This window comes from Eumetopias jubatus, unplaced genomic scaffold (assembly GCF_037043125.1).
Source record: "Eumetopias jubatus isolate StellerSeaLion01/CBP00866 unplaced genomic scaffold, mEumJub1_p1.0 scaffold_13, whole genome shotgun sequence".
NCBI classification, from domain to species: Eukaryota; Metazoa; Chordata; class Mammalia; order Carnivora; family Otariidae; genus Eumetopias; species Eumetopias jubatus.
In genome coordinates this window covers 75,569,151-75,713,329 of record NW_028274819.1, presented here as the reverse complement: position 1 = coordinate 75,713,329, position 144,179 = coordinate 75,569,151, and the positions used below count along the sequence as shown (strand labels likewise).

Below are 144,179 nucleotides of genomic sequence, written 5' to 3'. Positions count from 1 at the left end.
AGTGGGCAACAGAACAATGTTGGAATGGTGGTAATACGAGGAAATAGTATCATCATGTTAGAAGCCTTGGAGCGAGTATAAACAATGGGTGTGTTCATCAGAAGGAATCAACTGCTTCCACATGTCCCCTCCATAGTACCTGTTTTACTACAATATAAAAATCAGGTCGTGTGCATTTTCATATTGAACTTTTTTGTTAAATAAACTTTTATAATAGTCAAAAAAAAAGAGTATTAGGATCTTACTTCTCAGCCCTCCATGCCTCGAATAGTACTTGGCTTGTGGCAGCAAACTGTTTCCGCTTGGCAGTCCCAGTTTTAAGCCTCCCACGGGGAGATTCCTTTTAATGCTCCAAATCCCTTCCAGGGCCACTGTCAATATTTTCAGAAGCAAGATGACAATTACTAGCTGAGTTCCTTTTCAGCGCAACATCTTTTAGAAGTATTTACTGGGTGATTATTTTTTCAGTCATTTGGGTGGAAGTTGATTTTGTTTGATTAATCAAACCAACCAAGGTCTTTAGCATTTGTTTAATCTTTTATTTCAGTTCATTCATTCAATTCTTCCATAGGCAGTTAAACCTCTACAGTGCTATTAGATCATTTAGCTGGCCCCTGAAGACGTAGATGAAAAGTCAGTATAGAAAAATATATAACAAAACACAAAAGGATCAGAAATAAATTAGTTAATATAGACACTTCATGCGGCCAGCCCTATCTGATTCTAATTCCTCGAAATACAAATATTTCCAAAGAAAATATAACCAAAAGTTACCATATTAATTCATCATATACATTCAGCAATCACCTAAAAGACTGAACTAGATGCTATTTAACTGCGCCTTGAATGAAAACAAGCTCACTGGAAAATACCATAGACAAATACTTGGGATGCAATGTCTATGCATTGATACAAAGCGAATCGTAGTCTTAAATCCTGATACCATTCAGTAAGTATTGTTTTAGTGATTTTATTTGCACTGGATTGTTCTCCATATCCTAAAAGCACTTATTTAGCTCTTGAGAGTCAGTCAACAAGCTTTTTGGGAAAATCTGTCATGTAGAAAACTGTGACCCAAATCAAATAAGGTTATTCAGGTTAAATACATTGTTTTTACCATTTCTGAAGCCGCAAATTATGCCCAAATATTCTCCACAGATCCAAGGCCGCCTACTGGTATCCACACTAACATCTGATTCCTCCCCAAAGGCTTCTGTACCATGTAGTGATTAGGGGCACCATGTCTGGGGTCAGAGGGGATGTGGGTTTTTCTTTGCTTCACCACCTGCCAGTTGTATGGCTTTGAGCAAGTTATTGAACCCACCATGTCTCCGTTTCCTCAGCTTTGAAATGGGGATAATACCTAGCTTGAAGAATTATTATAGGATCTGGATGAAATGGATTTAAAGTGCTTTGCATTCAATAAATGGTAACTATTATTTTTACAGGGACAATGATTTTCCCGTCCAAGCATGGACTCAGATTCTGTTTCTGGAAGCAGAATCAATGAGCTGACTCACCAAGCGGAATGTCGATATTTGCCTCTTCCTCCCCACTCCTGAATAGAGTTAGCTGAAGGTATCTGGCAAAGTTCGTTTCTTCCCCCTCCTTCAAAGACCTTCAGGGAAGACTCCACAATCTCCTTCTGTCAAGACCTTACAAACTTTAAGCTGTTCCTTATATCTAACCCAAATCTTTCCCCACCCTTCCAGCCAGTTTCCTCTTCTTCTATCCTCTCTAGAGACAGTAAAGAGCTGCTCTCCAGCCCCTGGATAATAGACTCTCTGATTTAGGAGTCCACCGATATTTATTAAATGCCTCCCGTGTACAACACCCAGTAAGAAACCAAGGAAATGGATTTAGATTTGTTCCACATTGAGAGAAGTTCTGACAAATGGAAAACATTTTGACAACAGGAGGCAGAACTCTGTAGAAAAACCACATTAAATTAGATAGAAAAATTATACTAATCTAATCAAGTTGTGCTCTTTCAGATGCAATCTGGAATCCAGGAATATCTGGAAGTTTACAACTTAATAGGGAAAATACCTCAAATGTAAATGCAGATGCTCAGAAATGCATGAGAAAAATAAAAGCAAAATATAGTTATGTATAAGTATTTACTGTACTCAGGAATAGAGGTTGCTGGAAAAAAACAGCACTACTTTGATTTGATATGTTTGGGTGAAGAAGTTACAGAAGGTGATATGTTCAACTGGAGAAAAAGAGGTCTGGAAAGAAGCACAGATGTCCTTTGAAGCACCTTCTTTAGAGAGAAAGCCAAGGCCCTCTGCTCTGGGCATGCGCATTCCAGGAGGAAGGAAGACGGGAGGGGGGGGGAAGGGGGGGAAGGGGGGGCGGGGGGGAAGGGGGGGAAGGGGGGGCGGCGGGGAAGAGCCAGGGAGGCCACCGTGTCGGCATACAGCCTGCAAAGGAAAGGGCGGCAGGACAAGAATAAAGCTAAGAGAAGGGAATTAAATCCCCTCTGGAAACTCAGAATCTTCCCGAGAGTCTTCTCTCTTCCCTTCTCTGCCCCCAACCCCTTCTACTCAGGGACCTTTCTAGGTGTGTTTTTAGCCTGAAATGTAAAGTTACTAAACCATGATTTTAGGCTAGACATTTTTTTTTTAAGAATTTATTTATTTGACAGAGAGACACAGCAAGAGAGGGAACACAAGCAGGGGGAGTGGGAGAGGGAGAAGCAGGCTTCCTGCCGAGCAGAGAGCCTGATGCGGGGCTCGATCCCAGGACTCTGGGATCATGACCTGAGCCGAAGGCAAACTCTTAAGGACTGAGCCACCCAGGTGTCCCTTATGCTAGAAATTTTAGCCAGAGGGACCTGGCCTGGTCTTTCAGGGAAAGTAAGATCACCCTTCAAAAATATTTTTGTTGTTTTCAGCTGTCTCTGATTCTGAGTAATGAACATTAGAGCCTGAAAAGCCAATTTAGAGCTACATCATCTGTGTTTCCTTTGTGCAAACATGGTCAGAGAGTTGACCACAGGAAGAAAAATTTAAGTCATTTAAATTTATCTTTGGTGACTTCTACGTTCTGTAATTATCTTGACATGCCTTTGGTGTCTAGTAAATTCCTTTTATATTGTAGGTACACCAAATATTTTTGTTGAATGAATTAATGAATAACAAACATATCCACACTTGCTGAGTGATGTTTTACATTTTCTAAATTGGTACTAAATGTAATAAATAAACCAGATTCAAAATAAAGTTTTTATGCATTCAGGGACATATAGACACAAAGTCATGGATTTGACACTTGAAATTCATTGAAAGAGGTGATGTTGTGTAAGAGAAAACTAGTACATTTTATTAATCAAAATCTTTATGACTTCTGCAGGTTTCAGCCAGAAAAATATAAAAGCCCTTGCAATTTGAAAACATTAAATTAAAACATAATTTCCACAAAGTCCTCTCTACAAGCTCTTAGAAATGTAGAAATAATTTTAAGGTAAATGGTAAAATGAAAGCCACAGTCTGATAATGCATGTCTCACAAGTTTACCTCTTTTTTTAAAAAGTTGTAAGGAGGGGAAAATCTTCAGGGAATCACTAAGAATATGTGAATGATGACGTTAGCTAAATTCTTCCTTATCCAGAAAGTTCCATAAATGGCCCCAAATCCCATTCTCATCTGACAGAAGATTTGGTCAGAAAATGGCATTTGTTTGTCGGGATGATGAGAACCTTTTTGAGCAGCTCCCAGACCCTGTCCTTATCTGATGGGAATGTGTCAAGCCTCTGAAGGCTGTTCTACCTCCAGTTCGAAGCTAAACTGAGGCAGAACCTGGAAAAGATTGTGACAAACTTTCTTTTACTAAAGAGAATACTATTTGCTCCCAATATAATTTCAAATCTTTTTTCCTCCCAGAAAACATAAGCTTATGTTTCAAAAGAGACTGTATAGCCCAATGGCTAAGAGCAAGGAGGTCAGCTTCTGACAAGCCTATTGCACTGTGCGACAAAGGGCAAGTCACCGTACTCCCTGAACCTCAGCGTCCAGATCTGCAAAGTGGGAATTATAAGAGCACAGGGTCATTGCAAGGACTGAAAGAGATAGTTTGTAAACCCTGTAAAAAATTAATAATAGTAGTATTAAGTATTAATGATACTTATTATTATTACCATCATTGTGTATACATAGAGAGAGACACCCTCCACCTACCCACCCCTACCCCTCACCCCAGCCTCCAGTGCTTCTCACTGAGCCCATCTATCTCTCTATCAGGAGCCGGGAAGGAATCCAAATCCTAGAGGAGAGGGCTTAGTGGCCTGGCAGCCCATTTTTCCTGTGGCCACTGATGCCATTCCCTAGACCCAAGGATCGGGTAACAACCACTCAGAACACCTCGGCCATGTCAATATCTTCACAGCTCTTATTAACTATTGTCACAACACAACCACAAGAACAGGTAGCATAGCTCATTTAGCTGAAGGTCCCAGAAGACCAACAGACCTTCTGCCTGAGTCTCCGTTTGCGCCCCCAAACAAAAATATCCCAGAAGAAATGTTATGTTTGCTGTTAAACGTCCATAAAAGCTAATTAATGAATCTCAGACTTTTTACTTATTTCATTCAACCCAAGAAAAAGAAAACTTTGATCTTATACCACTTTCATTCAGCCAAAGGAAAAGGGGAAAAGCACAGAAAGAACTGCTTCTGGGCACTTCCACGATTGTCCTCATTAGCTCAGTCACAAAGAAAACATGCTATGATTTCAGTTGCTTGACTTCAGGCACATCCCCCTCCTAATAGATGATATAAGCTCTTCGGTAAGTTCGCCCACACTTTGCTATGGACGGGGCCAGTATTTTGGTGCTTTATCAATGGTTGAGGGAAAACCCAGTCTGGACACTTACTGAAATCTCACTGTCATCATCAGATTGTTGTGAGAGAATGTGGACTTGATAGTTTAAAAATTCAAACAAGGGCGCCTGGGTGACTCAGATGGTTAAGCGTCTGCCTTCGGCTCAGGTCATGATCCCAGGGTCCTGGGATCGAGTCCCGCATCGGGCTCCCTGCTCCTTGGGAGCCTGCTTCTCCCTCTGCTTCTCTCTCTCTCCCTCTGTCTCTCATGAATAAATAAATAAAATCTTAAAAAATAAAAAAAAATAAATAAAAATTCAAACAAATCCAGTCAATGCATACATTGCTGTACAAATATGGTTGGACACATGCCTATACCTTGGGGTCCCTAGAATTCAGATAGACTTGGGTATATCGAAGAAATAGTATATATTGTTTATCTAGAGTCACAAAATCAATATATGGAGAGAAAAGCCAGGCAGGTAATATAAGGAAGTAAAGCAGGCCAGGGCTAAGAAGTAATTGGCTCTCCTACTTCTTTTATCTTTTTCCACTTTTGTTGGAGACGGATACCAGAGAAACACATTCTTTCCTCTTCCCACCATGAGAGGAGGAAGTCTGCAGTGGAGGTGTGAACATGAATAGTTTGTGATATGCCCCACCTGGCTGGGGACCTTTAAGGGGATGGGTAACGGCGTGGGCAGGCCAGCTAGGGCAGCGTAAGCCAACTCCAGGCACTGTGCCACGTGTGAATATCCACTTGGCTGTCACATCGTTCTTTCTCCTCCTCCCCTCCCTCTTCACCCCAGATAATCTAGGAATCTAGATTCGTATGTAAAAAGTCCTAATTTATTAAATGTTGACGACTGATTCATATATTTAAAAAATACAATTCAGAACAAATAAATTTGTCTATATGTTTGCAAGATGAACCTGGCATAGGGGTCAACCGTTTGGGACCCTGAGCCAAACTAAGATAGCCCCGAGAGCCTAATTACATGCAAGACATGGTAATCTGGAGTGGGTATGAAGGATGGCTCTGTGGTTTTGGCCTTGGCCATTATGCCATGTCATGCATTTGGATGGGTGATATATAGGAAGGAGTAAGTCGAGGAGAGGTATGAGTTTTATTTTGGACATGTTGATCTTGAATACTTGTAGGACAACCAGTAAGAGAAATTGAGCCTGGACACACAGACTTCAGAAACAGACACATCACAGTGAGGTAGTGGTAGAAACAATGCGAACAGCTGAGATGATCCAGGGACAGCCAACGGAACAAGATTAGAAGACTGTGGTTAACACCCTGGTAGGCATCAATATTTGGGGATGAAGGTGAGTGAAAAGAAGTTTTCTTTTTTTTTTTTAAAGATTTTATTTATTTATTTGAGAGAGAGAAAGCACGAGAGGGAAGAGGGTCAGAGGGAGAAGCAGACTCCCCGCTGAGCAGGGAGCCCGATGCGGGACTCGATCCCAGGACTCCAGGATCATGACCTGAGCCGAAGGCGGTCGTTTAACCAACTGAGCCACCCAGGCGCCCCGAAAAGAAGTTTTCAATGGAGGATGAAAAGGAATATCCAAAGAAGAGAACAAGGATATTTAGTGTCAAGGAATTTGAGGGGAAAAAAAAAAAGTTTAAGGAGAGAACCATCAATTATGTCAAGTAGGGCAGAAATCTCAAGCCAGCCAAGGCAGACCAGGACCCACGGGACTTGGTCATAATATGTCACTGGAAACACTACAGTGCACAGAATGCCAATGGGATTTGGGATAAGACCTGAGTTTGGAATCTGGTTTTGCCACTTACTTAACGCATAACCTTGGACAGTAGAAACCTCTCAAAATCTCAGTTTACTCATCCGTAAAATGGGAATCATAATACCTATATCACATGGCTTTCATGAGGATTCATCGTAAGCAAAATAAAGCCCCTGTCCTCATGTAGCTTAAGTTCTTGTGAGACAGACAGTCAATAAAGAAGTATACAGACAAATATATAATTTCGAAGTAGTGATTAAAAAAAGGCAGAAAGAAGAAAGTGGTATAAAAGATTAGAGAGTAATTGGGAGAGTAGGTAGTTTCTACTTTAATCTGGTAGAGAGGTTACTTCTGAGAAGATGACATTTGAGCTGAAACTTGAAGGAAGAGGGAGAAAGACATTTGATGATCTAGGGGAAGTAGAAAGGTTCTGAGGTGAAAATGGGTTTGGCATGTTCCAGAACATTAAGGAAACCCGTATGGCTAAAGTGGGGTGGGAAAGTACAGGAACTGAGTTCAGAAAGGTGAGCAGACCATACAAGGGGACTGAAATCTAGACTAAGAATCACAAAGAGCCATCGGAGGGCTTTGAACATGGAGGTGGTATACAATGACTTGTGTTGTAAGAGACCCCTTTGGGTTCTGTGCAGAAAAATGGACTGTGGGGAGAGCAGTAGAAGGTGCTAGAGGATGCTACTGCTGAGCTCGAAAGAGATGATGGGGGCTTGGACAAGGCTGCAGTTGGGGAGATTTAGGATGTATTTCCAACGCAGATTTGACAGGATTAGCGGAGGGACTGGACATGAAGTTTGAAGATTTGACTTTTAGGTGTTTGGCATAGTGAATAGTGATGTCATTTCCTGAGATGGGGAAGAGCTGTTGAAGAGCGGTATAGAATAAGAGTTCTGTTCTGGACATGTACAGTGTGAGAGGCCTAGTAGACATCCAGGTGGGAAGTTAAGTAGGCTTTTGAGATTTGAGGGGGAAAGCAGAGGCTAGGGATATAAATTTTGGAGTCATCAGCACACAGGGCTAGATGTGATCACTCAGGGAGTGAATATAGATGGAGAGAAGAGCCTGTGACTGAGCTCCCCAAAGTTTAGAGGTGAGGAGAAGGGGGAGCCAGCAAAGACGACAGGGAGTCGCACCAGCAAAACCAGGAGACTGGAGCATGCTGACCTGGAGGCTCAGTTGACAAAGTGTTTTCAAAGGGAAGGAGTAAATAATTATGTCAGATGCTACAGAGAAGTTGAGTTTGATGAGTTTCTGGATTGTATTAGACTTTCAAAATCATTAATTTGACTTTCAAGAGGAAGGTCATTCACCATCTGGAAAAGAACAGTTTGCCTGGGCTCATGGAAACCAAAGCCTATTTGCAATGGGTGGGGGAGTAAACAAGAAGTGGAGAAGTGGAGACAATGGGCTAGTGTACTTAAGCTTAACATCCAGGAAGAGCTGCCATTGGAGCCATACAAGTCCCTAAAAGTTTTATGCAGAATTCTGCGTGTCTGTGACAAGCTGTGTTCTCCAGAAAGAGAAGCCCCAGCTCCCATGATATATCTAAAGGAGTATGTCACCAAAAATCCTGCAATAGAGAATTCAGTGGCTGGCCCAGAGCTGCCAACGCCCTGAGAGTAAGCAGGAGGCGTGGCACCCCCTCTAGGTGCTAGCTCCCTGTTGTGGCCAAGGACACGGGGCGTTCAGCCTTTTAAATTATTTTTTAAGAACAGAAAAAGAAAAAAAAACTAGCAGCTTTTTTCCCCCTAAGTAAAGCCCCTTTAAAACTTAAACTTACAGAATCTACTCTCAGCTTTAAAGGATTTTCTAGACTAAAAGAGCACCTCTGTGCGACCTCTGGTGGATATTATGAAAACGCAGGCCAAGCATTTCCATTTTATATGAAGGACATTTGAAAAGATTGCTTAGAAAAATGAATTTTTATAATCACTTAGATTGTCTAACAACCAAACGTATCCAATAAGAATAATACATCATCTAATTGGTATATAAATTATAAATTTTTAAGTGTATAAATGAAAATAAGCCCAGAATAGAATAGTTTAAGACTTAAAAATTTTTCCAACCACTAGGGGAATAGTAAGTATAGGCTGGGGTTCGGAGACACAATTCAGTAGGTCATTCTGCATCTGTTCACAGAGTTCAAAATAAACTCTATATTTTCTTTCCAGACATAGTCTGAATAAAATTGGCCATTTTGCTGGTTTCTCCTTTCGTAAGAATGGGGAGTACAGAAGGCCTAACGTGCGTTTGCATGGCCGGTTTTGCAGTGGAAAGTGGGCAAATCTGTCAGAGTCGGGAAAAGAAAAAATGCACTTCTAGGCCTGCAGCATCTGCTCTCAGGAATCCTTAGAGAATTTGAGCCCTAGCTGCTGGGTATTCAACAGTGCTCCTCCTCTGTAGAAAATGTCAAGTTCTCTTGAGTGCAGAAGTCACGTGCTACAGTTCTTTTCTTTCTTCTAGAAATGCTGGTGCCCAAGAGGTTTGCAATAAAAACCTGATGATTTGAAAAGTGTGAAATGTGTGCCTTGTAATCATTGAGAAGGAATCAGGAAAATGAGGGGCTCTAGTAGTTTCAAAATAACATCTGTTGAGGGGGTGGTGCCTGGGCGGCTCAGTAGGTTAAGCATCTGACTCTTGACTTCAGCTTGGGTCTTGGTCTCAGGGTTGTGAGTTCAAGCCCCGTGCTGGGCTCCGTGCTGGGCTCCATGCTGGGCATGGAAAAAAAAAATCTGTGAGGGATTCTGGGCTTCTAGAGCGTATCTTTTCTCAAATGAACTATCAATGCCTAGACATTTAACCCATAAACTACATGTAAATACAATAAAATCCTTGGATGATTTGACCTATTTAAATGACTTCGATTCTTCAGGGTCAGTGATCTTCAGTTTGGGTCCCTGGACCATCAGCCTCAACACCAACTGGGAACTTGGTAGAAATGCAAATTGCCGACCCCCCACCCAAGAACTACTGAGCCAGTGACTCTAGGGATGGTTTCCAGCAATCTGCTTTTAACAGGTTCCCGGGTAATTCTGATGAAATCTAAATTTTGGGAACCACTGTTACTGGTCACACCTATATTGATAAAGATTGAAGATATTATTGTGCTTTTCTTGGAAAAAATTCGACTTCTTATTGAATAGAAATAACTCCACCAAAAATGCGGGATAGCAATGTAGATACTGATACCTAGCTACTTTTTGTAAATATAAGCTTATTTGGACACAGGCAAAATAATTATAAAATTAGCTGAAGAATTTCCCAAGTATCCATTTTTCTTTTGATAGTCATGGTTTTGTAATAAGGAAAATAATCATTCTACCATTAAATAGGTAATTTCATATTCATTGCAGAAATATACTTCATTTGTCATGGAGATTACCTGCAGGTGGATTTTTAATGCAGCACTCATCTCTTTTAATAGAAAGTTCTTCTTCTAGTACTTCCTTAATTCTCTTATGTGGCTCAGAATACAAGAATTTCTTCCCTATAAAGACATTAATAAAATTGATTATCTATCATAAATTCTGCCAAACTTTCTAGCCATTATGCCTACATGAATAACTATTTCTTAAGAAGACACGTCCCTCCATACAAACAGCAGATGATTCACCCTCTTTTGGAAAGATCCCTTTTTGGTTCTTTTGGGACTTTACACTTTCACATAATTCCTGACCTTTTGTGGTAAGTTTCAGATACCTGTTTCAGGTGTTAGGAAGAAACAGATGGAGTTTCCTTCATTTGCTTCAAGAAAACTCATTTATTCGATAAATCCTTATTAAGGACCTACTCTGTGCCAGGCGCTGGGCTAGGGACGGAGGACAAGCAATGAAAAAGACAGATGTGCCCATGGAGCCTACTACAGCTACAAACCACAGAACACCTCAGCCTTATTTAGTTATCATTTTGAGAGGTAAACGTGAATTGTTGTAGTGAATCACTTATGGACACATGACTTTTTTCCTGGCCTCTAAGCCTGGCACTATAGGACATCACTGCTATTGTGGAGGATTGGCTTATTTGTTCTAAGTACCTTAGCATTATTTCTTCCGCTCACCCCCCAGAGCTCTGTGCTTCCTGACACTGTCACCCCCGTTTGTCCTGTCAGCCCCTCTCTCTTGCTTTCTGGGCTTCCTTGTGGCCCTTCTGTTCATTCCCACATCAAAGCCTATGTACATTCTATTTTGTGCCTGAACTGCCTTTCTCCTAGTATTTTTGCCTGCATAACTTCTACTCGAATTTCAATCCTAGGCTTAAAGGTTGGTGCCCTGGGGAAGCTTTCCCTGACTCTACAATCCTCAAATGTTCCTGGATACTTTTTTAGCATCGGACTCTTCTCTTTTCCTTCATTTCATTTACTGCAATTTATATATGGCCTCATTTGCTTTATATGCCATTATTTACGTAATTATTAGTTGAATATAGGTCTTCCTCATCAGACCATAAATACCATTGGGCAGGGATGTTTTCTGTTCAGTTCATCAGAGGCTTAGAGCAGAACTGGTGTAATAATAGACCAAATGTGTGTCCAAGTAGAACTCAGCATTGTTAAATTAGATGGAGCTCAAAGACTATTCTTGTGGATGAATGTCAATGCAGCTTTGTGAATGTCAGGGAACCAGTGGTTCTAGTCTTAATACTCAAAAGCTCAATGCAAGGAACCATGGAAAACCTAACCAACCCAATACTTTAGCTATTTAAGATGTGACTTTAAACTCACAATGGCAGGTGCCTCATCTTTCCCAGACTAACCAATAAAGAACGCAAGTGAAGAGATTTGACTTGTGTACTAACCAGCCCAAATGGGGTAAGAGACCACTGCTGTGGTCCTGGGTCACTCCTGGTCAGGAAGACTCAAACACACCTTCAGACACAAACAAGGTAGAATTAGATACTTTCTGCATCTCATTTTTGTTTCCCAGAAGTTAGGAGTCATATGAACACAAGGTGGGGGTTAGCTTTACTCAAGCTTAACTTTGGTTTAAACTTGTTTGGCTAGATCATGATCCTAAGGCAGAAAAGGGTTTAAGGAACATGGTTAAGAAGGAAGAAAATCCTGTAACAGTTCAGTAGAACAGAAGAGATCATCTCCTCTAAGTTCAAGTCTCTTGATGAATTTCAGCCCTGCTGTTATAAGAATTTACAGAGGAAATCACTAAAGGTTTTGAGGAACTGTGAAAAATTAGAGTAGCAAAGAGCTTAGTATAGGCAAATATTCCCTGCTCCAGGAAGGAAGGAAGGAAGGAAGGAAGGAAGGAAGGAAGGAAGGAAGGAAGGAAGGGAGGGAGGAAGGGAGGAGAGAAGTAGGAAGGAGAGAAGGAAAGAAGGAAAAAAAAATTCTACAAACTCTAACATAGCAGCTTGATGTTGATCTTCACCAACATTTGAGTTAGCCAACAGATGGCTTGTGAGTACAGATAATGAGGAACAGTGATCACTAAGTGTTAAGGACTACTAAGAACAATATTATTCCAGACTAAACTGCTTTCTTTTGTTAAGAGCTAATAACAATTGCTGTAATTTATTGAATGCTACCATACATATATTATTAGCATCTTACATATATTATTTCTCTTTTTCAAAATCACTCTATGGGCAGGTATAATTATTCCTATTTTATAGTTGAGAAAGTAACTCTCAGAAATCACAAAACTAGTCATAAAAATTAAAAGCCATGCCACCTGACTCTCCCAAACCCAAGTTACTAACCTAGCTAGATTAGGAAGATGTCATAGCCACAATGCATCTGCATTTCAGCAAGACATTTGATAAAGTGTATTTGTAGGAGGCAGAACGCCCACGCCAAAGATGCTGAATGACAGGTCAGGGACTTCCAGAGACTCTCCTTGGAACTGCTGGAAGTACCACCTAGTTTGCTAATTTGGATATAGAGAGGAACTGCCTACTCACCGATTGTGAGAATGGCACAAACTTGCTGAATGGCAAACTTAGGACTCAAAGGGCTGCTTCTGTACCTGGAATGGAGTGCTAAAATTCATAGAATGGTACTGATAGGGATAAATATAATAACTTGTATTTAGGATGAAACAAATTAACTGCATAAATTTAAAAAAAAGCCTGGATCAAATGTTTTCTATTGGACAACAGGGGAAAGAGAAACTAAGGATGTCATAGACTGCATTTGTTATATCTATTAATAATATAATGTGCCTGCCAAAACAGCTAATTGATTCTGGGTCCATTTAATAGAAGTAGAATGTTCAGATCAAGGGAGGTTATAGTCCCAGCATGTTACCCTAACCTGATCATACCTAGAATACTGGATTCAGTGGTTTAATAAACTGGAGAATGTGGGAAGAGGTTAGCCAGCATGGGGAGAGTGCTACAAAGTATTTTAAAGATGAGCCTGAAGTCTATGAAAGATTTGGTGGCTGTTCAAATAGCCACCTTCATACAATTTAAGGATGTTTTACCAGGAAAGGCCCATATTTCATCTGTGTATATTTCAGATCAGATCTATGATTAGGGAGTAGAAGCTACAGAGAGACAGAAGACTTTCCCAGAAAACATTTGAGAATCGAATGGGTACTTCATGTGGGTGTGAATAGCCTGGCTCTACCTGAGGCCCTAAAATGAGGTTCTCTGGGAGGCTGAAGCAAGAGTGCTCTATGCCCTGACCCTGACTTTCTGAGGTCCTCAAAGTTTGGACACATGCCTTAATTCATCACTCACTTATCCACAACTTGCCCAATGCCTGGCATGGATTCAGTAAGGATTCAGTATTTGTTGAATGGATGGGTGAATGATTTAATTCCACCTTTTACTCCTACAGAACTCCAGAGGACAAAAGAACCTTTCATTTCTAGCATCTTTAATGGGAAAATTCCCAGACAGAATTCGAAGTCAGAGTAAGAACTTACTTAAATATACCGAATACTTAAATATACTGGATTTAGTTGCCCCGAGTAAGGCCTCTGCATGCTGTTGATAATCAAAGGAATGGCGGAATGGTCCTTTCTCTAGGAGACACTGGTTCTGCAGCTCCTTAATGAGAAGTCCTGGGAGCAGGCTGGGTGGCCCCCTGAGGCAGGGGAGCTGAGCTGCTTCAGCCTCACCCTCCCTCCTGGGGTCTGCGGAGCTACATGACCTGAGGCTGGTCTCTAGAGAGGCAATCAAGGAGGCGATGCAGAAGGGCCAGAAACTGCGGGCATTCCTCATTGACCTATTATTTTCCCCATCATCATGCCTTAGCACTTCCTGAAAACGTGTAGAGCACAAGGGACTGTGAAATATAAATTCATGGAACAATATGGATGAGCGCGGAGGCCTGGAGCGGACTCCAGCTTCAGCCATGTTGGTTGTGACTCTGGACCAGAACCGCCTTTACTCACTTGAATATTGTTTGTGTGTTTGGCAGGGCAAGGAAGGAAACCCTTGTGTTAAAATGTGGCCCATCATTGTGAGATTCTAAAAGTATCAGGTAGTAATAACTGTTGAACTGAAAGTCCAAGACGGGTGAGGTTAAGCGTTTTAAGTACTTCTCTGGCATTGACTGAGTCACTGTGAGCAAGTCACTTCATTTCCTCTAGTCTAGACCTCAGTTTCCTGGTCTGTAAAATGAAGGAATTGGCAAAAATGAGCCACATGTTTCTCTCTGTGTGTGTATATAATTTATATATTTATGCATATTATAAATCTTTATACATTTTATATTTTATTATATATAAATTCAAATTTATATATTAGATTTTTCTTATTACACGCACACATACACACACACTTTTTTTTTTTCCCAATACCTTCCAGGTCAATGCCACTACCTGTCAGGTTGGAGGCTACCTGGGCTCAGGCAGCCTTTGGTGAAGGAGGCTTTGGGGAAATGCACCGGATGCTTTCTGCCACATCACCTCTGCCTTTGCCAAAACTGCAGCTCTGCCCCTACCCTCCAAGACCTTCAGCGAGTCTCATTCCGGATCCCCCGCTTCCCCTTCCACGCGTTCGACACGCCCCACGTCCCTGCGCGCACTCTGCGCGACCGGAGGGGAACTCACACTGTTTGCAAGACTCCTGGGGGCCGCCGCCGCCGGGCTCCCCGCGCGCCCCGCACCCCAGCCCGGCCGGCGGCTGAGCCTGCTCCCGGTCGCAGCCCGCCTCCGGCGCTGCCACCGCGCTCACCACCACCGCTTCTTCCCGCCTCATGCCGCGGGGGTCTTCTTCGCAGCCGGAGGCCCGCTGACCTTCTCAGCTCCGCCGCCTGCTGCCTGGGAACGCCCGGCGTCGCCGGTTCCCATAGTGACTGCGGATCCTCGCTTCCCCAGGCGCTCGCAGCTTGCGGCTCCCAGGCCCCAGGGGTCCCGCGCGCCCGGGATGGAGCTGAAGGTAGGGAGCTGCGATCACCCCCTTCCCCCTTCCATTGCCCCCCCTCCCCAGGCCAAAACAGCCCAATCTCAAGGTCGTTTCTTACTCCAACGGCGCAGGAGTAGCTTTGCTATTCCCAGGTAGGGAAAGCGAGATTCAGAAAAGCTACGGAAATTGTCCAAAGTCACATGGCCCAAGAATAGATCACCACCTGGTACAGGTAGGGGTGGGAGCAGGTACTAGACAGGTGAGTTCAAGGTAAGGTCGCTAGTTCCACACAGCGTTGTGCTCCTCCTGTCCCACTCCCTGCTACACACAACGTGATCTAATAAGTGAATGCTGAGGATCCAAACTTTTGGATCAAGGTTTTTTTTAAGATTGTATTTATTTATTTGTCAGAGAGAGAGAGAAAGTGTAAGCAGGGGGAGCAGCAGGCAGAGGGAGAAGCAGCAGGGAGCCTGATAAGGGACTCGATCCCAGAACTCTGGGATCATGACCAGAGCTGAAAGCAGACGCTTAACGACTGAGCCACCCAGGTATCCCTGATCAAGCTGTTTTTAAACAACTCTTGTTTTCAGGCACTTTTGTATTCATGATCTGTTTCAATCTATATCTAATAACTAATTTTACAGATGAGAAAATCAAATTCAGAAAAGTTTGATTTGAGTAGCAAGTGGGGAAATCTAGAGCTTTATTTGGAGCAGGAGGTTGCTCTTGTTTGTTTTTGCAGTCATTAACAAGTAAATTGTGGCGTGTTGTTAATTTTATAAAGGCTAAGTGCATTCTTTTACGGAGTTATAGTTCTACAAACTTGTAACCAAATAGGGGGGACCCCATCTGCCTCCATTTCATGGCAGAAGCAACCTCTTTCACGCCTCTTGCCTGATAATTTAGTATTTATGACCGTATAGCAAAATGTTTATTTTGATGTGTTATGTTTTCAATCTTAGGTATCATATGTTGATTTCCTACTTTGAAAGGTAAGGATTTAGTTTTCCTTCATTATCAGCCATCTAGCTGCTCAGAGTGGGGAATTTGAGGGTCTGTTTTATTTTTATTGTGGTAAAATACACATAAAATTTAACCTTTTTTAAGCATACAGTTCAATAGCATTAAGTATACTCATAGTGTCATACAGCCATTACCACTCTCCATTTCTAGAACTTTTTCATTATCCCAAATAGAAACTCTGTACCCATTAAATAATAATTCCCAATTTCCCCCTCTCCTAACCACTGATAACCTCTATTCTAGTTCCTGTCTCTATGAATTTGGCTACTTTAGGTACCTCATATAAGTGGAGTCGTATAGTATTTTACCTTTTGTGTCTGGCTTATTTCACTTAGCATAATTTTTTTAAGATTATTTATTTAAGAGAGAGAGAGTGGGGGGAGGGGCAGAGGGAGAGAATCTTTCAAGCTGACTCCCCCCTGAGCATGGAGCTAGACATGGAGCTCCATTCCACAACCCATGAGATCATGACCTGAGCCGAAACCAAGAGTTGATGCCTAACAGACTGAGCCACCCCGGCGCCTCACTTAGCATAATGTTTTTAAAGTTCATCTATGTCATAGCATATATAAGAACTACATTCTTTTAAAGTTGAATAGTATTCCATTGGGTGGACATACCACATTTTCTTATTCATCTGTTGATGGATGTTTGAGTTGTTTCCACCTTTGCCGGTTTCCAATAATGCAACAATGAGCACTGACATACAAGTTATCTATTTGAGTTCCCGCTTTCAATTCTTTTGAGTACATATCTAAAAATGGAATTGCTGGATCATATGGCAATTCCATGTTTAACTTTTAAAGGAACCATCAAACTTTTTCAAGTGTTTACACCATTTTACATTCCCAACAGCAATGTACAAGGGTTCCAGTTTCTCTACGTCCCTACCAACACTTGTTACTTTCCTTTTTTTAAAATAATAATAATAGCCAACTATCCTCGCATGAAGTGGTATCTCTTTGTGGTTTTGATTTGCATTTCTCCAATGACTGTGATGTTGAACATCTTTTCATATGCTTATAGGATATCTGTATATCTTCTTTGAAGAGATGTCTATCCAAGTATATTGCTTGTTGGATTATTTGTTGTTGAGTTGTAGGAGTTCTTTATATATTTTGAGTATTAATGTCTTATCAGATGTATGACATAAATATTTTCTCCTATTCCATGGGCTGCCTTTTCATTTTATTGATAATGTCCTTTGATTTCAATAAGTTTTAATTTTGATGTAGTCTCATTTATCTGTTTTTCCATTTAATGCTTTTGCTTTCGGTGTCACATCCAAAAACCACTGCCAAATCCAATATCATGAAGATTTTCCCCCCATATGCTTTCTTCTAAAAGTTTTATAGTTTTAGCTCTTACATTTAAGTCTTTGACCATTTTGAGTTAATTTTTGTATTCCATTACAGTGTGATATATGAATCTAACTTTATTCTTTTGCATGTGGATATCCAGTTTTCCCAGCACCATTTGTTGAAAAGACTGTTTTTTCCTCCACTGAATTGTGTTGACACCCCTGTCAAAATTCAATGGTCCATAAATGTGAGGGTTTATTTCTGGATTCTCAATTCTATTCCATTGATCTATATGTCTATCCTTATGCCAGTACCACATGTCTTGATTAACAGTTTTCTAGTAAATTTTGAAATCAGAAAGTGTGAGGCCTCCAACTCTCTTCTTTTTTAAAACTGTTTTGGCTCTTCTGGGTTCCTTGCATTTCCATATGAATTTTCGGATCAGCTTATTGATTTTTGTAAAGAAGTTACCTGGAATTTTGAAAGAGATTGCACTGAATCCGTGGATCAATGTGGAGAATGTTATCATCTTAACAATAAATGTTTTGGGGCGCCTGGGTGGTTCAGTCGTTAAGTGTCTGCCTTCGGCTCAGGTCATGATCCCAGGGTCCTGGGATCGAGCCCCACATCGGGCTCCCCGCTCCGCGGGAAGCCTGCTTCTCCCTCTCCCACTCCCCCTGCTTGTGTTCCCTCCCTCGCTGTGTCTCTCTCTGTCAAATAAATAAATAAAATCTTTAAAAAAAAATAAATGTTTTGATCCATGAACATAAGATGTCTTTCCATTTATTTAGTGCTTCTTTAATTTCTTTCAATAATGTTGTGTAGTTCTCAGAGCAAAAGTTTTGCACTTTTGTTAAGTTTATTCCAAAGTATTTTATTCTTTTTGATAGTTTTGTACATAAAATTGTTTTTTCACTTAATTTTCAGTTTGCTTATTGGTCCTTTTAGAAATATAATTGATTTCTTATATATTGATCTTATATTCTGGAGTGTTGCTGAACACTTAATAGTTTTTTCAGTGAATTCCTTATGATTTTCTATATACAAGAGCATGTCATCTGCAAATAGTGATACTTTTACTTCTTTTCCAATCTGGATGCCTTTTATTTTATTTTCTGGCTAGAACCTCCAGTGCAATGTTTAATAGAAGTGGTGAGAACAGACATCCTTGTTTTGACTTGATCATCTTAGATGGAAAGCATTCAGTCTTTCACCACTAAGTATGATGTTGGTTTTGGGTTTTTATAGATGTCATTTATCAGGTTGAAAAGTTCTCTTCTGTTCCTAATCTGTTGAGTGCTTTTGTCGTGAAGGTTAGCAATAGTTCTTTGTTTTGCTATTTTAGTGGTCACTTTAGTGTTTACAGTATATGTCTTTAACTTTTCATGCACTACCTTCAAGAGATAATATACCTCTTTATGTATAGTTCAAGAAACTTCCATTTCTCCCCTCAGCCATTATATAATTGTCGACATATATTTTACTTTTAGATGTAAACTCTGTAAAAATTGTTAACATTGTTTAAATAGTCAATTATCTTTATTTTAAAAGATTGTATTTAATAATTTGAGAGAGACTGCGAGTGGGGAGAGTAGCAGGGGGAGAGGGAGAGAGAATCCTAGCAGACTCTGCGCTGAGTGCAGAGCCCATTGCAGGGCTCAATCTCAGGCGCCTGAGATCATGACCTGAGAAAATCAAGAGTCAGACACTTAGCCAAGTAGTCAATTATCTTTTTTAAATATTTATTTTATAAATTTGTATTATAACATTTACTTGTAAAACCAATCAGTGAGACCATTTAGGGTATTTGGACAATCACAAACATTTGTAATTTACCACCTTAACCATTTTTAAGTATCTTTACATTGTTGTTTAACAGATCTCTAGGACTTTTTCATTACGCAAAACAGAAACTCTACACCCATTGAACACCAACTTCCTATTTCTCCTTTCCCCCAGCCCCTGGCAAGAACCATTCTACTTTCTGTTTCTATGAATTTGAATACTTTGGATATCTCATATGAGTAGAGTCATATAGTATTGGTCTTTTTGTGACTGACTTATTTCATTTAGCATAATGTCTTCAAGGTTCATCTCTATTGTAGCATGTGACAGGATTACCCTCTTTATAAAGGCTTAATAATATTCCTTTTTCTGGAAGATTTATTTATTTGTTTAAGGAGGGGAGGGGCAGAGGGAGAGGGACAGAAATCTTGAAGTAGAATTCCTGCTGAGCACAGAGTCCGACGCAGGGCTCCATCCCAGGACCCTGAGATCACGACCTGACCCGAAATCAAGAGCTGCACACTTAGCCTCCGGAGCCACCCAGGTGCCCCAGGCTTAATAATATTCTATTTCATGTATATGCTACCTTTTATTTCTTTGTACTACATTCATCTGTCAATGGACATTCATCACCTCTTTGCTGTTGTAAATATTGAGGTAATGAACGTGGGTGAGCAAATATCTCTATATGTTCTGGATATTAATTCCTTATCAGACACATGATTTGCAAATATTTTGTCCCATTCTACAGGTTTCCCTTCTACTTGAAACTCCTTCAGATTTCTATTATCTATCTTCTGTATATTGATTTTTCTTTCCTTATCCCTATACTGAATTGTTCCATTTCTATTCAAAAATACATAAAATCCTTCCCTTGACCATACTAAATATCCCAAGCTTATATTATTCTACTTCTTTTCCTTTGTGGCCTATTTTCTTGACAAGATAATTCACATTTGGTCTCCAGTTGTTTACCCAATTCACTTTTTTTATTTCCTATATTCTGTTTCCACTCTCACCACTATTGAATTTAGTCTCTTAAAGGTCACCAAGTGCCTCTCCAATCAAGCCATGCTTTCTCGTGTCTCTTGACCTCTCTGATAGCATTTGACAATGTTTTATGCCCCATTTTTATGGAAAGTCTCCTCTTGGTTTCCAAAACTGTCCATTTTCCTGGCTTTCTGGCTCCTCTCTCATGGCCATGTCCCCATTGCTGTCACCATTCTTTTCAGAATTCCAAATTCATCAATGCAGACATTCATTCAGGTTCTCTCTTTGCTCTTTTCTCTCTTTTTGCTATTTTGTTCAATTCCAACACTTTAATTATCACCTTAAGAGGCAGGGCCTTTTCAGTATCTCCAGATTCGGTCTTTAATCCTTGGACTCCAATCCTGCATTTCTAACTGCTGGTTGAACATCACAGTCATAAAACTTTGGAGCAGTGAGAAGCCTAGAGAACATTTAGTTCCACAGGACCCAAGGGATTTCCTGGAGACAGAGCAGGTGCTCCTTTATATCAGGCAGCTCCACTTCTTTCTGCATTGTTCTTTCACTTCATATATGTTTATTGAATGATTCCTTAATGTCTTATAGACACTAAAAAGATAGTAAGAAGATATTATGAATAATCTGATGCCAGTAAATCTGACAACTTAGACGAGGCAGACAAATTACTTAAAAAAACACAACGTGCCAAAATGGGCACAGAAGAAATATAACCTTTTATAGAAGTAATTATAGAAACAGAACTATTAAAGATCTTGAGCTCAAATTGAAACCTGTCCCACAAAGAAAATCTAAAGTCTCACTACTGAATTCTTCCAAATATTTAAGAAATAACATATAACACCAATCCTATCCAGCTCTTCCAGGAGTTAGAAAACAAAGTTAACACTTCTCAACTCACCTTTATACCGAAATCTGAAAGAACATTACCCAAAAAAGTAAAAATATAGGTCAATCTACCTCATGGAGATTCATTTAAATATTAAGTATTAGCAAAACCACCCAACATGTTAACAAAAAAAGGTTAGCACATCATAATAAAGTGACTGTACTAGGAATGCAATGTTGGTTTAACGTTTGAGAATCAAGCGAAGAGCCAGAGAACGAAACAGAGTACAGTATTTGCCCCTGCAATCTACCTAAAGTGAAGTGGCTCTTCAGGCCACCAGCAGATCATAGACACCCCCGCCCACCCGCATGTCGCAGCTGGCCTGAAGGATCCTGTTCCAAGTGGATTTTCTGTAGGAGAAGTTTTGATTCCTTTAGCTGATGAATATGATCCCATGTTTCCTAATGATTATGAGAAAGTAGTGAAGCGCCCAAGAGAGGAACGACAGAGACAGTGGGAGCTGGAAAGACAGAAAGAAATAGGAGAGAGAAAAAGAGGCGTAAGGACAGACCTGAAGCTAGTGGGTTTTCGAGGCAACCAGATCCAGATTCTTTTCTTTTTTAATTTTTTTAAAAAGATTTTATTTATTTATTTGAGAGAGAGAGAATGAGAGACAGAGAGCATAGAGGGAGGAGGGTCAGAGGGAGAAGCGGACTTCCTGCTGAGCAGGGAGATGCAGGACTCGATTCTGGGACTCAATCCCAGGATGCCAGAATCATGACCTGAGCCGAAGGCCCTTCAAAAGACAATAAATACATTATTGTAGTTCATATAAAGAATACTCCACAGCAATGAAAAGGAGAAAAACCCAGGTACATACAAAAATATGAATGAATCTCACAGATGTAAGGTTGAGTGCATGAAGCAAACACAAAAATATTACAATAAACAGTTCTTTTTATTTAGGCAAAATGAAATGATAGTGATAGAATTTAGGGTGATGGTTATCTTTGAAGGAGCTCAGAAAGAGATCACAAAGTAGACTTTTGGGGTGCAGGTTACATGGGTATGTTCACTTTGTAGAATTCACCAAGATTTCTGAACTTTCCTCTGTTTTCTATAGAGCTACAGAGTTATACAAAAATGGAGCATGATTTAGTTAGAAAAAATTAGTCTGGAAATATTTTTATTCTTAAAAAAGCAATGTGGTGCACTTTGATCACATAATAAAGAATTATGCAATTACTGGTTTCTTTTCTTTTTTGTTTCCAATATCAAAAATCTTGGGGATAACTGTCAATTGTAGTGACCATATTAATTTAGGTGGTTTATTTCCGTCTTCCTCCTAAATGGCTTTTGATTTTCTATTTCTTCTTGTTATATATGTGTGTTTTTAATTATGTACCACCTCAAATCTCCTCGGGAATCAATTTCTGATGAAGATAAGTATAATACATACCATTCTATCTAGAAATTGTGGTTACTATTTTTCTTTACTTTTTTTAATTCCAAAAAACTAAAAACGAACAAAACCAGGATGCTTATACTTTTTTCAATTAAATGTAAAAGACCAACATGTCCACTAGATGGGGGCAAACCCCAAGGCTAAATTTTTCTTGTAAAAAAATATTATAGTTAATGTAAAAACACAGTCTTTAGCAAAGAAATAAAAACTTAATATATTACCAGAGTTAATATATGGCTTTGTATTACTTAATGGTATCTTAGTAAAAACTAGATGGATTAAGTTTCACATTGGTATTTAATTTTACAGATTTTAAACATATCTCCAGAAGTCCCCTCAGTCTGTCTTCTGCTTAGTAAACAGGGCAATTGAATAAAGCAATGGATGTTTAATGCTACTGTTTTTTCTTCAGAGAAGTAGATGCTGTAACCATTTTGGTTTCCTATTCTAGATTCTAACAGTCCTCATCTAAATTATTTAAAAAGCCATCAAAGTCCTTCTTATAGTAACTAAGCCATCTTTTCAAATTTGTTGAATGCTGTCAAATGGACTAATTTTAGGGGAATTATTTTGTTTCCTACTCTATCATTTAATGGAGAAAATATTCCTTCCTGTTATAAAGGGCTTTTTGCTTGGGATTGTAAAATTCCAGTAAATTGGTGATGTCTTCTCCTCTCCCTCCTCCTCCTCCCCCTCCTCCTTCCCCTCCCCCTCTTCCTTCTTCCCCTCCTTCTCCTCCCCCTCCTCCTCTACCTTCTCCTCCCCTCCTCCTCTACCTTCTCCTCCCCTCCTCCTCTACCTTCTCCTCCCCCTCCTCCTCTACCTTCTCCTCCCCCTCCTCTACCTTCTCCTCCCCCTCCTCCTCTACCTTCTCCTCTACCTTCTCCTCCCCCTCCCCTCCCCCTCCTCCTCTACCTTCTCCTCCCCCTCCTCCTCTACCTTCTCCTCCCCTCCTCCTCTACCTTCTCCTCCCCTCCTCCTCTACCTTCTCCTCCCCTCCTCCTCTACCTTCTCCTCCCCTCCTCCTCTACCTTCTCCTCCCCCTCCTCCTCTACCTTCTCCTCCCCCTCCTCCTCTACCTTCTCCTCCCCCCTCCTCCCCCTCTCCTCCCCCCTCCTCTACCTTCTCCTCCCCCTCCTCCCCCTCTCCTCCCCCTCCTCCTCTACCTTCTCCTCCCCCTCCTTCTCTACCTTCTCCTCCCCCTCTCCTCCCCCTCCTCCTCTACCTTCTCCTCCCCCCTTCTCTACCTTCTCCTCCCCCTCTCCTCCCCCTCCTCCTCTACCTTCTCCTCCCCTCTCCTCCCCCTCCTCCTCTACCTTCTCCTCCCCCCTCCTCCTCCCCCTCCTCCTCTACCTTCTCCTCCCCCTCCTCCTCTACCTTCTCCTCCCCCTCTCCTCCCCTCCTCCTCCCTCCTCCTTCTTCTCCTCCCCCTCCTCCTCCTCCCCCCTCCTCCTCCTCCCCCCTCCTTCTCCTCCCCTTCCCCTTCCCCTTCTCCTTCTTCTTCTTCATCTATGACTCACAGGACTCTGCAGCATCCAGAAAGTTATACCCCTAGAATTCACTGAAGAGGTTTCCATATGCCCCTTGCTTGCTATGGAAAATAACACAAGGATGAAACTAGTCATCTCTGGATACCTACTTTTAAAAATCAACTTTATTAAAGTATAACTTATGTACAAAAACCTACATTCCATTTAAAGAATACAACTCAATGACTTGGGCAGTTGTATACATCTGCAAAACTACCATCACAAACAAGATATAGAACATTTCCATCTCCTCTGAAAGACTCTTCCTGCCCTTTTGCAATCCAACTTCTGTCCCTGTTGCCAGGCAACCACTGCTCTGCTGTCTATAAATGAGTTAATTTTTCCCCCAAATGGATATTCAGTTGGAACACAGCACTATTTCTTTAAGAGAATTTCCTACTGCAGTCCTTGGCACCTTTGTCAAAAATAATTGACCATTTATATCTGGATCTGTTCCCAGATTCTCTTTTTTCCTATCAATCTACATGTCTATCCAATACCGCACTGTCTTGATACTGCCATTTCGGTTAGTTTTGAAATCAGGTTGTATAAATCCCCCAGCTTTGTTGTTCTTTTTAAAAATTGCTTTGGCTCTTATGACTTAGGAATTGCTTAATGTTTTATGCCATAAAATGCAATTTGCTCCTAATAAGGGTAATTTTTATGTCCCCAAACACTACTGTAAATAAACTAATAATTTGAAAGAAAATGGAATTTTTGTTGTGATTATTTGATAGACTAATTGGTGGTACATGGATATTAAGATTCAAGGACACCACAGATGAAAAGCTGTATTTGAATGTGAGCTTTCTGGAAACATAGTTCCTGACAGTGGGTCATTTACTTAACCTCCATAAGCCCAAGTGAAGAGACTTGTACGATGGCATCTCAAAGGTTATCATGAGATAATGTTAGTGAGCGTCTACAGCAGAGAGGGTACATGGCAAGCACTCGATTGTTAGCTATTAATATTATCACAGTGGTCTGGTGTATCACATCTGGGACATGTAAGAACTTTTATAAACAAGATCAGATGAGACTATGTCACTCATGCATTACATAAAAGATGACTGGGGGGCGCCTGGGTGGCTCAGTCATTAAGTGTATGCCTTTGGCTCAGGTCATGATCCCAAGGTCCTGGGATCGAGTCCCACATCGGGCTCCCTGCTCGGCGGGAAGCCTGCTTCTCCCTCCCCCACTCCCCCTGCTTGTGTTCCTGCTCTCACTATCTCTCTGTGTCAAATAAATAAAATCTTAAAAAAAAAAAAAAAGATGACTGGGGAAGGCTGATGATCAGATGTGAAATTTTTTTACATTGATTTTGATACATTTCATCTTGGAATTAATTTTTAAGGTGAAAGTAATTGCCAAAAAATTATACGATATTATTTTTGTATTTAAGTACGAAACTAAAATTTTAGATCTGTAAAGACATTAAGAAATTATCTATTTTCTCAGCTGTTTACACTGGGAAGCTGCTAGCTCCCTCCTCAGTTCATTCTTCTCTGACAGAAGGTGTTGGCTTTTCTTATCCCTTCTAGAAGTAAAAAGCCTCTGTGTCAACCTAAGAGCATTTTATCCAGCAATGCAATAAAAAATTTACAGTTGTAATAGTGCAACCTATTAAAAATCAGGATTTGATTATTATACCCACTAATACCCAGAAGTTAGAATTTCCCTAAAAATAAACTCATCTGAACTAAGGAGTAAGTTTCCTAGAAGCCAAAGTTGGGAGTAGGAGGTGGGCTGTTTTTACCAATGATACTCAGTATTGAAGAGTTTTCTTTTTCTTAATGTATATTTTATCCCAATTTTTGAATATGTTCAAAGACTCTCATTAATAAAATACTAAAAATTTAAAATAGAATCAGTGATGATCTAATTTTTGAATGTATACTGATGAATATTTGGAATATAAAAAAATGTACATCAAATAAAATTTAATTGCATGCTAAACAACTTTGAGGCTAGCCAAATTATGAAAGCTTCTGCCTTACATACAGCAGGGAATATTTGGCAATGTCTGGACACATTTGTCAGAGCTGGGGACAGGGAGTAGGAGACACTACTGGCATCTACAAAGTCAAGGCCAAGAATGCTGCCTAACATCCTACAAGGCACAGGATGCTCCCCACAACAAAGAACTATTTGTCTCCAATGTCAATAATGTGAGGAACACTGACATATAACTACTTTTCTAGGTGGAACCCAAAACCTCCTCATTGTGTCCAAGGGTGCAGACTAAAATGAAAAGAACGGATGAAGACCCTAACACCTTTTTCTCCCTTTTGATTCTTCTCATAGGCTTTGCATATCTTCAAATAAAAAAACATGCAAAAGCATGTGAAAGCAAATCTGAACTCTAGGGCTTTTTTCTGGTATGTGCCGTGAAGGATCTGATTTTTGCATCCGGTCTTAATATGATTCTCACAACAGAGCTGTGTCTTGGTCCTAGGGTTTGTCCCTTCAGTTAGGATACGTTTTCTTCGTGAATTATTAAATTGAGGTTTGAAAACACGGGATAAAAGCTGGTGGCATCACAATTCCGGACTTCCAGCTCTATTACAAAGCTGTCATCATCAAGACAGTATGGTACTGGCACAAAAACAGACACATCGATCAATGGAACAGAATAGAGAGCGCAGAAATGGACCCTCAACTCTATGGTCAACTAATCTTTGACAAAGCAGGAAAGAATGTCCAATGGAAGAGACAGTCTCTTCAACAAATGGTGTTGGGAAAATTGGACAGCCACATGCAGAAGAATGAAACTGGACCATCTCCTTACACCACACACAAAAATGACTCAAAATGGTTGAAAGACCTAAATGTGAGACAGGAGTACATCAAAATCCTAAAGGAGAACACAGGCAGCAACCTCTTCGACCTCAGCCGCAGCAACTTCTTCCTAGAAACATCGCCAAAGGCAAGGAAAGCAAGGGCAAAAATGAACTCTTGGGATTTCATCAAGATAAAAACCTTTTGCACAGCAAAAGAACAGTCAACAAAACCAAAAGACAACCGACAGAATGGAAGAAGATTTTTGCAAATGACATATCAGATAAAGGGCTAGTATCCAAAATCTATAAAGAATTTATCAAACTCAACACCCAAAGAACAAATAATCCAATCAAGAAATGGGCAGAAGACATGAACAGACATTTTTCCAAAGAAGACATCCAAATGGCCAATAGACACATGAAAAAGTGCTCCACATCGCTCGGCATCAGGGAAATCCAAATCGAAACCTCAATGAGATACCACCTCACACCAGTCAGAATGGCTAAAATTAACAAGTCAGGAAACGACAGATGTTGGCGGGGATGCGGAGAAAGGGGAACCCTCCTACACTGTTGGTGGGAATGCAAGCTGGTGCAACAACTCTGGAAAACAGTATAGAGTTTCCTCAAAAAGTTGAAAATAGAGCTACCATATGATCCAGCAATTGCACTACTGGGTATTTACCCCAAAGATACAAATGTAAGGATCCAAAGGGGTACGTGCACCCCGATGTTTATAGCAGCAATGTCCACAATAGCCAAACTGTGGAAAGAGCCTAGATGTCCATCGACAGCTGAATGGATAAAGATGTAGTATATATACACAATGGAATATTATGCAGCCATCAAAAGGAATGAGATCTTGCCATTTGCAATGACATGGATGGAACTGGAGGGTGTTATGCTGAGTGAAATAAGTCAATCAGAGAAAGACATGTATCCTATGACCTCACTGATATGAGGAATTCTTAATCTCAGGAAACAAACTGAGGGTTGCTGGAGTGGTGGGGGAGTGAGAGGGATGGGGTGGCTGGGTGATAAACATTGGGGAGGGTATGTGCTATGGTGAGCGCTGTGAATTGTGCAAGACTGCTGAATCACAGATCTGTACCTCTGAAACAAATAATGCAATATATGTTAAGAAAAAAAAAAGAAGATAGCAGGTGGGGAAGAATGAAGGGGAGTAAATTGGAGGGGGAGACGAACCATGAGAGATGATGGACTCTGTAAAACAAACTGAGGGTTCTAGATGGGAGGGGGTGGGGGGATGGGTTAGCCTGGTGATGGGTATTAAAGAGGGCACATTCTGCGTGGAGCACTGGGTGTTATGCACAAACGATGAATCATGGAACACTACATCAAAAACTAATGATGTCATGTATGGTGATTAACAGAACAATAAAAAAATTTAAAGAAAAAAAAGAAATATGAAAACACGGGATAGGCACCTGATTTTTTAAAGAAGGGCAGGTTCACTTTCTTGTGTTTGTTTTTTTTTTTAAGATTTTATTTATTTGAGAGAGAAAGCACGAGCAGGGGGGAGGGGAGAGGGAGAGGGAGAAACAGACTCCCCTCTGAGCAGGGAGCCCAATGTAGGGCTCTATCCCAGAAACCTGGGATCATGACCTGAGCTGAAGGCAGATGCTTAACCGACTAAAACACCCAGATGCCCCCCTCCTTTTTTTTGATTCCTAAAAATTGCCTCTGTTTAAGTTATCTGTGTCTGAAAACGGAACTCCAGTGACTGCTCAGGAGACAGTGCTCCTTATCAATTCGCATTAACTCTCCAGTGAAGTTTGCCTAATTTTCAAAGACTGTACATCTAATAGAGATGAAAGGTTGAACATATGCGATGAAAAGAAGAAAAAAAATTAGGTGGCAGTTTGCTTTTAGGTTTTATATTTATTTCATTAAGCGGATTTTCTAGCCTACAAATCCTGCTCCTCTGAGATCCACTTGCAAATGTGGCCATGTCATTAAATTCATAATGACGGCTATTAATGTATCTGAGCATTGACCGGATAATCAGTGATGAACCAAGTATGAGTGTTTTTATTCCATTTGCTCAACATTAATAAGACTCATCCTGAAAGGGGGGAAAATTTGGTATGAATTTAAAGAGGAACTCATGTAATAGGCATCGAGGAGCTGTATACAGAACAAAAAATAAGCCACTCTCAGCTTCTCAGCCCTGGATACAGGAAACACATTTTCTCTCAGAAACTGATTTCCTCTCAGTCCTTGTAATTATTTGCTATAATCCTTTTGTTTTTTTTTTCTTATTCCTTGGGTTTCTTGTGGTTGGAGACCTCTGATGCCTGAAAGGGACCTTTGAAAATGACATAAACAGTGTTTCCAGGAATGGAAGTGTTTGGATTTTTGTCCTGATAGATGCCAATGAATAGAAATAAATGAATGCTTTTACACCCATAGAATAAAGACTCTAAATCCTATCACTGTGGTAGGTTGTGGGTCAGAAAGCTCCCTGTAGAAGCATATTTAAGATTTAGAAAAAGCCAACTCATTTCACTGTGAGCCTGTGAATTATGATATGCTCCTTGAATAATGACAAAGCACATTTCCTTAAGCATATAAGCTAATAAAATTAAGCCCAGATTTACGAAAAACAGATTTAAAAAAAAAAAGCCTTTGGATAAACTCTGCCAGATTAGAGAAAACTTTGTTTGCAAACTGAGCTTTTTTTTTTTTAAGCCTTCTTAAAGCAAACTGGAAGGTACAGGTAAGTAAAGAGTCAAAAGCATGATTAGTGAATGCCTTCTGTGGTTAGGAAACACTAGTAAATACTAAGGAAAGTACAAAGGAAGCAAACAATACAAATTCTGCCCTCAGAGATAGAAGAGATTTTGCTTATATGTGGAGTTTGCTCCTCAGCACTGGTTGCATGTTGAGTCCTGAAACCAAGGGAGTAGTCACATCTCAGCTCCTTATCATAAATAAGGAGGCCTCTTTGGCCCCATACTTAAGTGGAAAGCTTACATAAACCATGGATGCAACTCATTCCAAAGAAAGGAGCCATGGACTCTGTGACTTTCAGGTAAGCAGGTAGCTCATTTAGCAGTCTGCTAGGATAGATGGGGTCCTATTCTATTGTCACTGCCTGTCAGCTGTACCTATCATTTGGTATCCCTAAATCGGGCCACTTTTTTTTAAGAGACAGAAAAAGAGAGTGTGTGAATGTGGGCATGTGCGGGGGGGAGAGGGGAGTGGGGGGGTTGGGCAGAGGGAGAGAATCTTAAGCAGGCTCCACGCCCAGCACAGAGCCTGACACAGGGCTCCATCTCTCCTTCCTGAGATCATGATCTGAGCCAAAATCAAGTCAGATGCTTAACTGCCTGAGCCACCCAGGCACCCTGGACCCAAAACATTCTGCCAAACCCTTGCATCGTAGACATTGATACTCTGAAACTGAGGCTCTCCTAGCCAGAGATCACAGTATAGTTAAAGCTCTCCTCTTTCTTGAATCCTATTTGTCATGATGACTCAGTTCATACATTAACTTTTCTGAGATGATTCAGTTTTTTTAACCCGAAAACCACCTAACATATTTGATTAAATAACATTATTAGTTAACCCAGAGTGATTGGATCACATGAGCTGGCTCAAAAAGACAAACCTTGGTGAATATATAACTGAAGAAGAGGGCCATTGGTTTAGTTTCCTTTTCCTTCCTCAGTGTTAAGAAGTTAAGAGAAAAAACCCTTTGGGAATAGTCACAGAGAGGCTACGTAGTCAGTGAGAAACTCCTGCCGGGGAGACTGAGCGAGTAGTTGCTCAATGTATGCTCCATGAATACATAGGTTATGGGTCCAAGGGAGATATGTGCTAGTAAAAAAAAAAAAAAAAAGAATTGGTGCCATTTTTGTTGTTCAAAGCTTTTATTTTTTTCTGAATATTCATATTTATACTTGTGTCACCATCTACACTGTGGCTTTTTAAAGCCTGAGCCACTTATAATCTAGCCCCAGTATAATCATCATCCCTTCACTCTTAGAATTCCTTTTCCCTTGTCTCTTTGCCTTTGTAGGATTTGTATAAAAGGAGGACCTTGGAAAAATCGATACTTCCTGTGAACGAGAGAGACCATCTGAGCAGTGCCCCAAACAGGATTAGGCAGGTAAAACCAGTTGGCGAGCAGATATATTATGATCTCTTGGACCAAGGTAGAGTTGTGTGCATGTCTAAACTGTCATGCTGACTCACCAATGGAAGAAGGATCATGTGGGTTGACCAGGGTGAGGTAGGACTGTCCACAGGATTGTGTGAACTGTGGTAGCGGAGGCAAAGTATATAACATTCATGGACTAAACACTTTAGCTAACTACTTTGCTAAAAATGGTCTACGCTCTAAAAGACAAAGATCTAAGCTCTTTTAACATTTTCTTAAACTTCTGACAATTCAAGTCACTAGTAAGTTAGTTCTTACGGTTTAAAATGAAAGCAAATGGCCATAGTGATGTGGAGAAGACAGCTGAACTGCACCAGTATACTTGAATTTTTTAAATTAAATTCTGAGTTACCTCACCTTATAAAAATACATGTCAATATACTAAATACTCCACAAAGACCCAGGATGGGGGAATATTTAAAAATACACTTCTCTTGGATCAGCACCAAAAATATCATGTTTTCTGTACAACCCGTTACAAGTTTTTAAGTGTGTTAAAATTATTTCTGATAAAAATTACAAAGTCCACATAGATCAGTAAAGATGTATCCAAACAACTTTCAAATATATTTTGACATCAAGGTTAGGCATGTCGCTTGGAAGGGCATTTGAATGTGTACCACTGGATTTCTACTGTGAAACTTTTGATGTCAACCTTGTATCATGGGGATATGTCCTATCTCACACAAAGGAGGCACTGGTACTTGGGAACTCAAGAAAATTATTAGAACCGTTATGGCTGAGGTGAAGAATTTGTGCAGCCTTCCACAATTTCAAAGAGGTAGTGATAGATACTTGTCCTCCTGGCAATATCAAAGGCCGTTTCTTCCAAGTTGTTTTTCAGGCCTGGTTTGATGTAGCGGTTCATCAGGAGGAGCTCCAGGGTATCTTTGCTGTCCCTGTTGCCGGCGGCGAGATGTAAGGGGGTCAAGAGGCCTTTTGTTTGGGCATTAATATCTGCATCGTGCTGGAGTAAGAAAGAAGCTACTCTGGTATTATTCCACTTACAAGCACTGTGCAGGGGTGTCCAGCCATCCACAGTCACTGCATGGACATCTGCCCCTTGTGCGATCAGCTCACGCACCACGTCTAAGTGTCCACTGTAGGCTGCTCGATGAAGAGGGGTATATTCATCTTCATCTCTAGCGTTCACATGAGTGGCCTTTTCAGACAGCAGTCTCCGCACTGTGGTAAGCTGAGAAGAAAAGGGACCTTTTCAAAACCCAACGTGACCCAAAACAGTAAATGAAGAAAATTAAACTGTCTAGTGGTGTTAATTTTTTTTTTAAGTTCCATAATAACTTGTTAGCAGAGGACTTTAAGATAAAAATGATTTAAGATTTCTTTGGGGGGCAGATGGCCACAGATTTAAGAATGCACAAGTTAGTGTTAACCACTCTCTTGCTTCCTAAGAATGTGACTCTCTGAAAATCACGAATCAGTATCGAATGTATGACTATCATGCACTTACTCCTGGCCCAATTAAGGCCCACTGCATATAAGCTTTAGTCCTAGATGAATAATACAGACTATAACTGTATTTAATATTTTACACTTCATTAGTGAAAACCTAGTAACTGATTTTTCTACAGTAGGATTATCGCAACAATATACATTGTGCATAAAACTTTGAAAAATAAATTTCTTTCTCAGAAGAATACAACGGTAACAAGGAAATCTAGAGATTAAGGAGCTCAACTCCTTCAAACTAAAACAACCTTAGAAACATGTTTTCAGGAAGTGATTTTCAGTTTGGTCTCTGGATCTCTGGTGGGATGCAGTATGCTCCTGGGTGAAAAAGTTATCCAAAAAATGCAGGACCTTTTTGGTTATTAATTTACTACCACCAGCATGGAAGAACTTAGTAAAATGAAGTAGAAGTGGCTGAGTGGGAAAAATATATTTGATGATACTGCTTACATGATACTGGGCAAATTGATATTCCTGAATCCCATTTTCTTAAACTGTAAAAGGGAAGAATATTACTTATTTTGTGGGGATATATGAGGATTAAATTAAATAATGTAGTAAAGCACATGGTATAGTTTATATTCAAAACATGTTAATTCCTATCCTCCCTCTTCTAAATGATAGTTGTCTCTAGGATGATCTTAATGACTTAATATAAATGATTTAAAAATATAGGTGATTTCTTGCTAACTTTATAATTATCCCTTAAATTTCCAAATAATACCCAGTAGGATGCTTTGTGACTTACTATGTCCTTTCATGGACATTGCCTCATTCGATCCTCAAATCCTGTATAAAAGATACAGGTATTATCATGGCCATTTTTATAGGTAAGAAAATAGAGGTTCAGGAACAGTAGGATTTACCCAAAGTTACAAACCAAATAGAGGTTCAGGGACAGGTCTTCTGGCTCTGAATCCAGTACTTTTCCTACTATATTATGGTTTCCTCTTTAACTGTTTTGTTTGTTTTTTTACCCGATTTTTTTCCGCAGCCCAAAGAAGCAATTTGCTTGGATCTTTTTCCATCTTTTTTTCTTGCAATTGATACCACTCTTCAGTTTTTTCATCTTGCTCCTCGTCTTCGTCAGAATTCCCTACCCAGAGACTTTGGGTACCAGTGGGAATAAGGTGTCCATGTGTTTCCAACAATTCAAGTTGGTTAAAATGTTCAGAAAAGTCCAAGGAATTTTCTGGGTCTGGTTTTCCATCATCATTTACTTTCCCTTTTTCCATTTTTACTATAACACTAAATACAAAACATTTCAAATGCCAGGGTATAAATAATCTTTCTAGAGGTGAATTATATCTGCTTTATTTTATCCATCAAGATCTGGAAACACAAACACAAAAATTATTAGCAAAACAGTAATTGTTTATCAATTACAAAGTCTTCCAAACATGCACAATAAACCCTGTCTAAACTTTTTGGTTTTATTGGTAGTCTTTACATTCTCTAAATACCAGAGCTGAAATTTGTTATCTATACCTTTAATGGTTAAAACTCCTTATTTTTTTTCTTCTACTAAGTCAATGGTTATATTATTCTGAATCTATTGGTTTCGATACTATTGTATTATACTAAGAGTGATAAATGCTTAAAGCTTTTAAACCATAATTTAAAAAACAGGCATATTCATGATTTTTATAAACTAGACACACAGATGATGTAAAGCAGAAACAAAAACTTTTAGTTTCTAATAAATTACTTCAAAGACTTAGGCATTCTTAGAGACGGAATAGCCCCAAGGAATCTGTACAAATCTCTCATCAATCCAAGTATCTTTATTATAACATCTGTAATAATTATCCTATTTCTACTTTAATAATTTCAGCTTGGGAAAATTCACTGCTTTAAAAAGGAGTCCCATTCATTGATAGACAACTATAGTTCTTAGTTGGCTTCTTGTTCTGAACTGAATTTCAGCTGTCATTCACCATTCAACAAATATGAATAGAATGCCTGGTCCATGCCAGTCTTTGGGTACTGGGATTCAATAATGAACAAGGTCCATGTCTTAACCTCAGGAAGGTTATTGTCTAGTGGAGGTGACTGGCAACAACAGCATGAGCTGTGCCATGGCAGGATTCTGTCCAGACACAATGAGTATACAAGAGAGTTATAATGAACACAGTCCTAAAGGATTAGAGAAGGCTTCTTGAAGGAAGTGACATTAATTCAGCTAAGCTGACACATTAATTTATAAACCAGTATTAGAGTTACACAGCTTATTAAATCTTAACCAATTTTTAAAAATGCAAATAATAAATATCTTTTAAAAATACCATTTCTCAGGCTTCTGATTCATTTGTTGAAATCCTACCAGTCTTTCAAGGCTCTTCTCAGATGTTTTCTCTTCCATTCAGTCTTTCTTGAACTTCCAAATTAGATTTCTCTCTGGTAGCCTTTTTTGTTCTACCTATTGTCTTATTTCAGCACTAATTATTTCCTTAGAAGATTATAAGCTTAAGGATAGAGACTGTATTTAACTTTTATTTATGTCCTACTTATACAGAGGGCATTAATATTTGTAGAATTAAATCTAATTAAAGCCCTATCACTTGATTTTGTTTGGAATGGCTACTGAGAAGTTCCAGAGTTGGACTTCCCTTAAGATACTAATTTCTTTCTAATTTCACAAGTTTAACAGTATTCAATCCTAATGTGGCATTAGATTTTACTAGTGCCAAAAGTACTAAACTTAGGTTTAAATTTATCACTTATGACTAATAGCGTCTCTGGGCCTGTTACTTCATTGTAAAATATAATGACTGTACTAAAGGATTTCCAAGTTCTTCCCAGCTTTTCAGAGTCTACTGAGACCCATCAAAATTACTTTATGTTTTATTAGTTCTTCTGGAATTTTCACTTTTTATTATTGAAGAATTGATGATATACAGTGTTAGTTTCAGGTGTACAAACACAATGATTAGACAATTCTATACATTACTCAATGCTCCTCACAGTATACCGTATTACAGACTACACTTACTGTATTGTTGACTATCTTCTCTATGCTGTGCTTTTCATCTCTGTGACTTATTTATTTTATAACTAGAAGCCTGTACCTCCTCAAACCTTTCATCCATTTTGTCTATCTCCTCACCCCTCTCCCCTCTGGTAACCACCAGTTTGTTCTCTGCATTTGTGATCTGTATGTAGGAACTCCCATTGGGGTTCTCATTTTTTTACTATCAAACTATTTCCTGAACCTTGCAACACAAAAATGATCCTACATCAGTTTATTAAACACTGTGAACAGATACCATAAAGTTCATTTAATTATATCAAATACAGAAACAATGAGGCACATATTTTATCCTTTCCTTTCTATAAAAACTCCCCCCACTTTTTAAAATAAATTCTGAACTTAGTGCTCCAGATACAGTAACTCACATATAAAATTTCTTTTCTAATTTTAGATGATTTAATTTAAAGAGTCAAACCTAGGTGCATCTCCCTGACTCAGGATTTTAAAAAATCGATTAAGATTCTTACTCGATGATCCTCAACCAAGAAGAAATAGGGAATGTTTAAAAGAACACATTTCGACAGAGATCTAAACTATGTCAACGCCTCACAAATAACTCAGTGACAGATGCGGTCATAAACCCCTTTTTACCGGTGAAGGCGCCGAATAAAACAACCTGCCCTACATTAGGGATGCTTCAATGGAACTAAAAGGTCAAGTTTTCTAATTCAAAAGTTTCACATTATTTTTTTACTGTACTATATTTTACTGCTATCAACACAAAGCAGTACAGATGTGCTGAACCCGGGATCCAGGGGTGAAAATAAGGGGAAGCAGGGAATAAATGGGTCCGAATACTCTAACTCTGGGGAGTGGGAGTGAGGGAGAAGGCCCCCAGTCCCGGCCCTCTGGCACCGACTGGTCACTTCCCAGGCCCGGAGTCGCGCCTACGGCCTTCCAAACAGCCAAGAGTGGGGAAGCCGCTCCAGCCCTACCCTGGACCCACGACGCGGCCCGAACTGCAGGGCTCATTGGGGTCGACAAGTGACCCGCCCCCAAGGGCCCGGCAGTTTTTAGGTGGCGCGAGAGGATCAAGGACCGCGGTCCGGGCCAAGTAAGAGCTACCCACCTTAAAGAAGGGAAACATCGCCGTCGCGAACCTCGCTTCCGGGGTCGTCCCTCGGCTTCTGAGGATTGGCTCCTGCTTGAGGGCGGGGCGTTGCCGCTACTTTCCCGGCTCGCTCACGGCATTCGGCAGCCAATGAAAGCCGAAGAAGACTTGAAGCGCTACGTCATCAGAGGTATCGCGAGAGAAAGAGTTGCTTCCCCCCCCCCCCCCCCCCCCCCGCCTAATTCAGGTTTATGGCCCCGCGGGTTGTTTTTAACGTGCAGGCTCACGAGGTGCAGTTGCTTTTTTTCTCACGAATCCCGCTCCTTCTTCCCGGGTAAAAGACAGCCTGGGGGTCTGGTGCGGGGGCTTTGGATAGTGTAGGTGTGGGGTAATTTAGGAATCGTACCGCCTCCTATTTTGTGGGATCCCGGGCGGAAGCCCTAAGTGGATTGACTCTCTGGAAAGAATGGGACGGGTCTGCTAAGCCCTGGAGGGTTCTGATTCTGGCTTCAGACAGTTGTGGGTGGGGGTGGTGTGTTGAGGCTTAGAATCTGGAAGGAGCCAGGAGTCCGGGAGTGGGAGGGGTTCCCGGAATATTTTGGCCCTTTCTACTTGCCTTGCGGGCGCATGGCGTTTCTCCGCGGAGCACGTGTTTGTTTATTTACACTAGTTTTTAAAGGTTGGGCCCTTCTCTTTTCGTAAACTGGACCATTGCTTTAAACGGTCCTGTGGTTGAGCAGGAATTACGGGATTTTCTCGACGCTCCAGGGTAGCCTGTGCAGGCTGTTTAAAACATTTCTGCACGTCCAGAGTTGTTTGTGTGCTAAACCAGAACTGCTGTATGTGTCCCTTTCTGTCCATTTATCTGATAAACATTAGTTTCCAATAGTTTAATCATAATGGTGAAATGGTACTGGAGATGTGCTATTTTCTATTGTTAGCCCTTAAAACATAAAAATATAGTACGTGCGTAGATGAAAATGAGATTCCCAAAATTGGTGGTTTTTTAAAAGAATATGTTTTTACAATAATGTAATTTTGCTTTTAGAATTTGCTAGAATTTGGAATCGAGTGAGTTTTCTGACGTATTTGATCACACAACCCAGGAGTACTTGGAGAGAAAACTGGTTCCGGAGGAGCTGGACTGACTATAAAAATGAGTCCTGCGGATGCCCTGTAAGAACTTGTCTTCTGGGATCTTTTTTGTTGCTTTGGATTCCTAAAGCGCATCAACTATGACCACCATGAACGAAAACTTACTTAAAAAATTAGCAGTAAATAGCTTGCTTATGAACAGAAATGTTAGTCATTAAAAAGAATATTTAGAATGTTAAAAAATTAATATGTGTTTGCTAACTAAAAGATAATATATAGCTATAGATTGAGGCCTTGCAGTAATTTGGTATATTAGTGTAGTATATAAGTTTATATTCTTAGGTTTTGTCTTGAAATATTAGCGCTATCAATATTCTTGAACTTTTGTGGGGAAGTCACACTGGTCAAGGCAAGCCTGTTTAAGCAGATTGCTAGAGTAGTAAATTGTTCTAGCATTGAATAAATTGGAAATGAATTTGAGTAAAATGAAAATCAATAAAAGAATCAGAAGTTATGTGGAAAAAGCTTTAGACTTGGAGTGTTTCACCCCGATTTCAGTTCCTTGGTTAATACTGTGTGACCCTGGGCAAGTTAGCAATTCTCTGAACCTTGCATCAATTTCTTCACTCTATGTATATAATTGGAACAAAATTGCCTTTCTCAGATTAATTTAGATGTTTAAATGAGAGAATTCATTTGAAAATATTTTATAAATTGCTATGGTTGCATAGGGTAATGTGATTTTGAAAGTATTCTGATCAGCCTGTGTGTGTGTGTAGCAGTTAGAACTGTGTGCATGTATTTCATCTTTGAAGTTTCTGAAGAGAAGTCTTTTCTGGAAAAATCTCATATATAAAGATTTCAATTTTGGAGATATATCTAAAAGTTGTTTTAAGTTCATTATGGTTTAGTGAAAATAGACTGAGTGGTTAAATCCTGTTTCTTGCACTTATTTGTGCGATAAATTAATTTCTCTGTTTAGTTTTCTCATTTTTCAGAGATAGAAATACCTATTTCTTTACATGTGGAAGTTGAGAAGAGATCATAGATACATAAGTATTTTAAAGAAAGGTTTTTAAAAATTTTTTTAAAGATTTTATTTACTTATTTGAGAAAGAGAGCTCGAGTGGGAGGGAGGGGCAGAGGGAGAGGGAGAAGCAGGCTCCTCACTGAGCAGGGATCCCGGAGATACATTCCTGACCTGAGCGGAAGGCAGGCACTTAACCAACTGAGCTACCCAGGTGCCCCAAGTATTTTAAAGAAAGTTAAAAGTTACATTAAACTGAAGAAGGTATTAATAACTACAACATTGCTGCTTCACATGAGAGTACCTTTGGATACTACCAAATTCAAATGGAATTGTAACTCTATTTTGTTACTTGGCCAGATTTGTTAATGAAACACTAGCTTTATGTAGGGAATAGAATCAAGCAGGTGTCTTTAGGGGCTTGAATGTAAGTTACTAGTTTTTTTGGGACAAAATCTACTTACAAAGTAAGAAGAGCTTTTTAAATTAAGTCAACTCTGATTTTCCTTGAAGAGTGCAAAATAGATAAATAGCAAGTTTAGATATGGGGTCAAATCCTCTTGGGATTTCAGGATGGAACAGAATTGGAAAACAACGAAGCTTTTAGGTCCAGGGTCCAAAGGAGTGTGTAACACTGGAGTTATAATAAGGTTATACTTTTTTGAAAGGAGTCACAGAATCTTTTTAAAGTTCACGTGTGTTTGTTCTGTTTTGAATTAGGTGTAGGCAAACTATGTAACACTGAAGATCTGTTGAATGCTTCAAATTTTCAGACCTATTTTAAAAGCTAGAAAAGTGATTTTACTGTATAACTACTATTATATATGTTCTAAATTTAGATTTTAATCTTAGCATCTTTTAATGAATTATATTGAAATGTTTCTTCTTTTTTTATATAGTGATGATGAAAATACATTTAAAATCTTAGTTGCCACAGATATTCATCTGGGATTTATGGAGAAAGATGCAGTCAGAGGAAATGATACATTTGTAACACTGGATGAAATTTTAAGACTTGCCCAGGAAAAGGAAGTGAGTTTGGTTTACATTTTTTCAGTTTCTACTATGCTCCCTTAGTCAGTAGACTCTTTTCCTTTCTTAAAGTTGGAGGTTTGTTTTATAGGCTCATGTGCTCACGTTGCCTGCTTAAATATCAATATACTACAAATCCAAAGCAGATTTTAAGTGCTTTGTGACCTTAATTCAAGTAGGAGTTGGTTTTGTTAGAAGTTTGTGAAAGTTTACACATATTTATGGGGTGTTTACTGAGTGCAGGATCCTGTGGCAGTTTCTGTTTGAAATGGAAAGATGACTCATCGTTTCTGTTTGCCAAGAACATACAGGATACTGGTATGTGAGGTAAGACAAATGTCCATAATGCTCAGATGCAAGGTCTTGTGTGGTAAGAACCATAAGAAAATTACAATCAGCTTTTCTGGGAGTTTAGAAGTAGAAGAGATCACATATAGAGGATAGCAAGATCAGTTTAATGAACGAGGTGGCATTTAACTTGGGCTTTGAAGAATGAGTAGGCTTTTGATGGGTGAAGAGCATAGAGAATGTGCATTTCACAGGAAGCAGGAAGAAGGGCACAGAGGTGAGACAGTATGAGGTATGTTAGGGGTACAACAGGTCGGTTTGGCTCATTAGTAGGCCATATGTTAGAAAGCGTGCTGAAAGACCAGAAAGACTGTTTGAGCTGCATTAGGAGGGCTTCAAATGCCAGATTGAGGAGTTTGTACCCAATTCAATGGAAAATCTTTTGGCAACAGGGTATAGGGTGAATTGGAGACCGTGGCGTGGGATGGAAAAGAGGAAGTGAATGCAAGAGGTATTTCAAAGATTAGATTTGCATACTTCAGGGGTGAAGTTGAGGGAAAGGGAGAGGACAATGTCTAGAGTGTGTTAAGTTTGGGAGGAAAAGGGAGAGGACAAAGTCTAAAGTATGTTAAGTTTGGGTGAATGGTGGTACCAATAATAGAAATACCTTCTAAATAAGGAAGAGGTACTTCTTTATGTGGGAAGGTGATGAATTCTGATTTAGACTATTTGAGTTGGAGATTCGGATAGGGCATTCAGGTCAACGTTCCAGCAAGCCCTTGAAATGTCCTGGACATTTTAGGAGAGAGTTGGGGAGTGAACATAAATGCTTGTGACTTACAAATTAGTATCTTCAGCCTTGACTTTTCCTCAGAGTTTTGTTCAGTTTTTCTGCAGGTCCTTTGGTTCTTCCTCCTGAATGTATAGGGAAGGTGTTTTTGTGCCTATGTGTTTAGCCTAAAACATTTATCCTATTTTGCTGGACTGCATTGCCTCCCCATTGGTCTTTCTATTTGCATTCTTTTTCCCTACATCTATTCAGCATAGCAGCCAAGTGAACATAAAACAGATCCTATCACTCTGCTGCTTAAAATCTTCAAGTGGCCTTCCATTGACTAAAATAAAATTCAAACTACAAGGCTCAACTTGATCTGGCCCCTGCCAGGAGACTTTTACAACTCTCTGCATCCTTCAGTATGCTCCATCCACCCTAGAATGTTCTACTCTGGGACTGCTGCACGTCTGGGGAGCATGTTTTACCTTTTTGGAGAGGTCTTCCTGGATATCTCCAAACACTTCAATTACTCTTTATTTTTTTCATAACACCGTCTGAAATAATATATTGAATTGGCTACTTGTTTACTATCAGTCGTCTCCACTAGAAGGTCAACTCCCATGAGAGTGAAAAATCTTTTCTGCTTGTTCATGCTGTATCTTAAAATCTAGGAAGGATCTAGCAAGCAGTAGGTAACTCTTAAAATTTTGTTAATGAATAAGGGAGTATCTAGTACGAGCTCCTTTTAAGATGGCTTCCTCTTATCCCTGAGAGCAGAGAAACTTGTGAGCCAAAGGAGGTCTGTTTCCTGCTAGAGAATCTTCAGTTGGATTTGTCTGATATTTCCTCATGGTTAGATTCACTTTTGACAGAAATACCACAGAAGCAAGTTGTGCCCTTTTCAGCCTTCCCTGGAGTCACAAACCAGCTTTTAAAAATGAAAAGAATTTTTTTTAATTTGTGGTAAAATACACATAACAAAATTTACCATCTTAACCATTTTTAAGTGTATACTTTATCAGCATTAAGCCCATTCACGTTGCTGCGTAACCAACCTCCAGAACTCTTCGTCTTGCAAAAGTGAAACTGTATCGTTTAGATCACTACTCCCCCTCGAAATGTTTTTTGTTTTGTTTTCTTTGTTGTTTTTTTCCCATGCTGTTGTGATCCTTTTCTTCCTTAACTCTTGTTCATTTTTGAAGACCTAGCTTTAGTCCCACACTTTTATTGAAGCTTCTCTGACTATAGGATGGAAAACTTTTAGGTTCTTGGGCTGGTCTAATAATTAAATCGATATAAGACACATGAACAGGAGCAAAACAAATTTTGTATGTACAGGAGCCTCATAAAAATATTAGACTCCCTGGGGACGCCTGGCTGGCTCAGTTGGTTAAGCGACTGCCTTCGGCTCAGGTCATGATCCTGGAGTCCCGGGATCGAGTCCCACATCGGGCTTCCTGCTCAGCGGGGAGTCTGCTTCTCCCTCTGACCCTCTTCCCTCTTGTGCTCTCTATCTCTCATTCTCTCTCTCTCAAATTAAAAAAAAAAAAAATCTTAAAAAAAAAATATATTAGACTCCCTGACAGGTAATTGAGGCTTATATTGCCATCCTGAGCTGAGGAGAGAGGGGGTAGAGGTCTGGCGCTTCAAAGGAGAGGAAGATAATTCATAGGAAGATGGGAAGAGCAAATGTTTGCCATGCCATGTAGAGATAAAAAGTTATCTCTGGTAATAGTTCTCTTCCTGATATAGGCCCCCTGTCTAAACTCTTTTAGGCAGTTAAGGGGGATAAAACAAACAAAAAAAGCTTTTCCTGAGTCTACCCAGTCTTAACTGCCTTTAGCTCAAAACAATCCACGTGCCAAAGTGACACTTTTGGGGGTGCTGTATTCCGCTCCCCCTCACTGCTGTAGCCCAGGTGATCTGTACTGCTGGGTTCTCTTGTATAATTAAGAATTTAATCAAGTTTCTTTAGGTAGATTATACACTTCCTGAAAGTGTGAGTGTTGAACACTTTTTCTATATAATTTCTTCTCTCTTGTTTCTAGAATGCTCTTCCTTAAAGTCTCATTTATTCTATATAGTGCAACTCAGACGCCACCGTGTTGGCATATCCCTTCTGGATTCCCTGTCCTCAGATGAGTTTTTTCCCTTCAGTTAGAATTGATTGTGATGTCATTGCTACTCCTGGTTTGTTTACATACCCATTCTAGTGCATGTCTGAGTTTGAGTTCTCTTCAGATGTGTAACACTTTGTCTCTTCTATTAGACTCTGAACATATTTAGGAAAGAGGTTGTATTTTGTCCATCATTTGTATCCTCAGGGCCCAGTACAGGGAATTGCACTTTGTCAGTGTTTAATGAGAGCATGGACATCATCTGTTTTGTAGATTGCTATTTCCTTAGGTGCCAGTGCCTGTAGGAGCCCTAAATAATTGTTGAATGAATTGAATGAGTAATCTGAATTGAATTGGCTCTCTTGTCCATAGGTGCTGTTAAAGTGCTAAATTTGTGTTTGATTTAGATAACAACAACAAAAAAAGAAATAATGGTCACTTCCAGTAGAATGAGTCAGAGGTTTGGTATAATAATTTGAAGGTGGCTTTTTTGAAAGGTGGCCTAAGAACTTGAGTTGGAGTCAGATTAATCAACAGACTGGCAGGCCCCTTGAATAAATAAAATATAAAACTTTAAATCTTCATACACAATAATATCTTTTATGAGTTTTTTTCCTACCCCTTTAATCTATAGGTTTAACGTTCTTACCCATAAAACATACTAATTTTCACACTGTTTTCTGTTGATTAGGTGGATTTTATTTTGTTAGGTGGTGATCTTTTTCATGAAAATAAGCCCTCAAGAAAAACATTGCATACCTGCCTTGAGTTATTAAGAAAATACTGCATGGGTGATCGTCCTGTACAGTTTGAAATTCTCAGCGATCAGTCAGTCAACTTTGGTTTTAGTAAGTAAGTATATTTAAATGCTTAAGTGAACGTTTCCTTGTGTATAATATTTTCTGTAAAAGACAAACACGTTTTAACAGCCATTTCACCTTCACTAAAAGCTATTTTCATAGTAAGCATAATTCTTTGAATTTTCCGTACATCATTGTGTTAGTTTATATTTTCCAAATTGTGGGACTGAGTATCTTCTCAAATTTTTATTGTACATTTTGGTATCTTCTCCTGTTCATATCCTTTGCCCATTTAAAAAATTAGGATTTTTTTCTTTTCCTGTTGAATTTGCAGAGGTTGTTTATATATTCTAGAGACTAAACTTTTTTTTAAGATTTTATTTATTTATTTGACAGAAAGAGACACAGCAGCAACACAAGCAATGGGGAGTGGGAGAGGGAGAAGCAGGCTTCCCGCAGAGCAGGGAGCCCGATATGGGGCTCGATCTCAGGACCCAGGGATCATGACCTGAGCTGAAGGCAGACGTTTAACGACTGAGCCACCCAGGCGTTGGAGACTAAATGTTTGTTAAGCATGTATTTCTTTTTTCTAGTCAGTGGATTGTCTTTGACTTTTTTATGGAGACTTTTCTTGACAAATACTTAATTTTAGTCAGATATATCATTTTTTTCTCCTTAAGATTTGTACTTTGGGGACTGACTGACGATATCCACCTAGAACCCCATGTCGTAAAGATAGTCCAGTGTTTTTTCTTAAACATTGTACAGGATACCACACTGCATGTAGTTGAAGTGTTCTCTCAGTCTCCTTATACTATGCCAGTTTTTCTGTGTTTTCTTACCTTTCATTTTCCTGATAATTTTTTGAGGTATACTGGTCAGCTATTTTATAGACTGTCCCTCAATTTGGGTTTTTCTCATGATTAGACCGGGATTGTGGGTTTTCAGGAAAAAATATTCCACAGAGGTGAAGTGCCCTTCTCATTGCATATCGGGAGTACATGCTGTCAACGTGGCTTATTATTGGTGAGGATAACCTTGATCTCTTGATTAAGGTGGTGTCTGCCAGGGTTCTCTGCTGTCAAGTTAGAATTTTTCCCTTTCCATACGCTGTTCATTAGAAGTGAGTTGCTAAGTGCAGCCCACACTCAGAGGGATTTAAGTTCCACTTCCTAGAGAGAGGAAGGAGTGTCACAGGATATGGGCGTATTGAAACTACCATAGTCATTAGTATTTTGAGGGAGCTATTTTGAGGCTGTACACTGTTCTGTATTTCCTTAAAGTTTGTCCACTAATTTTAACATTCATCAGTGGTTCTTGCCTATAGCAGTTATTAACTGTGGTGTTTTAATGGTGATTTTCTGTTTCCCACATTTTTGCTACATTTATTAATTAGAATTCTTCTGTAAGGAAGATCTGTCCCTTTTCCCACATTTGTTAATTTATTTACTCAGTTGTCTTTCAGTAGGAACTTATTTAGTTGTTTACATCAGTATGAACCCATTTTATCCTTTGGATTATAATTTAATACTATTGCAATCTTATTTTTTGCTCAAATGATTTGTTCTAGGTTTAGCCATTAGGTGCTTTTTCAGATTGATTCCTGTCTGCTTTTGATATACCCTCATCTTTCCCCCACTCCCTCTTACTTTTTAGCACTAGAAGATGCTCCAGGCTAATTTTTTATTTTCCCTTTCATAATTTTAGACCCATCCATTTCTTTAAGGAGCCCTGATTCCTTTGGAGAATGGTATTTGAAAGCCCAAATCTAGATGCTGGGCTTGCACATTGCTATTACCTTGCCACTGCTTCTAGGCTCTCTCAGTGCCTAGAGCTAAGAAATACATGTATATGTACTAACCCATGAAAACAGACCTATCTATTTATTTCTTAAAATAAGTTCATGTTGGGAGGTAAATTTTTAAGGGATTTTTGTTTGTAAGAAAACGGCTATATTTACCTTTACTCTGGATTGATAGTTTCGCTGAATATAGAATTGGATTTTAAAAGATTCCTGTAATTTTTAACATATAGCCTTGTTTTTAGGAATTCTGATCAGTATCTTTACCTGTATTCTATTCAGATCTAGAAGTTTAGTGTTTTCTTCTTCCTTTCATCTTTTTATTTTTTTTTAAGATTATATTTATTTATTTGACAGAGAGAGACACAGCGAGAGAGGGAACACAAGCAGGGGGAGTGGGAGAGGGAGAAGCAGGCTCTCTGATGCGGGCTCAATCCCAGGACCCTGAGATCATGACCTGAGCCAAAGACAGATGCTTAACAACTGCGCCACCCAGGTGCCGCTCTTTCATCTTATTTTTAAACTGCATGCTATGGGTGCCTGGGTGGCTCAGTTGGTTGAGCGACTGCCTTCGGCTCCAGTCATGATCCTGGAGTCCCGGGATCGAGTCCCGCATCGGGCTCCCTGCTCAGCAGGGAGTCTGCTTCTCCCTCTGACCTTCCTCCCTCTCATGCTCTCTCTCTACCATTCTCTCTCTCTCTCAATAAATAAATAAAAATCTTAACAAAAAAAATAAATAAAAATAAACTGCATGCTATTTTTAAACTGCTCCACCCGCCTTTGCAAACCTGTTTACCTATTTCTTTGCTCACTGTTGTTGCTTCTTGTATTTCATTTTTTCCTCTGAATTCCGTTTCCTTCTTTCTGAAGTACAATTTTCAGTAGTTTTTTCATTGAATGTCAGTGAGTAGTAAACTCTTATTTTTTGTTGGTGTTGGGAAGTCTGCTATTACTTTAGTTGCTGGAAGAGCAGTATAACATAGTGATTAAAAGCATGGATTTTGGTACAAGACCATCTGATTTCAAGTCCTGGCTTTGCTCTACCTTACTTTTATAATTGTAAAATGGGAAAACAATAGTGGTGATCTTACAGAATTGTTGTGAGAAGTAGTTGAATTAATAAGAAAATTGCTTAGACTAGTAACTGACAAAAAGAAAACACTCAGGTGTAACTATTAAGTTTTCTCATTGTCCTTAGCATTTAGCAGTCTTACTATGACATTTAGCTGTGGATTTAGTTCTAATTGTTCTGCTTGGCTATCATGCATTTCAATTTTTTTTTCCAGCAATTTTAGGAAATTCTTACCCATTACATTTTCAAACATTGTTTCCTATTCTTTCTCTTTTTGAATATTATTTATATGTCTTAATCTTTTTGTTACATTGTCCATTACTTTATCTCTTTGTGCTGTATGCTGAATAATTCCCCCTTCTAGTTTACTAGTTCATATAGAAAAATAAACAAGAGAAAAGATAGAGAAACTGAAAGAAAAGACTGATAAGTAATGACTAGCCCCATTAGGTATGAAAGTGTATTATACCACATTGAGAAGAGGAAGGATAAAAATTATATAGTCATCTCAGTAGATGCAGAAAAAGCATTTGACAAAATTCAACATCCTTTTATGATAAAAACTCCCCCAACAAAGTGGGCATAGAGGGAACATACAAAAGCCACATATGACAAGCCCACAGCTAACATACCCAGTGGTGAAAAGCTGAAAGCTTTTCTTCTAAGATGGGGAGCAAGACAAGATTCCCACTCTCACCCCTCCTATTCAGTATCATATTAGAAGTCTTAGCCTGAGTGGTGAGGCAAGAAAAAGAAATAAAAGGCATCCAAATCAGAAAGGAAGAAGTAAAATCATCTCTATTTGCAGATGACAATATTATATATAGAAAACCTGAAAGACTTCATCAGAAAACTGTTAGAACTAATAAAAGAATTCAGTAAAGCTACAGGGTACAAAATCAGTATACAAAAACCAATTGCATTTCTATATACTAACAATGAATTAGCAGAAAGAGAAATTAAGAAAAAGAATAAGAAAAAAAGTAAAATATTTAGGAATACATTTAATCAAGGAGGTGAAAGGTCTGTATACTGAAAGGTATGACATTGGTGAAATAAAGTAAAGACAAAAAATGGAAAGATATTCTGTGCTTGTAGATCAGAAGAATTAATATTGTTAACCTGTTCTTATTACCCAAAGCGATCTAGATTCAATGCAATCTCTATCAAAATTCTAATGGTATTTTTCATAGAAGTAGAACAAACAATCCTAAAATTTGTGGGGAACCACAAAAGGCCCCAAATATCCAAAACAGTCTTAAGAAAGATAAAGGTGGGGAGGCATCACCCTTGCTGATTTCAAACTGTATTACAAAGCTATAGTAATCAAAACAATGTGGTATTGGCATAAAAACAGACATATAGGTCATTACAACAGATTAAAGAGCACAGAACCCATGCATATTTGGTCAATTAATTCATGACAAAGGAGCCAAGACTACAATGAGGAAAGAACAGTCTCTCAATAAATGGTATTGGGAAAACTGGACAGCCACATACAAAAGAATGAGGCTGCTCCCTCTCTTATACCATACACAGAAATCAACTCAAAATGGATTAAAGACTTGAGTGTGAGACCTGAAACCATAAAACTCCTAGGAGAAAGCATGGGGAGTAAGCTCTTTGACATCATTCTTGGCAGTGATTTTTTGGATTTGACAGCAAAAGGAAAAATAAACAAGTGGGACTACATCAAATTAAAAGGCTTCTGCACAATAAAGGAAACCAACAGAATGAAAAGGCAACCTATGGGGAAGAAAAGAATGAAGTCATATATCTGATAAGGGGTTAACATCCAAAATATGTAAAGAAGTTATATAACTCAATAGAAAAAAAAAAAACAAAATCCAATCCAATTAAAAACAAGCAAAGGAACCGAATAGACATTTTTCTAAAGAAGATCTACAAATGACCAACAGGTATATGAAAAGTTACTCAAAATCACTAGTTGTCTGGGAAATGCAAATCAAAACCACAATGAGATATCACCTCACACCTGTTAGAATGGCTAAAATCAAAAAGATAAGAGAGAACCAATGTTGAGGAGAACGTGGAGAAAAGGGAACCCTTGTGCACTGTTGGTGGGAATGTAAATTGACTAAGCCGCAATGGAAAGCAGTATAGTGGATCCTCAAACAATTAAAAATAGAACTACTATATGATCAAACAGTCCTCTTCTGGATATGTATCCACAAGAAATGCAGACAGGATCTTGAAGAGGTAATCTCCATTTCTGTGTTCATTGTGGCATTAATTCACAGTAGCCAAGATATGGAAACAACCTAAGGGCCTGTCAATGGATGAAGGGATAAAGATGGATTAAGATGATGTGGCATGTATATATGAATATGAACATGAAATATTATTCATGTATGAGAAAGATGGACATCTTGCCATTTGTAACATGGATGGACCTTGAGGGCATTACACTGTGAAATAAGTCAGACAAAGAAAAGTACCGTGTAATATCACTTAACGTATGGAGTCTAACAAAGCTGAACTCAGAAACAGACTAGAATGGTCAACGGGGCCAGGACTTGAGGGAAAAGGGGAGATGTTGATCAAAGAGTATAAACTTTCAGTTACAAGATGAGTAAGTTCCGAGAATCTAATGTACAACATAGTGATTGTAGTTGATGATATTTTATTTTATACTTGAAAGTTGCTAAGAGTAGATTTCAAATATTCTTGTCACAAAAAGGAAACGGTAATTTTGTGACATGATTCAAGTGTTAGCTGTAGTGGTGATTTTGCAGTATGTGTGTTTTAAATAACATTGTATACCTTAAAGTTACACGTTGTTCTATGTCAATTATTTCATGATAAAACTGGAAAAAATACAATGCTACAGTAATTAAAAATGTGATATGATGCATGACTTGATAGATAAATGAAAGAGTATAGAGCTTCCAGAAATAGCCTCAACACATGTAGGAATTTAGTGTTTGGAGAAGGTGGTGTTTCATATCTCCAGGAGAAACATGGATTATTCAATAAATGTATTAGAAGAAACTATTAGACATTTTTTTAAAAATTTAGATGTGGGAAAGGCTTTTCTGTGTATGATACAAACTGAGAAGCCATAAAAGTAATACTGATGTTTGTCTTTGTAAAAGTAAATTTGTGCTTGGCAAAAACTGCCTGAAACAAAATGAAAAGTCAAGAGTTCAACTAGGAAGAATATTTCCAACTCATTGCAAATTAAAGTCTAATTTCCCCAATAGATAAATAGCTGTTTCAAATCAATTTTAAAAATCCTAGAGTTAATAAAAACGTAGGTAAAGAATATGGATATAGTTCACAGAAAAAGTGGCATTTAAATATAAGAATATGAAAAATACAAAATAGAATTCATTCATAAGAAAGATACAAACTTAAGCTCTACTGAGATATTTTTCTCCTGTCAGATTGGCATAGATCCGTGATTTTCAATTCTGGGTGCACATTGTAGTTACCTAGAAATACTAAAAAAGATACTAATAACAGTCTCCAGGTCAAATACTCTCTGAGTGTGTCATCGGCATTGTTACTTCTTAAAAGATTCCTAGATGATTCTAACATGCTGCTAGGGTTTAGAACCACGGACATAAATTTAAAAGCTTGGTGGCTTACTATGTTGATAGAATAAAGGGAAAAAGTTGTCTCTCATGCATTGCTGTTATATGTAAATCTGTCCAACTTCTATGGAGGGAAATTGGCAGTATTTTCAAATTTACAAATGCATGCTTATCCTTTGACCTAATTCCCTTCTAGATATTTTCTTATACTTGCACAAGGGCAACTTTGTACAAGATTACCCACTGTAGCATTATTTGTAAAGCAAAAAAACTAGAAATATTCTAAATGTCCATGGGTTAGGTAACTACTTAAACACATTATGATAGCCCATTCAATTGAAGTACTGTCCCGCCAAAGAAAGCACAAGGAAGCTCTTTATGTGGTGATATAGAATGGTTTCTAAAACATGAAATAAAAAGCAGGGTACAGAAATCTGTATTGTGCTACCATTTGTGTAAGAAGGAAGGAGATGCATTTATTTGCTAATGAAGGTATAGGACATTATTGCAGAGATACACTAGAAGTTGCTAAATTGCGTTTGCCTCTGAGAAGAGGAGCTGGATGACTAGGGGCAGAAGTGGGTGGGAGACTTGTAAATTGCACAAGTAGTAAGTGATAGAGCTGGAATTTTGAATCTTGGATTCCAAAGTGGATGTGTTTCCTTCCCTCCTTCTCCTACAAGTAACTATATACAAAGGCTTTCAAAATTCTTAAGGCCTCTTTACTTTCCATTAGTCAGGTATAACTGTCTTTCATACGATTCACAAATACCGAATATTGCAGTGTTTTCTTTAAAGTGTAGTACTTTGAGATACTTCAAACTTGAATTGAAATGAATTGTTGCCGGTCATTTTATTTCTTTAAAGCTCCAAACTAGTGGTCGTCTGCCTACTTATATCATCCAGTTAGCCCATAATTGCATTAATTTTTTTAGAGGAGGATATTGGGGAAAACAGCTTTTGTCTTTTATACAAACATTAATTTTTTTTTTTTTAAGGTTTCCGTGGGTGAACTACCAAGATGACAATCTCAACATTTCGATTCCAGTGTTTAGTATTCATGGCAATCATGATGATCCCACAGGGGTAATTATTGGGTTCTTACAGTTTGTTGTCACTTTAGTTTGCGGAAAGCGTTCTTGTTCTTCCCAGAAATTTTTAGTCAAATTGAGTCAGAAAGTGAAGTTGACTTTGTACATTCATATAAGCTTTTATACTGCTTTTTAGATAATTTTCTAAAATCTGGATTAATAATTGGTGTGTGAGGTATGCTTTTATTTCATTAGTGCTGAGGTTGACAATAAGTAACCAGGAGTAGGAATGAATACCTAACATTTGTATAAAGCTTTATAGTTTACCTGATGTTTTTGTGTCTCTTACCTCAAAATCTTACCTGTAGGAAATGATTTCTCATCAAAAGTTTTAAATCTAAATTAGATCATCTTATTGCCTGTTTGATGGGGAAGCAATAATAGAGGTCCTGCACTTAAAATACCTTTTTGTTTTATCTGATCATTAATACCATAAATCATTAGTTGCCTAGTTTTTTTTTCCCCCATGACTTAAGAGGTCTGCTTAATATTACAAAGCACTTAATTCAGGGCTGGTTTTTATTAATTAATTATTTATTAAAAAAATTTTTTAAAGATTTTTTTATTTATTTTTTAACAGAGAGAGAGACAGCGAGAGAGGGAACACAAGCAGGGAGAGTGGGAGAGGGAGAAGCAGGCTTCCCGCCGAGCAGGGAGCCCGATGTGGGACTCGATCCCAGGACCCTGGGATCATGATCTGAGCCGAAGGCAGGTGCTTAACGACTGAGCCACCCAGGCGCCCTAATTTATTTATTTTTTAATGCTGGTCTTGAACTCATGCCTCTGAGATCGAGACCTGAGCTGAGATCAAGAGTGGGACATTTAACCAACTGAGGCACCCAGGTGCCCCTGGTTTTTATTTTTGGTGGCCAAGACATCATAAGTATTTTTTTTTTTTTTTAAGATTTTATTTATTTATTTGGGGGGGAGAGAGAGCGAGTTGAGTATGAGCAGGAGGAGGAGCAGAGGAAGAAGCAGACTCCCCACTGAGCAGGGAGCCTGATGCGGGGCTCAATCCCAGGACCCCAGGATCATGACCTGAGCCAAAGGCAGATGCTTAACCGACTGAGCCACCTAGGCACCTCACATCCTAAGTTTTGATGAAATGTTAACTTTATATTTAACACGTGGTTCTAGTTGCAGTAGGTCATTTGTAATTGAAGAAAGGTAGCAAGTACTTACACTATCGTAATTTTGTTTTGAGAAGGCACTATCTTAATCTATGTTTTAGTTAGTATATGGGATATACTTTAATAGGTAATGTGATATGTAGATTACTTCTTTTTAGTTATACATTAATATTCTTTGAAAATATTTTGCATAGGCAGACGCACTCTGCGCCCTGGATATTTTAAGTTGTGCTGGATTTGTAAATCACTTTGGACGTTCAGCGTCTGTGGAGAAGATAGACATTAGTCCAGTTTTGCTCCAAAAAGGAAGCACAAAAATTGCTCTATATGGCTTAGGTAAGATGATTTTATTTTACTGTTTATGTCAATAAATAGTTGTTTAAACAACAACTGAAATCAAATTCTGGAATTAACTTTGTTGCTGTATGGAAAAAAGTGAGGCCATTCTAATTATTCCTGATGCGTGACTATAAAAAGTGATAGAAGGTTTTGGTTGAAATTTTTTATATTTAATAAGGACCACTACATCTTTTAATAGCAGTTTTGGTTAAAAAAAATTGCTTTAGTTTCTGTTGTTGATCTTTTTCTTTCTTTTAGACTCAGATATAGAATCCTGAATGTTAGAATTATAGAGTAATTTGAAAAGCTGCATTTTGGTATCTTGGAAGTCTTTGAAATGTCTGAAGCTTCACTGTCCAGTACAATAACTACCAGCTTCATATAGATACTGAGCACTTAAATGTGGCTGGTCTGAATTTAGATACGCTGTAAATATAAAATCACAGGAGATTTCAAAGACTTAGAAAAAAATGTAAAATACCTTATTAATATATTAGCTTAAATTAATTTCACCTGTTTCTTTTTACTTGTTTTAATATGGTTATTAGAAAATTTAAAATTACATATTTGGCCTGTGTTAGAGGCTCACTTTGTATTTTTGTTAGACATTGCTAGCTCAGAGCTGTCATCTGTAATGCTCAGAATATTTGCTTTATCAACTTGGCTATCTTCAATTTATTTAGTGTCCAGTAGGTGAAAACCTATTTGCTAGGCTTGATTCCATATGAACAAAAAATCAAAGAATATTTTATTTAGAGTGCATTCAAAGTCTGTTGAGTCTTCCTTGGATTAAGTTCAGCTTGATACTTTGTTTTATGAATGCTATGGCTTTGCTGTTTTTATTGTGTATAATTATAAAAATTATATTTCTGGGTGCCTGGGTGGCTCAGTTGGTTAAACAACTGCCTTCGGCTCAGGTCATGATCCTGGAGTCCCTGGATCGAGTCCCGCATCAGGCTCCCTGCTCAGCGGGGAGTCTGCTTCTCCCTCTGAGCCTCCCCCTTCTCGTGTTCTCTCTCTCATTCTCTCTCTCTCAAATAAATAAATAAATAAAATCCTTAAAAAATTTTAAAAAAATAATAAAAATTGTATTCCTTGTTAAATCATGAACCCTGAGAGAAATTAGGAAAAATTTCACACTGTAGCCTTAACATAGTTTTTATATTTTTGAGTGATTTTAATATAATAGAAGCTGAGGAGACTTTATTTACTTCATTCAAGTTTCTGTGTGTATATGTGTGTATATTTTATTTTTAAGATTTTATTTATTTACTTGCCCAGTTGAGAAAGCACAAGCAGGGGGAGCAGGAGAGGGAGACGCAGGCTCCCCGCTGAGCAGGGAAGCTGACTGGGCACTCCATCCCAGGACCCTGAGATCATGACCTGAGCCAAAGGCAGACACTTAACCGACTGAGCCACCCAGGAGCCCCTCTTTGTATATGTTTTTAAAAGAATAATTATGGGTGGTTTATGTAAATACTTAACCCTAGGGAACTTTTACAGTCTTTGTCCAGTTTTCATGATTTCTTTCTTTTTTTTTTAAGATTATTTATTTATTTATTTGAGAGTGAGAAAGAGCACAAGTGGGGTGAGGGTCAGAGAGAGAAGCAGACTCCCCGCTGAGCAGGGAGCCCGATGTGGGACTTGACCCCGGGACTCTGGGATCATGACCTGAGCCGAAGGTAGACGCTTAATGACTGAGCCACCCAGGCGCCCATGAAATACACTCTTTTAAAAAGATGCTAACAGGTATTTTAATCACTGCAGTGCTAGGGATCATATCTGCAGAAAATGGTGATCTCCTACTTTCAGACTAAGCCAGATCCCAATATGCCTCAGGCACTGCCTGGAGCATTGCTGAGGTCATCCATTTTCTCCCAAACTCTCATTTCCTCCTGTTCTGTTCTCCTTAACTGGATTCCACCTCCCACCCCACATTCTCACCCCAGCCCTCTCTCTACAGTTAACAGATTCTTTCATCTCACATTTCTTCTCTACTCCTGACCTATGCGGAAACTGACTGGTCCCTAAGGTTCTGTGTCCCACATGCTTCTCTCTGGCTTCTTACAGACTTTAAGGCAGAAGCGGGGGTCGGGGGAAGGAATCACTTATCCCCCTTCTCCCTGCTTGCCACTTCCTTTCCTGTCTATAAACACCCTGCCCCCTTGAGGCTAATTGGCTAAACTGCCCTACCCTTTCCCTTCAAATTTTTCACCTACCTGCCTTCAGATTTTGTCAGCGTTCTCAAGACTTCAACACCTAAGTAGATCAACCTTCTAATGCCCTGGACTTTGTATGCCTTGACTTTTTTGTTTCCCGTTTATGTGTTCTGTATTCCACCATCTGTTCCATTGGTCACACTCTAGAAATTCTCTTTAAGAAGCTAGACTTTTTCCAGTTCTTGGCTTCTGCATTATTGGCTTTTCTTCCAAGGCCTTCCGTAATGACTGCATAAAGTAGCAACTTGTCCCCCCACTGATATTCGCCATATTAGCATCCTTTTTCCCTTTTATGATATTTAAAAGTGGAATTTGTGTGTTTAGTTGTTTTTTTGGCCTTCTCCACTAGACTAAGGTGATACTTTGGGGTACAGGAAGAATTATTTAAAAGTTATTACATTAATAAAAAGCATAATATCCTTATTTTAAAAATATATATAAGAATAGTGATCTACTCAGGAAACAAACTGAGTGTTGCTGGAGTGGGGGGGGTGGGAGGGATGGGGTGGCTGGGTGATAGACATTGGGGAAGGTATGTGCTATGGTGAGCGATGTGAATTGTGCAAGACTGTTGAATCACAGACCTGTACCTCTGAACCAAATAATGCAATATATGTTAAGAAAAAAAAAAGATAGGAGGGGAAGAATGAAGGGGAGTAAATCAGAGGGGGAGACGAACCATGAGAGACGATGGACTCTGAAAAACAAACTGAGGGTTCTAGAGGGGAGGGGGATGGGGGGATGGGTTAGTCTGGTGTTGGGTATTAAAGATGGCACGTTCTGCGTGGAGCACTGGGCGTTATGCACAAACAATGTATCATGGAACACTACATCAAAAACTAATGATGTAATGTATGGTGATTAACATAACAAAAAAAGAATAGTGATCTAGTATACACATTATAAAATAAAGATGTTAAAAAGGATGAGATAAATAAATGTATTTAAGTATATCATCCTTTTTAACATTTCTAGTTTATAATGTGTATATTAGATCAAAAGTATGTATAATAAATAAAGGGATAGTGAAAAACAGTATTACCGGAAATTTTAATCAGAATTTAAGCATAGAAAACTTCAAATTTTCATTCCATGTTTTCCACATTTTGAAGGTATGTATGCCTGACATGGGAAACATTTTTTAAATTACAAGTGTCTTCTCAGCAGCTGTCATGCAAGAACCTAGAACACAATCATTTGTAAATAATGATTCCAGATTTCAAATATATCTCTAGTAAGAAAATGAAATACTTGGAGAAGCACATAATTTAGAAGGAAAACGTTCATTTTTAAACCAAGTAAGAAACCAGTTTTAAAATAATATGTTTCAGGTTCCATTCCAGATGAAAGGCTCTATCGAATGTTCGTCAATAAAAAAGTAACGATGTTGAGACCAAAAGAAGATGAGAACTCTTGGTTTAACTTATTTGTGATTCATCAGAACAGGTAAAAGTATTCTTTGGAAAAAAAAATTTTTTTTTTTAATTTTTGAGTCAAGTATTGAGGTTCCTCAAATCTCTGTTTCCAGGCTTCCATATTTCCATAAACTATTCCTTATTCTTTGAAAGTTGTCAGGGCAGGATCATGCAAAACTTACATGTGCTTTGTGTGACTGCATTTTGAAATTGATATCTGTAAAGAATATTTATGACATATGGATAAGGCACAAGAATAACCATAAAATTGAATACTCTTAAATTCAGCAGAGAAGTAGAACATTACCAGTACATTATCCCATGCACTTCCCTGACCCCATCTCTTTCTACATACCCAGAGGGAAGCACTATTTTTAATTTGTATTTAATCAATCTGTTGCTTTTCTTTATCATTTAATCACATCTATATCTGTCACGAGTATTTTGTTTAGTTTTGGTACAACTGGAACCCTGCTATATATTTTGTAGCTGGCTTATTATGTTCCACATTATATTACTAAGATTCATCCATTTTGATGCTAAAAGCATAATTAATTTTCACTGATCTGTACAGTTACAGTTTTTCTTGTGTTGGTGGATGTTTTGTGTTATTTCCAGAGTCTTGCTTTTTTAAACCTTTTTGTTGTGAATACTCTTACATGCATGTCCTGATGCATATATCAGGTGTTTTTCTAGAATATATTAAATATAGCTAGATCAGCTGCCTTTTGTTAGCATTTTGAGGAAGTTTGATCTATTGGTAGGGTGCAGGACTGATTGAAAGGAAGGAAGACTCGATGAAAGATTTATTGTGTGGTGACTACAGTTAAAGTGTGGAATGACGGTAGTGATGGCAGTGAAACTGATGTGGAAGGGACAAACCTGAGAAGTTACAAGGAAGAATCCAAAGGGTTTTGGGCCTGATTATATAATTTATTATGTACTGAACAGATATTTATTCAGTGCAGAATACTGTGGTACTAAAGCCCACTTAAGTGCCCAGTGAAAGGGAAGGCCTTATGAGGCAGCCTTATGTGTGCTCTCAAACAGTGGGTTTCAAAAAAGGAGCAGCAGGCCAGAGTTTTAGTAAGTGCGGTCTTCCTATAACTTGGCACCACTGGGAATTTGTGTTTCTACTTGCTTAGGGCTTCCCAGTTCTGCTACCCTTTCTACTATCCCAAAGTAGGGAAAAGTCAGAAGGAAAAATCATAAGTGACTCCAAGAACTTCAGCCAGAATGAGGGGTGGAATGGCAGCATCAAGAATGGGAACGGGTAGTATGATGTTGATAATGGTTAGTTGCTGGTGATGTTAACATTGATCATGTGATGAAGGTGGTGTATGCCAGGTTGCTCCAGGGTCAAGGTCCCATTTTCCATTTTGTAATTAATATTTTGGGAAAAATAATTGGAGGGTATATGAATATCCTGTTTGGCCTTAAAATTTTGCCCACTAATTTTAGCATCCTTTGGTGGATCTCATTTCCAGCAATGAATACTGTGGTGTTGCAGTTGTTGTTTTTTATTTTCCCTCATTCTTTCTGCATTTATTAATTGAAATTCTTCTATAAGGAAGATTTGTCCCTTCTCTCTCGTTTATTTGTTCATTTATTTATGTTGTTATGGACTTGAAGGATATTTATTTTATCCTTTGCGTTATAATCCAATACTGTCAGGTTTTTTGTTGTTCTTGCTCTAATTGTTCCAGTTTTGACCATTGAGAGTTCTTGTATTTTAGCCTCTTTGTCCTTTCATCATGCCCTCTTCCTTTTTATTTATTTATTTTTGATCATGTCCTTCACTTTCTGGTACCACAAGATGCTCCAGGCTCATCTTGTATTTTCTATCCTAGCCCTGGAATCAACCACTTTTCCACGGAGCCCTGATTGCCTTTTTTGGAGAACAGTATTTAGAAACCCATATACGGCCGATAGATGTGTTTGTTGCTGCTGGGATTCTCTTAGCCCTCAGTGATCAGACTTAAGGAAATATGTGTATATATCCTAACCCGTGAAAACACATCTGTATTTGTTAAAAACACACACGCAGGCATGAGTTTGTGCTTATTCTAACCCAGCCCGACAGGTTCATTTTTTTTCTTCTCCCTTTTTTTATGTGGGAGTTCTTTCTCTAACAGAAACCTGGATCATTTTATCTATAATATATTTACTTAATTTTTTCAATCTTGGTTGACATATAAGGTCATTTCAAAATTGCTGACCTGTACCCATGAGAAACAAATTTGCCAACTAGTGTTTATGTAAGTTATTTTTGTCTTTAGCCTTACTATATCTAGTTAAAACACCACTTCTGGACTTACTTAGGCCAGCTTCTTTTCCCCCAGCCCCTTCAACATGATTATGCAGTTCTTTTGTAATACTGTTAGGCTCATTTGTCACCCTCTGCATTCTTACATACTTTTTTATTGCTTTCATGGACTTATAAAAAACAGGGTTTGTCCTAGTGAGTGACTTTTTAGGAGCTTTTTATATTTTACTTTATTTCCAATTTGTGTCTATACATGGGCCGGTTTCTTTCTCTGGCTGAAAAAGAAAGAAGACTCTGAAGCAGAAGAGCCCATCTTATCATACAAAATATTTCCATAGGGATGTTTTGATCAACTTTTAAGTCACAAATCAGAGTCAGCCCACCAGCATAATCTTCCCTCTTCCATGAAGAGCCGGTGCTCTATGAAAGCACAGTTGCATCATATGGTATTCAAGTTATTCTGTGTTTCTTCAGTAACTGTGATTATGTCATACCCTAGATAGATGTTTTTTACATAAAAACATCCCTAGATACACGAGCCTGCGGCTTCTCTGATTTCACTTTCAGCCCTTCCTTGCATTCCTTCTGCTCTGCCATGCTCCTCTCCTTGCTGTCCTTGAACTCACTGAATACATTCCCACTTCATCACCTCTGCCATCGATCTGCTCTAGGACTCTGCCCAGGACTCAGCCCTCTGCCAAGGACTTTCTTCCCTTGCATGTTTGATCCCTCGTCGTGGTTTTCTGCTCATGTGTCGCCTGGCAGAGCAGCCTATCCTGAACACCCTCTCTGCATAGTAACATTCCTGTTCTGTGTCACTTCTCCCTTTTTCTCTTTACAGCACTTACCACCACCTGACAGATTATGTATGAGTACACAGGCACACACATGTACATACTGTATTATTGCTTGTTCCCCCACTAGCAAGGACTTTGTTCCCTGCTGTGTCTTCAGTATCTAGAACAGGCCTGGGACACCTGGCACAGAGTAGACCTGCAGGAAATATTCTTGAATGAATGAATATTGATTTGCCTTAAGTGAATGCTAGGTTGAAGTATTTGATCACTTTTACTTAAATTCCCAGTGATAAAGTCAGTGTTAGGGAAAACTTCCTTCTTGTCTTTCCTCACTTTGGGTTTTCACATATCTTTTAATAATGACAACTAATCTAGGTATAAAACTGGACTTTGCAAATCTTCCTACAGTATTTTATTTAGTATTGAAAACTCATCTCTTATGTAAGACTGAAATTCTTAACTCCCATTCTTATCAGTAAACAAACATGTTAAAAAATGGCTGGACATCTTTAGAAATTTGTTTTTATTCTACAAATTTGTTTTATTCTACAAAGACTTAACTCACTTTCATTTTCTGGCCGCCCCCCCCCTTATATATAATCAAAGCAATTTATACGTTTCACTATTGATAGAGCTCGTGCTGCTGCTTTTCTGATTTTACTCCCAGCTCTTCCCTGCATTCATTCTGCTCAGCCACACTATTGATAGAGTGCATGCTTTTCTGACTTTCCCTCCATAAAGCCTTTTGCAATCTGCCTCTCAGTGTAGAATTGACCAGTTTCTCTCTTGCGGCTCCTACTTGTCTGTGTCCTGCAAGTTTGTAAACCTTTTGAGGGCAGGAATTAGGTGTTATCTTTGCACCCCTAAACCCTTGAACAGTTTCTGGCACAAATAAGAGATGTAATAAGGCTTTAATGAATAGAGAAAGAAAGGTCTGTACAGCTTTACTTACTATGAAGTGTTTCTGTATCTCTGGACATTGATATTTATTTTTTAAAATCTTGGTATAGGAGTAAACACGGAAGTACTAACTTCATTCCAGAACAATTTTTGGATGACTTCATTGATCTTGTTATCTGGGGCCATGAACATGAGTGTAAAATAGCTCCAACCAAAAATGAACAGCAACTCTTTTATGTATCACAACCTGGCAGTTCAGTGGTTACTTCTCTTTCCCCAGGAGAAGCTGTAAAGAAGTAAGTAATTGTTTTGTTTTGCAAATCAATTACAATAAAATTCTTGCTACAATCATCCTACAGGTTCAAAGTACTGATGGTTTTTTATATGATAGATTTTTTTATGAAGATTGGTTATTTGGTGTAGTCTATTTTCCCAGATCTTAAAGCCATTTTCAACAGGATAGCGTCCCAGTGGTGGTAATGATTTTGCTGCTTATTAGACATATTCAGGGCTAACACATTTACCAGTTAAATTTCAAGTTAGAGTGCTATGGTTGATGATTACTAATTTCACAAAGTCCATTTATAAACCAATTCACCTAAAGCCATTTAATTGAGATTTTTCTGGTTATAAATGCAACATTGTAGCATATCTCATTTCTTTTAATTCTTTAGGGGAATTATATGATAAAGTAGTTAACAGTGATTAAGCCCAGTTTTTATAATGGATTTCACCTTTTGAATCCACTCAGCTTTTGATTTTTATGTTAATAATAGGTTTAAAGACTATGGTACTGGGATGTAAGTTTGGCTTTTTTTCTTCAGAGTTCTGCTAATTCATTTTATGTATGTCTGTGTATGTATATACTCACGTAATCTGTATATGTGTGATAGTCTCTACCATCGATACTACTGTCATAGTCCTAGTAACATTATGTCCTACCTACTGTCTGTCTTGCCTCACTAAAGTGTATATTTGTTTAGGCAGGGAGAGATAAGTGGATTTTATTCTGGGGAAGAATGTTAACATTTTTTTTTGGTGATAAAACATTAAAATTTTTTTAAGAGTATGATTTTATAGAGAAATATTTTGTAGGAACTCAGATACAATAGTTTCGGTGTGCAGATTTTTCCGAGAAAATTTACAGTGTGACTAGACTTTCATTTCCCTCATTTCAGACATGTCGGTTTGCTGCGTATAAAAGGAAGGAAGATGAATATGCAGAAAATTCCTCTTCACACAGTGCGGCAGTTTTTCATGGAGGATATTGTTCTGGCTGATCATCCAGACATTTTTAACCCAGATAATCCTAAAGTAACCCAGGCCATACAGAGCTTCTGTTTGGAGAAGGTAATTCCTCTAGATAAAGGTCAATGAGATCTGCTTTAGCTGAGAGTTGATTTACATTGAATTAAATACTTCCATAGAGTAGAAGAAGTCTTTGTACTTGTTACAGTCTCATGAAGCCCATAAGGAAGCATGCTGTTCCATGAGTTTAATTGTATCAAAGACACTTTTTTAAATCTTGGAGATGGAAGAATGTTAAAGGTAGAAGAAACTTTGTTTAATTAAGCCCCCTCCCAGTTCCATTCCTCTTCCTCAAAAATCTAACACATAATCTTTTCTTTGTTTTTATTCTGATTTGATAATTTGTTCATTTTATTTAGGAAAGCCGACGGTGGCTTTGATTGGGAGTGGAGGATACTGTGGAGGATGAGGAAAGCCTTAGCATCTCTAATCTCTGTTAAGCATCCCTTTCAGCCTGAAAGCTACCCCACATGAAATCTTTAAATGTGTCTGCTATGCGCCTTGTAGCTTCCACATAAGTACCATACCTCACCTTCCATGCAGATTTGCCACCCCTGAACTTCTGAGAAATTCTAGAGCTGCTGCCGAAGTTGCCTAGATGCACTTGATAACGTGTAAATTGACACCTTAATACCATTAATTGCTTGTAGTTGCTGTAGTTCTTATAATTATCACTGATATTCATCGATTGCTCATATATTCTGGGCACTGTTGATAGCATTTTGCATTTAATCCGCTCAACAGTGCTGTAGGTAGGTAGATCCTGTCATCTGCATTTTATGGAAAGAGGAACCGAACCTCAGATGAAATCACTCACCCAGTGTCACGGCCTTCCTGGCAACATGTAACTCACATAGCTGAAAAGTTGGAGTATGCTGGATTCAAGAGGACTAGACCCAAAAACTCACATTAAGACTGCAGTTTCTGTGTTTAGCCCCCATGACACCCGCTCTGTAGGTAGCTGTCTGAAGCTTCACCCTGAGGACAGTATGTCTGCCGGGTGGCCCCCAGACTCACAAAGTCCTTAGAGCAGAAAGAGCCTGTTTTCCCAGTCATTCCAGATCAACTCCTAGTACTGCTTTCTGTTGGAGTGTCCCTGGGAGGTGGAAAATGGATTGGTTGGTCAGGCCTATGTCGGGTCTCTCAGCCTTGACAAAACTGACATTTTAGACTGGGTAATCCTTTGTTGTGGGAGGTTGCTTTGTAGGTGTTCAACAGTATCCTCTCTGACCTCTGCCCGCTAGAGTAGTGTCCTTCCCCCAAGTCATGACAATATTTTTATTTTGAGATTAAAGAAATGCTTGAAAATGCTGAACGAGAACGTCTGGGAAATTCTCGACAGCCAGAGAAGCCTCTTATACGACTACGAGTAAGTCCTATGTAGATAAATTAAACTTTATTGATTTTCAGAGGATAGTACTATACAGTTTACATAATTTTTTTAAAAAAATTAGTAAGAAGAGTATATACAATAATAATAAAAGCAATCACCATCTGGCACCAGAAATAATAAAGCTGTCAGGATTTGATTTAATCATAGTTTGATTCTGGTAAATTTGATTTTTTTTTCTTTTTTTTAAATTTATTTGACAGAGAGAGACACAGCGAGAGAGGGAACACAAGCAGGGGGAGTGGGAGAGGGAGAAGCAGGCTTCCTGCCGAGCAGGGAGCCCGATGCGGGGCTCGATCCCAGGACCCTGGGACCATGACCTGAGCCGAAGGCAGACGCTTAACGACTGAGCCACCCAGGCGCCCTGAATTTTTTTTTCTTATTTTTTTCATTTTCTGAATAGTCTGTTGTTCTGTTTAATAGGTTGGTCAAGTCTCACTCCATCTTTTAGTCTCTCTCTCCCCTCACTCCATGTGGCCTCCTACAGCTCTACTCTCACACTCTCCCCTCCTTATCTGTTCAGTGAGGCCCCCCAGTGAGATGGCACCCCCATGTCTTCTCACCAGCACTCCTGATTTCACTTACCCTCTTCTGCTTGTTCTTCACAACACATCCTCTTAACCTGCTATATGCAATGTATTTATTTTGGTTATTGTGTGTCTTCAACTACAAAACTGTAAGTTCCATGAGAGCATGGAACTTTGTGAATTTTGTTAACTAATATATCCAGAGATCTCAGAACAGTTCTGGCATATAGCAAGTGCTTGAGAAATATGTGGAAAGAATTAAGTATTTTAGAGTATTAAAAAATTTAAAGAAATTGAAGCGCTTCCTATGCCTGGAAACCTACTATTTGTTTCCATCATTGTGTAAAAAAAGTAACAGGCCTCTTTTTTTTTGTGCCTCTGCCTTTCTTTCAATTAGTTCTGCCCCTGTCTTTTATTTTCTTCCAAACCCCTCGAAATACATAGCCCTTCCTACTCATTTAACATTCTGTTCCTCAGTCCACTATAAACAAGGCTCTGACGCTACCAGCTCAGGTAGAAAAGATGTTCAGTTGTCAAAGCGAGTGGCTTGTTTTCATCTGGCTGAATCACTCTTTGGCTTTCTTATCTTCGAGTTATGTTTGACCCATCCTCTATCTTAGCCCTCTTTTCAGCCTAGGCATATGGCTTTAAGGACCACCTATAGAGTGATGATGCCCACATCTTTACCTCCAGCTTAGATCTCCTTGAGGTCCAAGAGCCACCACCACTGCCCTGCCCCCCAGCGCCCCAAAGCCTGGTACTCAAGGAATAATCAAAACAGCACTGACATCACCTGGGAAACAATTACTCCTTTTATTTATTTATTTACTTAGAGAGAGGGAGGGGGAGAGAGAGAGGGAGAAGCAGAGGGCAAGGGAGAATCCCAAGCAGACTCTGTGCCCAGTGGGCAGCCCAATGCGGGACTCGATCTCACAACCCTGAGATTGTGACCGGAGCCAGAATCACAAGTCAGAAGCTTAACTGACTGAGCCACCCAGGCGCCCCTCATGCGGGAAATTTTTTATTTATTCATTTATTTATTTATTTATTTATTTATAAAGATCTTATTTATTTATTTGACACACAGAGACACAGCAAGAGAGGGAACCACAAACAGGGGAGTGGGAGAGGGAAAAGCAGGCTTCCTGCTGAGCAGGGAGCCCAATGCGGGACTCAATCCCAGGACCCTGAGATCATGACCTGATCCGAAGGCAGACGCTTAACAACTGAGCCACCCAGGCACCCCGGGAAATTTTTTAAAATGCAGAATCTCAGGCCCTATATCAGACCCACTGAATTGCATTTTAACAAGATCCCTAAGAGATTTGTATGCACATTAAAATTTGAGAAATTCTGGGATAATATAGTGTGAAGATAAGGGTATAGTCAAGAATCAGAATGCCTGGGTTACTATATGATCTTGAACAGTTGGATCTTTTGTCCCTTGGTTTGTACCTCGTAGATTTACAAGATCAAAATGAATTAAATATTACCTGTTGCACAGTAAGTAATCTGGTCCGTTCTGTCTATGTCTATCCCATTGTCATTGCTGAAGTTGAACCCTGATTTTCTCTTATCTGGCCTATAAATGCAGCTTCCTTTCTGACTCTGCCTTCAGTTTTCTCCTCCCCCCCCCACCTCTAGCCTCTTTACACTAATGCCAAAGTCATCTTTGTAAAACACAGTCTTGCATGACTTTCCTGCTGAAAATGACTTAATGATCCCCTAGTGCTAATAGGAACAAATCTTGCATGGCATTCAAGGGTTTACAATGACCTGGTCAAAACCGACCTCTTTGGCTTCTACCTCCTTTTTCTGCCAGAACCTTCTAAGTTCCAGCTATATTAGACTAAAAGTTACTGTTCCCTGGGTTCAGTGGAGTTTATTTCACTCTTCTGTACCTTCGCCCATGTTGATCCTGCTGTGTGGAATGTGCTTCTCTCCTTCCGTAGCATCTCCTTCAACATCCACTTAAAGCTTTCCCCTTTTCCAAGAGCCTGTCTTGATCTCCCTTCAGAATCAGTGCTTCTGCCTTTGTGCCCTCGGTCTGCTTTGTATGTGCTTGTTAAGTACCAATCCTGTTCTGCTTGTACTTATTTATTTACATGTTTGTCCTCCCAGTCAGCTTGTGAATTTCTTGACAACCAAGATTATACTTTCTTATGGCTGTATCCCTGGCCCTTAGCAGAGTGCCTAGCAAATTGTGGACTCCTCAGTAAAGTTTGCTTAGTGAATGAGTTTTGTGACTCTTGGGAGCAGAAAATTACAAATCAACCTAGCTGGAGTATCATTGATAAAATGTATAGAAGAGTTTTGGGGAGACCCAATAACCTGAGCATTTAGCATTTTCTGTTTTATAACATGGTTGCTGTAGAGATGTAATACATAGTTGCTTTGGGAGAACCACATAGTTCTCTTTATCTGGGCAAAAGGTCCCATGTTTCTCATCCATGTCTGCCTAATACCATTAGAACCAAGTACAGTTAAATAGAAAATTGACACTCCTTTTGCTAAACACAGTGAATTATTAAATCATTCATGAAACAAAAGAATAGGTATTTTCATTAGTAATAGTCCAAAAGTACATTGTATCAACTAGGGGGCTCTCACTAATTTTATGATTCAGTAAACAAATACTTTTTGAGTACATTTTGTTCTGCATGCTAGGGGACACAGTGATGATAAAACAGAGGAGGTTTTGAATTTATGGGGCTTATGGGAGGTGGAAGTGTGAGGAGAGACATAAAAAATAGGTAGCAGCAAAATGCCAGCCCGTGCTAAGTGTGATGAAGAGTGTAAACTGGGTGGAGGTTAGGGGAATCTGGATAGGCCAGTGATGCAGTACGATGCTGGTTCCCAGAGTCTATCTTTAGAACAGCTAGTTTAGGGAAATGATTATTATCTCTTGGGAAAAAAAAAATGTAGTATGCATTTCTCTTTGGAAAGGTCTCTGTATGACTATAAATTTCTTAACTTAGAAAGAGCCTGCCTTGAGAGGGACTGTGACTTCTAAATAGATACTGTACTTTGAAGGTAATCATTTCTCAAAGCTAACACATTGGATTCTTTTCCTGCATGACTTTTCCAGCATGTCTTTGTTAGTGTGAAAGTATACCCCTAAGATGATAGTCCAATTAACTAATGCATCTAGGGCTGGCATTTTATTTTAGGAGAGAATTTTCTTTCTGTTATGAAAGTTTAAGTATTTATGTTTAGAAATTTCACCTCCTTTCCTGGTGGTACTCCTGGTACCTAGGCTCTTATCTTAATGTTATCATAGGGGGATGTAAACATTCAGAGCTTGTGGGAATTCTTGATGTATCTTGGGTCCATTGAGCAAAATGTCTCGTGTAAGCTCATAAACCTTTGAAGCTTTGTTTTCTCAACAGAATAAAAGGTCTAACACCCATCATGATCTTTAACATGACTTGTAGAACATTTATTAGCTTTAAAGTATTGAGCATAAACATAAATAATGAAATTGGTAAACTGTTGTTTCTAGGCCTCATAGCTTATTTTGTATTTCCAGGTGGACTATAGTGGAGGTTTTGAGCCTTTCAGTGTTCTTCGCTTTAGCCAGAAATTTGTGGATCGGGTAGCTAATCCAAAAGATGTTATCCATTTTTTCAGACATAAAGAACAAAAGAAAAACACGGGTAAGCTAGTTATTTTCACAAATTAAATACTTTTTATAGGGCTTACAAAAATCAGTCTTTAGTAAAAGAAACAGAAAATGATGAAAATATTTTTATATGATTATTTCTGATACCTTAAACTGGCAGTTGGAATAATTAAATCGCTTGTCTTCTGAAAATTAGATAGCAATCATTTTAAATCTGGATAACAGTAAAGAAAGGGAAGGCTTTCTCTGGAGATACAGTTTTTAAAAACAGTGCACACAGACTTTAAAGATTTATTGCTCAAAATATATATTATTGACTATACATTATTAGTGTTCAGAGAATATACTCAAATTTTGCATCAAATATTTCAACTTTTGAGTATATAGGGATTTAGGAAGACTGCAGTCTTGGAATAAGAAGTATCTCATAATTTGATGTTTCTCATGATCAGATAATTAATTCCTAATTAAATTTCATAAAAACTAATTGCCCTTATTTTAAGTGCATTTATAAAAATAGGCCATCCCGCTGAAATAGTGCTTTTTCACAAGAAATGTTGATCATGTTAAATAAGAGCCTCTTCTAAAACTATTAATGCAGAGAATTTTTATAGAAAAATATGGCCCTTGTTTTATAGGTAAAGCTACTTAGGTTTTTTATTAATAAGCCTCGATTTTCAGTTTCAAATTGTGACCAAATTCTGTGTGCTGTTAACCTGAAACATTCGTCCAGATATTTAAGTGGAACTCATAAAATATTGTTTTAGGAAAAAATCCTTATCAGATAATTATTTTCTTATGCTATGAATTTTAACTACTTATTGATAGTGGTTTACTTTAATTGTCCATGCTTATCAATCCCTTGAGATTTTATGGGTGTACTGTTCATAATAATACAGAATATAGAACTGGTACGTTGTTACTTGAGTTTCATACATAGTCAGTTTTGTTCTAATGATTCCTTTTTGGTTTAAACATAAATTGCTAAATGGAAACAATAACCCTTTTGCGTGTTTTATTGAAAGCATTTTTTGTTATTTTGGCCAGCTCTACATCTCAAGTACCTGTGTGACATTGTACAATTTACATGAGCTCTCTGTTTGATCTTCTTGCCTGTGAAATCAGGATAATAACTGAGCCTGCCTCATAGAATCCTGGTGAGGATTAGATGATACGATGTGTGTAAATAGTCTAAACATAGTATCCGGCATCATAAAATATAGTGATTGTACTTAGGAAGCTGTATTAATTCTACTGTCCTGAGATTTGAAAAAGATTTCCGTTCACTTGTCTTCAGCACTTTGCAAGAAACACACTGAATGTTGTGTGTGACCCTCCAGGCCATGGCACATAGTTTTCCCTCTGCCTCAAGTAGTTTTTTCTTTTTCCTGTTTTGCTTAGTGAATCTTATTCATTCTGCAAGTCTTGATTCAAATGGTAGCTGCATTTGATACCTGCACATTATTTTCAACCTTCCCTGAGAAGAATTAGGTTATTTCTTCTCTGTGTGTCATACTCTCTGTTTTTACCTCTCATAGCATTTCCCGCCTTTATTGTAATCATTTGCTCTTATGTCAGGGATCCTGTCTTTTCACCATTGTGTTTTCATGGCCAGGTCCAACATCCACTAGACAGTTAATATTTGTTTCCCTGACAAAGGTTATTAGCAGAGTAGGTCCTGGACCCTTGGCTTCTTGGCTTCCTCCTGTACTCACCGTATGCTTTACCTACTATGTGTGAGACAGCTCTCCTGCTTAGGAATGCAGCAAAAGTGCTGTAAGCACACATCCCATTTGTCTCACACAGTATTAAAAAGGGCTGAGATTTAATTAAATGAATAATTTCCACAGTTTCATCAAGGACATTCTTAAGTGAAACTGGCTTTCTTTGTTTTGCTTTGAGCTGTGCGGATGTGGTGGTGAGTGTTATACAGTTCCAAGCCATTGCCTTGACTTATAATAAGGAACCAGCGATTGTACCCACAATTGCTTTTGTATCATCAGGGCAAATGGCAATGTAGCGGAACAGGTAAATAGCATCTTGGTGTCGTTACAAAAGTTTTGGTCCTGAACATTCCCTGAAATGGTCTTGGAGAACAGAGGTCTGAAGATCACCCTTTGAGAACAGCTATAGGAGCCAAGACTTGGAATAGGAAAAGAAATAGACGTTTTGAGGAAAAGACTGTGGCTATTAGCAATAATGCCATGTTTTTGCCTAAAATTTGCCATGTTGAGCAAGCTGATCATTAATCAAGTTTGGCCATACCTCCTGTACTGAACCAAACCTGCCATGAGTTTGGGCACTTTTACACTGTCACAGAAGCTACTATTTTTCTACGGACTTCCTTTTTCTAGGAGAAGAGATCAACTTTGGGAAGCTCATCACAAAACCTTCAGAAGGAACAACCCTAAGAGTAGAAGACCTTGTAAAACAGTATTTTCAGACTGCAGAGAAGGTAATTTCTTAATTATAGCCTACATGTTGAAGAATGGCTCTCTGAGGATAACCGACTTTAATTTGGGATATGTATAATTGATATTTCAAACAAAAGAGATCCTCACAATGTTTCCATGAACTAAGTGGGACAGCAATTAATTACATTCACTTCTGATTACTCTTCATCAGGAAAAATCAGTGCTGAATTAATGGTGTTATTGTGGCTATTATTGTTACTGTTGTTTTGCTCTTTTTATCTCTACTGCATTTTTTTTTTTAAGATTTTATTTATTTGAGAGAGAAAGAGAGAGAGAGGGCACATGAGAGGGGGGAGGGTCAGCGGGAGAAGCAGATTCCCCGCTGAGCAGGAAGCCCGATGTGGGACTCCGATCTTGGGACTCCAGGATCATGACCTGAGCCGAAGACAGTCGCTTAACCAACTGAGCTACCCAGACACCCTCTACTGCATATTTCTGAATCCAGGATTTACCTCTCTTGCATCTAGATGTAATTTCAGAACTACTTTATTAAGACAGACACAGGATGGTAAGGCTACCTTCATTGTCATGAGTTTGTGCCACTTTAGATCTGGTTCTATTAATTGCCTATTACTGCTGAAACAAATTTCCACATAAAACTTCATAATTAAAAATAATGCACATTTGGGGCACCTGGTTGGTTAAGCAACTGCCTTCGGCTCAGGTCACGATCCTGGAGTCTCGGGATCGGGTCCCGCATCCGGCTCCCTGCTCAGCGGGGAGTCTGCTTCTCCCTCTGACCCTCCCCCCTCTCATGCTCTCTCTATCTCATTCTCTCTCTCAAATAAATAAATAAAAAATCTTAAAAAAAAAAAACACACATTTGTTATCTTATAGTTCTGTAGGTCAGAAATCTGACACCAGTCTCACTGGCCTAAAATTGAGGTGTTAGCAGGGTTGTGTTCCTTTCTGGAGATTCTAGGGGAAAATCCATTTCCTTATCTTTTCCAGTTTCTAGAGGTGTCCACATTTCTTGACTGACAGCCTCCTCCTTCCACCTCCAAAGCCAGCAGTGTTACATTTCTCTGGCCATTTCCACCCAGTCTGATCTCCCTCCAACTCCCTCTTTTGGCCTCCCTCTTCCACTTTTAAGGATGCTCGTGATTACACTGGGCCCACCTGCACAGTCCCTGGTAATCTGATTGTGCAGCCAGCTGATTAGCAACCTTAACTCCATCTGTAACCAACCGTAGTTTTCCTTTGCCGTGTAACATGTTCACAGCCCAGAGATTAGGATGTGGACATCTTTAGGGGGCTGTTACTCTGCCCACTACACTGGTTAACCTAATCTCTTAATCATCAGCTACCATTTCAGGACTCTACATCACAACCACTCAGTCCTCTGCATTCCCACCTGTCTTAAAAACTACTCCCATTTCTTATTTTTACTTGACTTCTTCTGGCTCATAAAATTTATTAGTAGGCTTACTTACTGTCCATTGTTTTGTTTTGTTTTGTTTTCCCTTCAACTAGATAACTTTATTGTCTTTTTCCCCTGGTAACATTATACTCTGATTTTCCTTGCTCATATAGAATTATTTGGTAAGGAATAGATACTGATTTCTGCATCCAGTGATTTGTACCTCTTTTACAGAATGTGCAGCTCTCACTTCTAACAGAAAGGGGAATGGGTGAAGCAGTACAAGAATTTGTGGACAAGGAAGAAAAAGATGCCATAGAGGAATTAGTGAAATACCAGTTGGAAAAAACACAGCGATTTCTTAAAGAGCGTCATATTGATGCCGTAGAAGATAAAATCGATGAAGAGGTAACCAATTTGGGGTGGAGAAGCTAGTTAGACACTCACTCCTTAAGAGTAGCTTTGACTTTTCTTTCTATTAAACTACTGTTTAACTTCTTTGATTTGTTTAGTTTCCTCATCTGTAAAATTGAGTTCGTAAAATGAGGATTAAAGTAAAAAGGTCTGGAACAGAATCTTAAAACAGGATTGAAATCCATTAAATGCTAGCTTTGTTCTCCCTAGATAGGATCTTCTCTTGAAAATGCTTTAAAATGAACCTTACAGGATGAAAACTTCTGTTCTTTTCAATTTTTTAGTAAGTTTTGTTTGAGATTTTGAATTTCATCTAGAAATTCAAATTCATCTCTAAGCATAAAAGCAGTGGAAGGATCAGAGGAGAAGCTCTTCAGGTTTGACTGCGTAGGAATTGTAAATGTTTGTGTGTCAGATTATCAAAAAAACAAAATGTATTGACATGGAGAACATACTTGTATGTGGGCAGAAGAAAGGTTGATACTCATAATATTAAAGTATCTTAGTAAATGTTAAGAAAAGTAGTAAACATTTCAATAGAAATAATGAACAAAGACATGAATAAGTGGTTCACAAAAGAAAAACAAATGGTAAGCATATGAAAATGGTGTTCAAAGGAACTCACATGTATTTTTTATTTGTCAGAGTGACAGCAATTTGAGGAGAGTATTTAGTATGCTGCTATTGGGAGTATCAAGTTTGAGCTGCTGCATTGAAAGGCAGTTTGTCAGTGTTCATCAAGAGGCTTAAGATTTCTCCTTTAACTCAGCCCTTTCCCAAGACAAAGTGAGGTGGAAATTTGTGTATGGAGTAATTTATCTAAGTGTTGTCTGCAGTGGGAAATGATGAAGTAAATGTTGGCACATACACACTAGATATTGTGCAGCTATTAAAAATAACACTTTTGAAGAACGTGGAGAAGTATTTTCACTGTTATGTGGGGAAAGAATGCCATAGATTTAAAACTATATACACTATGATTCCAGTGATTTTTATTTTATATGTGAGTGTGTGTGTACGTGCAAAGAATGAAAGAAAATATTCCAAACATTATCATTGGTTATATTCAGGTAATGGGATTATAGGGGATCATTTTCTGTGTCTTCTAGATTCCCTCTAAGCAGAACAAAACATGATTTTTAAAACTCAATCCCTTTGATTTTGATTTTAGTGCTTTGAATTAGTCAACATGGTTCTCTTAAAGCCTTATGATGTCAGTATGCAACTAGTAATATTCCATGCCACGTACACTGGGTATATGGGGTTCATAAATTTTTGGCAGGGATGCATTTCTCCATTAAGTACCAGAAATAAAACATGATCATCCCACTCAAATGTAAATATAAAATTATGAAACTCCTAGGAGATAACATAGGAGAAAATCTAGATGACCTTGGGTGCGGCAATGACTTTTTAGATACGACACCAAAGGTATGATCTGTGAAAGAAGGAATTGATAAGCTGGACTTTATCAAAATGAGAAACTGCTCAGTAAAAGACAATGTCAAAAGAATGAGAATACAAGTAACAGACTTGGAGGAGAAAACAGTTGTAAAAGACACATCTGGTAAAGAAATGTTATCCAAAAAATACAAAGAGAATTCTTTTTTTTTAAAGATTTTATTTATTTGAGAGAGAGAGAATGAGAGACAGCACGAGAGGGAAGAGGGTCAGAGGGAGAAGCAGACTCCCTGCTGAGCAGGGAGCCCGATGCGGGCCTCGATCCCGGGACTCCAGGATCATGACCTGAGCCGAAGGCAGTCGCTTAACCAACTGAGCCACCCAGGCGCCCAATACAAAGAATTCTTAAAACTCAGCAATAAGCAGCGCCTGGGTGTCTCAGTTGGTTAAGCGTCTGACTCTTGGTTTCTGCTTGAGCCCCGTGTCACTCTCCATGCTCAGCCCAGAGTCTGCTTGCCCCTCTCCCTCTGCTCCTCCTTCCTCCCTCTCTCAAATAAATAAAATCTTTAAAAAAACAAAACAAGATTCAGCAATAAAAAACAGGCAACCTGATGTAAAAACAGACCAAAGACCTTAATAGATATTTCACCAAAGATTTACAAATGGCAGGTAAGCATGTGAAAACATACTGTATATCATATGTCATCAGGGAATGCAGATTAACAATGAAATATGCCACTATGGACCTATTAGAACGGCCAAAATCTGGAATACTGACACAACACCAAATGCTGGTGAGGATGTAGACAACAGGAAAGCTCACGCATTGCTGGTGGAAATGCAAAATGGTACTACGGTCACTTTGGAAGGCAGTTTGGCAGTTTCCTAAACAGCTTAATATACTCTTACCATATGATCCAGCAGTCGTGCTCCTTGGCATCTACCTAAATATGTTGAAAGCTTATGTTCACATAAAAACCTGCACACAGGTTTCTATAGCAGGTTTATTCATAATTGCCAAAACTTAAAAGCAACCAGGATGTCCTTCAGTAGGTGAATGGATAAGTTGTGAAACATCCAAACAAGGGAGTATTATTTAGGCCAGAAGAAGGGAACTGTCAGTCTGTGAAGAGTCACGGAGGAATCTTAAATGCATATTACTAAGTGAAAAAAAAACAATCTGAAAAAGATTATGATTTCAACTATACAACATCATCAAGTATATAATCATACAGACTGTATGATTTCAACTATACAACATTCTGAAAAAAAGCAAAACTATAGAGACAGTAAGAAGATCAGAGGTTGCAGGGGTTTAGTGAGGAGCAAGGAAAGGGATGAATAGGTGCACAGAGGATTTTTAGGGCAGTGAAACTCCTCTGTATGATACTATAACTTAGGTTGATACATGTCATCATACCTTTTTCCAGACTCCTAGCTCACTGAGTGAACAAAATATAAACTGGACTTTGGGAGCACCTGGCTGGCCCCATCAGTGGCTCTTGATCTCGGGGTTGTAAGTTTGAACCCCATGCTAGGTGTAAAGATTACTTAAAAATAAAATCTTAAAAACAACAACAACAGACTTTGGACTTTGGGTGATTATGTGGCAGTGTAGGCTCATCATTTACAACAAATGTCCCGATTCTGCTGGAGGGAGGCTGATAATAGGGAGTCTATGTATGTCTGGGGCTGGGGGGCATATGAGAAATCTCAGTGCCTCCTTCTCAATTTTTTTGTGAACCTAAAACTACTCTTAAATAAAAAAAAAAACCCACAGATAAACAGAAAAGCAAATAACTTCAGCATCCCCACCTGGAGAGTTGTTAGGACTCCTGAGAGGGTGCATAAGGGGTGGACTCTGGACCAAACCACCTGTGTTCAAAATCAAAACGCTTACTACCTGTATAACTACCAGTGAGTTTTTTAACCTCTCTCCACCTCTGTTTCCTCATCTGTAAAATGGGAGATAATAATAGAAACTCCTTCAAGATTGTTGTAAGGATCCAAAGAATACATGTGAAGTCCCAGAACACCGGCAGCACATGGCACCTACTCTGTATTTTTAGTCTTGACTCATTTCTGCAAATGACTTAGCACTTTTGGAATGGTATATACCACCTAGAGCACTATTACATACTATGCCATTTTAAAAAACAATTTTTATCCCTTCTACCAAATTTTATCCCTTCTACCAAATCATAATAAGCATACTGTCATTTCTTTTAGCTTAAACAACAACAAAAGCCCTCTTCACTTCCATTTCCCTTTAGCTACTACTCATCTTCTTTGTTTCTCTTTTATAGCAGAATTGCTTCAGAGTTTTCTATATTTGCTGCCCTGATTTTTCTCCCTCACTTTTCCCTTACACCCATCGTCTGGGGGTTTTGACCCATCATTCCAGTGAAGCTGCTCACATCGAAGTCAGCGTTGACCGCCATTGCTAAATCCACTGTCAGTTCATCTTAAATCTCCCTTGAACTCTTCTTGAAATCTTTTTCTCTTTGGCTTTAGGACCCCACCCTTTTCTGCTTTTCTTCCTGCCTCACAGTGCATATTCTCAGTTTCTCTTGTTCCTCATATCTCTCCTGCCTCTTAAATTGGGAGTCCCCGGAACTCACTCCTTGGAGCTCTTCTGCTACGTATTCCTTTTGTAATCTCATCCAGCTGCCTGGATTTAAATTGTTGGGTGGTGATTTTCAAAAGTCTAGCCCAGCCCTCTCTCAGCTCAAGATTTCTGCAGTCAGCAGCCTGCTAGACATTTCTCCTTGGATGTTTAATAGACACCTCAAACTACTAACATTCCCAGTCTGAATTGCTGATTTTCAGCCTTTGCTCTTTGTGTTGGTTCTCTTTATGTCACCTGGATCCTGACTGTCTAGAAGTCCTTGGCATTACTTCAGAATATATATAGAATCTGACTGCTTGTCTAGTCTTCACCACTACCAGAGGTCCATCGCATTGCCATTTCTCACTTAGAATAATCTAATAGCCTCCAGACTTGTCTGCCTTTTTCTACCTGTACCCCTCCTCCACCCCCCCATTCTGTCCTCATTTCAGCTGTCAGTGATACTAACATATTTCAGATCAAGTCACTCCTGCCTTCAATAAAAGTCCTTAGAGTTTTTTTTTACAAGGCCCTATTTAGTCTGGCTTTTTGTTACTTTCTTACCCTCATATCTTCTTGAGCCACAGCAACCTCCTTGCTATTTCTTAAACATACCATGCATTCTGCCCCAGTACCTTTTTTAAAAAAGATTTTATTTATTTATTTATTTAATAGCAAGGGAGGATCAAAAGGAGAAGGAAAAAGAATCTCAAGCAGACTCCATGCTGAGCATGGAGCCCAGTGTGGAGCTCGATCTCACCACCCTGAGATCACGACCTGAGCTGAAACCAAGAGTTGGACACTTAACCAGCTCAGCCCCTCAGGCACCCCTCTCCCAGTGTCTTTATGTACACTTTTTCCTTCGATTAGCATGTTCTCTCCTTGTTATGCAAGATTCATTCCCTTTGCTCATAAATTACCTTTTCATTGCGGCCTTGCATGATCATTCTATTCAGATGTTACCTCTAGTCAGTATTCCTCACCCTCTTCCCGCTTTATTTCTCTCTGCACACTTACTGTCTTTTGCAAAGCGTTCACGGGTTCAGATATTTGAACATTGAACAACTCGAGACTCCACTGAGCATACTCATTTAAGGTTTTTATTTAAAGGCAAAAGATATGGTGCATCAAGGAAAAGAGTATGGGCAGGCATTAGAGACCTGTGAGAAGCCAAACGTAAACTCTCATGTCCTCATTTGCACAGAGTGGTCCCTGGATTGAACACACCAAGATCTGTGCAGAAGTTCCCAGGGAATCTTTTATGCCCCTCTGGTCTCATTATCAAGCCATGCTTCTAACTGGTTATACAGGTTGAAAACCATCAGTAAATAAACATCAGTAAATAAATGGCTCCCCAGAGCTGACAGAGCATTCTTAGTCTGGCTGTAAATTAACTCCGGCCGACCCAACTTCTAAAACACAATATAACTTCTTATTTTGTTTTTGTTTGTTGGCTACATACACAGGCACACAATCCTAAACTCCATGGCGGCAGAATTTGTAACGATTTTGTTCATTGTTGGATTCTCAGTTACTATAATAGTGCTTGGCACATAATGGGTGCTCCATAAACAGGTGCTAAGTAAATTACTAAACAAATAGAGGTTTTCCCTAATTACCTAACTACGCTATAAGAGCCTGTTGGGCAGGAATTTAAAAAAAAAGAATCTCTAGTTTCCCTTTTGGTTCCAGGACCATTATCAGCAAACAGTAAACATTTAGTAGTTGACTTGATAAAATGATTTTCAGAGGCCCACCCACTTCAGATACTATTTTTTTAAGGATTTATTTATATATTTTAAAGAGAGCACACACGTGAGCAGGGGGAGGGGCAGAGAGAGGGAGAGAGAGAATCTCCAGCAGACTCCCCACTGAGTGCAGAGCCCTATGTGGGCTCCATCTCAGGACCCTGAGATCATGACTTGAGCCAAAATTAAGAGTTGGGCGCTTAATCTACAGAGCCACCCAGGTGTCCCCAGATACTATTTTTAGAGAGCCTCCTGGGTGTCTTACAGCCAAGTGTCGAAGAATGATTTGAGCCATGTAATAAGTATTTCAAGCCTCTGAAAGAAGAGATTTTTGTTTTTAACTATTTTACTAAAGTATAACACTCATAGGTATCAGTTTTTTCTTTTGCAGTCTAATAGACCCATTTTTCAGTGACATGGAACATTTTGGCAACTGGTAATACAGTTTTGCTTAGGGCCAATATACGTATATTTTTTAGAGTACAGTTCTGAAATATTAATGTAAGTCACTAGGGAACTATGATTTCTTTAATCAGTCAACGAAACTGTACTTAAATTTCCAAGTTTTTGGTGCAGTCACTCTTGAAAACAGTATGAAGTTTTCTCAAAAAGTTAAAAATAGAACTACCCTATGACCCGGCAATTTTGCAATACTAGGTATTTACCTGAAGGATACGAAACTACGGATTTGAAGGGGCACATGCACCCTGATGTTTATGGCAGCATTATCAACAATAGCCAGACTATGGAAAGAGCCCAGATGTCCATCGACTGATGAATAGATAAAGAAGATATGATATGGTGTGTACACACACACACACACACACACACACACACACACACACACACACACACGATGGAATATTACTCAGCCATCAAAAAGAATGAAATCTTCCCATTTGCAGCAACATGGGTAGAGCCAGTGAAATAGAGAAAGACAAATACTATAGGATTTCACTCACGTAGAATTTAGGAAACAAAACAGATGAACATAGGAGAAGGGGAAAAAAAAGAGGGAAGCAAACCATGAGACTTAACCATAGAGAACAAACTGAGGGTTGATGGGGGAGGTGGGTGGGGGATGGGCTAGATGGTGATGGGTATTAAGGAGGGCACTTGTTATGATGAGCACTAGGTATTATATGTAAGTGATGAATCACTAAATTCTACTCCTGACACCAATATTACACTATATGTTAACTAACTAGAATTTAAATAAAAATTTGAAACAAAAAATTCCCACGTTTTATGTTGTAATAGAAAGCATTTCTTAATCAGTTGTAGCCCATTGTTTTATATTTCCGTGATAGGACTAAGCAACATTTTTGATTTACTGTTTTAACACAGGTACGCCGTTTCAGAGAAAGCAGACAAAAAAACACGAATGAAGAAGATGATGAAGTTCGAGAGGTAATTTCTCGTGTAAATGGCTATGCTTCTGTGTCAGTTTGTTAGGCTAGAATGACTAGTAGGTTTGTTTAGAATAGTGAACCTTACTTTGGTAGATAGGACTGAGCAGGGGTTGGATGAGGAGATTTATACCAGCGCAGCCTGCCAATATTCGGCTTGCCGGTATTCCTTTTTTATCCTTTTGCTTTTGTCAGAAACTTATTTAATTGTGTGTGTGTTGGGGGGGGAGCATATACAACAAGAGCCCTTAGTAATCAAAATAATACATAATTGCTATCAGAGCATCTTATTAGCATAAGATGAAATCTTACCCTACTGAGCTGATACTATTTTGGGCAAAAAGGAAGAAACTTGTGTTTTGCTAGCAGTATTACCATAGATAAATACACTGTGTCCACTGGACTTTCTAAAATGTTGAAATGGGCTTGATCACCATCAATGCTATCTTTCTCAGTCTCTGCAGTTTAGGAACTTCTGGTTAGCAACCATTTACCGAAACTTCAGGCCTCTATCTAGTACTTCGTGAATTCATGGTTGAAAATAGATTTTTCTATTTTCTGATTTTCTGTCCTTGTTGTTTTATGATTACTATCTAGTATTTAAAGGTTATCTGATAACTAATTTATTGTTGGGATTATCTTGATTGCTTTCATTCGTGTCTGTTACAACCTAGCCATTCTACTTTGCATTAGCAATACAGATATGGAAAATGTGTGGTTTGTGTCCAGCAGAGACTCTTGGTTTAGTAGGTGAGGCAGATGCATGTAGAAAGAAAATGTTAAACCTTAGCATGACCTAAAGGGTCGCCTTCGCTGAATTAATAAAACAGTCCTGCTATACTTGGGAAAATATTTCAGAACTGCTCCTGACAGGCGGTGAATTGGAAAGAGCTGGAGCACTCGACACATCCCTCAAATTAACTTTTATATCTTCTACTATTTTCTGTGCTGCAAGCAAAAAAGAATTAATAAGACACCCTTCTCCCCCCCGCCGCCACCCTTCAAATATTTTTTGCCTTGTTTTAAACACACTCCTTAGGTAAAAGTCAATACCTGGGACACTCAGTTTATTCCTTTTTCCTCTGAATTCTCTTCCAAAGGAATCCCTGTTTAGTGGTTGATCTACTGATGACCACTAGGTAATACCACAGCCTTTAATGTGAAGCAGTTTTAGATCCTGACAGAGGAAAAGTCAGTTATCAAATAATTCTTTGGTAGCTCAGATGGTTAATTGTTTGCCTCCGGCTCAGGTCATGATCTCAGTGTCTTGGGATCAAGTCCCGTGTCGGGCTCCCTGCTCAGCCTTTCCCTTTCCCTCTGCCTGCTGCTCGCCCTGCTTGTGCTCACTCTCTCTGTCAAATAAATAAAGTCTTTAAAAAATAGAAAATAAAATTCTTTGGTACCATCTCTAAAGGCAGTGAGATAGACTTTTTTTCTTTCTTTTTCAAATAAAATTTCCAAGTCTATATCTGATTTACTTCATCATCTGTCATACCATACAGGCTACTTAGGATTTTAGGCTGATCCAATAATGCGCCTTACCTGGAATGTTAAGGAATAGGAACGTAGCATTTTGGGTGTTATTTTTTTCTTTTCTCTGTCTTACTACAAAAATGTGATGCCCTGTGCTTACTGTGGGGAAGTCACCCCCCCAAATTATGTCCCAGTTCATTAGAATATGTAGAAATAGCAGTATAGTAACAGTTAATAACCTTTCTTTAGAGAGGATATGCGAGGATAATCTTCTCAAGTGTCTAGTTTTGTGTCAGGTTTCTTCCCTTTGTACAACTTACACTGTCTCCCATCATGTAATATGGGGAATTTTGCAACATTAACTAACATTACTAGCAGTAGTGCCAGTTTTGTTTCCTACCTCCTTCCTCCCTTTCGTGAATAGCCTTCAGTACTTGATTATAGAACTAAAAGCTCTCACCATTCACTGAATCACAGTCAGCATTCCCGATGTCAGAGTCATTCCCCTCCATCAGTGTAGTGGAAAAAGCAGGACACGTTACCTACTTGGTTTTATTCATTACTGTTTTAAAGGGGAAAGGGCAAATGGTATTCATTAAATTTTCATTTACTGAATTTTTTCTAGATGTGTCATGTACACAATTTCAGTTTCCATTTTACAAATGACACTGAGGAAAAAAACAAATGACACTGAGAGCACAGTAAACGTTACACGGTGGGGTGGAATTTGAACCTATTTCTACCTTCAAGTCTAGACTTTTCTACCATACCATGTCCAGAACTTTGTATTATAACAACATTAATATAATGCATGGCCAATGAATGGCTAAAAATGTGAAATTTCTGAAAGTTTTTGATGTGCAGAACATCAAAAATCACTGTTCCTCAGAAACGTAGATGGAACTGCTATACTACTTACAAGATGGTTTTGGGGAGCTAAGAGGAGGAAGCTAGAGATTAGGGATCCCTTACCACATTTATATTTGTATTCATCTTACAGAGCACCCTTAAAGTACAAAAGAGTTTGCCAAATAGCAAGAATGAATACTAGAAGAAAGAAATGACTCTTGGTTCTTGGATCATTTAAACTTAACTAACCATTTCAATTTAACATAGATTACAGAAACATTTCTTTGCATGCTCTTTGTGTTTGGAGCCCCTAAACTGTTTTTCATTAGTCTTTTAAAGAATTAGAGTGAATATTTTATAAAAGGAAGGTAGTAAAGGACCTGACAAATTGCATTTGGGAGTTTTTCAGAAGAAAGCACTTTTGGGTTTAGATTTTTCAGCTATATTTTAAGACTTTAGTAGGTAATTGGGGTTTCCTAGGTAATTGTCAGCTTGCCATAGGATGTGATAAATGGTCTTAGCATATTATTTAGGACTTGTAATGGAATTTGAGACTTTCCCGAGCTATAACTCCCAACCGTGTAGAATCATTTAGCTCAGAACATGAATCCTAGTACCATGTTTAAATTATTTAACAGACAAAAGCGTTAGTCCTTCCAAGAGGCTTTAAAACCTCTTTGGAAGCTCTTTTCAAACCACATTGAAAAGCTCTTAAGTATTTTCTTTAACTATAAGTTCACATTTAAATAAAAGGCCAAACAGTAAATATTTTGGGCTTTGCAGGCCATATGTGGTCTTTGTCACATATTCTTCTCTGTGTATGTGGTTGGGTTTTTTTTTTTTTTTTAATCCTTTAAAAATGTAAAATCTATTCTTGGTCTGACTCATAGTCTGTAGTTTACCCAGCCTCTGGTCTCCTGTGTTCTACCTGAATTAGAGGCAGGATTGATACCCTCTTTCAAACTGTAATACCAAGCACTATCAACAAAGCGAAAAGGCATCCCATAGGATGGGAGAAGATATTTGCAAATCATGTATTTGGTAAGTGATTAATATTCAGAACGTACCAAAGAATTCCTAAAACTCAGTCACAGTAAAAAGTAGATGAAGGACTTGAATAGACATTTCTACAAAGATAAACAGGTGACCAATAAGCACATGAGAAGATGCTCAACATCTAGTGAAATGCAACTCTAAACCACAAAGCCACTTCACATTTATTAAGATGGCTATTACAAAAGAGAAAATAGTGTTGCCACGAGTAAGGAGAAATTGCAAGCCTTGTGCATTGCTGGTGGGAATATAAAAGCTTCTGTGGAAAATAGTATGATTTCTCAAAAAATTAAAAATAGAATTATGTGACCTAGCAGTTGCACTTCTAGGTATTTACCCCAAGGAATTGAGAGGAAGGACTCAGATATTTGTACACCCATGCTTATAGCATTCACAGTAGCCAAAAGGTGGTAGCAATTCAAACGGCCGTCAAAAGGTGTACAGATGAACAGAATGCGGTGTGTGTGTGTGTGTGTGTGTGTGTGTGTGTGAGAGATGATGGACTTTTGCTTAGCCTTAAAAGGAGTGAAGTCCCAGTAATGCTACAATATGGATGAACCTTGACAACATTATACTATGCGAAGTAAGACAGCTGAAAGGATGCGTATTACATGATTCCACTTAAATGAGATCCCTAGAGTAGTCAAATTCATACGGACAGGAAGTAGAATAGTGGTAATGAGGGGAAGGGTGTGGTTAGGGAATGGGGAGTTATTTTTTAACAGGTATGGAGTGTCAGTTTGAAATGAGAAAGGTCTGGAGGTGGATGATGGTGATGTTGTACAACAGTATGAATGTGTTTTTAATGCCACTGAATTGTACACTTAAAAATGGTTAAGATGTTCTGTTTAATGGTATATATATTTTGTCACAATTTAAAAAAAAAAAAAAAGGTGTACTACCAGGAGAGGTTTTCGAATCTCACAGAAAAGCTTATGGAAACATTGTCCAACCAGTGGCCCTGGCTCTGCACTTAGGGTGGCTGTGGACCTACACTCCTGAAGCCAGTTAGAATTCCAGTGCTAATTCTTAGAAGTGACATACTTCATATATATCTGTACACTCCAGAGCCTGTCGCACAGAAAAGTGGAGTTAAAATATTTGAGTGTAATGTTAAATGATAAAATGAAGGTATGGTATTTAGATAAAGGGAAGGTATAAAATTTGGAAATGATGGTGGGTAATTCATTCCAAGAAAGAATCATAAAAGGGCACATGCATCTTAAATTTTTGCTAGATAACTGCCATATCATTCCAGAGATGTGACACCAGTTTGCGTTCTAACCTGTATTTGGGAGTGCTTATTTCTCCACATCCTTGTCATCCTGATGTGTTATGACATCTTGATCTTTACAAATCCAAGGGGTGAGGAAATTGTTTCTTACTATTGTTTTTAACCCGTACTACTTTTGTTACTAGTGACTCAGCGATTTTTATGTTTATAAACCATTTGTATTTACGTGAAACACCTGGTCATGTTCTTTGCCCAGAAGTTTTTGTTTGATTTGGTTTTTGTGCCTAGGACATTGGTCTATCTGTAAGAGCACTCACAGGAAAATGTGCACACACACTATGTGTGTGGGGGGGTAGCATATTTTAGGGTATTTTTTGTGCAAAAGAAGGGTTTTGGGGTTTGTTCAAATCCAGAATGGGTGATGAACTAAGTGCCTTTTTGACATTTGTGGAGTTAAACGTGTGGGATTTTTCCTCCGTTTTATTAATTCGGTGAATTATATTAAAACATGTTCTATTATTGCCCCATCCTGTTACCACTTTGTGAACCTTCTGGTAATGGGTATCCTGGTTTTTCCATATGTTCCTGGATTCTCTTTGTTCGCTTTTATATTCATAAGTGAGATCCTGTAATCTTTTTGTGCATGCAGTCCTTTATCAGTTTTTCAGTACCATGTTATGCTGGCTTTGTACAAAGAAATTGGAAGCTTGCTTTCTTTATGCTCTGGTACTATGGAAAGAGCAGTGGAATTATCTGTTCTTTGAAGATTTGATAGAGTACCTGTGAAACTTTGTGGTTGTGGTTCCTTCTCCAGGGGTGTTGTTCCTTTAACAAATTTCTCCCATTATTCTTTGATATTATTATTATTAGTCTGTTGAGACTATGTGTCTCTTTGGATCCGTTTAGGTCATTTATTTTCCAAATTACTTAGAATTGAAGAGTATTTTGTCAAAATTCTTTTAATTTCCCCTCAATCTTTTTTCTCTCCCTTCTGATTTTTAATGATGTATATTTGTTTTTTCTTCCTTCTTATTAAGTTAGTGATTTTTATCAGTGTGGCTTCGTCCCAGAGGATCAGTTCTTAAATTTACTAATTTGAATGGATTTTTGCTTAAAATTTGTTTCTTTATGATTGTATCTTTATTGATTTCTCACAATTCCTTTTGGATGGGCTTTACTTGTCCTAACTTATGGAATATCAAATCTACTTATTCATTCTTTTTTAACAGGCTGTAGGCTTTCTTTATAAACACTGCTTTGTTTTGTATATTCCAGTATACAATATTTTTATTATTTTCTAGATTTCTGCAATTTTAGTTTTGTGGGTTGGAGGCAGGTGTTTTTTTAACTGTCATTAATTTCTAATTTTATTCATGGCAATTAGACTGTATAATACCCTTTACTATTTAGAATTAATTGATATTTTTCTTAGCACCCCATGATGTATTAGTTAAACATTTCATGAGGTCTTGAAAAGTATATATTTATTTTCAGAGTATAGAGCTCAACATAACATCAATTAGATCTGTCTTATTAATTATGTAATTTAAGTCTCCTTTTTCCCCTTCAGTGTACTTTTTAAAAAGTACAGCTGGTTCTTGTTATTTCTTTATGTTCTATGTCACTGCAAACACTAACCTAGTGAATACTGAACTGTATTGCTCCTAGGGGATATAACAGGATTGGGTTCCTGCCAACTACTGGTTACAGCATTTTTATCCCCTGAGCAGTACATAACCTTTTTCATGTGTGTTTCTGTTTTAATGTTTATTGAGTTATTAACAATGAACTTAGAGCCAGCAACCCTATAATCATGCCTGAATGAAGCTTATCTCACACACCTATTTCATCTGTAAGGCATATCACAGCCTTCTTGCACTTGGGAGTACTGGACAGCACTTCAGCTACACTGAATCACCGACTAAACACAAAAAAATGTGAAAAACGTGGCACTAAATATGCCACAGAAAGGACACTTGTTTAAAGTGTGAGAGCTGAAACAGAAAGGCTTGAGTGTTCCATTCTTCGTCTTCATCTGGGAATGTGTGTGTCGAGAGACTCAGAATTTTTGGGTGCCCGGGTGGCTCAGATGGTTAAGCATCTGCCTTCGGCTCAGGTCATGAGCCCAGAGTCCTGGGATCAAGTCCTGCATCAGGCTCCCTGCTTAGCGGGGAGCCTGCTTCTCCCTCTCCCGCTCCCCCGCTTGTGCTCCCTCTCTCTCTCTCTCAGTCTCTCTCTCTCTCTCTCTCTCTCTCTGTGTCAAATAAATAAGTAAAATCTTAAAAAAAAAAAAAAAGAGAGAGACTCGGAATTTTTACCACTCTGCACTGGTCCGTAGATGACTGCAAAAGTATCAGGAATATTGTTCTGGGGTTTACAGATAAATTTTGGCGAGTAGGTGATTTGCAAATATAGAATCTGGGAATAATGAGGATTGACCATACTTCATCTGGGACAAGAAAAATGAGTTGAAATCTTTTTCCACAATTTTTTCTTTGTATTTTTTTTTTAAAGATTTTATTGTCAGAGAGAGAGCACGCGCGCGAGAGAGCACAAGCAGGGGGAGCGGCAGGCCGAGGGAGAAGTAGGCTCCCTGCTGGGCAAGGAGCCCGTTGTGGGACTCCATCCCAGGACCCCTGGGATCATGACCTGAGCTGAAGCCAGACGCTTAACCGACTGAGCCACCCTTTTTCTTTTTATTTTTTGTTATGTTCCCTGAAGTTTTTTTCTTTTTACATGGTAATGCCGTGCTGAGCCCTTCATGCTGGGATTTTGATGTTATTTCCTTTAAGCTGAGATCATCATCATACAGCTAGATTATCTCCCACCTCCCACGTCACTCCTACTTCTACCCTATGTGCTTTGTTCTGATCTCATTTAGTCCTGCCTCTCTTTACTTCATGATACCAAGAGAGCTCAGAAATGCTTTCTACCCACCTATTCTTAGACCTGGAATTTTTTATTCCAAGCAAGAAACTATAGTCATGGTCTCTTTGGATATATAGATCAATTTTAGAGAGCTCTCTACTGCCTAAGACTCTTCTGTACCTTGTTCCTTAGGTCAGATCTTCATTATATCCATTAACTCTTCAGAACTTTTGTGTTTAGAAGTTGGAGCTATTTTCTAATTTTATTGAGAATGTATTATGTTCATTTCTGTTCTCCTTACTACAGTTAGATTGGTTTAAGGGAAGAGCTCAGGGCAACATTGCTTTTATTTTATTTTTAATCAAAAAATCTGTATTCATTTCAGAGTTAAAATATTTCATTAAGTCTCAAACTTGTCTTTTCTCGGCAGTTTCTTACCAGACTAAAGTTTGTGGCATATTCTTGGTCCTAAGCTTTTTATTCTTTCCCAGGCCTTCAATTGTTATATAATACTTAATTCTTTTTATCTTTTTTTTTTTTTTTTAAGATTTTGTGTAGTTATTTATTTGAGAGCACAAGGTGGGGGAGGAGCAGAAAGACAGGGACAAACAGACTCTAGACGAAGCGCGGAGCCTGATGCAGGGCTTGATTTCACGACCCTGAGATCTCAACCTGAGCCGAAATCAAGAGTCGGACCCTTAACCAACTGAGCTATCCAGGCGCCCCTCTTTTTATCTTTTTATTCTTAATTCTACTTAATTTTTTTAAGAGATGATTGCTCATAATTTTCTGATTAGAGTAATATTTTAGAAAAACTATATTGTAGAAAATTTATCCTATTTGTGAATAAAGAAGAAAAGAGCACCCTAAAATTTCATCACCCACAGATAACACACATTTTTTGTAAGCATTTTTCTTGTCACGTATTAAGAGCCCATTGTACAGAGTAGCTCAAATGATGACAGTCTCTTACAAATGGTGATATTGAATTAGGGGCGATTGCCAATATTCCTACCAGTTCTAAAAGTTTTGATTCTATGGAATTCTATCGTTCTCAGCACAGCTTTTCAAAAGGTCTCATTTTACAGGTAGTATGGCGGATTGATCTGACAAATCATAGGAATTGAATTTGACAGATAGGGGAGGGGAGTTGTCCTGCTTGGCATTTTTATAGCATGATTAGTGAAAAATAATAGTGTAGACAGTTTGGCAATAGTGCATGTTACCTGAATGACCAGATCAGTGACTTAGGATGCTGCATTACCTACTAATGTGTATTTTCTCCTCTTTCCCTCTCAGGCTATGACAAGGGCCAGAGCCCTCAGATCTCAGTCTGAGGACGCTGCTTCTGCCTTTAGTGCTGAGGACCTTATGAGTATAGATTTGGCAGAACAGATGGCTGAGGACTCTGAAGAGGACATCACAGCAGCAGCCGCCAGCAGAGGAGGAGGCCGAGCAAGAGGCCGCCGAGGAGGAAGAGGGCAGAACTCAGCCTGGAGAGGGGGGTCTCAGAGAGGCAGAGGTTAGCACTCAGTACTGGCTTGCACACACCTTCAGTCTTGGCAGCTGAACGGGACACACAGGATCGTATTCCTGTCGTCAGAATTAAGTGTGGCTGTCTTCTAAAATTTTGTGTTTGTATTGCATAAAGCCAGTCTTTAATATAGTTCTGACATGTATGTTGACTTAAATAGATTTTAATGGTCATATTTAAAACATAATGTTTTGGGGCGCCTGGGTGGCTCAGTCGGTTAAGCGGCTGCCTTCGGCTTGGGTCATGATCCTGGGGTCCTGGGATCGAGCCCCGCGTCAGGCTCCCTGCTCAGCAGAGAGCCTGCTTCTCCCTCTCTGCCTGCCTCTCTGCTTACTTGTGCTCTCTATCTCTCTGTCAAATAAATAAAATAAAATCTTTAAAAAAAAAAAATAAATAAAACATAATGTTTTAATGACTTTTTTTTTTTATTTATTATTTGACAGGGAGAGAGAGACAGCGAGAGAGGGAACACAAGCAGAGGGAGTGGGAGAGGGAGAAGCAGGCTTCCCGCGGAGCAGGGAGACCCATGGGGGGCTCGATCCCAGGACCCCGGGATCATGACCTGAGCTGAAGGCAGACGCTTAACAACTGAGCCACCGAGGCGCCCCTGTTTTAATGACTCTTAACAACATATTTTTTCTAAGAACTTCACTGTGTTCCTCACACAGTATCTTTTGGATACATTTAATGTTATATTTACTCTCACACCTATAAAATAATGGGCAGATATGAGCTGCTAAGGAAAATGGCTATCTAATGACCATTGGCAGGAGGAAGAAACTGCAGGTCATAAACATTATTTTTGTTACTGTCATAGGATACAAATGCCTTTATTTTTATAAAGTGGCTTCATAAAATTTGTTCAAAAAGAATACTACCCTAAAACAATTTGATTTCTTAAAGCAGTCATTAACATTAATTGCCATCATTGTATTTAACGTGGGACTATTGTCATTGAATAATCCAAATAATAGAAAATTGGTCATCCAGTGATTTCCTGATGCATTGTATGGCTTCGTTTCTAGGAATATTTTTAAATTGTTTTTATTAAGTATTTATCCATTGGAATTTTAAGCTGGTAAAATAGCACTTAAAAGTTAAAAAATTTTCAGGGAAAGAGATCCTCATCCTCTAGTGATAATTTATTTTCATTATCCTTAAGTTTACAAAATGTTTCCTTAAATTTTGATTGGAAGAGTATGAACCAAATGTGGTATAAGTATAGTTTTTGAAAAGTGATTAGACTATGTGTTTCTTGTTATATATGTCTTTGACTTTTTATACATAAACTGTTTTGATGTAACTTTATTTACATTTCATTTTGGCATTGTCTTAAAACCTTGGCTTCTGATATAATTGTATAGTGACTGCTCATTATTCTAACAATAGGCACTGGTCTAGAGACTTCTACTCGAAGCAGAAGTTCAAAGGCTACTATGTCAACACCTAGAAACATGTCTATTATAGATGGTAAGTATGGATTGCAAATGATTTTTCTAGCAGTTATTTATAAATTCCAACATAGGAAGACCTAGGAAATCCTCATTAGGAAACCTCATTGGTTTGTGTTGCCATTGTTGGGGGGGGGCGTCAAAAGGGTTATTAGCATTACAAGATAAATTATTCTTTAAAAGGTCTTTTCCATTCATCAGAGCTTTTGAAAAGAGTGAACCTTGAAAAGTATTTTTTATAATCCCTTACTTCTGGACAGATTTGATTATTTCCTATTTATAGAGAGACCCTGAAGACAGAAAAATGAGTCAGTTGGTCAGTATGTCAACAATGATCAAGAAAGTACCACTTCTTAATATAGTGTTTATTTACTTTCTTATGCTGCTTTTCTCCGGCTCTGTGGTTAGCACAAAAAAGTCTGTGATCTGTATTTAAGATAATACTCATAATAGCTAATGTCTATAAAAGAGTTACTGCATGCTTCTCAAAGCTCTGGGGTTAGATACTTACGTTATCCCTGTTTTACAGAAAAGGGATCTGAGGCTTTGAAAAGATAGGCGGTTTACCCATGGTCTCACAGCTAGTAAATTTTAGAACTTGGGTTAATCCCACATTCCCTAGACTCCAGAACCAGTGGTTAACCACTATAGGGTTGATCCTTGGACAGAATGGGTTTGAACTGCACAGGTCCACTTATAAGTGGGTTTTTTTCCAATAAATTACAGTACTGTAAATGTATTTTCCCTTCCATATGAAAAATATGATTTTCTTAACATTTTCTTTTCTCAAGCTTACTTTGTTGTAAGAATACAGCATATAAACAACATACAAAATAAGTATTAATCAGCTGTTTATGTTGTCAGTAAGGCTTCCAATAAATAATAGGCTATTAGTAGTTAAGTTTTCGGGGAGTTAGAAGTTACATGGGGATTTTTGGACTTTGCAAGGGTCCGGACCCCTCACCCCTGAATTCAAGGGTCAACTGTACTGCTAGTTCACAGAGCAAGATAAGATTAGAGACCTAGCTACTGGTTCTCAGTAGAGAGGTCTTTGCATTATACAGAATAACCTATCGAATTAATGTAAAGATAGAGTAAACTGCCCCAGAAGGAAGTGAATTGTGACACCATCAGAGGAAGTCTTGGACATTTATTGGATGGCAGCTGACATTGGAGGAAGGAAACAAACATCAAATCCAGTAAATGACTCTTATTTGTTGTTGTTGTTTTAGTGTTCATCAGTTTATCAGTTGCGTAAATCCAGTAAATGACTCTTAAAGAAACTTTTTAAAAAAATTTTTTTAATAATTAATTTTTAAACAATATTTATTTGAGAGAGAGAGAGATCACAAGCAGGGGGAGTGGCAGAGAGAGAAGCAGGCTTCCTGCCAAGCAGGGAGCTCGATGTGAGGCTCGATCCCAGAACCCTGGGATCATGACCTGAGCCAAAGGTAGACACTTAACTGACTAAGCCACCCAGGCGCCCCTTAAAGAAACTTCTTATCAAGAGTTCTGGGGGCACCTGAGTGGCTCAGCCGGTTAAGTGTCTGGCTCTTGATCTCAGCTCAAGTCTTGATCTCTCGGGGTTGTGAGTTCAAGCCCCATGTTGGGCATGGAGCCTACTTGAAAAAATAATAATAATTTTTGAAAAGTTCTGTTGCTGTATTTTTACTCTGGTTATTTAGTACTTGAGGAGAGCCAGCTAAGGTTCTTATCTTGACTTCAAAAGCATGTTGTCTTTTAGGAAATGGCGTCCAAAAAGGTGTTCTTCCATTCTTGGCAGGAGTAAGATAAAAGCAGAGAAGGGGAAAAATAAGCACCATAGAAAGGATCTAGGCAGAGTTCAACATGGTAAAAACGCCTAGTGACTTTTAACAAGTCACTTAGACTCCTAAGTTTGTTTCCATAATAGACTCTACATAGTGGGTTGTTCTGGAGATGAGAGGCAGAGTCTGGCACGTAGTAGGCCTTTACAAAATGTTCGTTATAAGAAAAAGAAAAAACAGAGGGAGATAGAAAAATAAAGTGCAAAAATATGTACACTTCCAGGTTAAGTCACCAGAAGTTGGTTAGCGTGTGACACAAAGGCATACCCACCTTTACCTTAACCCAAACTACCTTTTTTCGTCCTGGCTTATCTATTTTATATGAAGCTTTCCTTGCCACAAATGGGCAGAATTAATCACTTAAAGTGAGTCTTTGGGCTTCCATTTTGTTGTTGAGAAGTGAGCTAATATTAGTTAAGCTTGCTTTTTTTTTTTTTTTGAAGTAGTCTATTTTTCCTCCAGCTGGCTGTCTTTGATGTTCTGCAGTTTCAGTGATGAATTTAATATGAGATTCTTTTTTATTCTGCTTAGGATTTATTGGGCTTCATGAAACTGTGAATTGGTGTCTTTCATTGCTCCTAGAAAATCCTTTCCCTTGGGGCGCCTGGGTGGCTCAGTCGTTACGCGTCTGCCTTCGGCTCAGGTCATGATCCCAGGGTTCTGGGATTGAGCCCCGCATGGGGCTCCCTGCTCGGCGGGAAGCCTGCTTCTCCCTCTCCTGCTTCCCCTGCTTGTGTTCCCTCTCTTGCTGTCTCTCTCTGTCAAATAAATAAAATCTTTAAAAAAAAAAGAAAAGAAAAATCCTTTCCCTTTAGATAATACCTCTGTGCTCTTTTTCTCCTCCCTTCAGAGTCTTCAGTTATTTAAATGTAAGATTTACTCTGTCCTCCCGGGACTACTAATCTCTTGTATTTTCCCTTGTTTTATCTTCCTGTGTTATATTGATCTTCTGATTCACCCATCTGTTGTTTTTTTTTTTTTTTAAGTAAACTCTAACCCCAACATGTGGTTCAAACCTATGACCCCAAGATCAGACGTCGCTTTTCCTATGGACTGAGCCAAGCAGGCTCCCATGCCCATCTGTTCTTAAAACTGTCCTTTGAATTTTTTATTTTCATTGTTTTTGGTGGGGGTAGAAATTCCACTTAGGTCTTTTGAAATATACTGTGTGATTTTAAAAATTCCCTGCAGATGTTTTTAAGCCTCTCTGTAATTTTGTGTGTGCCTAGTAAGGGTATTTGTTCTTTTAGTCTTTGTCTAATGACCCAGTGTCTGACTGTCTTTGGCCTCTTTTTATTGTCCATTTCTGATTTCTGTTTCTGTTGGTTCTCATTTACGGTGACTTGTTTCCTTGCATGTTTCATTATCTGTTGTCCCTAAGAAATGATCAGCAGGAATAATTTGAGGTTAGGATTGAAGTTAAGTTGCCCCAGAGTTGATTCGTATTTGTTTCTCCAGGCTTCTAGGGGCGCCACAAGTGTTAGGCCACATTAAACTACATTTAAACTTGTGACTTGAGGTTCGACCAGCTGATAATGTACTTGCAAAATCCTGTTTACATCTGCTTCTCTCCTTAACCACTGGGGTCCCAGCTTAAGGTAGGGAGGAAATGCATCAGGCCCCCTACCTTGAGCAGGCCTTGACCTGTGGTAGCTCTTTCCCTCTCTCTACAGAACTGTCAAAACCAGTGTGAACATTTGTTCAGATAACAGGTCCCCAGGGAAAAGGATTCTGCTTGCCTCTCTCAGTTTGAGCTTTTCTTCTGTTTTGGCCTATTAATTCTTTATGTGATCAGCAACTCAGTGCCGCTAGAATTTTTTTTTATATGTTTGATGAAGCAATTTGGGTTGCTTTGAGCAGCAGTGTTTACCTGAAAACCTAGACCACAGTAAACAAATACAGAGGTTTTTATCTTTATTTTCTTTCTTTAAAACTCACATGTGGCTGCCTCCTTTGCATCTAGAACTTTTTATCTCATAGGGTTTTTTGTGAGCATTTTTTTTTTCCACTTTCTGCCCTCAGCTCCTTTCAGAACTGCTATGCCTGTGAGGCTTTTCACAGACATTGTTTCATGAGTCCTCTTCTGTTACCCATTGAGAATGTGGAATAAAGCTTCTGTTTGTATAGAGAAGACAAGAGAGCAGTTACAGTGCTTTAAAATGTTCGCAAATAACCCTTTTTTTACAAGTAATATTCATTTGTAAAAAGTGAGCCAAATTAATATGAAATTTAGGATTTCCTGAATTATGTGTAGGAAAAAATCTAATTGTGGCGCCTTTTGTAGCAGATGGTGTGGTTAAGACCTGGGCTTTGGAATCAGACCCGTATGGCCCGCCAGCTCTTCACTGGCTGGTTTCACGCCCTCACACTGCAGGCACCAGCAGAACAAGGGTGGAGTCATTCTTTTTCATCATTTCATCAGGGTGTCCGTAGTGCCTGGCTGTAGTAGATGCTTATTAAATACTTGAGAATGGCTGAATAAAAGTTACTTAGAGATTGGATAGCATAAAGGTTAAAAGCATGGTTCTAAAGTCAGCCATTGGGCGCCTGGGTGGCTCAGTTGGTTAAGCGACTGCCTTCGGCTCAGGTCATGATCCTGGAGTCCCGGGATCAAGTCCCGCATTGGGCTCCCTGCTCGGCAGAGAGTCTGCTTCTCCCTTTGACCTTCCCCCCTCTCATGCTCTCTCTCTCTCATTCTCGCTCTCAAATAAATAAATAAATAAATGAAATCTTAAAAAAAAAAAAAAGTCAGCCATTGGTTTGAATTCTGACTCCTTGATTTACTAGTTCTTTGTCCTTTTGGGCTTTCCATCTTCAGTGTCCTCATCTGTAAGTGGGCTGACGATTGCATTTATCTCATTGGGTTATTTTGAGGATTGATGAGACGATACATGTGGACTATTTGGCATAGTATATACACATATTAAGCCCCCAGTAAGTGTAAACTGTTTCTATTCTATAAGCTTCAGATCCTTAGCTATAAAATTGGCAGTGTAGTACTGACTCCACAGAGTAGTTACAAGTATCATTGAACTTATGGGTATACATTACTTAGCACAGGATTTAGTAAGAATCCAAAAAAATGATTGCTGCTATTAGTGGCAGTGTTTAAGATAAACTTAAGAAAATGGATGTTTTATAAATATTTGTCTAAATTTGTCTTTTATGTAAATTCATTTGGTCAAATGGTTTACAACTGAACTATCTCTAACATTGGGGCTTTTTTGAAAAGTGAAATAGACTTTTTAACACATACATGAAAAACATTTTTATTAGGTTAGATTTGGTGTTAAGTCTTTGACAAAATAACCATGGGTTATTATAAATAACTATAGCTACTGTAACGTTGGGACAAAAGCACCTTTAAAACTGAAACTTCCAAACCCCTATTGGAAATGGAAATATGAAGAGAGCTATAATGGTACAGTTCTACCATTATCAAGCCCTGTGGAGTGTAGAGATTTATTAATGTACTGGAATTTTGTTGGAAACGATAGATATTACACTTCCAGCCAGCAGCAATTGTAAATAATAGTTGACAGCCCAAATTTTTCCCTTGAAGTTTGTCTGCAGAGGGTGGTGAGTAAGTGAATAGTCCCTCTGAAGGCTCTGTGATTGTGTGTGGTTTACCATCATGGCGGCCACTGCCACATCTACGGCTACTGCTGCTAGCTACATTATTTGAATACCTGCTACTTCCTAGGCACTTGGCAGAATTATTTCCATTAACCACCTCTTTTTATCTTTTCAGTGATTTTCTGCATGAATTATTAACACTATTTTGTGATGTAGGAAAGACGTTAGGGTCCGAAGCCGATGGCCAAGAAAGAATTCTTGAGACGTCTTTGATGCAAAAAGATGGTTTTATTAAAGCACAGGAACAGGACCCGTGGGCAGAAAGAGCTGCACGGGGGGGTCATGAGGAGCGGCCCGTTATATACTTTCAAGTTGGGAGGGGGTTGAGGCTAGTGTAAGCCTCCCAGGTATTTTGGAAACAAGGTTTCCAGGATCCTGAGGGGGCTAGCTATTGTTAGGAAAAGTCATTTATTACTGTTTAGTAAAAAGTCCATCATGAGACCCTTCAGATGTATATCGGTGGTTCATATACTTAGGGGATGATTGCCAACATGTATCTTGGGGGTTAGAGATAAAGGAAGTTTTCACAGGAATTTTTTTTATATGTTAAAGTGGACTTACAGGATCCTGGGGTTGGGCTAAGATTGCCCTTTGCCCTTAGCAAAGTATCAACTTCAAGGCAGTTGAGTCCCTAGAGGAATGTCACTCTGCCTGTTTCAAGGACTTGTCAGTGGGCTGTAGGTAGTAAGGAAACTTAATAATTTTTCTTTTGCGTTTGTTTCCCACATCATTTTATAGGTAGGGAAATTGAGACTTAACGAAGCCAAGGAGCTTGGCTCTGGTCACCCAGCTAATCAGTCAAAATGAGTTTAACTCTACAACCACCATACTGTATTGCCTTCCTGACAGACCTCAGTGCTTGTTTTTCTGATAAAGTTAATTTCTCTCACTGACATTTGTTGGGGATAAAAAGAAAGGAGGGTTTGGTTTGTTTTTGTTTGTTTTAGGAGGGCTCTTCAGGATGTGAGAGTTTGAGGAGTCAATTAGTGAATAATTATTGGGCATATTCTTTAAGAGTCATGATGGCTGATTTTTTTATTCAGTTGCCCTGTTTAGCCTTTTGAGTAGAGTTAGGATGTGAGGCCCTAGTAATTGAGTAGAGTGGATAAGAACTTTGCTTCTGCCCTTAATCTCTCCTCTCAGACATCACAAGACTGGGGATAGACCTGGAATAGGAAAAATGAACAAATCATAGATTTAGGCTAGATAGAACAATTCCTTAGTTTCCAGACTACAAGAATTTTGGACTTTGTGGGTTTCTTTGAGCTTTTGACTTTTTCAAGGCCTCTGTCTTTTTTTCCTCCTCTTGCCCTGTTCAGTTTGGGGGTTGTCTTGGGGGAAAGCATTGTTTTATATTAAGAAACTGGTAAGGCTTAAGAGAAAATAAAACTCTTAATTGGCAGTTTGAAATTTATTCTAGGTTTTAAATATTCTATGCCGAATTCAGTATGGGGGGGAGTGGGGAGTTACCTCACCCCACTAAGCAATTCTTGGACATCAGCTGGGTTTCCTACAATTCGACTCAATTCTGACACTGTCTATCCAGAGGTAGCATTAGATTCCACAGGGTTAAGGGCTGAGTTCCACAAGATTGCCTCCTTCCACTTCAGAGGCTCATCACAAATCTAGTTGTGCTTCTGACTGACTGGCTATCAATCAGTTTCCCCTAATTCCCTCTTCGGGTTTAATTAATTTCCTGGGGCGGCTCACAGAACTCAGGAAACTAGTTTATTCACTAAATTTATTGGTTTATTACAAAGGATACAAATCAGCAGCCAGTGAAGAGATACAAAAGCTAGGTCGCAGACAAAGAAATCGTATCCTCAGAGAGTTTGGGGGCCAGCACCCTGGCGTATGGAAGCAGTCTGGTTCACCACCTCTAAGCTCACCAAACCCTTCCTTTGGGTTTCTGTGCAGCTTCATTACCATTAATTGATTGAATCTTTGGCTATTGGCGATTGATTCAACCTCCTGTCTCCATGGAAATCATGGGATGAGACAGTTCTAACCTTCATTTCCGGATTTCCTGGTTGGTTCCTCTGGCAACCAGCCCCCAGTTTTAGGTTTGGTCCAAAAGTCACTCCATTAACCTAAGAAAAGTCACTTTCCTGGCTCTTAGTACTTAGGAATTTCCTGGGGTTTTAGGAGCTCTGCCAGAAATGGGGACCAAGACCAAACACATATTTCTTATTATAAGATCACAGTGTCATTGTTTTAACATGGGAAAAAATAAAGGGTTAGCTAAACTTCATGTTTCTAAGTTTTTTTTGTTTTGTTTTATTTTAAGATTTTATTTATTTATTTGACAGAGACACAGCGAGAGAGGGAACACAAGCAGGGGGAGAGGGAGAGGCAGAAGCAAGCCTCTTGCCGAGCGGGGAGCCCGATGCGGGGCTTGATCCCAGGATCCTGGGATCGAGCCCGATGCGGGGCTTGATCCCAGGATCCTGGGATCATGACCTGAGCCAAAGACAGATGCTTAACCGCTGAGCCACCCAGGCGCCCCTGTTTCTAAGTTTTTAAAGCTAAAATGTAAGGATTTAAAGGAAGTGTTATCATAGCATAAAAGATACACTGTTTTCTAGGATTCCCCCTGGACTCTTCCTTTGATATGGCTAACAAAGTAGAGGAGAATAAGAAAGCTCTTCCTGGAACCACAGGGTTCCTAATATAGCCACAGGGAATGGTACTTCCAACTGTAAGGGAAAGAAGAATATATTTGGAGTTTAATCCATTAGATGGTCAGATTTTATCCTTCATGTAGTTTGTATAAAATATTTTTAGTGTAGGTGTATTTATGAGTGTTACCTGTTATTATATTTGAATAAGCCAGGAAATCAGGAGACTGGCAGCTGGGCATTGATTTATTTGAACATATATTTCCACCTCCCTTTAGATGTTAAAAAATGTAAATGTTTTATAATTGGCCATCATGGATTTTTGCAGATAGAGCTTACAAGATCTTTAGCTAACAATATGTACAAATTTTTCTGTTATTTTAAGAATAACATAATGGATGTTTATTCTTTCACATTATAGCCTTTAAATCTGCAAGACAGCAGCCGCCCCGAAATGTTGCTGCTAAGAATAATTCAGAGGTAAGATAAAAAGTTTTATAGTTGTGTGTTAATAATTTCTATTCCCTGCATTATGAATTGTCAATTCTTTAATCTACAAAGTAAATAAAAGAAGGAAAAAGTGGGAAGCATTAAAGCTGGAGAGAATTTTATGGATTATCCAGACTGAGGGCTTCTAGGATTTTTGTTTTCTTTAAATACTGTATCTCATGATTAGAAATCCATAAATGAATGTTTACAGTAATATTTTCAAGGATAACAATGTTAAGCCAAAAAGGTCCATGCATGGAATATTAATATTGAAGATTGGAGTTCAGTACGTATAGAAGTCTTACTTAAATCTGGTTTCCTTTTGTTACTTACCCTCTCATAATACTGTGGCTTGTTCGCTGATGGCTGGAGCTAGACTCAAGACAAACTAAGCAGCCAGAATGTAAGGACCTCTGTCTTAAGCTCTAGATTCAACATAGGCCCTCTGTACTTCCTTTGGATTCCAAGATTTTATATGGGCTTGGTGCTCGTATTATCTTACTTTCAAGACCCACATGTCTTTACGCCTAAGGCAGTGCTCTTGATTCTGTGTCAGGGTTTCTCAGTAGCAGCACTGTTGACCAGATAAGTCTTGGTTGTCAGTAGCAGCACTGTTGACCAGGTAAGTCTTACTGGGAGGGACTGTTGTCTGCATTGTAGGGTTTTAGCAACATCTTATCCCCTACCCTCTAAATGCCAGTAGCAATCCCCCTAATTATGACAATCAGAAATGTCTCCAGACATGTCCATAAGTTTCCAGAATAGTAGTTATTATCACCTCCAGTTGAGAATCCGTGTTCCGTATCAGACCTGCCCCACCAGCGTTTTTTCCAATTTCATACTCCGTCTCTTGAATATGTGACACAATTGACCCTTTTCCAGGAAACTTCTCTGCTCTGATTCTCATTTTGTCCTTTTATCTCCCTTAACTTCATCTCCCCCCACTTCCTGTTGTTGCTGGTATGTGGGTGCCAGTGCTAATAACTTTTATCCTGAGCTCCATTTTATTATTTGCATTCAACTATTGCCTGCTGTCACTTGCAGATCATCTAAAAGCAAAATTAGCACATCTACAAGGTAGTGTCTTTTCTAGATTTTTCTCTTGTAAGACAGGAACATGAGTTCAAAAGGAACAAGTTGTGCTAAACTAGCTTTTTTTTTTTTCATTCTTTGATTGTGGTTACACAGTGGTAGATTGGAGGAGTGTTGAATACATTTGATTCTTTCAAGGTACATAAGACGGTCTTCTGATAGTTTTATGACAAAATGCAGAAATAATAGCTGGGTTCATAGTTTCTTGGACAACTACATTTAACAATTTTTTATTAGTAGTTCAATGTCAGCCTGGAGGGGGAGATCTCAGGTGCTGTTTTTTTCACTCTTTTGTCCTTGGCTTCATTCGCTAGTTGAAGACATAGCAAATGTGTGTATTAAGTGTCAAGATAACACAAAACGTAGAGAGATAAGTAGTATTTTGGATGATAGAACCAAGAATAACAAATATCTCAGGGCTCCTGGGTGGCTCATTTGGTTAAGCATCTGCCTTAGGCTCAGGTCATGATCCCAGGCTCTCTGCTCATTGGGGAGCGTGCTTCTCCCTTTGCCTGCTACTCCCCCCTGCTGTGCTCTCTCTCTCTGACAAATAAATAAATAAAATCTTAAAAAAAAAAAAAGAATCACAAATATCTCTACTGGGACCTAAAACTAACAAATGATATTTAACGGGGATAAATATAATAGAAAGGTAGATATCCAGTACTTCCCACATGGTTTTATACCTAATTTTAAACTGGAAATGGAACACTAATGGTCTGACTCCTCACTAAAACCCAAGAGGTCCACAGGCACTGTCTTCACATGATGTTGTGTGAGTCATTCACCCGTCTAACTGCATATTTCTCTAGGTACCCTGGCTGCCATGGTGTTCAGGAGAAAAGTGAGCTCAGACATGTATAGAATACCCTTTGTGATTGAAGAGTGACATTGGAGGGAAGTCAGGCTAAGCTTCAGGTTTTGTTTTTTGTTTGTTTGTTTTTTAAGATTATACGTATTTATTTGAGACAGTATGCATGAGCAGAAGGGAGGGAGAGAGGGGCATAGGGAGAAGGAGAAGCAGACTCCCCACTGAGCAGGGAGCCTGATGCAGTGGGACTCGGTCCCAGGATCCTGAGATCATGACCTGAGCCAAAGGCAGACGCTTAACCCACTGAACCACCCAGGTGCCTAAAGCTTCAGTTTTAACAATTGGTTTCTGCCCCCTTTTTTCTGACTTTTTTTTTTTATATTTGAAAAATTTTTTTTTGAAATTCAACTATTTATTTTTATTCAGATAAATTCCATTCCCATAAAAACTCTTCCCTGTTTTGTTTTTCCCTTAGGTGATTGAGGTGGATAAGTCAGATATGGAAGAAGACATTTTTCCTACCACTTCAAAAACAGAACAGAGGTAGGTGCAGTGATTTTCTGCAAGAAGAAACATCTGAAAAAATTTAAAATTATCCAGAATTCTACCTATATGTTTTTCTGTGCCATAGAAGTTTAATAGATTTAGTTTCAACTGGTCAAGTAAATAGAGAAGTGAAAAATAGAGCAAGGGCTAGTTCATAGAGGTGATACAGCATTACTGCAGGTGTTTTTCAATGAAACTTAACCTGTAATTTATTTCCTTTTGCCTTTATTACTCAAGAATTTTCCTGATGGAGTTCTGTGTTCTCTCTAACAGAAAATAGTTTTGTATTTTTTTTAATATTTGATTTCAGCTTCTCTTCTTCATTATCACATTTTTACATACCGAGTTACACAGGGTGCTGTGCTGAACACTAAAGACAGGATCACATTGGCTTTTCCTGCCTTTGGAGCACTCATATGCTTTTTCCTGCCCCTTTTGGTTTTTGCCATTTTTGCTATTACTGTAAAGCTTGGCTTGATGCACTGTTAGCATTTCTGTGTTGGTATTTTAGGTGGACACTGCTTAACTGAAGCTCAGTTAATGAAAATTTCTACTTAAGAAAATAATCAAGAACTTGTTTTAACTCTGATTTTCTGTGTGAGCATTATGTAAGGTCTGATGGGGGACAGAATAAATGTTTTAACATGGTTACTGCCTTTAGGCAACATAAGTTATAGTAGAAAAGAGAGATGAACACATTTCAATCCATTAAAGGATGATGAGTCAGTACATAATTATGTGTGAAATTTTATGATACAGACTTGGTGTGAGTGCTCATAGGCGCTTAGAAAACAGAGCAAGAATTATGGGCTATGGAAGAAGAAAAAGGATTCTAGAGGGAGTAACATTTAGCTGAGGTTTTGAGATAGGAATCATCTGGAGCAGAGGGGTGGAGAAAGACAGCCAAGAGTAATGGCCTAAGCAGAAGCTGTTAGCAATAAGGGGGAGAATGAGAAAAAACCCTACCTCAGTGTTTCTCACCCTTGTTTTCATGATCTCAACCTTGTTTTCATTACCTAAGGATAAAAATTAAATTTGATTTAAATTAATTAAAATAAGAGAAATTAAATGCTAAAGAATGAAATTTTGCTGGGTAGGATTGAGCTTGGGAAAGGCCAAAACCATTGTAGTATCTCAGATTTTTCACCTACTCCATCTCCTAGAACCAGTTTTTGTTCCTCGTGTGTGATAATGACCCCACTAAGAATATATGCTTTTTGTGAATTAAGGGTCTCTGTTAGGAAAAGGGTATGTGTAGTTACACAGCCACCTGTTTGTTCAGTTACATGTTATGCTAGGAGCTGGGGGTAGAAATAATGGAAGAAATGTCTCCTTCCTTCGAGGAATTTCCACTTTAACAGTATGCTAATTACAAGGCACTAATAATCCAACAAGATAAATGTTTTACTCAAGTAATGAAATCTAAGGGAAGTGACACTGTCTTCTAGAATAGGTCACTGAAGACTTCACAAAGAAGGTAGCTAATGTTTGGGCTGATGATCAACAGGTGTGTAAGAATATTTAAAATAATTTGTCAGGGAGGAAGAATTTCTTCTGCCCTTCAAGATCTTTCTAGCTAGGCTAAGAACCAAATTGACATGAGACAGATTAAGAGGAGGAAATCAAAGTTAATTTCATCCATAGGGGGAATCCACACAAACATGGAAATTCCAAAGACGGACAAAATGAGGTATATATGTCCTTCTGAACTAAGGAGAAAGGGGGTAGGGGTCTTGGACATCGACTGGAAAGAAAGCAATTCACAGGAAGATAAAAGAGAGTAAATGCTTGGTAAACAAATGTTTGCTGGGCCACTCCGAATCAGGACAGAGAGGACTTTGATCAAACAGGCCTTGCTGGGTTCCTCCCTATCTACTATACCTAGTTCATACCATAATGTAGTTACCTATCTATGGTGATAGCTCTCTTCCTGGAACAGGTCCAGTATCTAAATCCTTTTTAGGCATTTGAGGGGAAGGTAAAGAACTTTTCCTGAATCTCCTGAGTTTTATTGCTTTTTAACTCAAAATAATCTTCATGCCAAAGTAACCCATGTTGGGGTGGCCTGCCATTGGCCCCTACAAAATTACCAGGGTGCAGCAATAAAGAGTAATGTCACAGGCCACAGACATCTGCTTTGAAAGGGAGATCAGGGAAGGCGTCTGAGGAGGTCACGTTTAAGCTGAAATCTTACTGAGAGACTTGACCTTACAAAAAGCAGAGGGAAAAGCACATATGGAGTCTCTCTCTCTCTTTTTTTTTAGTTTGTTTTTTCTTTTTAATTTAAATTCAGTTAATTAACATATAATGTATTATTGATTTCAGAGGTACAGGTCTGTGATTCATCAGTCGTAATGTAACACCCAGTGTTCATTACATCACATGCCCTCCCCAATGCCCATCGCCCAGTTCCCCCATCCCCCCACCCCCTTCCCCTCCAGCAACCCTCAGTTTGTTTCCTGTGATTAAGAGTCTCTTACGGTTTGTCTCCCTCTCTGATGTCATCTTGTTTTATTTTTTCTCTTCCCCTGTGATCCTTTGTTTTGTTTCTTAAATTCCACATGGGTGAGATCATATGATAATCATCTTTCTCTGATTGACTATTTCACTTAGCATAATATCCTCTAGTTCCATTCACGTCGTTGCAAATGGCAAGATTTCATTTTTTTTTTGATGGCCGTAGTATTCCATATACTACTCTCTATATAGGTGGTATACATATATACCACCTCTTCTTTGTCCATTCATCTGTCGATGGACATCTGGGCTCTTTCCATAGTTTGGCTAGTGTGGACATTGCTGCCATAAACATTGGGGTGCAGGTGCCCCTTCAGATCACTATATTTGTATCTTTGTAAATATATATATATTTGTAAATACCTAGTAGTGCAATTGCTGGGTTATAGGGTAGCTCTGTTTTTAATTTCTTGAGGAAACTCCATACTGTTTTCCAGAGTGGCTGCACACCAGTTTGCATTCCCAAGAGTGTAGGAGGGTTCCCCTTTCTCCACATCCTTGCCAACATATGTCATTTCCTGACGAGTTAATTTTAGCCATTCTGACCCGTGTGAGGTGGTATCTCATTGTGGTTTTGACTTGTATTTCCCTGATGCTGAGTGATGCTGAGCATTTTTTCATGTGTCTATTGGCTATTTGTATGTCTTCTTTGGAGAAATGTCTGTTCACGTCTTCTGCCCATTTCTTGACTGGATTTTTTGTTTTTTGGGGGGTTGAGTGATAAGTTCTTTATAGGTTTTGGATACTAGCCCTTTATCTCATAAGTCATTTACAAATATCGTCTCCCATTCTGTAGGTTGTCTTTTGGTTTTGTTGACTGTTTCCTTTGCTGTGCAAAAGCTTTTTATGCTGATGAAGTCCCAATAGTTCATTTTTGCATTGGTTTCCCTTGCCTCTGGAGACAAGAAGTCTAGCAAGAAGTTGCTGCGGCCGAGGTCACAGAGGTTGCTGTCTCTGTTCTCCTCTAGTATTTTGATGGATTCCTGCCTCACATTGAGGTCTTTCATCCATTTTGAGTTTATTTTTCCGTATGGTGTAAGAAAGTGGTCCAGTTTCATTCTGCATGTGACTGTCCAATTTTCCCAACACCATTTGTCTTTTTTCCATTGGATATTCTTTCCTGCTTTATCGAAGATTACTTGACCATAGAGTTGAGGGTCCATTTCTGGGTTCTCTGTTCTGTTCCATTGAACTATGTGTCTGTTTTTGTGCCAGTACCAGACTGTCTTGATGATTACAGCTTTGTAGTAGAGCTTGAAGCCCAGAATTATGATACTACCAGTTTGGGTTTTCTTTTTCAACATTCCCCTGGCTATTTTGGGATCTTTTCTAGTTCCATACAAATTTTAGGATTATTTGTTTCCAGTTCTGTGGAAAAAAATTGATGGTATTTTGGTAGGGATTGTATTAAATGTATAGATTGCTCTGGGTCGCATAGATATTTTAACTATTTGTTCTTCCAATCCATGAGCATGGGATGTTTTTCCATTTATTTGGGTCTTCCTCAGTTTCTTTCATAAGTGTTCTGTAGTTTTCTGAGTACAGATCCTTTGCCTCTTGAAAAAGAAACAAGTTTACTGTAGTTTAGGAGCCAGTAACTAAAACATGGAAAAGAAGGGATTTGAGATACGAATAGGAAAGGCAGGAGTACATCATGAAGCAGGAAGAGTTGAGCAGGGTAAGGTATTTGGACTTTATTATAAATGCAGGGAAATCATGGAAGGATTTTGAGAGTAGTGGCACCATCTGATTTAAGTTTATAAAGGATCCCTGTGGTACAGGAGGCAGGGTAGAAGTAGGCTAACCTGAAAGGAGCGTGCTGTGGGTAGTCCCCAAAAGATGACAGAGGCTTGCACCAGAGCAGTAGCAGGGGAAAGGGAGAGAATAGGCGGTTTCGGGGTATATTGGGAGGTAGACATGGCAGAAGTCGGGGATGTATTGAATATTTGGAGTGAGGGAGAACAAGGTATCATGGTTGATTTCCAGGTTTCCTACTTGAACACTTGGTGCCATACACTGAGAAAGACATAAAAGAAGAGAAACAGATTTTTATAAAGGATGATAGGCAGATAATCAAAAGTTCTGCTTTAGACGTGGAAAGTTTGAAATGCCTGTGAAATTTATATGGGGGGGGTGGTTGTAGGCAATTGGATATATGAGTCCAGAGTTCATATAAAGAGGTTTGAATGACACCTAAATTTACTTCTCAACAACATATAACTGATACACGGATACTTAACTTGAATCATTGGAATGGACTGATCACCTAAAAAGAGAAGGTAGAGAGAAAAGAGGGCTTGTGTTCCAGTACCTGGGTTTTAACCTTTAGAATTTAGGAAAAGTAGAAGCAGTGAGAAAGACCCAGAAGAGTATAGAGTTACCAAAGCCAGTGCCTGCCTTGGTAAAACTGGGAGCGCAGAATACCAAGACAGGCTCAGATGCGAGTCAGATTGTGTTTTTGTGGTCCATAGTTGAGGATAATTGGGATAGAATTTCTCAGTCTTGAGTTACTGTCTTACACTTGAGTCCTATATTAATCAGGCCTCCTTTGGTTCTTTGGTCCAATAGAAACCTAACTCACATTTGCTTAGGGAAAAGAAGATTTATTGAAAGAATATCAGAATATGTCCATTGAAGGAAGAGAGTCCCTTTTGTACTTGTTGGGTCATTTTTGTCTTTGTGAGTAAAAACACACACAAACAAGAACAGGTGTAGCTTTCTGAGGTTTTTTTTCCCCCAGTTGTGCATCAGTAGTTGAGAGGAATATAGAACTTTAGCTTGCATGAGGTCCTTATTTTTCATTATTGGAACTAATGAAAATACTATTTTAGTATGTTTGACATATATTTTAAGGGTATTAAAGAAAAATATCTTGATTTTGTTACCATTTGGGGTTGTCTGCTTTTCAGTAGAATAAAATGTTGCTTTCTTACTTACTGGTGAGGTAATAAAAATAACTGAGTTGTTTATTCTTCTGAGCCTTTACATGTGAATTAGCTTGTGGGGTATTCACATGCACCCCAGGAGGGAGATGAAGCTGTAACTATGTTATCCTCATTTTTCCCCTGGAAGAAAGTGAGGCACTTGGAAGCAAGTAGGTGAAGTGACTTACCTACAGTGACCCAGCTAGTCACACATCCAGGCATTCTGCTCCAGACCTGTCTCTGCTGTTGCTTGTTAGCATAATAGATTCACCTCTCAAACCATTGTGCAGGCAATTTAGAATTGCATCATGCATCACCTGCATCATCGTTTAAATGATGAAAGGCAATTTAGAAATTAACATTTTGGCAGCAGATCTGAAATCAGCCACCGTAGATTTGTAGTTTCTGATGACAGCAACTGAATGACACAATTTAGGCGGGTTTTGAAGAATTACTTACTAATGGCATGGTTTATATGGTTATTTTGATTATTTACAGTACTTAAGCTCTGCAACTTACTAGGTATGGTCCTTATACAAGTTTTTTTTACTTCTCTCTGCCTCGGTATCCTCGTTTTGTAAAAAGAATATAATAATATTTACCCCATAGGGTTATGAGATTTAAGTGGGTTAATATTTATAAAGTGCTAAGTACAGTGCCTGACACACAGTAACAGCTCTGTGTTTATTAAATAAATTAAATAACAGGCTAGGGAAAATGGAGCAAGAATAATAGGAGGAATGGTAAGCAATAAAAGCATTAATATGCCCAGCAGTTAACATGAAAAAGGAAGTAACTTCCAGTTGTAAAACTCCCTTCTGCCAGACAGGTAACAGAAAGCCTATTTTCCCTGGAAAAGTTGTCCAAACTTTGTCCTTGCACTGGGAATAAGAGGACCCTTTAGGTTTTATAGAGGTGGCAGATAAACTGAAGACCCAGCCCCATGGGGGGGGGCAGGGGGAGCGGAGATTGAGAGGATTCTGTTCAACCTTGGAGTGGTGGGGAGCTCACATTTTTGCGGCACCTGTTATGTGCCAGATACAATATAAAGCCAATTTAACATGTTACCTTGTGCTTAGAACACTGCTACAACGGACTTCTTGGCTGAACATCTCTAGACGGGACCTCTAATTTATGACCCCAAATGATATCTGAACAAAAAGGTAGAAAACTTACAGCCCTTGGCGCTCAGTTTGACACACCCTGTTTATTTTAGCCATCCACATGAACCTAATCAAACCCTTTCTCATATCCAGGACAAGGCCCATTTGTTCGACCCAGCAAATCAGAATTTCTTTCCCTCCCCACTGTTGATTTCTAAGGATAGGGGATCCTTTGCAGATGAGATCTGTAGGTCTGTGGGGTTTCCTGATGTAGAACTTAGGACTCTTGCTATGATCAGATGAGCCACTGTCCATCATAGATGACTGGCTTGTTTCTGGGTCCTATTGGTTATTTGGGGAGTCATCAGAAGCAGAGTCAGGTCTCAGTGGTGTTTCCTTCCGTAAACCCCCCCCTTTGCCCAACCCCCAAGAAGAACACATTCACTTAACTTTGCCACCTTCGCACTGTGGCTCTATGCTCTTAATGATCTGCTTCTTCCTGTCACAGAGAGAAACAAGTCAACAACTGACCAGTTCCTGCTTAGGTCAAGTATAGAGAGATGGGCACGCCCCAGATGGATCACTTGATCAATTTCCTTGATCTCTACTTCTAAAGCCTTGTTGCCCATCACGTTTGCCTGATAGATCCTCCAGTCCTTTACTTTTATGTAGATGAACCTGTGGTTTTTTCCTTTCCTTCTGACACATGACCTCTTGATTCTCAACCTACTTGTCCAGACAAGACCTTCAGACATACTTCTTTCGCTATAACATCCCAAAGCATGGTAATAAATTATTAGCTAAGAATTTACAAGCTGCTTTCATTTAAGACAGGAGTCAGCAAACTTTCTTAAAGGGCCAGATAGTAAATATTTTAGGCTTTGCAGACCAAGAGGCAAAGTTGAGGATATCATGTAGGTATTTGTATAACCATTTAAATGTACCCCATTGCAAAGTGGGAAAACCATTCTTAGTTCATAGGCAGTAAAAAACCAGGCCGGCTGGATAGGCTGCAGTGGCCTGATCTAAGAGGATTTAGAATTCCTACTGATAAAAAGACATACGAATACGAGTTCCATTACCACAAGTTAATAAGCTTCATAAGGATGGGAATCATGATCTTTCGCTGATGTTTTGCAGGGCCTATAGAGTACCTGGAAAAGAGCAAGCACTCAGTATATATTTGCTATTTGATTTGGATTGAACACGAATAATATAAACAGTGAGGTAACCCTAGAAAGCAGTGAGCCTGCCCTGAAATCTCTTTATCTTGTTACAGAAACATAACTGGTACTTAAATACAAATATTTCAATGTTAACAGTTTTCAGGAGTGGGGGATGATAGATGCATGTTAATATATGCTAAGCACTATAATAATAAGGATCAGTGTAGTACTGAATATATGTCAGGCACTGATCTCGTATATTAACACAGTAAATCTCTAAAACATTATTATTATCCTCATTTTATGGATGAGGAAATTGAGGCAGAGAGGCTAAGTAACTTGCCTGAAGCCACATAGCCAGTAAAGACAAAGCTGGAATTCAGACCCTGGCCCCAGAGTCCTTTTCCTCACCATTAAGTTTTTACTGTCTCTAACATAGGTTGAAGGGAAGGTATTAGCTATTTTTATTCATGGCTGCTACTAGAATGAAAAATTTAGCTTAAAACGGCTTATGAATCCTCTGGTTCGTTTTCTTTGTTTTTTTCCATGTTTCTGCCTCAGGTGGTCGAGCACATCATCATCAAGCAAGCGCATGTCCCAGAGCCAAATAGCTAAAGGGGTCGATTTTGAATCAGATGAGGTAATAAAGTAATATTGTTAAATCTTCATCAATTTTTAGCTGTTTATAAAATTGAAGTAAGGACTGCTAAGCTAGTTGCTGGAAATTATTTTTTTTAAATACTTACATTGATAACCTTCCTTTGAACTGTACTTAATGTTAAGAGTCCACAAGTAGCATTTGTTGAGTAAATGTAAATACTCAGATAAAAAAGGCCTGCCAATGGATATTCACTCAATTCTTAACTTAATTTGCCCTGTTAATCGTGGATCAGAATAGTTTTTCTCAGCTTCTGTCATTTGTATTTGAAGAAGTGGTGATGATATTCTAGAAGTTTTTAGTGTCACTTTAATAAAATATTTATTAAGTACTTACCATATGCTTTATACATTTCATATACAAAAGGGTACATGGTGGTGATTTTCATTTACAGAGGGGTTCAGATATTGACTGAAGGTGCCACATGGCAGGATATGTGAAAGAAACTCCAGTTTCTGTCTGGACCAGAAAACTATCGAATCTCTTCTAAACTGAATGAGAAGGAATAGGAAGAGGCGGACTCAGAACTAGCCTCTTGGCTTTACTCATCCTTTGGTTCAGCTGCGTTAAAGCCTGGCCTTTCCTGTTCGTCCACGGCAGCCAGTTGAAGGGCCTTTGCTAGTTTTTGTTGAATTGCTTTAACATGTTTTTCTTAGGTCTATAACCCCTTTCATTTCTTTATTTTTATTTATTTTGTTTTTTTAATTTTTAATTTTAATTTTAATTAATTAATTTATTTTTTAAAGATTTTATTTATTTATTTGACGGAGAGAGACACAGAGAAAAAGGGAACACAAGCAGAGGGAGTGGGAGAGGGAGAGGCAGGCTCCCCGCAGAGCAGGGAGCCCGATGCAGGGCTTGATCCCAGGACCCTGGGATCATGACCTGAGCCAAAGGCAGATGCTTAATGACTAAGCCACTCAGTCGCCCCTTTTTTGAATTTTTTAAAAGATTTTATTTATTTGAGGGAGAGAGCGAGCACAAGCAGGGGGGAGGGGCACAGGGAGAGGAAGAAACAGGCTCCCTGCTGAGCAGGGAGCTGTACCTAGGACCCTGAGATCATGACCTAAGCCAAAGGCAGATGCTTAACCGACTTGAGCCACCCAGGCACCCCATTTCTTTATTTTTATTTAAAAAGTTTTTTAATTGTGGTACAAACATATGGTGTAAAATTTGCCGTCTTAGGGGCACCTGGGTGGCTCAGTCCAAGAAGCATCTGCCTTTGGCTCAGGTCATGATCCCAGGGTCTTGGGATCAAGCCCCACATTGGACTCCCTGCTCAGCAAGGAGTCTCCTTCTCCCTCTGCCCTTGCTCATGCTCTCTCTCTCACTCTCCCAGTCTCTCTCAGATAAATAAATAAAATCCTTAAAAAAAAAAACTTGCCATCTTAAACATTTTTCAGTGTGCAGTGCTCTAGTGTGAAGTATATTCACTTCGTTGTGCAGTAGATCTCCAGAATTTTTTTATCTTCCAGAATTAAAAATATCCACACATCGAACAACTCCTCATTTCCCTTTCCTCCCAGCCCCTGGTAACCACCATTCTAATTTTTGTTTCTCTGAATTGGACTGCTTTAGATACAGTGCTGTAAGTGGAGTCACAGTATTTATCTTTTTAGTGACTGTCTTATGTCACTTAGTATAATGTCCTACAGGTTCATCCCTGCCATAGCATGTGACTCACACCTTTCATTTTTGAGCTTCAGCTGTTGCTGTCATGTTCCTGTATCCCAGCTGTGGTTTTGAACCAGCTTGAGGAGAGGACTCACCAGCAGTTTAGGCTGCAGAGAAGAACAGTAGCATGAGCTCAGTCTCCCTGTGAGATACTCACGTATAGCTTCGAGGAGGGAAGCAAGCAGTTGTGGACTCATTTGTTCATTCCAAACATCTAGATAGACATGTTAAATGTTAAAGATTTGTATATAATTCATGTTAACTGCAAAGGAAAACAACTAGCAAATTATTATGCCTCAAGTTGGATTTATCTCTGGTTTTTAATAAGTTCTGCCTTTGTTAATAGCAGAAAATGAATAAATGTGAGTTTGTATTTTTCAAGGCATTCATTTCTCACTAGAGATAGTTATTTTAGCCAACATTTGAATGTGTTGATGGTGATATCACCAACAAAGCTTAACACCAAATAATTACCCCTTTTTATCAATGTCTTAAACATAAATCAGGGGCGCCTGAGTGGCTCAGTCGGTTAAGTGTCTGCTCAGGTCATGATCTGCGTCGGGCTCCCTGCTCAGTGGGGAGCCTGCTTCTCCCTCTCCCTCTGCCACTCCCCCTACTTGTGGTCTCTTGCTCTCTCTCCCTCTCAAATAAATTAATTAAAAAAGAAAAAGAAAAAATTTACAGACAAATTTGCTTTCCCTGAATATTTAACTGGAGAATACATAAAAATCAATTTTAAGTTATCCTCATCTAAATTTTATAATTGGGGCTTATCTGAGATTTGTTAATTTTCCTACTCTTTAAGCAAATTGCTAGTTCTAATATCTGATATTCCTGCCTGCTCTTACTGTGCATATAATCTTCAGCCTCATTCCAGCATGAGAACTCTTTCATATGGCTTCTTTTTCCAGAAAGAGATTTGAAAGAATTTGATTTGCTTGGTGCTTTTTGCAGCTGTCTGAGAGTAGCTGTCTGCTGCTGGCATGAAATGGGTAATAGGAAATAAAAATTATAGCTATTTCTGCGTTAGGTCATGTGCCTTCATTATTTTGGGGGGTGAGTTTCCAGAACATTAGGTAACACCAGTAATAAAATGTAATTGGAAAAAAACCTATTCAAAAAGCAAACAGAAATGACTTGAAAAGTATTAATTTTCCTGGCTTACCATACCTTATTTGCCTCTATTAAGGTTAATAATTGAGAGAAATGTATATGGTATCTATTGTAGGGTACATACACACACACACATAAATATATCAGGATCAGTTATTTTCAGTGCTTCCTAAGACTTGAATTGACTTACTTCCATGGTGAAATAGCTACTAGGGAAGGGAGGAAAAGATAAATGAACAGACTATTCATATTCATAAAGGAAATAGAACAATGAAAGTCTATGTCATGTGAAAGGAGGAAATGGCTTTTACTGGTATTGTTGTTTACCCACGAGCTTGTCTATCTTGTCTGAGTGAAGCACGGAATGGTCACTCACATAACATTTGTATGTCATTTCAGGATGACGACGATCCTTTTATGAACATGACTTCTTTAAGAAGAAACAGAAGATAATTAATATAACTTTGAAGTTTTCAAGATTCAGGAAAAATCAAAACATTGCAAGCTAAGAGTTTACAGTTGAAGATTTTTAAAATATTGCTGTTAACTAAAGAATTTGAAGGAGACTTAACAGGGAAATTTATAAAGTATAAGAATTTATGTTTTTGAGTATCATTTCCTGAACATGACTCCTTTGAGAAGCTTCCCAGCTCAAGAACATACAGAATAACATTGGTTCTCCTTATTTTTTAAATCTAGTTGTTAACATTACCTGGGGCTGCTCTATAAAATCAGAATGTTATTTTCTTTACACCTATTAGTGTATGTCTTACTGAACGAGGGCTTTGCTTAAATACCATTCTTGAGAGTAGGGATTAAAAGAAGTCTTATCACTATATATTTCTGCTTCATGATCAAAAACTATGACTATTTTAATGTAGTTACGTTTAGCTGAAGTTGAGGAAAAGAGCTTATAAAATTTCACCCCTTTATAATTTTAATAATTTCTAGAGATTCTGGATTTCCTGAAGGTAAAATAATTTTTGTGAAACTGTGCCTAAGCTCGCTCGCTGTTCATTACTCTGTATTGTTCTTTTTCTAAAGCTTGTGATAGTTCAGCCACTGAGACTTTGAATGTTAGAAGTATCTTATGCTTTGAAAATTAGACATATTTGTATTAAAAAATAGAAAAATCTCAGAATTATTAAGCTTTTGATTTTAGTTGTAGCAGATTTTTAAAAGATTGTATTCCCATTGGGTTCCCTTTAGTCATTTTCTTCATTCTTTATGGTTCTCTCTTCTCTTACTTAGAGCTTTCTCATCTATTTCTACAAGGAAAAGTGTTAAAAAAAAAACCTATTCTTAACCGTATTTTCCTTAGAAAATATTGAACTTTTTTAGATAGAGTGATCAGTTGAGCATTATATTAGATTAAGATATTGAAATATAATTTCTGTGGACTCTGAATGCCAAAATTTCATATTAATAATATTTTATCTTAATATTGGACATGGCCAGTTCCAGAAATCTTAATGAAGCAGCTTTGTCAAGCCCATATTTTCTCCCATCCAAGTACTGGCCAGGCCTGACCCTGCTTAGCTTCTGCAATCAGGCACGTTCAGGGGATACGGCTGTGGGCAAGCTTGTATTTCTTTACTTGAGTTCGGGGGGAGGGAGACGTAATTTGACCTCTTCAGATCTAAGTTCAGTAATTCCATCTCCATCTTTAGACTGTTAAAACACCCCCTGAGTTATTTCTTCTTTTCATCTCTGAGGTAGCTATATTTAAAGACTCCTTAGGGAAGTCACAGGTCTTGGTGGTACAACAGCCTGACATTTCTTCATTTGCAGAATTAAACACTTGACTGAGCAATATTCATGATTACTGGCATGGTCACACCTGGACTATGTCAAATTATAAAAGAACATTTGCATAGTGGCTCTCTCCATATTATAGCCCTTGGGGAAATGGCCTCGGTCAAGAACTGGGATATAACATTCTGTGGGATAAATTGGGATGAAACGTGTTTTAAATTTAAAAAAAAAAAAACTTCTGTACCCAACTTGAGCAAAGAGATTAAGTGAGCAGACAGCATTAACTCAGCAAAGGCATTGGCCTGTGAAATATTTTCAGGTACCTGTCCCAACATCTTTACTGTTCCCAGCAGCAGTGAAGCCAGGAGTGAGAGTTGCTTTCCATGTACAGTGGGAGCAGGCTTGGGTGGCGGCATCTGGGAAATGTAGGAGACAGTCACGAAAGCATGCTGACAAAGTTCTTGCGAAAAAAAAGACTTTTTCCTCTAAAAATTGCTCCATGGTATGACAAAGGTACTAAATGTCATACCGATGGCTCCTAGGAAAGGTGATTCCATGGCAATTAGAGAAGTGAAATTCTCAGCAAATCCAAGTCATTTTGTTAACAGTTTGTGTCGCTTCAATTTGGTAAATAAAACGTGAAAGAAAATCCTTTCTGATGGAATATTGTTAATGTAGTTAAATATGCCATAGAGCCTTGCTGTTCTGTATCGATGCCATAAAATCTAGGGTTTTTTGGGTTTTCAGACATTTTCAGGTGTGTATAGGTGATTCCAGATGATCGCAGAACACCTGCAGTTGCTCTTGGAGGCCGAGAGAGCAGTGATGAAAACATTGAGGGAAAAAATCCTTCCATCATTTCCCAAAAGAATATACCCCTTTCTGGTGTTTTGTTCCTATCACAAAAATATAGCAGTGCATTTACAAGGTTAAGAATGCATTGTAGTTCTAGGAAATTCTAGGAAGTATGACTGGTGCTTAGAAAGTTCAAGCATTTAGGCATATGACTTAAATCAGGTCCATAGAAACCATTTTTCTTTCCCCTAAACTTTTAAAATTACAGAGTACAAAAACAGAAAAGTCATGTGGTTTAATAAAGAATTATAAGGTGAGTACTCATGGCACCTCTGTGCAGGTCAAGAACTAGACGATCTCCAGTGCCTGGAAGCCTGCTGCATGTTCTCCCCTCTCCTCTGGATAACCAGTCTTGACTTCTGTCTTTGAGAAGCTCTTATTTTTGCCACAAGGTGGTGCTTCGACTGTTAGATGGCAAATAGGATGATGCAACAGCAAATCTGAAAGGAGGAAGTTAGTATAGTTTTGCAGTAAATTTGGAACCTATGCAATAATACTAAGCCTATGCAGTAATACCAAATTAGCCTTCTAATCTTAGATGTAAATTGCTTTACATATTTCACCTGGCTCTGCCTGTTACTAAGGAAATTGATAAATTTTACAAATAATGGTTCAAGAAGAAACTTTCAAAGAGAAAAACCCTTTATTAGAAAAATTAAAAAGTTTCCCATTGTAAAATTTGTCTTTTGAAATGTACTATATTTAAAAATAACTTACCCCAGTGTAATCTGATTTTTCAATCTATCATGCATTTAATTCATGGTGTTCTGTAACTTTTTAAAGCTAATTACCATTAAGATTATTGTAAAAGTTTTATAGAATAAAGGTTTGTGTTTTAAGTCCAAAGAGCTTCCATATTCTTGAATGAAAAATGTCTGCATTTTGTCATTTGCTTATCCCTTTTAATACTTTTTAAGTCATTGTTTATTAGCTAAGTCTGAAGATACTAGAATTTTAGTTTGATTTCTGTAAAGCCAGTTCACACAGCTTGCTATTGCCAGCACATTTGTATATCTTGACTGTGACACTTCACTAGATTCAAATTATAGTTTAAATACAGTTTTTAAATTATAAAGGCAATGTATATTTATTCTTTAAAATTCAAACGTTGGAATATGTATTAAAAATGTATTTCCCTGTAATCCTCTCCCCAGACTTAACTCCCAACAGTTAGCTACATATTTCTGCAATTGCTTTAGCATGATTACTGACAAAAATTGTTGAATTAGAACCCCCAATTATGTAGTCAAATATTTTAGTCCTTATATCAAGGTGTATTTTCAGCTTGGTACTTGACATCCTGATGTTTCCACATCCGATTTGTCAACCTCTTTTAGTTAAACCACCATTGTCTGTTTTGAAGGATGACTGTACTGCTTTTCAATGCATAATTGAAATGTTACTATTCCATTTGGGTCAAATGCAAGAATGTTCAATCTGTGTGCCTTGCCATCAAAAGTAGTGAATGATTTTCAGAGGGCTCTTGGCCAGTGACGGCACGTAATAGTTGATTAACTGAAGGAAGCGCGGTGCGTATCAGGCTGGTTGACCGAGGCCACACTCTTCTGCTTCTTAGAGCCACTCTACAGTCCTGATAATTCATGTGGAGACACCAACACTACTGCATTAAGTACCCTTGATCACATTTCCTGTTTAGTTTCAAAGGTTTCATGTTTACTGTATTTAAAAATCAGTATTGGCCCAATTGTAAGCATATAAATGTAAATCCAGTCTACCTATTACTGCATTTGAGTTGATTACAGGGTGTATCTGGACTTGGAGCAAATTACCAAAGGCAAAAAGCCATTGCTTAATAGGGTGAGAGGCACAACTGCATTTCTGTGGGTCCTGTGACAATCTGGAAATAGGACGCATAAAATGAAGGTATCCGTTTTACATTTACTAAAATGTCTTACTATAAATACTGAAATCAGTCAATCCATCTATCCATCCATAGTAGACAAAAGCTCCCAATGGTTTAACATCCCAATCTCGATAGAGTTTTAGTCATGGCTTAAAGCTAGATCATGGGTTTTTGGGGTTTTTTTAATTTTTAAAAAAATTTTACGTATTTATTTGAAAGAGCATGAGTGGGAGAGGGGCAGGGAGAAGCCGATGCCCCACTGAGCAGGGAGCCTATTTGGGGCTTGATCATGACCTCGGCTGAAGGCAGACACTCAACTGACTTAAGCCACTCAACTGACTAAGCCACTCAGGCACCCCTAGATCATGTTTTTCTAAATTTTTATTTTGAAATAATACTGAATTTGGTGGAAGATTTGCAAGAATAATAGAGAACTTGTTTACCTTTTACGTAGTTTACTAATTTTTAACATTTTGTCATTTAAAAAATCATATATGTGTGTATATTACATACATACGTACTCATTCAGATGTGAATATGCACACACATATAAAAATTTCTTTCAGTCTTTTGAGAGTAGGTCTCAAGGAGTAATGCTCCTTTACCCCTAATACTTAATGTATATTCCCTAGGAATAGGATGTTGTCTTACATGACATCAGTGCAGTTAGACTTCCAGAAAATTTAACAATGATTTAATACTTTATTTTTTTAATTTTTAAAATTTTTATTTTTTAATACTTTATAGTCCATATTCCAATTTTGTCAGCTGTCCCAATTTCCTTACATAGCATGATTTTCCCTCTAGTCCAGGATTTAATTTTATTTTTTTAATATGTAGAACATTTACATACTTCCAGAAGTCTAACCATTCAAAATGTGTACTCAAATCTTTTCTCCCTTCCCTATCCCTTTCACTCCTTTCTGCTCTACCAGCTGTAGGTAAATAATTTCATTCTTGTTTACCCTTTCTGCATTTCTTTTTGCTATAATAAACAGTTTTGTGTATTTTTTACTTTTCCCTTCTTACACAAAAAGTGTGTGTGTGTGTGTGTGTGTGTGCTCTTCCCTCCCACCCCCATTAATCTATTCTGGAAATCACTCTCTGTCATTTTACAAAGATCCTTTTTTTCATAGCTACATAGTATTCCATTGAGTTTAAATACCATAGTTTTCACTTATCATTCTCTCATATTTGGGTATTTAAGTAGTTACAACATTTACAATTACACAAATAATGCAGTAATACTCATCTCACATGTTAGTATTTTGACATTTTTGGAAGTATATCTCAAAGAGTAAATTCCTAGAAGTTGGGAGTTACTGGGTGAAAGAGTAAATGTATATGTAGTTTATTAAACATTGCCAAATCCTCTACCATAGAGGTGGTACCATTCTCACTGTAGTTTTAGTTTGCATTTTTGTTACTATGAATGAAAAACTTGTAAAAACATGTTTAAGGGTCATTTTTGTATCCTTTTTTGGTGAATTGCCACCAAATTCATGTGTTTTATCCATTTTTCTAAGGTATATAGTCCTTTTTCTCTGTGGATTAAAAAAAATATTAAGGATTTTAGCCCTTTGTCTAATAATGCCATTTTTTTCCAATTTGTTATTTGTATTTTGATTTTGCTTATAGTATTTTTTGCAATGCACTAGTTTAATTAGTCCTACTTTTTTTTTTTTGCCATCTGGACTTAAATAGTTAGAAAGTCTGCCTCTATACCCAAGTTATAGAAGAGTTTACTCCTACTCTCTTTTTGTATGCTTACAGTTTGAAGTCACTTGCTGCTAAGATCCTTTATTTAGCAGTTAAATTTCTAGGTGTAGTATGAATAGTGTGGTCATCTTCCCCACACAATTTAAAGTAGATTTTATTACTGGTAAGCCCTTAATTCCAGGTTGGTAAGGATCTGACTTTTACATTTAGATCTGACTTGTTTACTTGACTGTGTATAACTCTTCCTCAGAGAAATATGATCATCATATTTCAAACACCACAGACTTCCTTGATTCCACTGCCTGCAAGCTGAATTTTCAACCGTAATTGCTAGAATTTATCTTTATTGTTGTACTAACTAAAATAGAAATCAGCACAAAATTAATATGAGAAAAGACAACTTTTCTTCTGGTGCTCAAAACTAATGACCTGAAGTGACATTAAAAAAAAAACAAAAACTTAAAGCACTTTTCAGGAGTGTAGGATCAACAATAGCTATTGCTTACATCCTGTGAAAATGAGTTGCAGATCCAGTGATGCCTTCTAGAAATATAATTTTTACTTGGTATTATTAAAAAAAAAAACAACCCAGGAAACATCCTTCCTCCCTCTATAAATGCAGTATTAATCAAATGGTTTAGATACCATGCTTAATTTTCTTTCATTTTCTAAGGATCTGATTTGAAACACACAGCAGAAATAAAAGAGAAGTAGAAAAAACAGCTCAATAGCAATTAAGAACATAGAATTAGAGCTTGTGCTAGGAAATATGACTCAACTTGTAGGATTACAGAAAATCTCCTTGAAACATGAACTCCATGGTTCTACCTGTTAGAGGAATCCTATCTTCTCTTTGCCCCTTCAGAGACCTAATGAAGAAATCCTCATTTTAAGTTGTTAACTAGCAACAAAGTCAGATATTTTCACAGAAGGTAGGTTTTACATTGAGTTTAGAAGATGAAGGTTTATATAATTTTCTATGATGAAAACTTAGATATGCCCCAGGATCCTACTAGATAGCAAAAGGGAGTACCCAGAAAAATTAAGACTTGCTTCCTGGGTTATCTGACTGCAGGTCCAGTGTCTATCACAATATATATGACCATTTCCCCTGTCTGGGCACTGTGTGAGGCTCTAAGACATGACATTAGGAATAATATCATCCTGACCTGGAAGAGCTGGCAGATTAGTCACAAATAGAGTATCACAAGGGAAGTGCACATCAGAGAATGGATCTCATGTTACAGGAGCACTTTAACTGAGTAGATATGGCAACACGTCTTGTTCCTGAGTTGTGGAAGTCAAGGGGGTCAGTGAGTCTTCACAGGAGAGAGAACACTTCAGCTAGGTCTTCAGTGAAGAGGAGTTTTTCTGGCTCTGGGATCAGAGAGAGGATGATTCTAGACAAATAGCATCTTCGAATGCAATAGCATCATGAACTGGGGGTGGGCTGTGAAATGACTCCAAGATCTTAACCATGGGTGAACAAGTGAACAAGAAAAGGAGCAAGTGTAAGAAAGTGAGGGAAGAAGAGGATATAATGAGTTTAGTTTGGAGCATGTTGAATTTTAAGTGTGTGGGAGTATTCCAAGTGGGAATGTCCAGGCAATAGTCGAATGTGTAATATCAACCTGGAGCTTTCAAGAGGATTGGTAAGTAGAGATACAGATCTTGGAGCCACTTGTGAGTGATGGTTCAACCAATGGAGATGGTTGAGATCACCCAGGGGGACATTTAATTCAAGAGGACCAGATAATGGAGGATGGCACTCTGGAGCACCAACAGTAGCTGGGAGGTCTGTGGTTGGCACAACTAATGCTACCATTTGTTGACTGTATGGACTAAATGGGCTATTATGAGTTAGCCCAATACCCACTCCACCATTTATAAAACTTTCTGTGTAAAAGTGCAGAGTAAGTTCAAACCACTTACAGAAGTATTTGGAGCCACAAACTGTACGTTGGAACTTGGGTGTACTTCCTTTTACTTATCCTAAATATATCATTTTTTTAAAGATTTTATTTATTTGTCAGAGAGAGAGCACAAGCATGGAGAGTGGCAGGCAGAGGGAGAGGGAGAAGAAGCAGGCTCCCTCCTGAGCAAGGAGCCCAATGCTGGGCTCGATCCCAGGCCCCTGGGATCATGGCCTGAGCCGAAGGCAGACGTTTAACTGACTGAGCCACCCAGGTGTCCCCTAAATATATCATTTTAGCCTATGGCTCCAGTGTACTGGAATATTTCCAGTGTACTTGGAAACCGATTGCAAGGGTAACATGCCCACACAGTGTGTTTTTATTACATTGGGAATATATCTTAAGCCATACTTCATATTTCAGGTCTACGTGATTCATTTGTAACTAAAGTATGATGACACCCCCCCTTTGCCATTAAAAATTCAACTTGAGGGACTGTCATGTGCCTGACATGATGCTAATTGTTCTTTCTTCCCCTCTGCCACTATGATTGGCACCAGATAAGAATTGTGGGTGTGGTGAGTTTTTAACTCAACTAGGACCTTTTCAGGAAATACCATTGGCGTTAGGGGAGAAATTGCTCACAGTGCCGGGACTGTCGAGGTAGTGAGGCTCTCAAACTCTTCTTTCTGAGGCCTCCGTGTGATGTTATTATTTTGTAATTCTTTGTCTTGTGAATGCTGGTGAGCTGATTTACTATTTTTCTTCTGTTTCAAGTCCATTTGAAAGACTTAAACTCTCTGCTCTTCGGTATGTTTAATACGTGTGACTACTATTAGAGACAGAAATATAATTACTATTTGGCCCATCCTGACTGTACACAGTGTCCTCAGTTTTATTCAGAATGCACAAAGGAAGGAACTGTCTCATTCTGTAAGAGCAGCTCTGTGTCTTCCCAAATCTTCTTCATAATAGCAAATGATATTGTTACAGAACAAAATCTCTGAGGAAGGAACTTCTTTTTAAACCTTAGTCTTGATGTGGGGTGGGTGGGGGGATATTCTTCTCTCAGCACTGGGCTGTTGCTATAGTTGAGGGTAAACTGGAGCCAGGAGAGCTGGGCGCTGGGAACTCGGGAGGCTGAGCGGAAAGCCGAATGCCTGGGGAAGAGGAAGAAGTGATTCTAGACTGTGCCTAACCTTGGATATTGTGAGTACCCTCCACCCCTTCAGACTACATCAGTCCAACTTCCAACCAGCACCAATACTTACTTGCCTACCTGACAGCTGGAAGTGCAAGAGAATTCTTACACCCCAGGGAGCAGCCTTCAACCAGTGACTGACAGGAGTTAGTGGGTAGATACCCAGCTCCTGTCCACTGGCTTGGATAGCCGACATGTCGGCTTTACAACGGCTTTCCCAACAGGATGAAGATGCAGTCACTCACAGCGATAGCTGGCCTGACAATAGACCATTGGCCAGCTTCCCTTCCTTGTCTCGCTTTTCCACTCCCTTACTGGTTTTTGCCTTCACTTCCCAAATAAACCCTTGCTCTAGAATCTTTTGTCTCAGGATTTGCTTCTGTGGAAAGCTAAGAGCTAAAATATGTCACCTTGTCTTTCGGGGAGAAGGTTTCAGACACCTGGCATAAATGCCATCACCTCTACAAGGTGGGCATGGGGAACAAGGAATCAAAGTGAAGGCATTAGTTAGGTTCTCCAGATTAGTGCACCTGTCACAGAGCACCAAGCAGGATACTTGGAAGACATGCCTGGAAGGCCACTGCCTACCTTTGATTCCTTTCTCTGTGCTCATTGCTGACTAGCCTTAGTCTGCCCATTCATTCTTTCTCAACAGTGGACACAATTTGACTAAGTAGGATTCTGTTCTCTGAATTACCAGCACATTCCAGCCTTGCCTTCCTGAAGTGGTGCCAAGTCATCTTAGTAGAACATCAAGTCTACCCAAGCTCTTGAATAACATGCTTACAGGCAGTCCCTTGGTTCCTTTTCTAGAGCTAAATACCTATTACTTCATCTGCCTGGCACTCCTGTCCCTTCTCGGAGGACCAGTCACATACCAGTCACACACTGCCAGGTCCATCAGCAGAATCGAAAGACAGCTGCTCGCCACCTTCTCCCCTACATAGAGTTGCCGAAAGAGTGAATGTGAAGTGAAAACTGGAGACAAGAGTGGACTCCTTTGAACTTGCTGATAAAATCATAGAGAAAGGTAGGTTCAAAGCTCCAGGAGGGGGTGAGGTCAGAGGAAGATCTTGGGTGTGTTTTGTGTTTGACTTCAAGCTGAACACTTGGCAGTCAGCCATGCTTCCTCCCTTCTGTCTCTGTCACCCTTGCTTCTCCCTCCTTGCCAGCACCTTGATTCAGGTCCCACCTCTGCTCCTGGATCACTTGAACAGCCTCCAAACCTCCTGCTTCTGGCTGCAGCCCCTCTATTTCCCAGGAAGTCACTAGAGTGTTCTTTCTAAAATGCAGGCCTGATCTTGTCAGTTTTGTACTTACAGCCCTTCTATGAATTCCCAGTGCCCTCAGGAAAACGTTCAAATCCCTCCTGCCGTTGCTGAATGTGCCACAAGCATACTCACCTCCATGTCTTTGCGTGTACCATGGTTCCTTCCTTATGGAATACCCCATCTTCTTCCCTCTGCCTCCTCCTCTGTGACCTGTCTCTTGCTGGTCCCTTAGGACTGAGCCAAAGTATCACTTTTCTGGGAAGACTTCCCAGACTCCCTCCCACCTGGATAAATGCACCTGCTATTTTATTATGATGACACTTAAACCATTTCCTAGCTGCTTGTTAGTAGGAGAGCTTGAACTGTATTTCTGAAGTTTGAAGAGGGTACAGAAACTGACATCTAACTTTCCCAGAAGAGTTCCAAAGTGAGAGGTGGCTGGGGCCTCTCCTCATGCCCTTGTGAGAAAAGAAGACTGGTGGGAGGGGCCCATTCTCCAGGGTTCCTGTGGGACAAAGGAGCAGGCTTTCCTGTGGGCCAAGTGGAATTCTCAGGAGGAACCTGGGCTTAAGTCATTTGCTGGAGTCCCAGCATGGTGAGATGACGGAATAGACAGTCTACCTGACCTTTACCATTTGAATGGGGGTGAGGCCCGCAGTTACAAGTAGTCAACTTGTATACTAGATACTGCATATCTAGCACCAGAGAGAAAGGTGGTGGGACATCCATACAGGTGTCTCTGAAAACCCCACAGGCAGAAAAATGAAAGCTTTTCTTTTCTTTTAAAGATTTTATTTGTTTATTTATTTACTTATTATTTTTTTGAGAGAGAGTGCACAAGTGGGGTGGGGAGGGGTGGGGTGGGCAGAGGGAGAAGCAGATGATTCCTGGCTTGATCCCAGGACTCTGGGATCATGAACTGAGCTGCGGGCAGACGCTTAATGAACTGAGCCACCCAGGTGCCCAGGAAAGGTTTTCACCAAGGGCAGACAAGTTAAATAACTTGCCCAGGATTTCACAGCTAGGAAGTGACAAAGCTGTGATTTAATTCTGACTCCACAGGATGGGGTCGGTGGGTGGCCGGGCTGGGGTGACTGGAAGAGACTCCACAGTCTCTCTCGTAATGAAAACAGGTGAGCAAGATATCAAGATTTCCTGTAAAGTAGGCAGAGAACAAAAATATGGGTAATATACCCCTTACTACAGCTTCAAAAGTTTCTACGGCAAGAAGTGGCACATAGCTATTTATCTCCTTTGATTCTTGGATCCTGTCCGCAGATTGTCCCGCTTTGAAGTTTCCCTGGAAACCGCCCCCCCCCCCCATTGTCTTAATACATGTGAGGAAACAACCTAGGAAGCCCTCTGGCAAATCTGAAGTCTGGTCGGTGAAGGGGCTTGGAGAAGCCCTGACATCTATTGCATTGCTCGCCTTGTTCCTAAAACAGCCGGACTGGGGATCCACCGCTGCAGTATCGAAACCGCGCCGGGGCTGGCGCTCAGACCGAAACAGGTGGAGTGCATCCCGGTCTCCGCACTGGCAGCCGCCTGGAGCCGGCACACCCCGCTTGACAGCACGCCCGCCACAACCGCGAGGCACCCGCGTGGGCGGCTCCCACCTGCCTGCCTGCTCCCTAGACCGTAACGAGGCTGAGGCAGGATGGAGGGGCGAGTGTGACTTCGGGAAAGAGTCCTGGAAGCCGGGCGGAGTTTTACTCCCGGCGTGGGAGCGGGCAGGGTGCGGGGAGCCAGAAAGCCCGCGGGCGAGCGGGCGAGCGCGCGCGGCGAGAGAGCTTCGCAAGCCCCGCGGGGTTGCAGTCCCGGCGTGGGAGCGGGCGGGGTGCCGGGCCCCAGAAAGCCCGCGGGCTAGCGGGCGAGCGCGCGCGGGGAAGGAGCCTCGCAAGCCCCGCGGGGTTGCAGTCCCGGCGTGGGAGCGGGAGGGTGCGGAGCGCCAGAAAGCGAGCGGGCGAGCGCGCGCGAGGAGAGAGCCTCGCAAGCCCCGCGGGGTTGCAGTCCCTCAGGGGCAGCCGGCCGGGCGGGAGCCACCGCCGAGCTGGCGGGGCGGGCGCGCGTCACCGCCTAAGCCGGAGCCGGGGCGAGCCGCGGTGCCGCGCAGAGCCCGGGAAGTGCGGCCAGCAGCCCCGAGCGCAGCCGCGCGCCCTCTCCTCCCGGCGGACGTCGGCGCGGCGCGGGTTCGGGCTCGGGCGCCGGGGCTCGTCTAGGATGGGCCCGCGCGGGGTGCTGCTCTGCCTGCTCCCCTTGGTGCGAGCCGCCGGGCGCCCCGAGGCCCCGGCCGACGAGCCGAGCCTGGAGGCGGCCGTGGCCGTGCCCAACGCCTCGCACTTCTTCTGGAGCAACTACACCTTCTCCGACTGGCAGAACTTTGTGGGCCGGAGGCGCTACGGGGCCGAGTCCCAGAACCCCATGGTGAAAGCCCTGCTCATCGTGGCTTACTCCTTCATCATCGTCTTCTCGCTCTTCGGCAACGTCCTGGTCTGTCATGTCATCTTTAAGAACCAGCGAATGCACTCGGCCACCAGCCTCTTCATCGTCAACCTGGCGGTCGCCGACATCATGATCACGCTGCTCAACACCCCCTTCACCTTGGTGAGGCCCCGGCCCCCCGCCTGCCTCAGCGGGCGCGGCTCTGCTAACCTCGGCCCTCCACGCCCCCGCCCGTCCCGCTCCCCCGGGCCCCCCTCTCCTCCGTCCGCGGACTTCTCCTCCTCCGGTTACCCCGGGTCCGGCTGGCTGGCCTCGCCTCCCCAGCTCCTTCCCCTCTGCCCTCCTCGCTCAAGTCTCAACTCTCTCCTCTGTTCTGTCTCGTAGACTTTCTGTCCCTCTGCTCTGTCTCGCTCTCTCTTTGTGTCTTCATCTTTTTCCCTCCCTGTGACTGTCCTTCTGTCTCTCTGTTCCTCCGCCCTGTCTCTATCCTTCCCTTTCCCTCTCTTCCTGTCCTTCTCTGTGCTTTTTTCTGTCCTCTGTCTCTTTCACTTCTGTCTCATCACCTTCTGAGCCCGAGCTTCTGCAGCTGAGGGCACTGGGGTCAATGACTGGAGTGTCTGCAGTCATCCCGGAGCGAATGACCACTTCCTATTTAATATCACTGGGCACTGGGCCTATTTGATATCAAGCAGTAAATCGAAGCTCCTGGAGATGTTGGCAGATTGCTAAGTCACCCCCCATCCCCGAAATTCCAGCCCATTCAGTGCCCTCCACCGCCACCCTAGGATGCTGCTTTGTGCCACAGCTGCAACAACAAACAGTTGCAAATTGTTAACAGAAACTTAAGTGCATTTTCCTAGACCACTTATTTAAATTGTGTCTCTCTTCTGTGGTTTGACCATGAGGCTGTGGTAAGAAGTGTGTGTTGGGGAAGAGATGAAGATGAGGTGGGCTTTGGTCCCAGGACCGGGCTGGGGGCATTTGCACATGGGTGGCAGATGAGCCCCCCCCCCCACAAGCCCTGGCTGCTTAGCATTAGTGGTGTCATTTCTGTCCCTCCATGACTTGGGAGTGCGGTGCTCCCAGTGGTTTGGGACTGTGAAGGTTAGGACTGAGGTTTCTGAAGCATGAGTTAACGTTTTTTCACTTTATGGAATAACCTTATTGTTATTTGAGTTATTACCAAAGCAGTATCTGTTCGTACTTCTCTCTCTCTCTCTGTCTCTCACACACACACACACACACTCAACCAGAAATAATAGACAAGCCAAAAGAAGGTGAACTCCCACAAGTCCATCCACCTGTGTGAACATCCTTCCAAACCTCACATTTTAAAACTACATTCTCTCTTTTGTCCTCGCTTATGAGAACATTGCATTTTGCAGATGAGGAAACTAAGGCACAGAGGTTCACTCCCTTGTCCAAGGTCATTTAGCTAGTACTTAGCAGAGACAGGATAGGAATTACTTTTCTGACTCAAGTCCAGATGTCTGTCCACTAAGCCACCGAATCCGGGGGTGGCAGGTGAGGAGGGCTTCTTGGGCCATGTTAAGCTTCCACTACTCCAAACCATGGACTTTTCCTGCTCCCCGGTCAGCTTATATCTGACCGATTCCTGGCTACTCAGAATCCTCTCGTCACTAGCCAAGGACATCCCCATCCCCTTACCCCCGGTTACCTTGAAGCACAAGAGAGAGTATCTCTGGCTCCCCTTGGCTCCCCCACCCACCCCCTTGGCGTCTATGCTGATAGCCTGCAATGGGGGGGAGGGGTGGGCTGGGCCACCCAGGATGAGAACTGGCCCCAGGGCATGGCCCCTGGGCTGCTCTGCCCAGAGCAGGATGCAAAATTAAATCTTCAGCAGACACAGGGGGGTGGAGGAGAGAAGCCATGGACCCCGGGCTAGACTAACTGAAACCTGACATGTCCTGCCTTGGATGATCTCTTGCAAGAGAGGAAGTGGCAGGGTCCTGAGAACCCAGAATGCCTTCGAGGTAATCCAGCGCAGCTTGGCCTTGTACCTGACCAGTGTAACTGCCCCAGTCTAAACACTTGTCAAAGCTTACAAGGTGCTGGCAAGCAGGGAGGATGAAAGGGTTGGGGGGAGGGTCTTCTGAGGTAAGGCATCCTGTCTTCCAGCTATTTGGTGACAATGTTTTTCCTCCCTGGTTTCCTTTCCTGTCCACTTTACTCATGTCGGCTCTAGTCGTTGAGAGAAATGCAAACAGTACTTGCAGTTCCCATGGCAGAGGCAGACACAGAGTGCGATGGAGCCTGGAGGAGAGAATCATTTATTCTGTCCTGCCAGAGTCCCAGGAGAGGGTCAAAGGAGACTGTACAAAGACCGTGACATTTCAAAGGCGACTGGAGGGGCAGGAGTTTCCCAGGTTGAGGTGAGGGCTCCATGCAGATAGAGGAAAGGGGAGATCAAAGGCAAAGGGCATCAAGGCTCATGGTGTGTCTGGGGGGTTGTTGAATGGCTCAATGGAGCTGGAACAGTGAGGTAGGAAGCACAGTGGGGGGTGTGCTGCGTCGGGGCGTGGGTAGCTGGAGACAGGCAGAGATGGGCCAGAAAGGAAGACTGAGGCCAGCTTGTGAATGGGCCTGGGAACTCCGGAGGCATCTGGCTCTGGGGCCAGATGATGTGAGGGGCCAGGATGATGTGAAGCAGGAAGGTGACAATAATCTGATTTTTAGTTAAGAAAATACCATCAGCAGTGTGAAGGCTGAGTGGCAACTGGGACAAGACTGGAGGACAGGGGAAGCTGCTAGGAGGCCGTAAAAGGTCCAGGCGAGAAATGATGGGGCACTCCATGAGGGCCATGGCCTTGGGACTGGAGAAGAGGAAATGGATCTGAAAGCCATCGAGAGGCAGCCCTGGTTGGCTCTGTAATGTATGGAATGTGGGAGGTGAGAAGTAGGAGTTGCTAAAGATGTCTAGCTCCATAATGTTAACGGACTGCTCGGAAGCCTCGTAAGGCTGCTACCTGCCAACCACACAGGGAGTAAAGCTACGGTCTACTGTCCTAGTGTCATAATCTGGCCACACTCGTCGTCCCTCATGACTCTTCCACACACCCCCACTAACCGTCCCACTGCTTATTGCTCACACAGGGCCTGGGGTTTCTGACTCAGTGCCAAGCCCTTTGTTCATACTGCCACGGGTAGGAGGCCCACTTATTCCGTAGAGCTCATCTCAGGTATCTCATATGTCATAAGGAGGGTAGTTAATGGTGTTAAGCGCTTCCTCTGTACGAAGCACTGCTCTACCTTCTTTGCACGTGTTACCTCTTGTCTGATTTTCCTAACGACGGTTAGCGCATTTTACCCACAAGGACAGTGAAGCCCGGAAAGCCTAAGAGCCTTGCCCCAGGTGACAGTCGTAAGAGGCTGAGTTATTACTAGAACTACTATGTATCACTACATGATATTCTTTCTGTCCAACTGACTTGCTTGGTGTCTTTCTGTATCATTTTTCCTCTCTACCTCAGCCCCCTCCCACCCTGCCTTGTGGCCCTGATGCCTCTGTCCCGGCCTTCTGTAGGGCACTGAATACTTTCCTCCTTGCATCCTGAGATACCTGAGTCCTCTTGCCAGACTCCTTCAGAATCAGCGCTTAATCTTTCTCGGGCATGGGGCATCACTCAGGAACGGCTCGAGTGCTGAGGGAGTGAGCAGGCAGCCATGGGTGATGTGGGATGAGGCCTAGGCCTGCTCCTAGGGCCCCATGCAGTCCTGGAGCTTGTCTTCTCCCTGCCCTGCCCACCCCTCTCCAGGCTCCTCAGTCCCCTTCCCAGATGAAATTGCAAGATTTGCTTAGTCAACATTAGAGAACACAGCCCCTACGCTGTGTTGTGATTTTTCAGATGTGTCTCTCCCATTAAGTCTGAACTCATGTGGGCTAAGAATGGATTTTATTGTTACCAGAAAAATAGCTACTATTTATTTCTAATAATACCTTTCTACCAATCTGCCAGACATGGAATTCTACCCTTTATAGACTTTTTAAAACCTAATCCTTACAATAAGCCTACAAGGTAGAGATTTTTAAGTCTCGTTTTGCAAACAAGGAAACTGAGGTTCAGAGAGATTTTATAGCTCACCCAAGGTCACACAGCTAGAAACTAGTAGAGGCTGCAAGTCCAAGTCCAAAGCCCATGGATTCCCACGCTCTCCTGGCACCTAAGAGGGCTTAGCCCCAGCGATATGATCAGGTTTTGTTGAATCGAGTGATTGAAAATCGGTCATGCCAGAGAAGATCATGTGTGACGCACAGTTGAGTAGTGTAGAATGGAAGAAGGGAGGGGCTTGGAAGAAGCCTCCTGAGGGATGCTCCTCAGAGGCCACAGGGGGTGGGTGTCAGAGTCAAGGCTTGTTTGTCTTCTGACCTCTGTGGGCTGGTTTCCAGGTCCGCTTTGTGAACAGCACATGGGTGTTCGGGAAGGGCATGTGCCATGTCAGCCGCTTTGCCCAGTACTGCTCACTGCATGTCTCAGCACTGACGCTGACGGCCATTGCTGTTGACCGCCACCAGGTGAGGGCACTTACCCCCAACACCCCATCCTTCCCCCTCTGGCTTTGCTTCTCAGGGAACTGCAGGGCCCCTCACGACAGTGTTTTAGCACATTTTTCAATAAGTGTTTTTGTCCTCTTATTGACCAGTATGAGCCCTTAGACCTGGCATTTTAAAACACATGTGCTAAGTGCTACAAAAAAATCATTATTCCCAATTTGTTGTTCCTTCAAAGGGTCATTGCTTCCATTTTGTGCCTCAGAAATTAATGAGCTTGTTTTGGGGGTTGAAAAGCAAACCTGAAAGTCACACATGAGAAGAGATTGGCAAATCATTGCAGGGCAGAGACAAGGGAGATGGATATTCCCTGGTCCCAGTTGTTGAGGAGGAAGACAAGCTAGGGTGTCCAGGTGGCAGGAGCAGGCCTCAGGGGAGGGCAGGAAGGCCCTCCTCACTGTCCTGCCCCATCAGACGCACATGGGTGGATATGGTAAAGGAAACCAAAGAGGGCCTGGGGTTGCCTATCCTGGAGGAGGATGGCTCCATGGCAAGCACCTCACACATGCTAACCCAGTAAATCCGTGTTGCATCCTTAGGTCTGTGCTGAATCAAGGAGTGGAAGCTAAGGAAAGTACATGGGTAGCTTTCCCAAGATCACCTGCCTGGTGAATGATGAAGCTAGGATTAGCACTGAGGTCTGTCTGGCTTCAAGCCTCTGCTCTGATCACTAGACCACCCTATTCTGAGAAGGCTCAGAGGCACCTACAAGGCCAATATCATAAGGACCATCAGGACAAAGAGAGGGTAGGATTTATTCTGAGTAGCTCCAAGAGGTACAAAGACCAAGGGAGAGGAGGCTTCAAAGATGCAGATTCAAAGATGTAGCTCAGTGTGAGAAAGAATTTTCTAACAGATCAAAGCTGCCTGGGGAGGTAATGAGTTTCATTTCACTGGCCATTTTTAAGCAAGGGCTATGTGACACTTGATAAGGATGTTTTAGAGGACATTCATCATCTGGTAGGGAATTGGGCTTGGCAAACTATGAGATTTCTTTAGCCCTGAAATGCCATCATTTTGGCATTTATATTGCAGATGCTTTGGGCAAAGTCTGAAAAGGCGGCATACAAATATTTTTCTGCCTTTTCTTAACCTTCTTCCCTAATTCAACAAGAGGGACTCTGAATTGCCTTTACCTGGCCCATGCTTACCCCCATTTAACAGAGCTAAGCGACAGTTGACCCTTGGGCCAAAGGTGGGTCGGTCTGAGGAGCAAGGGGCTAAGTCTTGCCCACATTGACCACGTTGCTGTGACATAAACCCCAAATATGGGACCTTGTCCCAAAGCCAGTAAAATCTTTGAGTGATGTCCGGGGCCTCTGATCCAGGCTCTCACTTCCTTCAGCAACTGGACAACGGGAGAGCGTGAGGGGCAAAGATGACAAAATCCAGAAGGGGGATGTGCTAAGCAGCTTCTAAAGCCTAGTCACTTCCTCCCATTAAACCTAGAAAAAAGCTGGAGAAAAATTTGGGGGGACCCAGCCAGAATGTCCACTGTGTCCTGGGATGACATCCTCAGGTGGTGGCAGCTCTTTATGACTTCTCCCCCTGACCTTGGATTCACCTGTCTCAAGATGCCTTTATCAAGAAATAATGCCCCTAGTCTTAAAATGAGGATGCCATGAAATCCCCAAGTCTTGATTTAAACCTTTTAGGAGAATGGATTGTCATACTGTAGCAATTCCGGGATGCTTTTTCAGCCCAAAGCTTGCAACACGGGCTTTACTAGAGGCATGGGAAAACCGGACCCCACTGCAATTTTAGCAATAAATGCAATAATTTAAATAAAGAAAGAAAGAATTGTATCACCAGTGTTGTGACTCCCCAGATAAATGTCATTTTAACTTCCCATGACAGGTGGGGAGAGTCTCCCCTCCACATTTGTCACCTCAGACCCTCTCAGAGCCCTCCATAACCTAAGGGGTCCAGAATCATGGGGGGCGGGGCCCGATCAGATCCCAAGATGGAGGCCAACCATGGGTTTGTCCCCCTGCTGGTCTTGTGGGTGTCACGCAAGCAGACCTGCTCCACCCCTGCCCCGTCTCCTCACTGACCCCTGGTTCTGCCACATATGAGCTGCAAGAGGCCTCTGAGCTGCCTGGAGTCTCTGAGCCCGGAGGACATCCTGGAGGGGGGCGGTGGGGGTGGGGCAGCCCAGGGGCTCCATCCTGAATGAAGGGGTGCCTCTTTATAAATAGGACCCACCTGCCTACCTGCCACACAGGAGCTGCGTCCTCGGGATTCCTTCTGCTTCTGAACTGCTTCAGCCAGTGGTGCACACCTTGCTTGTTTTCCAGGTCATCATGCATCCGTTAAAACCCCGGATCTCCATCACAAAAGGCGTCATCTACATCACAGTTATCTGGACCATGGCCACGTTCTTTTCGCTCCCACACGCCATCTGCCAGAAATTATTTACCTTCAAGTACAGGTGAGTTGACTAGTAAGGAGTAGCCTGGGGCCTCCCAGGCCCTTGAGGGAGGGAAGTCGGAGCCCCCTCTGCCTCCGAGTTACCCAGTGCTCGCAGCACCCGGCTGTTCCTTCCGTCTCTCTCCCGTTCTCTTGCCCCCAAGCCCGGGGGCCTATCTGCCACATTCCTTCTGCTCTTTCTCCGCTTTTCCTCTCAACCACTTTAGCTCCCTGCTTGTCCTCTACCCAGTTTGTCTGCAAGGTCAAGGCAGGAGTGAGCAGCAGCTTTCACCAGGAACACGTACTTACACGGTCACCCAGACCGAGATTCAAAATCGCGCAGGCCTTGTCCAAAGTGGCAATGTTCAAATTCCGTTGCCCAGCCTGCAAACAGAACATGCCCGTGTCTGTGTGTCCGAGGCACGAAGCTCCACTTTCCCCTACCTCCCTTTCAGGCTTCTTTGTCATATGCTCTCACAGAATGAGAATTTCTTTCAAAGCACTTCATGTTTTTTTAAATTTAAACACTTGTGTATACTACTAGTTCATCAAAAGTGCTCTCCCCAGCTAGACTATGAGGCTGGGGAGAGTTGGCGCCATTTCTGATTCTGCTACCTTGGTGTCCCCAAGCACCTAACTTACTCTCTCCACATAACAAGCTCTCAATACATACTTACTTACTTACTGAATAAATGAATGGATGAACGAATGAGCTTCGAGTGATTTTCATCAGTTCACAATTGTTTTCTATGAGGTTCCTTAGAAACAGACCCTGAGATACAGATCGGGCTTTGTGATTTTAAGGAAGTGCTCCCAGGGGTCATGGCTGAGGGAGTGGGGAGGCAGGATAGCAAGGGAAGGGAGTCCAAGGGAAGGTGCAGTTCAGGGGTTGGAGGGATGTCAGAGGTAGCTACAGCCAGTTGCATGGGGGGCTCTAGAGCAGAGATAACAGAATTTGCGCAGCCTTGAGGCAAGGGAGCTGGGCTTTCATATTCCAGGCTTCCCTGGGGAAATGGAAACTCCCAGCCCCTTTTGGCTTTTAGGGGATCTGTAGGAAATGATTTCAGTGGCCCCTGAAGCTAGGCACCTACAAGATTGGCGGGGGGGCTAGAGGCCTGCCACTCCAGATCAGTGAAGGGGATCTGAGGGGATCGAGGGGGTGCAGTGCTGGTGTGTCCAACAGTAGCCATGTACTGCTCGTCCTGAACCGTGCACTTAAAAACTCACATTTCTGTGACACAGGCAGGGTCAAGAGACTAAGCTCTGAAGGCCGGTTACAGCTACATTTGACCCTTGAACAACACTCATTTGAATGGTGTGGGTCGACTTCTGTGTGGATTTTTGCAGTTAATACAGCCCAGCACTGTAAATGTATTTTCTCTTCCTTCTGATTTTAATAACATTCTTTTATCCTTACTTTATTGGAAGAATACAAGTATATAATACATATACAAAATATGTGTTAATCAACCATTTATGTTTTCAGTGTGGCTTCCGGTGACTAGTAGGTGATTGGTAGTTAAATTTGAGGGGAGTCAAAAGTCATCCATGGGTTTTCAGCTGTGCAGGGGTCAGTACCCCTAACCTCTATGTTGCTCAAGGGTCAACTGTAATTTATAAGGGCTCCCTCCCCAAATTCTACAATATTGAAATGAATCACATATCTAAATCCCCTAGCACTCAGATTCCCATCTGCCTTCACACATGGGGAGCTGGGTTTTTTTCTCCTGCTAATAAAAGCAAAGAGCATTCTCTCTCTTTCAGTAGTGATGGCCACCAGCACATATAACAAGAGCAACAAGCTCCGTGGTGTGAGGAGAAAACAGCCATTTTGAGTTGCTGCTCAGACGTTTTATAATATGACAACCCCATTCACACCACAGTCTGGACATTTAGATTAGGACACAGGGTTAGGATTCCCACCACAAGTTCCTGCCTTGTTTTTCCCGGGTCACCTTTTAAAAGGACCACTCAGAGTTGAGGCTGTGAAAAATTAGTGACCACTGCCCCAACCACCTTCCACGCAAGAGGTGCTTGCAACCCTGCTCTCTGTCTCCTGCTTGCTCATGAGCCGGGACAGAGGACTGCCCTTCCCCCAGCTCCTTGTGCCTCCATTCTGGGATTTGTAAGTAATAAATCTTGGGACTTTGTTTCCTTTGTGTGAGTGTATTGAAACTGAGCCTTCCATCAAAATGGCCCTTGGGTTTTCACTTCCCCAAAGTGGGAGCTTGGATGCCAAGGGAGGTACTTACCAACCCTGCCTGCGGGCTCAGGCCTCCTCATTCAGCAGGTCTTTATCTGCAGAGTCTTAACACACCAGCTCTGGGGGCTCCTCAAAGAGGAACCGGGTGCATTCTATAGAAAATAAATACTTGTTATATGAATGGCTGAAGGTATGTTAGTTCAGGCTTTCCCACTCACATTCTTAAGACCCATCATTTCTTTGCCCCACTCCTTAATTCCCTTCTGGAATGGGAGTAGGTAGTAACATGAGGAATTCCAAGATTTCCTGAGCACATTGTGCTCTCAGGTTGAGTTAGTTCTAAGACTAGGAATACCAGTGTTCCATTCATTCATCGAACAAATATTTACCGGGTCTCTGTTATAGGCCAAGAATAACATAAGGTTAAGAGGACACAGAGAGAGCAGGTGTTTTCCTTATCTTTACAGAACTCCCAACCTATTGGAGAGCCAGAAATATATCAAATAATTACACTATAGCAAAAATGCTCTGAGGGATGTGCCCAATGGGGAGAAAGGCCAGTGCTTCTTGGGATGAGGCCTTTGCACACTAATGGCACACCCTCCTCTTTCTCTCTCTCTGCCTCTCTCTGTTTCTCTGTCTCTGTCTCTCCCTCTCTCCCCTGCCACCAGTGAGGACATTGTCCGCTCCCTGTGCCTGCCAGACTTCCCTGAGCCAGCTGACCTCTTCTGGAAGTACCTGGACTTGGCCACCTTCATCCTGCTGTACATCCTCCCCCTCCTCATCATCTCCGTGGCCTACGCCCGCGTGGCCAAGAAGCTGTGGTTGTGCAACACAATTGGGGATGTGACCACAGAACAGTACCTGGCCCTACGGCGTAAGAAGAAGAAGACCATCAAGATGCTGATGCTGGTGGTGGTCCTCTTTGCCCTCTGCTGGTTCCCGCTCAACTGCTATGTCCTCCTCCTGTCCAGCAAGGTCATCCACACCAACAATGCCCTCTACTTCGCCTTCCACTGGTTTGCCATGAGCAGCACTTGCTACAACCCCTTCATCTACTGCTGGCTCAACGAGAACTTCAGGGTTGAGCTGAAGGCATTACTGAGCATGTGCCAAAGGCTGCCTAAGCCCCAGGAGGAAAGGCCACCCTCCCCAGTTCCTTCCTTCAGGGTGGCCTGGACAGAGAAGAGCAATGGCCGGAGGGCTCCACTAGCCAACAACCTCCTGCCCTCCTCCCAACTCCAGTCTGGGAAGACAGACCTGTCTTCTGTGGAGCCCATTGTGGCAGTGAGTTAGAGGGGGGTTGGTGGGGGGCAGCGGGGGGAGAGGCAGAGGGAGGGCTGTCTCCAGCTGAGGTTGGGAAAGGGCCTGAGGACAGAGCCTGGAAAAAAGCCTGTCCTCTCACACATGACCTTCACAGTGCTTGAAACAAGGTCCTACAGAAGCCATGGGACCCTTGATTTCCTAGGAAATGCTGTCTAGCCTCCTCCCCCATTTGATGTGAAAACTAAAAGACAACTACCAATTAGACACATGTTTATGAATTTCTGTCTAAGAAATGCTGCGAGGCATATCACCCTGGTTCCCTGAGCCAGAGAACCCAGGACAGCTTCAGCCCACATGAGGGCTGAGTCAGCCCTCTGCCTAACAACCCTCCCTGCCACCAAACATTCATAAAGAACACCTGAGTCATCTTGGGGATGTGGCTGACCCAGATGCAACAAACTCTACTTGAACAAGATTCACTGGCCAGTGAAAGGTGAGTGAGCCACAGCTGACACGGAGGGGTTTTTTTGCCTCACTTTCTGAAGTCCTGGGCCAGGATGAATCACAATAGTGTGGCGGCTGGCTGGATAGATGACAAGAAAGGACCAATTCAGTTCCCTTAAAACAATGAGGAATTATTGAGTTCTCTTAAAGAGGAATTATTATTAAAACTTGGGAAAATTTAGAAAAGCACAAAGAAGAGAACAAAAATCACCCCCTTCTGTCACCAGTGGTGATGAGTTTTGTTAATATGCTGTGGATTTATTTGCAACTTTTTCCTTTGTGTGCATGTGTGTGCACACTCTTCCTTCCATTCTGAATTACACTTTTCCACATAGAGATAAGCAAGAAACAGGGCATAACAGAGAACTTCTGAGCACTTCTTCCAGGAGTAGTGTACACCAGAAGAGTTGGAAGAAGAGGTGGGAGAGGAACCCAAGGAGAAGGCTGTCATGGAGCCAACAGACTGCCCTCATCTCATAACCAGTGGTAGGAAAGGTCTGGATGAAGTACCTCTTCTCCAATGGCAGCCATCATGATGAGCCGGGGAACAAAACTCATTCAGGAGGCATAATTCCTTCTCTCCTGCACTCACATGGAACAAGAGGTGGTAAAATGTTGCCTTGCCTTTACAGGAGATGATGGAGCAGGCTCTCCAACATGCCAGAAATAATTGCACTTAGACACTTCAAATCCTCCCAAGCTGTCTAGACAGGCCACTTCTCTGTGTTTTCTGAATAATAAGGCTTCTTCACGCCAGTTCCCCAAAGACGACTCACTTGTCAACATCACCCAGCTCACATGTCACCTTCAGAAACCTATGACATCGTCATAGCCCTTAAGGACTCAACATGTCAGAGAAATCTCATTCCAGAGACTGAGTGTTTTCATCACTTCTGTCTGGTCCTGAGTGACTCACTGTGTCACCCAGGAGACAGAGGCAGAATAGAACTTAATTCACCCACCCTAAACAATTGCCAATCTCACACTGATTTTGGGTTTTTTTCTAGCACCAGACAGATCTTGAAAGCAAACATGGATATGGAGCTGAGTGGAAGACTGAGGTTTGGGGAGAAGGGCTTTGTCCAAGGTTCACTTAGATCTCTTGACTATTCATTGAAATTGAAATTGAACTTGGTCATATCATCTGCTTTCCTATAATGAACTATTTATGAGAATGTTTGAAATGTTTGACTTTCATGGGACAGAGAGGCTTCTAAGCCCATAGGGATCCCAAGATGGATTTTCCAGGCCAAATGGCTTCCAGGCCTGTGCCTACTGTCTCTGTGGTGTCAAGAAGTAGCTAATTGTTTCATCTTAATGCTGCCACGGAAATTCTTTGAACCAGACAGAGAACAGACAGGACTACAAATAGTTTGTCCTACTCTAGAATCATGGGAAAAGTGAAGCTTTTCCTTGCTGAGGGCATCTGGAAATACTGCAAAGTCAGAGGAGACCCCACAGATGGCCCATTAGGTCTAGGTGTCCTGTCAGCACCTTGTCTCCCCCATTCCTCTTATTCTCTGTGTGCCTCAGAGCCAAAAGCAATTTGTATTTGTGAATGTGAAAGTTGTTAAACTTGAGTCTTTCCAGTGTGTCATAGTGAGTACTTTATTATCAATGCTCCAGTCTCAATAAAATATATCTTGGATGCATGGACTATGCTTCTTGGACTTCTGATTAAACCACAGTTTGTAACCTTTAAAATGGGGGTCCATGTGGATCACAAAGAGAGCATGAAGACCATCTGTCCACACCCCTGTGTGTTACAACTGAGGAAGCACAAACATGCTTTGGCGAGGGTAAATGGCCAGCTGGAAACCTCTGATCTCAGTCTAGTTCTTCCATTAAGCTGGCTGCCACGTCCCCACTTTTGTGAGGACCCAGGACTCCACCTGTGAGTCGTTGGTGATTTGGGAGGAGACAGAGCTGCCACTGGAGCCTTGGGATTGGATTCCTCACCCACAGTGTGCAATGGATGCCACATTCCTGTGTTGGCCAGGATTTCTGCCCCATTGGGCCTGGGGTCCCCTTGTCCTACCAGGTAAGCTGGGTAGGTATACAGAGTTACTCTGATGCCACACAGGGCCCAGGAAATCAGTGTCACATGATTTCATGGAAGGTTGTATATAGGGGTAATTTACTGAGCCTAGGGGAAGACTTGAAAGAAGGGTAATAAGATTTGCTGACACCTAATACGAGAGATACTATGCTAAATGCTTCTCAGCTCACGATCTCATTCACCCTCGCAGCAATCCTCCAGGGTGGGTATTATCATTTCTGCATTGCAGTTGAGGAGACTGAGGCTTAGCTATAGAGCACACAGCAAAACTGGGGAAATGCTACCTTCTTGGAAATTAGATTTTGAGAAGGCAGGTAGAGAAAGAATCTTGATTTGTTTTTAATTCAACGTTCTACAAATTTCCTTGATTGTGAGACACTTTTGGGGTAAAACCTATTAACCATCCTAAAGATGAGTTCTTGAGTTACATATTTTGGGAAATGCATGACTAGGTAGACCCCGTGGCCAATGAGTCCATGGCTCTAGTACAGTAGAACTCAATTCTGGTTAGAAACATCTTCCGAACAGACTGTAAGTGACTTCCAGATTGCTGGTGCCCTGCTTGACTGACCATGGTATGTTGCCAAGGCAAACAGTTGTCTTTTAGCAAGCCTGGGCCTCGGGGTCCTCAGATGGCACAGGCAGAACTCAACTAAACCCTTACTGCTCCAAACTGGTGTGACATGCAGGCCTCAGGGCCTCTGTGCTGCTGTCCAAGGTACAGGCTCTAGGATAATAGGAGGCGTGCCAGAGTTTTGGGGGCCAAGGGCAAATCTGGAAGATGTCAGGGGAACATCGACTGGGGAAACAAACTTGTCTTAGAGTGTTGCCTGTAGGTGGTAGAAGATGCTCATAGTGCTGAGTTGAGGTCATTAGCATCTTGCTTTGGCATCTCTGTGTACCCGCCCCCACCATTCTCTTTCATTTCAAGGAGTAGCTAGAGAGGGAACAAATAAGGTATGTGCAATGCTGGATGGCACTTAAAAAATATTCTAATGGTATTTAATGTGAGAAAGCCCTGAGTTCACTCTCCTTTCTGAGACTTTGTAGCCTCTCTTGCTGAGAATAAGCTATTTGCTGCTTTGTGGGTACAAAGTGGTTGATATTAATAGCCCCTTCTCTCCTCCTGTTTCTAGTCTAGCAGGAACCTTACCCTCAGACTGGTCATGGATTGAAAGTGCTCAGATTAAATGTGAGGAAGGCAAAGGAATCATGATCACAGGATTTAGGATATTGGTTACTTGAGATGGAGAAGAAGGGGTTAGGGTGATAAATAATTATCAAGGTTCTAGCTTTTGTTTGGGGCAACATTAAGAGTGAGGCATAAACCAAGGATTATGATTAATTCAGTTCTGTGCCTCTGTAGTCTATAAATAAACAAACAGTAAACCAATAAAAATGGAGTCTAAGCCTTTATTTTTCTTCCCTGTATCCTTCCAATCAAGTTACTTCTATGTCTGTATTATTAAAACATGCAAATAGAGTTCACTTCCAAGACAAGTAGGGTAGGACAATTATATTTGTTTTTGCGAACAGCCTTGCTCTTCTGGAGTTAAAACTTCCTCTTTGTTTCTTGGCTTAGTTTTCTATGTCACTATCACTAATTCCTCCCCAATTTTTTGGAAGAGTTAAAAACCCCTTTGTGACCTGACCACGCACATAGAGTGTCTGCCATCGCCCCTCCCCCACACCTCCTGGGCTGTCAGCTGCTCCTCCCCAAGCTGGCAGATCTTTCTGTCTGCAGAACACCTGCTTTCCCAGGATCCCCGTTCTCCTCTACCCAGTGGCTAGGTCTTGCAGTTTCCTAGATACCTGTTTTCCTCTTTTTTTAAATTTACTCTTTTATTTTGGAAGACCACATTCTCTAGCAGTTGCCCAAGAAAAGGTACATAGAAACTAACTGAATTTTGAAAACATTTCTATTAGTTTTCTATTGCTGCCATAACAAATTCCCACAGTCTTAGTGGCTTAAACAGCACAAATTTATTATCTTACACTTCTGTAGGTAGGTCAGAATCTGACACAGGTCTCCTGGGGCTAAAGTTAAGGTGTCTTCAGGGTTGCACTCCTTTCTGTAGGCTCTGGGTTGGATCCATTTCCATGTCTTTTCCAGCTTCTAGAGACCACCTCCCCCACCACACACACACATTCCTTAGATCATGGAGTGCTTCGTCCATGTTAAAAGCCAGCAACATGGTATCTCCCTGACCTTCTAAAGTCACAGTTCCTTCTCTCTTCTTCTGCCTATACCCTCCACTTTTCAAAGGTGATTACAAGGATGTAATTTGTGAACCTTTGTGATTACATTGTGTCCACCTGAATAATCCAGGATAATCTTCCAATTTTAAAATCAGTGACTAGCAACCAAAATTCCATCTGCAACCTTAATTCTCCTTTGCCTGAGCATATTCATAGGTTCTGGGAATCAGGAGGTGGGAGGCCATTATTCTGCCTACCAGCGTTGCTCATCTACTTTCCAGCACTTCTGCTGAGAAATTGGATGCTTTTCTGATTCCTAGTCCTGTGTATGTGACCTGATGATCTATTTTAGGTAGAGGTCAAGCAGGTGAGTTGAATGGCTTTAGTAAGAATCATTACCTCTGCACCTGAAGTATTTAATATTGGCACAAACCTCTGTGATTCCTTCCCAGAGATGACATTGCTTTTGGCTTGTATTTGCACTGGGAGGAGGAGCTTCTGGGGGCTTCCATTTGATACTACTGTAACTGACCTCATGTGTAGATTCTGTTGGTTGCTAAGTATTCCAACTCTACACTTAGAAACTCAGGAATTAGCCACAGAATAGACCCAGGGACCCCATATGAGTGGGACAAAAGCCAAAATTCCATTTATCACTTGACCTCTACAAGACCTTACTCTCATCTATGGACCACAATGAATTTTTTCATCTCTAAGAATTGGTGTGAACAAAAAGTCAGTCCAGTTATCCCCAAATTGGTCATCCCATAAGCCCATTCGGAGAAGCTGATTGGGAGAACTATAGCACTTACTGTGATACTGTCATAGTCTTTTCTTTATTCAAGGGGTCCATGATCTGTAAACTAACTTGGGTATGGAAATTAAATGAGGGGCTCTGAATTTCAAATGTGGTAGCTAAAGTTAGGTCTCCATTTGCCAGACCTATGGGTTTTTGTTTTGTTTTGTTTTACAAATCAAGTAGTATCTTAGTAGAATGTCCTTCAATTCATTCAAGGTCCCTGTGATAATTGAGTCACTATGAAGTTCCTGTGGGCCAAATAATTGATTAATGAGCTGACCCTGCTGATTGTCATAGTAACCATACCCTCTATGCCACTAGAGGTGAGTACTACTACTTGGCTTCTGCCACCTCAGAATCCAATCCCATCAACCTCACTCACATTAGGAAGTCCATTTCAAAGACAGCTTCTTCACATTCATTTTTGATGCATGGAAAAAATCCACTCTAGCACTTTTACATATGTCTGCATTTCTCTCACTAGTGTGTTTCTCTATGCCTTGGAAAGGTCTGGGTCCTCTCAGAGGACATATTTAAGGGTGAATGCATGGGTCATACCTAATAAATCCACTGCACTATTCCTATTTCTCAAAGTCTTTGCATTACTTCTCCTAACTTATAAAAGAATTTATGACATCTCAAGCTCATTGGGCATAGACCATTACTGAGTCCAGAGACAATAGAAACCTAGCAGATCATTAAATTAATTATAAAATTATTATTGCTTATTAAATTAGTTAAAACCATTCTCAAAACCCCAAATAGCTAAAATAATCTTGAAAAAAGAAGAATAAAGTTGGAGGTTTCATTTCACACTTCATGATTTCAAAACTTACTATAAAGTTATGGTGATCAAAACCGTGTGATAACTGGCAAAAAGACAGCTCTAGAGACCAATGGAATAGAATAGAAAGCCCAGAAATAAACCCTCACATATAAGGTCAAATGATTTTCAACCAGGGTGCAAAGACCAATGGGGGAAAGGAGACTTTTTAATAAATGATGTTAGGTGAATTGGATATCCATATGCAAAAGAATGAAGTTGGACCCTCACCTCATACTGTATACAAAAATCAATGCAATATGGATCAAAGGCCTAAATATAAGAGCTAAAACTATGAAACTCTTAGAAAAAAACATAGGGAAAAAAATCTTCATGACATTTGATTTCACAGTGATTTCTTAGATAGGACACAACAGCACAGGCAACAAAAGTAAAAATAGATAAATCTGACTACATCAAAATTTAAAACTTCTGTGCATCAAAGGAAACAGTCAACAGAGTGAAAATGCAACCTATGCAATGGGGGAAAATAATTGCAAATCAAATATCTGATGAGGAGCTAACAGTCAATATATAAAGAACTCCTACAATTCAACAACAACAAAACAATCCAATTAAAAATGGGCAAAGGAGAGGTGCCTGGGTGGCTCAGTCGGTTAAGCTTCTGCCTTCTGCTCAGGTCATGATCCCAGGGTCCTGGGATCAAGGCATGGGTCGGGCTCCCTGTTCATCGGGGAGCCTGCTTCTCCCTCTCCCTCTGCCAGTACCTCTGCTTGTGCTCTCTCTCGCTCTCTTTCTCAAATAAATAAATAATCTTTTTAAAAAATGGGCAAAGGATTAGCATAGACATTACTCCAGAGAAAATATACCAAGAAACATATGAAAAGATGCTCAACATCAAAAATCATTAGGGAGATGCAAATCTAAGTCACAGTGAGATACTACACAATAGGATGGCTAGTATCAAAAAACCAGAAAATAATCAATTTGGAGAGAATGTGGGGAAATTGGAACTTTTATACATGGTTGATGGAAATGTAAAAGGGAACAGCTACTAGGGAAAATAGTAGGAGAATTCCTCAAAAAAATTAAAAATAGAATTGCCATGTGATTCAGAGATTCCACTTTTGGTTGTAAACCCAAAGGATTTGAAAGTAGAGTCTTGAAGAGATATTTGTACACCCAACTTCATAGCAGCATTATTCACAAGCTAGAAGGTGGAAGCAACTCAAGTGTCCCTCAGTCTATGAATGGATAAACAAACTGTGTATATATACACACACCGGAATATTATTCAGCCTTAAAAAGGAAGGAAATTCTGACACATGCGACAACATGGATGAACCTTGAGGACATTATGCTCTGTGAAACTAGCCAGTAACAAAAACACAAATATTGTATGATTTTACTTATATGAGGTACCTAGAGTAATCAAATACGCAGAAACAGAAAGTAAAACAGAAAGTAAAATGGTGGTTTCCAGGGACTGGGGGAGGAAAGAATATGGAATTACTTAATGGGTATAGAGTTTGGGGTTCTGCAAGATGAAGAGTTTAGGAGATTAGTTGCACAACAATATAAATTTATTTAACACTACTGAACTGTACACTTAAAAATGATTAAGATGGTAAACATCACTTGCCGTGGTAAAAAGAACCATGTGCTCTTTTTTTTGGTCTTATTTTATTTAAAAAAATGGTTACGATGATAAATATTTGTATTTATAAATAAATAAATATATTTTAGAATATCATCATAACATCATATAAATTTTATATGCATTTTAACCACAATTTTAAAAATTTTCTTTCTTTTTTCTAAAAGATTTTATTATTTAACAGAGAGAGAGAGCATGCGTGCATGCGGGCATGCACAAGCAGGGGGAGGGGCAGGCAGAGGGAGAAGCAGGCTTCCGGCTGAGCAAGGAGCCCGATACAGGACTGGGTCCCAGGATCCTGGGATCATAAGATCATGACCTGAGCTGAAGGCAGATGCTTAACAGACTGAGCCACCCAGGCAGCCCTTAACCACAATTAAAAAAAAAAAGAATGTAAACTGCATATCAAAACCAAAAAGCTATTCTCAGCAGCCCAAACTTAACCCACTGATTCCAGAATCTCTGGTGTGTTTTCCCAGTTTGATAAATTCAGCCTAATTTACATTTTTATTCTTTCCTCCCTGTGCTAGCACTCTGATAATCCATTCGCACATGTTACCTCCATGTTTATATAATTCAATTATTTAAATTATACAGTTATTTGGTGTGTAATATCTCCTCTGGGTTCGTTGTTGTAAATGGCCGCTTACAGCACCCTGGGCCTTAGCATTAGCAGTGGAACTTGAAGAGGCTTGACATTTTATATCAGGTGTTCTTTGATGAGTTTACTGTAGGTCTGTAATCAGGGTGGGCTGGCCTCAACCGATGGAGAGGAGTAGCTGCTTCTTCAGCAAGAAAGGCTCAGTGAAATGTGGGGTTATTGGAGTCATCTGAATACCCACAAATATTCCCATTCCAATTTTCAGGGTGCCATACTTCCCCTATAAATGCCTTAACTCACGTTAGAGACCAAGTGAGGCTTTGAATTAAACTGTTGTAATTTTTCAGCCCACTATGTCTGATTAACCACTACATTGGTTCTTCAGTTTTGAGATACAGGAAAGTCTTTCAGGACAATCGTAGAATATCCTTCATTCTCTGATGTAAAATTCTCAGGCTATGATTTTCTTTTTAAAACTATTATAACTTAGTTAGAAGCATCCATCCCAAATTACAACTCATATATATTTCCTTATTTTTAAAGATTTTATTTATTTATTTGTTTGTTTGAGACAGAGAGCATGAGCAGGGGGAGAAGCAGGGGGAGGGGAGGGAGAATCTGAAGCAGACCCCATGCTGAGTGCAGAGCCTGACACAAGGCTCGATCTCACGACAAGATCATGACCTGAGCCAAAATCAGGAATCGGATGCTTAACCAACTGAGCCACCCAGGTCCCCACAACTCAGATATTTCTTATGTCTATGATAACGGTCAATTGCTGTGGCCAGCAAAGCTTTGCTTTCAATATGCATTTCATTCCAAGTGACGATGGTGGATCATTTAAGTGACTGCTAAGCCCAAACATGCTCTAGAACACCTGTGCCTCATCCTGTAATGCTAACCCAATCCCCACTGCCTTCAAACCCTATGAAATAAGATAATTAATTCCAGATCCCCGTTTCTTTGAAAGTCTGTAGCCTGCCACCAGTTCTGGAACAAATGCCTTATTAATCAATGTCCTTTGTTACAGAAAACAGAACCCACTCTAGCTAGTTTAAATCTAAGTGCAATTTTTACAGGATATCAGAGAGAGAAGATTTTCAGGAACACTAGGGAACTTAGTTGGGATGT

At 40.1% G+C, this 144,179-nt stretch overlaps 4 protein-coding genes and 1 pseudogene across 7 annotated transcripts; 3 read left to right on the top strand and 2 right to left on the bottom strand.

The window, feature by feature from the left end:
• Window positions 1–115, top strand: part of LOC114221568 (small nuclear ribonucleoprotein G pseudogene) — a 303-nt pseudogene extending 188 nt beyond the window's left edge.
• CUNH11orf97 (chromosome unknown C11orf97 homolog) lies at window positions 98–14,758 on the bottom strand. Its single transcript, XM_028119632.1, has 4 exons — window positions 14,611–14,758; window positions 9,981–10,085; window positions 246–371; window positions 98–147 (listed from the first exon to the last, which is right to left on the bottom strand). The coding sequence occupies exons 1-4, from the start codon at window positions 14,756–14,758 to the stop codon at window positions 98–100; spliced, it is 429 nt and encodes a 142-aa protein (XP_027975433.1).
• Window positions 14,759–30,513: 15,755 nt separating this feature from the next.
• Window positions 30,514–36,430, bottom strand: ANKRD49 (ankyrin repeat domain 49). 2 transcript variants are annotated; one of them, XM_028119653.2, is made up of 3 exons: window positions 36,379–36,430; window positions 33,256–33,610; window positions 30,514–32,003 (listed from the first exon to the last, which is right to left on the bottom strand). In XM_028119653.2, the coding sequence occupies exons 2-3, from the start codon at window positions 33,511–33,513 to the stop codon at window positions 31,542–31,544; spliced, it is 720 nt and encodes a 239-aa protein (XP_027975454.1). In that variant the 5' UTR covers window positions 33,514–33,610; window positions 36,379–36,430; the 3' UTR covers window positions 30,514–31,541. The 2 variants fall into 2 exon arrangements, with proteins under 2 accessions (XP_027975454.1, XP_027975455.1); XM_028119654.2 differs by lacking the exon at window positions 36,379–36,430 and adding an exon at window positions 34,564–34,951.
• Window positions 36,431–36,595: 165 nt separating this feature from the next.
• Window positions 36,596–114,433, top strand: MRE11 (MRE11 double strand break repair nuclease). Of its 3 annotated transcripts, none has more exons than XM_028119612.2 (20): window positions 36,596–36,650; window positions 37,409–37,536; window positions 39,382–39,514; window positions 43,386–43,546; window positions 50,923–51,010; window positions 52,340–52,481; window positions 56,035–56,149; window positions 60,192–60,377; window positions 61,260–61,431; window positions 62,678–62,758; window positions 66,836–66,962; window positions 69,283–69,383; window positions 70,997–71,170; window positions 78,281–78,343; window positions 87,119–87,341; window positions 88,743–88,823; window positions 97,306–97,364; window positions 99,752–99,819; window positions 108,094–108,172; window positions 111,377–114,433. In XM_028119612.2, the coding sequence occupies exons 2-20, from the start codon at window positions 37,517–37,519 to the stop codon at window positions 111,428–111,430; spliced, it is 2,127 nt and encodes a 708-aa protein (XP_027975413.1). In that variant the 5' UTR covers window positions 36,596–36,650; window positions 37,409–37,516; the 3' UTR covers window positions 111,431–114,433. The 3 variants fall into 3 exon arrangements, with proteins under 3 accessions (XP_027975413.1, XP_027975412.1, XP_027975414.1); XM_028119611.2 differs by having other exon boundaries at window positions 36,603–36,694; XM_028119613.2 differs by lacking the exons at window positions 36,596–36,650; window positions 37,409–37,536; window positions 39,382–39,514 and adding an exon at window positions 39,588–39,841.
• Window positions 114,434–123,775: 9,342 nt separating this feature from the next.
• GPR83 (G protein-coupled receptor 83) lies at window positions 123,776–134,475 on the top strand. The gene is made up of 4 exons (XM_028119618.2): window positions 123,776–124,159; window positions 128,406–128,531; window positions 130,865–130,998; window positions 133,851–134,475. Exons 1-4 carry the CDS (start codon window positions 123,776–123,778, stop codon window positions 134,473–134,475), a joined length of 1,269 nt encoding a protein of 422 aa, XP_027975419.1.
• Window positions 134,476–144,179: the final 9,704 nt, after the last annotated feature.

Excerpts from the sequence above, each read along its gene's own strand:
- CUNH11orf97 (XM_028119632.1), bottom strand. The coding sequence starts at position 14,758 with ATGAGGCGGGAAGAAGCGGTGGTGGTGAGCGCGGTGGCAGCGCCGGAG. Across the intron at positions 372-9,980 it reads CATTAAAAATCCACCTGCAG|TGGCCCTGGAAGGGATTTGG; the intron begins GTAATCTCCATG and ends AAATATTGACAG. Across the intron at positions 148-245 it reads GAGGCATGGAGGGCTGAGAA|TAAAACAGGTACTATGGAGG; the intron begins GTAAGATCCTAA and ends TTTATATTGTAG.
- ANKRD49 (XM_028119653.2), bottom strand. The coding sequence starts at position 33,513 with ATGGAAAAAGGGAAAGTAAATGATGATGGAAAACCAGACCCAGAAAAT. Across the intron at positions 32,004-33,255 it reads GGGCTGCGGAAAAAAATCGG|CTTACCACAGTGCGGAGACT; the intron begins GTAAAAAAACAA and ends TTTTCTTCTCAG.
- MRE11 (XM_028119612.2), top strand. The coding sequence starts at position 37,517 with ATGAGTCCTGCGGATGCCCT. Across the intron at positions 37,537-39,381 it reads ATGAGTCCTGCGGATGCCCT|TGATGATGAAAATACATTTA; the intron begins GTAAGAACTTGT and ends TTTTTTATATAG. Across the intron at positions 51,011-52,339 it reads ATCATGATGATCCCACAGGG|GCAGACGCACTCTGCGCCCT; the intron begins GTAATTATTGGG and ends TATTTTGCATAG.
- GPR83 (XM_028119618.2), top strand. The coding sequence starts at position 123,776 with ATGGGCCCGCGCGGGGTGCTGCTCTGCCTGCTCCCCTTGGTGCGAGCC. Across the intron at positions 128,532-130,864 it reads TTGCTGTTGACCGCCACCAG|GTCATCATGCATCCGTTAAA; the intron begins GTGAGGGCACTT and ends CTTGTTTTCCAG. Across the intron at positions 130,999-133,850 it reads TTATTTACCTTCAAGTACAG|TGAGGACATTGTCCGCTCCC; the intron begins GTGAGTTGACTA and ends CCCTGCCACCAG.